Source organism: Lampris incognitus, chromosome 3, assembly GCF_029633865.1.
Source record: "Lampris incognitus isolate fLamInc1 chromosome 3, fLamInc1.hap2, whole genome shotgun sequence".
In the NCBI taxonomy this organism is placed as follows: domain Eukaryota; kingdom Metazoa; phylum Chordata; class Actinopteri; order Lampriformes; family Lampridae; genus Lampris; species Lampris incognitus.
In genome coordinates this window covers 96,162,893-96,287,297 of record NC_079213.1, presented here as the reverse complement: position 1 = coordinate 96,287,297, position 124,405 = coordinate 96,162,893, and the positions used below count along the sequence as shown (strand labels likewise).

At 44.5% G+C, this 124,405-nt stretch overlaps 2 protein-coding genes across 2 annotated transcripts in view; one reads left to right on the top strand and one right to left on the bottom strand.

Annotated features, from left to right (window-relative positions):
- The first annotated feature begins 5,592 nt into the window (after positions 1-5,592).
- polrmt (polymerase (RNA) mitochondrial (DNA directed)) lies at positions 5,593-101,621 on the top strand. The gene is made up of 21 exons (XM_056276257.1): positions 5,593-5,741; positions 6,139-6,237; positions 6,811-7,685; positions 8,719-8,852; positions 25,554-25,740; positions 37,500-37,649; positions 41,743-41,910; positions 42,873-43,043; positions 44,205-44,444; positions 46,631-47,416; positions 47,806-47,928; positions 48,530-48,652; positions 49,201-49,380; positions 51,042-51,128; positions 55,879-55,992; positions 81,021-81,073; positions 89,293-89,391; positions 89,863-89,935; positions 91,728-91,819; positions 96,034-96,107; positions 100,223-101,621. Exons 1-21 carry the CDS (start codon positions 5,600-5,602, stop codon positions 100,270-100,272), a joined length of 4,020 nt encoding a protein of 1,339 aa, XP_056132232.1. The 5' UTR covers positions 5,593-5,599; the 3' UTR covers positions 100,273-101,621.
- Positions 101,622-116,749: 15,128 nt separating this feature from the next.
- hcn2b (hyperpolarization activated cyclic nucleotide-gated potassium channel 2b) overlaps positions 116,750-124,405 on the bottom strand; it is a 73,070-nt gene continuing 65,414 nt past the window's right edge. Inside the window, exons 7-8 of the mRNA XM_056277139.1 lie at positions 124,012-124,176; positions 116,750-117,821 (exon numbers count right to left, since the gene is read on the bottom strand). Of these exons, the coding sequence (XP_056133114.1) occupies positions 116,833-117,821; positions 124,012-124,176 (1,154 nt within the window). The 3' untranslated portion in view covers positions 116,750-116,832. The remainder of the gene's footprint in view (positions 117,822-124,011; positions 124,177-124,405) is intronic.

Below are 124,405 nucleotides of genomic sequence, written 5' to 3'. Positions count from 1 at the left end.
TCATGTCTATTTAGCACTGTATTTTAGAAATAAAAAAAAACAATTGATTTTCTTTTCTTTTCTTTTGGGGTTTATAAGAATAACACTTTTCTCCTGAAAAAAAAAATCTAATTACGTCAGACAGCACTCGCGTACGCGTCGTCTAAAAATGCCGGGCCGCTATTGGCTGTCAGACAAATCAATCTCCCGCCCCTCACTAGTCCCAACCAACCAACCCTTTTCACATCAGGCCATGGAGGGTTGCCATGCTCTTATAACGCTGCTTCATGGGACCTTCATTGTTGATTATTATTGTAAACAGTTCAAGGTTGCAACACTTGCAGTCTTGGATTATGCTTGAGGGTTTATGAATGGCCTATGACGTTAACTGTGTTGCGTCATTTAGGATATCAGTATATTCATTCATAAATACATGGTATTTCAAGTCAGATGACACTCAGCATGTATCATCTTTCAAATGTTGAAACTTGTTGGCTCATATGCCATCCTGATAAAAGTCGTGCCATGGTTGTGTAATACAAAGCCCCAAACTGCAGCCGGACTTCTAAATCCACAGCGGCAGACGTAGAGACCCGTTAGTTAAAAAGCTCTCCCCAAAACCCAGAACTGGCTTGGTTGGTTGTGAGTTCAGTTTGGTCTCATGCTACCACATGGTTGGTCAGCCCGGTCTGTCTGCCAGGAGCGGATTAGCCCGCTCCCCTGTTAATCTGTGTACCCCTCCCTGGGTTGCTGGTTCTGGTTTAGCCCATGTTAAACTGTGCTGAGCTGGGTTTAGCTGAGTTAAGATGGGCTGGGTGGGCGCGCCCTGAGCTGAGAACACCACTCCACTGCCGGCACCCGAGGAGGATGTTCTCAAGTGAAGGAACCTAATCTTTCCCAGCAGGGATCGAAGCGGCTCTGTAAGTGTATGAATAGAGATAATATCTCTATAATGAGGCCTGTTTTGTACCATCAAAGTCTTCAAAAGGGTCTGAAACCCGACCTCCCTCTTAGCACTGACAATCCCTCAGTAATAGCTCCCTATTATTAATTGTTTTGCCTGCCTGCTAACTCCCTGTTTCTCGCTCGCTCTCTCTCTCTCTCTCTCACACTCTTTTTCTCTGTTTCTCTCTCTCCCTGCACTCCTTTTCTCCGTTTCGCTCTCTCCCCCTTCACTCTTTTTCTCTGTTTCTCTCTGTTCCCCCTCACTTTTTTCTTCCACATGTCTCTCTCCCCCTGCACTCTTTTTCTCTCTGTTTCTCTCTCTCTCTTGCTCTCTCCCCGCACTCCTTTTCTCCCTGTTTCTTTCTCTCTCTCCCCCTGCACTCCTTTTCTGCATTCCTCTCTCTCCTCCTGCACTCTTTTTCTTGTTTCTCTCTCTTCCTGAGCTCTTTTTCTCCTTGTTTCTCTCTCTCCCCCTTCACTCTTTCTCTCCGTTTCTTGCTCTCTCTCCCCCTGCACTCTTTTTCTGCTTCTCTCGCTCTCTCTCGCCCCCTTCCTGCACTATTTTTCTCTTTCTCTTTCCCTTCCGCACTCCTTTTCCCTGTGTCTCTCTCTCCCTCTGTACTCTTTTTCTCTCTGTTTCTCTCTCTCTCTCCCCCCGCACTCCTTTTCTCTGTTTTTCTCTCTCTCCCCCCGCACTCCTTTTCTCCCTCTGACTCCCTCGTTCTGCTACTTTACCATGTTTCTCTGTAGCCCTCTTTTAGTTTGTCACCCTTGACCCTGTGCTTTTAAGTGTGTAAGCATTCTGAAACGTTGTGACTTATCAGACGGTTTGAAGGCTTGTTGAAAATAAAAATGTTTCCAGATATACACCACAACAATGCACGGCTTTTCACATGCTATACTGAAAAGAGTTACAAATTCACATAAGGAAATTATCCAAATCATATTATTCACTGGCAGTAATTTGTTATAATTTCAGTGATTATGCAATTTATCCTTTCAACATGTCCAACGCTTCCTGTTTTGTTGGTTTAAAACCTAACGCAGGTGTTCTTGATATCTTTAAGCCGTCCTCTGAGGTTGGCTGAACAAACATTCGGGACTGGTTGAAGAACTGACCAGACAACCACAACCGTGCCGCTCTCGGGACATGGCTATTTGCATATCCTGCTTCGTGTCCATTGTCTATTGTCAGTGGCACTGTGATAAGTGGGTTGTCTATCTGATCTAGTGAGTAGTTTTGAGAGATACCCCCCCTCGCCATCCGCTCAGGATAGCTGTAACAATAGGAGCTAGTTGGCTTTTTGAAGCAAAAAGTGTGACTTCCCAGAGGTGATTAAGTGGCTGCACATCTTTGATCTGTACGCTGATAAATTGGGAACAGATAAGACAGGATACAGATAAAACAGTGGGCCACTGGGGGGGGGGGGACAAAAAAAAAATCTAAGCAACCTTTGCTGGTTCAGCATTTTTATGTCCGCTAATTAGTACAAGAGCGACCAGCTGCAGCAGGTACAGTGACTTTATCAGGGCTGAGTTTGACCTTGCATCATTTTAGGCCGATCGCTCATTAGACCTGTCCAATTTCAGTCGTTATTCCATTAAGCTGCACTTGTAAATAGTAGCTTAACAAACCTGAAGGTATGTTCACAAGTGACTCACAAATTAAAGCCATCTTAAAGAGATGTGGGAAACTGTGAATCACAGTGGTCAAGATTACAGTAAAGACTCCTGCACAAGGTCATTACTCCAGTCATTATCCTGATCCTTGATACACTAATGGGTGGTGATGGATAGAACGTGACATCACTACCAGTTTCATTAATAATATTTTCAAATTATTTTCATTGATGCTTGGGCAGTTTACAGCAGGGAATAACATGTTCTAATGCTCAGCATCATCAAGCTCAAGGCCAATACTCTGATGTTAAAATATGCTTTCATAGAATTTCCAAATTCATGTCCAAATATTACTTATTTGTTGTTTCAGATGTCACATATATGAAGGCCTATGAGGAATTGCCTTGAAAAGCAGTCTTTTTTCCACATGAGACAGGTCACTTATTCCATCTAAACCATGGACACACACACACACACACACACACACACACACACACACACACACACACACACACACACACACACACACACACATACACACGCGTAAATGCACACACATACATGCACCCACACACATGCATACACCCACGTGCACACACACACAAATGCCGAAGGCATTTACCAATGCAAGCATCCCAAGAAGAAGTATGTCCGTCAAGTTTCCCTGGCCAGGTGAAGCAGTTTTAAAAACAGCCTTCTCTCCATCTGTTAAACAAATAGGCCGCCCCTACAAAGGTGTGCAAAAGAAGCCACATGATCAAAGTGTATGAGAATGGCAGCCTTGTCCTGGCCTGGCCATTATCAGGCCCCATGAATGCCTGTCTTCTCCTCTTTTGTTGGGCCAGGCATTGACAGTCACTCACCCGGCAATGACTGTCACACCAGCGCAAAGAGCCAGCCGCCGACAGGGGCCGACCACATCAAACGGGCCTGTCGAGGGGCCCCACTCGTGAACCGTGGCAACAAACACCTCCTGATCCTCACCTACAGCTCAGCAGCAGACACCCACCGCTGTGCTCTCAGCCACCGCCTCCATTGAGAAAAGATGTACTGCCTGGACCTCATTTCCCTCTATGCCCCCACCACTCTGTTTTTCACCCTCTTTCTCTCTCTGTCTGCCTCTGTCCTCTCCCTCTCTCTCTCTCTCTCTCTCTCTCTCTCTCTCTCTCTCTCTCTCTCTCTCTCTCTCTCTTTCTCTCTCTCTCTCTCTCTCTCTCTCTCTCTCTCTCTCTTTCTCTCTCTCTCTCTCTCTCTCTCTCTCTCTCTCTCTCTCTCTCTCTCTCTCTCTCTCTCTCTCTCTCTCTCTCTCTCTCTCTTTCTCTATGTCAAGTAGTGCTTGTGTTAACCTCCAGCCTGCCGAGACACAAAAGGGCTGCTAAAGTGTTTAAGAATGCTTTATGGATGCATGACAAGAGGAACCTGACACTGCTGGGGGTCAGAGAGCATACAGGATGTGACTGAGATGAATTCTATTTTGCTTTCAATTTGGAGCTGAGTCACAGTTGACGTGATTTCAATTGTTCAGTGTTTGAACTTCAAAAGTATACGGAAAAAGGCAAAAAGAGAGGATGATTTTCATGAGAATAAATTAAACAATTAAATTCAGGTAACATTTTTATCATTGGCAACATTGACAAAATTGCCATGAATTTCTGAATATAATTATTTGAAATGAATGTCAATCCATATTTGCTGAATTTTATTTCTTTCCTGTCTTTGGGGAATGTACACCTATGAGTTTTTGGACAATCCACTTTAACCCCTAGCTATAAATTCAACTAGGGTTTTTTCTTAGGCAGCATAGTGCCTCAGTGGTAGGCACTGTTGCGTTACAACCACAAGGTGCTGGATTCGGATCCAACTGGGGGCTGACTGGGCCTTTCTGTGTGTAGTTTGCATGTTCTCCCCATGTTCACATGGATATCTTCTGGGTGCGGTTTCCTTCAACACCAACAACACGTGTATGCTAGGGACATACTCCTGCACTTGTCCTTGACCAAGACACTGGCTTTAGATCTCGAGCTGGTCCTTGGGCTCTGGAGAATTGGCTGCCCACTGCTGCTAATAGTTAGGATGGGTTAAACGCAGAGGATTAATTTTGGATACATGTAAAAATGTACTTGGCAAATCAAGTGATTCTATTGCTACTATTCTAAATGCAGTGGTGTGATTTCTCATTTAGGTCTTAATCATACATACTTGTTTTCCTCAATTGCAAAAAGCAAATATTTGATGGCAGAAATTATTCCAGATAGGAAGTCATAGAAATGAGAAACAAAACAAATTGCAATTTAAGAGAAGATAAGGCTCAAAATATGATGAAAATTACTTTCCTCAAAAACTTTTAGGCGTAACAACATACTCGCCCCCGGCTTGGACTCTATTTTAAAGACATCTTAGTTTGACCTTTCTTCTGACTTCCCTAGCTTTTATATTACGTATTGCTAGACTGCCACCTATAGGCCAATTACCAAAACATTTTCAAACGTTCTCACAACTAAAAAAAAAAACAACCGCCGAGACTTCGGTATGTTGATAACGTCGTTTTTATGGCAAAGGAAAAAAAGCTCGGAGCAACAATACGCCTAAAAAGTGTGCAGAGAAGAACGGGTATTATGATCACATGCTTAGCAACTAACAGTGAAAATAAGAACTAAAAGATAAAAGAGAATTTAGTTGAGTTTTAAAACCAGTTGTCGGTCAGTTGCTGTAACTGTTCGTATGCCCAAAGGTATGACCACTGAACCTGACAGTGCAAGACATGCACTAGATAGATAGATAGATCGATAGACTGAGTTTGATGTGTGGGTTTGTTGGTCACTTCAGATTATTGGCAATGGCTTATCTGTATGTTATTTTCTGCTTATTTACATGTTCTAAACCATTCATTCATTCATTCATTCATTCATTCATTCATTCAAAAAAAGCCTCAATCGACTTATCTATGATCGATTAACCACGACGATTCTGCTCTGGGGATCAGCCCTCCTACTCCATTAGCTTGGTCTTATTCAAAATGGTGGCCTAGTGTTCATAAGAAACGCGGTATGTCAACATGTCGCTACTGAGAATTTGTTCCTTTTCAAGGTGTCTGAATCGTTGCGCCTTGTTTGAAAGATCTGTTCTCCGTGGGACTCATGTGCACTACCCTCTGTTGGGTCCCACCGCACGGAACTACACTGTAAAACCAATAGCAGGTGAGCCCACGGATGCCCTCCGCAAGTATAACGGAGGACTACACCGCAACAAAACCCGCATTCAGTTAGGTAGACCGTACATACATAATGTTAAGCTGCGAACTCAAATGTGCACTGCCATCGCATAAACTGAATTTAGCCACTTTTATTAAACGTAAATACATTTCCGAACACATGAATGAAAGGATACGGCACACTGGCTAATTTATTCACTGCAATCGTTAAGGAGAGTAAGTCATCAGCATCCACAGATATGATATCCAAGTTATGGCAATAAGTGGCCAAGGCTACGATTTCGATTATTTTGTTGATATAGAAAATACATTTTCCAGTCAAATAGGTGATACTCAAATAGGTGAACTCGTAGTTTCTGTTTTCTTCCTGCACTTTCTTTTAGAGACACACTTGTTTTTACAACGAAGAAATTTCTCACCTCTAATAACAAAGACAGAGGATGGAAAGAAACGTGTACTGGAGCAGTCTCAACTCGTAGATGGTATGTTGGTCTATTTTAGCGGGCAATTCTACTTGAATTCTTTCTGATGCAAAAATTGCATTATATTAGCCTAGACAAATCCAACTTATCATGTCAACTTGTATCCACACCTAAGAATATGGGCAATAAAGGTCAACAAAGAGTGAGATAAGTAGGTACAGATGCAGGTTAATGGCTTGCCGTAAACTGCAAAGTTAACCAGTACTTTGACAATTTTGTCTTTGTCATTATATACTCCTCAAACTAACTTCTCTTTTGACTGTATAGTTTGATGATATAGGCTACACCCTTCTTATTCAGTAACATACTTGGTATCATATGTAAGGATATTATGGCTTGTTTATGCAACACTAAGACATGTATTAACTAACACACGTTTTGGAAGTTTTATATAATTCCTTAACCTTGTTTAATTTAGCCAGCGAGAATCAAAGAGGGCAAGTGAGACTCAGCATCAGGGTTTTCCATTGTTAACATGGCCTTGTTTCTTTAGTGCTGTTTATTACTATAAAATAGGCTTGCCAGTAATTTTGGCCGCTTACAGTCCTTTTTGTTTCTCTGTCTCCATCACAGTGCTTGAGGCCAGGATCCAGCAACTCCAGTCTGATATCATTTTAGATGTCCAACATGAAAAGGTGCAATTTCTCAGAGCACCATTATCAGGGAGAGGGGCTCCAGGTAAGAAGGGTCCAAAAAATACACCCATAGAGAAGGTGGATGTCCCTAAACCAGGACAGACTGATTCTAAAGGAGCTATTAAATTCCCACCTTCTCAAGTGCAGCCTAGCCGCTGGAAGGAAAAACTTAACCAGGAGAAAAATAAAATTTTAACGAAACAGCAGCATCTCCAGCAGAAAATACAGAAAGGTGTCAAAGAAAAAGGGACACCAAAATCTAAAGGTAGGATAGGTAGCCCGATGCTCCCTGGGAAAGCACTCAAAACTATATCCACTTCAACTGAAAATACTGCACCCGTTACTAAAAAGAGGAAAAATACAACAGAGTTGTCTGATGAAGTCACGACTGCAATATCTTCATCAATTACCTCCACCACCACCACCGCTGCTGCAACTGTTTCTGCAACAACAGCTATGTCTCATAAAACTCCTAAAAGCAAAACAAAGGACTCGACGGCACAGTTTCCTGATAAAGATGACCAAAGTAAGGAAAATGAGTTGGCTGAGGTTGAGGAACTTGAGAAAGAACTCGACAAACAGGTTAGCCATTGGATGTTCTCAGTTAACCCGCAATTCCTCAAGGAACATGATAGAGGCAGTGTGTATACAGATGCCCAGCTTGGCTTCCGCTCCTATCTGGAGGCCTGTGTCTTCTCTGGCAACATTGAGCTTGCAAACCGTCGGCTGCTCAAACAGCACAGAAGCCTGCATCGACGCCGGCTGCTCAACATAGGGGTTTACAACACCATGATGAGAACCTTGGCCAAGAAGGTGAGATTAGCCATTACTCTTGTGTTTAAAAACTGAGCATATCTAGATTTGGTTGAGACTATGCCATTCACTGTTACTGGCATACGGTAATATTTCAGAGCAAGAAAATTAATCGGCTCCAAAATATTTTTTTCAGGAACAGGCTGTCATTTAAAAGCACCTAGAAATAACACAGATGTTAGATATTTAGACAAATCTTTAGAGAATGCATTTTCTGGGTGTTGTTTCTCTTAGACAGGTTTAGAAGTTTTGAACAACAAAGCTTGCATCACAGTTGATCTCAGTTGTTTCCACATCTTTCTAAGAAACAAAAATCAAAAATGGGTGGCATGGCTTCATGAATGGGTGCTAAGGTTTAAATAAATCTTACAGTATGCTTCCAGTTAATTTGAGTTACATTGAAAGGTTAAATGAGTTTTAATGATTTGATTATTAAAGTGTTAATGCTTTAGTGATTAGATTAATGATTTGAAAGAAACTGTCAATGTAGTACTACTACTACTTTTACTTGGACCGAATAGTCAAAAGTAAAATGACCACAACAAGGGGGGATGTGGTATGAAGAGAAATAGAAAAGTGTCCACTTTGAGAAATAGTGTAGTCTCATCTGGAGTTTCATGGTGTTGTTATTCTTAAAGAAAAAAAAGTGAACAAAATCTACCAGGGTGAACTAGGCCCACTGGTTAATCATTCAGATTAAAAGGAAATTTCAGCTCTTTGCTAGAAACACAACTGAGGAAGACCGATCACTCCATTAGTGTCAAGAAATTAAATCATTTTGATTTAGTAATCGTGAAATCTTTTCCATTGCCACATGATGTAACACAAATGGTACGTTGAGACTTAATCATGGAAAAAAAAAACTTGTTGCTATGGATTATTTTTTTCATTTTCATAATGGTTTCAATGGAGAGTCTTATTGACATTTTTGTTGGTTTTCCCTTCTTTCATTAAAGTATACTGGGGGATGCTAATTGAACTATAAAATGCATTGGCCATGATTAACTGTCCTCCTGTGTTTGTCTCTCTGTAGGGCACATTGGAAAATATTGGCCGCATATTTATTCTAGTGAAGGAAGCTGGTCTAAAGCCAAATCAAGCGTCCTATTGTGCTGCTCTGGAGTGTATGGGCCGCAACCCCAACTGTTCTCCTCATGTCATCAGCAGGTACACAGAAACACAAATGATTGACAGGAATGGGAACACACATGCTCACACCCGCCATAAATTAGAACCATAACAACATGTTCTTGTTAGATAATCAGGCTAATTCTGCTACATTTTAAGGATTCTGTAAACATACAAGGAATTTAGCATAGCGGTTGCTTGTGTACTTGTTAAAGGCATCATAAAAATGATGAAACACAATATAAAGCACTATATATAGACAGAGAGAGAGAGAGGTGTCATGGTGGCGCAGTGGTTAGTGCGGTCGCCTCACCCCAAGAAGGTCCCGGGTTCGAGCCCCGGGGTAGTCCAACCTTGGTGGGTCATCCCGGGTCGTCAACTGTGTGGAGTTTGTATGTTCTCCCCGTGTCTGCATGGGTTTCCTCTGGGGGCTCCGGTTTCCTCTGACAGTCCAAAGACATGTAAGTCAGGGGAATTGGCTGTACTAAATTGCCGCTAGGTATGTGTGTGTGTGTGTGTGTGTGTGTGTGTGTGTGTGTGTCAGCCAGCCCTGTGTTGGGCCGGTGGCCTGTCCAGGGTGTCTCCCCGTCTGACACCCAATGACTGCCGGAATAGGCTCCAGCATCCCCACGACCCTGAGAGCAGAATAAGCGGTTCAGATGGATGGATGGATATATCTACTCATATATTTTTGTAATGTGTGTGTATGTGGTGTTAGTGTGTGTGTGTGTGTGTGTTAGTTAGTGTAGATAGCGGGACCGAAAACTAAAGCATTTATGATCCTAATTCTTTTTGGAGGTGGTAGGTATTGTCTCAGAGAGTAAGGGAAAAATTCCAGAAAATTAAAATTATGCATAATTATGCATAAATATGCAAAATATGAATTTTTCTAAAAATTGCTAAAAACCAATTTTCTCGGCATTTCAGATGATTCTGAGCATCTTTGATTTTTTTTCACTTGTATAAAAAAAACGATCTGGGACTTAGAAATGTTTTGGCATTATGCAAAATATAAATGCATTTTTGTAAAAATGCACTTATGATCCTAATTTTTTTTTGGAGGTGGTAGGTATTGTTCCAGAGAGGACCAGAAAAATAGCAGAAAATTAAAATAATTATATAATTATGCATAATTTTGCAAAATATGCATTTTCTAAAAATGGCTAAAAACCAAGTTTCTTGGCATTTCAGATGATTCCGAGCATTTGGGGGGAGGGAGTTGGAGTGGGGGGGGGGTAAACCACTTTTCTCGGCATTTCAGATTATTCTGAGCATTTGGGGGGAGGGAGTTGGAGTGGGGGGGGGGGTTGGGGGCACGGGGAAGGCGGTTAGCTGGCAGGATGAAGAGGAGGGAGATTTAGACGGGTGGATAACCAAACCGCTACATTGTAGCGGGGTTCTTCTAGTCACTCATATATTTTCGTAATGTGTGTGTGTGTGTGGTGTTAGTGTGTGTGTGTGTGTGTGTGTGTTTGTGTGTGTGTGTGTGTGTGTGTGTGTGTGTGTGTTAGTTGGTGTAGATAGCGAGACCGGAAACTAAAGCACTTATGATCCTAATTCTTTTTGGAGGTGGTAGGTATTGTTCCAGAGTAAGGGAAAAATCCCTGAAAATTAAAATTATGCATAAATATGCAAAATATGCATTTTTCTAAAAATGGCTAAAAAACACTTTTCTCGGCATTTCAGATGATTCTGAGCATCTTTGATTTTTTTCACCTACAGTGGCTTGCGAAAGTATTCATACCCCTTGAACTTTTCCACATTTTGTCACATTACAACCACAAACATAAATATATTTTATTGGAATTTTATGTGAAAGACCAACACAAAGTGGCACACAATTGTGAAGTACAAAGAAAATTACACATGATTTTACATTTTTTTACAAATAAAAAACTGAAAAGTGCGGTGTGCAAAAGTATTCAGCCCCCTTTTCTCTGAGTGCAGCCAATTGCCTTCAGAAGTTGCCTGATGATTGCTGAATGATCGAATGTTGACCTAATGACTAAATAGAGTCAACCTGTGTGTAATCTAATCTCAGTACAAATACAGCTGTTCTGTGACGGCCTCAGAGGTTTGTTAAGAGAATATTGGGGGGCAAACAGCATCATGAAGTCCAAGGAACACACCAGACAGGTCAGGGATAAAGTTGAGGAGAAGTTTAAAGCAGGGTTAGGCTATAAAAAGATTTCCCAAGCTTTTAACATCTCACGGAGCACTGTTCAATCCATCATCCGGGAATGGAGAGAGTATGGCACAACTGCAAACCTACCAAGACACGGCCGTCCACCTAAACTTACAGGCCGAACAAGGAGAGCACTGATCAGAGATGCAGCCAAGAGGCCCATGGTGACTCTGGAGGAACTGCAGAGATCCACAGCTCAGGTGGGGGAATCTGTCCACAGGACAACTATTGGTCGTACACTGCACAAATCTGGCCTTTATGGAAGAGTGGCAAGAAGAAAGCCATTGTTAAAAGAAAACCATAAGAAGTCCCGTTTGCAGTTTGCCAGAAGCCATGTGGGGGACACAGCAAACATGTGGAAGAAGGTGCTCTGGTCAGATGAGACCAAAATTGAACTTTTTGGCCTAAATGCAAAACGCTATGTGTGGCGGAAAACTAACACTGCACATCACTCTGAACACACCGTCATCCCCACTGTCAAACATGGTGGTGGCAGCATCATGCTCTGGGGGTGCTTCTCTTCAGCAGGGACAGGGAAAATGGTCAGAGTTGATGGGAAGATGGATGGAGCCAAATACAGGGCAATCTTGGAAGAAAACTTGTTGGAGTCTGCAAAAGACTTGAGACTGGGGCGGAGGTTCACCTTCCAGCAGGAACACGACCCTAAACATAAAGCAGGGCTACAATGGAATGGTTTAAAACAAAACATATTCATGTGTTAGAATGGCCCAGTCAAAGTCCAGACCTAAATCCAATTGAGAATCTGTGGCAAGATCTGAAAACTGCCGTTCACAAACGCTCTCCATCTAATCTGACTGAGCTTGAGCTGTTTTGCAAAGAAGAATGGGCAAAGATTTCAGGCTCTAGATGTGCAAAGCTGGTAGAGACATACCCCAAAAGACTTGCAGCTGTAATTGCAGCAAAAGGCGGTTCCACAAAGTATTGACTCAGGGGGGCTGAATACTTTTGCACACCGCACTTTTCAGTTTTTTATTTGTAAAAAAATTTTAAAATCATGTACAATTTTCTTTGTACTTCACAATTGTGTGCTACTTTGTGTTGGTCTTTCACATAAAATTCCAATAAAATATATTTATGTTTGTGGTCGAAACGTGACAAAATGTGGAAAAGTTCAAGGGGTATGAATACTTTTGCAAGCCACTGTATATAAAAAAAAATTTCTGGGACTTAGAAATGTTTTGGCATTATGCAAAATACTAGAAGAACCCCGCTACAATGTAGCGGTTTGGTTATCCACCTGTCTAAATCTCCCTCCTCTTCATCCTGCCAGCTAACTGCCTTCCCCCTGCCCCTAAACCCCCCCCCCACTCCAACTCCCTCCCCCCAAATGCTCAGAATCATCTGAAATGCTGAGAAAAGTGGTTTACCCCCCCCCCACTCCAACTCCCTCCCCCCAAATGCTCAGAATCATCCCGAAATGCCGAGAAAAGTGGTTTTTAGCCATTTTTAGAAAATGCGTATTTTGCATAATTATGCATAATTATTATAATTATTTTAATTTTCTGCTATTTTTCTGGTCCTCTCTGGAACAATACCTACCAGCTCCAAAAAAAATTAGGATTATAAGTGCATTTTTGCAAAAATGTATATTTTGCATAATGCCAAAACATTTCTAAGTCCCAGACATTTTTTTTATATAGGTGAAAAAATCAAAGATGCTCAGAATCGTCTGAAATGCAGAGAAAAGTGGTTTTTAGCCATTTTTAGAAAAATTCATATTTATGCATAATTATGCATAATTTTAATTTTCCGGGATTTTTCCCTTACTCTCTGAGACAATACCTACCACCTCCAAAAAGAATTAGGATCATAAGTGCTTTAGTTTTCGGTCCCGCTATCTACACTAACTAACACACACACACACACACACACACACACACTAACACCACACACACACACACATTCCGAAAATATATGAGTAGATATGCATTTTTGCAAAAATGCACTTATGATCCTAATTTTTTTGGGAGGTGGTAGGTATTGTTCCAGAGAATACTAGAAAAATAGCAGAAAATCAAAATAATTATAATAATTATAATAATTATGCAAAATATGTATTTTCTAAAAATGGCTAAAAACCACTTTTCTCGGCATTTCAGATGATTCTGAGCATTTGGGGGGAGGGAGTTGGAGTGGAGGGGGGTTTAGGGGCAGGGACGGCGGTTAACTGGCAGGATGAAGAGGAGGGAGATTTAGACGGGTGGATAACCAAATCGCTACATTGTAGCGGGGTTCTTCTAGTATATATATATATAGAGAGAGAGAGAGAGAGAGAGAGAGAGAGAGAGAGAGAGAGAGAATATAAACAAATAGAGCTTGGCTAGGCACTGAAAATTGGCTCAGTCTTAGGTGATATCTCACAAGAGTACCTGTGTTGTTCGGCCAGCTGTAAAAAAGCTCATTGTAAGATGAAGATTAAACTGGGTTCAGTTGGTTGATGGCAATACAGAGGTTTACCAGCAGGGGCCAGGTTATCCCTATGTTTCTGAATAAGCATTTTGAGTTTAAGTACCCATTGTTTCCCCTGGATTTTTTCCCCCTTAGCTACAAATAGTTTTGGGGGGGAAAAGCTAAGCAGGTGCTGTGGGGAAGAACTATTTTTTTTCCCCATTTCCCTTTGCCGGGTGGCTGATTACCTCAGTGGAGTCGCCCACCCTGCCAACACAATAGTAAGGGAAATCCTGATGTCCTCTCAGTATTGCTACATACTATACCTGTACCCTGGCATTTTATTCATATCACTGATCTGTCACTATTACTACTACTACTTTCAGCTGCTCCCGTTAGGGGTCGCCACAGCGAATCATCCGTTTCCATTTCTTCCTGTCCTCTGCATCTTCCTCTGTCACACCAGCCACCTGCATGTCCTCTCTCACCATATCCGTAAACCTCCTCTTTGGCCTTCCTCTTTTCCTCTTCCCGGGCAGCTCCATATTCAACATCCTTCTCCCAATATACCAAGCATCTCTCCTCCACACATATCCAAACCATCTCAATCTGGCCTCTCTTGCTTTGTCTCCAAACCGTCCAACCTGAGTGGTCCCTCTAATATACTTGTTCCTAATCCTGTCCTTCTTCATCACTCCCAATGATCTTAGCATCATCAACTCTGCCACCTCCAGTTCCGCCTCCTGTCTTTTCATCAGTGCCGCTGTCTCCAAATCCTATAACATAGCCGGTTTCACAACCATCTTGTAAACTTTCCCTTTAATTTTTGCTGGTACCCTTCTGTCGTAAATCACTCCTGACACTCTGCTCCACCCACTCCACCTTGCCTGCACTCTCTTCTTCACCTCTCTTCTGCACTCCCTGTTACTTTGGACAGTTGACCCCAGAAGTATTTAAACTCATGCATTTGTCACCTCTACTACTTGCATCCTCACCATTCCACTGTCCTCTCTCTCATTCACACATAGTATGTATTCCATCTTGCTCCTACTGACTTTTCATTCCTCTTCTCTCCACTGCATACCTCCACCTCTCCAGGCTGTCCTCAACCTGCACCCTACTCTCGCTACAGATCACAATGTCATCTGCAAACATCATAGTCGACAGAGACTCCTGCCTGATCTCGTCCATCAACCTTGACCATCACCATTGCAAACAAGAAAGGGCTCAGAGCCGATCCTTGATGTAATCCCACCTCCACCTTGAACCCATCTGTCATTCTAACCGCACACTTCACCACTGTCACACTTCCCTCATACATATCCTACTCCACTTCTACATACTTCTCTGCAACTCCCGACTTCCTCATACAATACCACACCTCCTCTCTCGGCACCCTGTCATATGTGTTCTCTAAATCTGCAAAGACAGTGTAACTCCTTCTGGCCTTCTCTATATTTCTCAATCAGCATTCTCAAAGCAAACATCGCATCTGTGGTGCTCTTTCGTGGCATGAAACCATACTGCTGCTCGCTAATCGTCACCTCTCCTCTTAACCTAGCTTCTATTACTCTTTCCCATATCTTCTTGCTGTGGCTGATCAACTTTATACCTCTGTAGTTGCTACAGTACTGCACATTGCTCTTATTCTTGAAAATTGGTACCATTATGCTTCTTCTCCACTCCTCAGGCATCCTCTCACTTTCCAAGATTGTGTTAAACAATCTAGTTAAAAAACCCACTGCCATCTCTCCTAAACATCTCCATGCCTCCACAGGTATGTCATCAGGACCAACTGCCTTTCTACTCTTCATCCTCTTCATAGCTGCCCTCACTTCCTCCTTGCTAATCCACCGCACTTCCTGATTCACTATCCCCACATCATCCAACCTTCTCTCTCGCTCATTTTCTTCATTCATCAGCCCCTCAAAGTACTCCTTCCACCTTCTTAACACACTCTCACTTGTCAGCACATATCCTCTATCCTTGATTGCCCCAACCTGCTGCACATCCTTGCCAGCTCGGTTCCTCTGTCTAGCCAATCGGTATAAGTCCTTTTCTCCTTCCTTAGTGTCTAACCTCTCATACAACTCACCATACGCCTTTGCCTTTGCCACCTCTCTCTTCACTTTACGCTGCGTCTCCTTGTACTCTTGTCTACTTCCTTCATCTCTCTGACTATACTTTGCTTTACTTGCTCATTCCACCACCAAGTCTCCTTGTCTTCCTTCCTCTGTCCTGATGACACACCAAGTACCTTCCTAGCTGTCTCCCTCACTATTTCTGCAGTGATTGCCCAGCCATCCGGCAACTTTTCACTACCACCCAGTGCCTGTCTTAACTCCTCCTTGAACTCCACACAACAGTCTTCCTTCTTCAACTTCCACCATTTGATCCTTGGCTCTGCCTTCACGCTCTTCCTCTTCTTGGTCTCCAAAGTCATCCCACAGACCACCATCCAATACTGCCTAGCTATGTTCTTCCCTGTCACCACCTTGCAGTCTCCAATTCCTTTCAGATCGCGTCTTCTACATAAGATATAGTCCACCTGTGTGCACTTTCCGCTACTCTTGTACGTCACCCTGTGTTCCTATCTCTTCTTGAAATATGTATTCACCACTGCCATTTCCATCCTTTTTGCAAAATCCACCACCATCTGTCCTCCCACATTTCTCTCCTTGACACCATATCTACCCATCACCTCATCACCTCTGTTCCCTTCGCCAACATGCCCATTGAAGTCCACTCCAATCACCACTGTCTCCTCCCTGGGACTCTCCACCACTTCATCCAACTCACTGCAGAATTCTTCTTTCTCTTCCATTTCACACCCAACTTGTGGGGCATATGCGCTGATAACATTCATTAATACACCTTCGATTTCCAACTTCATAGTTATCACTCTGTCCGACACTCTCTTCACCTCCAACACACTCTTGACATACTCTTCCTTCAGAATTATCCTACCCCATTTCTCCTCCCATCCGCACCATGGTAGAAGAGTTTGAACCCGCCTCCGATGGTCCTGGCCTTAATCCCCTTCCACCTGGTCCCTTGCACACACAGTATTCCTTCCTTTCTCCTTTCCATCATATCAGCCAGCTCTCTCTCTTTATCATTCATAGTGCCAACATTCAAAGTTCCGACTCTCACCTCCATACGCCTACCCTTCCTCCTCTCCTGCTGCCTCTGCACATGCCTTTCCCCTCTCCTTCTCCTTCACCCAACAGTAGCATAGTTTCCACCGGCTCCCTGCTGGCCAACAGTACCGGTGGCAGTTGTTGGTAACCCGGGCCTCGACCGATCCAGTGTGGAAATCTGATTTACGATCCACATATTTGCTTTGACAAAGATTTTACGCTGGATGCCCTTTTTGATGCAGCCCTCCCCATTTATCTGGGCTCAGGGCCGGAACTAAGAATGCACTGGCTTGTGCGTCCTCAGTGGCTTGGTTAATATCACTGATCTGTCACTAATCCATACATGTGATTAGGCCTTATTTTAATGCCCATATGATCAATAAATGTCAGAAGGCAATACAATAGCCCTGCTTATGGCTCAGACCATATCCCCTCATTTTATTTCTTAACTTGCCGATTAACAATAACTGGCAGGCCGTTTTATCATTTATTGATTTAAAGGCACTAGTCATCAAAAATTAGACACTCGTGCTTATTTTTTAAAACACTAGTCCCTATTCTGACTGTCACAAGTCACTATTGTAAAGTCAGTAGTTGCTAAAAATTAGATACTAGTTCTATCAAAGTAAGCACTAGTTACTAATTTGATTATGACAAGTCACTTTTCTCTTTTGCTAGTAACAATTCAATAAACACATTCTTTTATTTTAGGTACTAGTATCTAATTTAAATGCACTAGTCACTTTATATTCTGACTAGGAAAATACCAAGTAGCTCATCAATTGAACCTTATGAGGCATCACATATTAGATATCAGCTTTTCGTTAACTGCTAATCACTATTTAAACAGCACTGGTTGTTAATCCAATTCTATCAGTCGTTATATTAGTTACTTGTAAATATTCATCAGTGACTAGATGCTATGCTGATTTTCACATGTCACAGTTACATTGTTACTAGTTGCTATTCAGTATCAACAAGCATCTTTTCAATAAGATCTAGTTTCTATTCCATATAATGATATTGACATGTTTTTACTTGACACATTTTTAACACAAGCGAATATGACTAGTCACAAGTTGTTGATGTAAAAATTTCAAATTTGACTAGTAAAACTGAAAAAGTTGATGGTGTCAAACTGAATAGCAACGGCTTTATTCAAAAGCAACTAGTAACAGTGGGACATTCACATTACTGGAATAGCAACTACCATGAAAAATGGTTACTATTAACTAATATACAATTACTGGTAGAACTGTTTTTGACACGAGTAAAGATGTACTTTTAGACTTAATATCTATTTTTAAGCAACTAGTAACTTTACAGTAGTGACAGGTGACGGTCAGAATAGTGACTAGTATTTATTTTTTAAATTCTAGATGATTAATTTTCAGTGACTATTGTATAATCACCTCAGCCATCTTCTTGATGGTGGGTTGCAATTAGCTGGCAGACTACGGGCCATTCAGAAACTAGTTGCTAAAAATTAAGCGCTAGTATTTATTTTCTAAATACTAGTCGCTATTGTGAAGTTAATGCTTGCTAAAAAAAAGATACTAGACTAGTGACTAGTGCATTTTATGAATGGATTATGAAATGGCTTGCCATACAATAAAACCATAAGTGTTTTGACTGCAGACTCCAGTGAGCCAACCAGGAATCAGGAACACTTTGTCATTTCATTTCATGTACTTCCATACATGAAATGAAACAAAATATCGTTTCCCCCAGCCCACAGCAGTGCAACACAAAGACAAAAACACATATCCAAAAACTACAAGAACTTCAAGAACACACATACTAACACATATATCCAAACTAAACAAGAAATCACTGTCCAAGGGATCGAACGCCAACCAGGATGACTGCCGGAATTGCTGGTCTGCATGGGCTAGCAGTTAGCTTAGCCTGCCCCGCATCCGCGTCCTGTCAGACCGCCCTCTGTGCTTCCTCCTCGGTGCAGCTGCAGGCAAGGGCCGTGGTCCTTGGGCCCACCGGATGCAGTAGGGACCAGGTTCCCCCAGCCGATCCAATGCTAGCTCTCCCGGTCAGACACCCTTGACACATCTCCCCGAACTCCATACGACAACACAAAAAACACAGTCAATGCTAGGTGAGGCCGCTGCCAGACCGCCCTTGGTGTTATCAGAACTGCCGGTCTGCATGGGCTAGCAGTTAGCTTAGCCTGGCCCACTTCTGCGTCCTGTCTGACCACCCTCGGTGTTAACTCCTCGGTTGCAGCTCCAGGCAGGGCTGTGGTCCTGCAGCAGACCAAGCTCTCCCAGCCGATCCAGCACCAGCTCTCCCAGCCATCAAATGAAGACAAAACTTAAAACGCAGACCTGGACAAAGATGCTGCATAGACGGTACTGGGTGAGGCTGCCACAAACGTGAATTCGCGCCGGCATCTTCCCACACCAGTACTGGGTGAGGCCGCTGCAAACGTGAATTCACGCCACCATCTTCCCACACCGGAAGCGGAACCAAAGCCTGGGACAAGTAATCAAGAAGGAGCTGAGTTATTTTTTTATTTGTAACCTAGTTAATAGATCATGTATCGTTGTCATAGGGGGAATTGCTGTGTAAATGTATGTTATAGCCAATTAATGACGACCCCATTTGGGTGTTCTGAGGAGCACATTAATGATTTGAAAACTACCTGTGACTGAATCCTCCCCCTCTGAGTGCAGATATCGCTCCCTGGAGAAAGATGGCAGCTACAAGTTCATGTCACTCTGGTGCCTCATTCTGTATTCCTCCCTCATGGCTGATTTTGCTTCATAGCAACTAAGCATAGCAAGCTGGTTTCTAGTGGTCTCTGCTTAAGGCACAGACTGTGGAAAGTTCTTTGTTGTATATTTTTTGCTTTCCTCAAGGCCACTAAGTTGAGGTTTTTGTAGAATGCCTTTCATGGTGTTTGTATGACTTGCCTGACATATCAAGTTGCTAAAAGACTACATAATACTGTTGACTTTTATGCCATGTGTTCAGTGCCTATTTGCTTGAACAACCCTTGCAGTGGATTTGTGCAACCTCTAGTCTAAGGACAGCCGTCTCAATTTTGATCCTACTTGTATCTGAGCTTTAAATAGATCACCTTGACATATCCATTGATGTGCATTATTGAGTTATATTGTCACTGACTGTATGCCATCATAACTAGACTGACACAACACACGGAAACCTATTAGGCATTTCTGCACGGATCACAGCATTGGTAGAGGACTAGCTTTTATCATAAGAAGTGTCCCGTTTGATGGCAACCAATTGAATCAGTCTGCTGGGCAGCCCAGGCAGTGGCAGAAGTGAGTAAGATGGTAGTCCGACCAAACTGATTGATGCTGTACTTATTTCCTCAGGAGCCTGACTTTTGTCTGGGGATATTGGCGTAATTTCTGGCACGCAGTGCGAGGGAGTTCTAAAGTTAATACTTGTTGTGTAATACAAGGTTAGGTCAATCACAGAGGTCTCTGCTCCCTTGAAAAGTTATTTGAGTACACCTGCATCTATTACTTCGAGTGCTGTTGACTTGGCACACATGCACACACACACACACACACACACACACACACACACACACACACACACACACACACACACAGTCCCTGAGGATGTCACCCTATGCAACATGGGCCAATAGCAGGCCAGGTTGGTAGGCAGTGGAGGAGGTGGTAGGTAGCTGGTTGGTCCATCGATCACTGTAAGGGGATGCCTATGACATTGTTATTCTGCAGTGGTGCTATTCTACTCAGTGATCAGCTAAGCAACCCACCCACTCCCCGCCCCCCCATTATCATTTTTTCAGCCTTTTGTTCCTATTCATTTCGTTATTTGTTTTTCTTGTCAGCTATGGGTTCCTCTCCCTACTCCCTTCTCTTCCCTCTCCCCATCACTCCAGTCCTCCCTGCAGTTCCCTTGCCTTCTCCACTTGCACAAAGACAGACAGATGAACACGCATGCGCACACACACACACACACACACACACACACACACACACGTACGTATAGGCTACCCTCTATGCTTCCTTTTCCCCTGTAAAATGTCCTTTTGTAAGAGCCATGTCGTCCAGCATGCTTCCCTCCCTGGGGTACAGTAGAGCAGTCGCGGGCCTGATTACCCTCTATCTCTAAAACTCTGGCCTTTTTGTTCATCGAGACCTCACTGGCAGCGCTCGGCCTAATCCTTTCTTTGTTCAGGGCCGTCTCATTTGCTTAGACCAGAATTGCCAAATACATTACAAGAGAAGCCAAGGCGTGACTTTTAAAAGTGAACAATTTAACCTTTGGCACACTTCAGAGGGGGAAAAAAATTATATATATTTATATAAATTGCTGAGTTGAAAATTGAAGAAAATTAATTCGTTCATTCATTTAAAGAGACCTGCTGGCTTCATATTAGATTTGCATGACAAGCAGTGCTAAGTCAGGCTTGCCCCCAGATGGTAATTAGTGCGCTGTTATGTAATCTTTGTCATTGTCTTGAGGAATAGGTGTGGAGGGCAAGGAAGTGCTCTCAATGCCACAGGTTGATGACAAATTGGTTTCCCTTGCGTTCTCCGATGGTTTTGTCGTGTAGGCTAGTTCACCAATATACCTCTAGAGTGCAGTGTTATTACAGCAGCAACATCTGGCTCCTCCATTTGTGTTGGGAAAGGTGGGCGTCTCACCTCAAGGCATGCATGGCATGAACAAGTTTTTACCCATTAAGGTTTACATGTTTAGACACTTGCCAAAGTGAATAATTAGGACTTTGTGTACACAAACTTTTGTACAGAGGTTGCACAAAAATTGTATGTAAAAGTCTTTCAGAGGTCCTGCTCACTTGCCCTCTCCATCCTGATTTTTTTTTTTTTTGGTATTTTTCCCCCCTTTTTTCCCCCTTTTTTTTCTCCACAGTTGTACTTGGCCAATTACCCCACTTTTCCAAGCCGTCCTGGTCGCTGCTCCACCCCCTCTGCTGATCCGGGGAGGGTTGCAGACTACCACATGTCTCCTCCGATACATGTGGAGTCACCAGCCGCTTCTTTTCACCTGACAGTGAGGAGTTTCAACAGGGGGACGTAGTGCGTGGGAGGATCACGCTGTTCCCCCCCCAGTTCCCATTCCCCCCTGAACAGGCGCCCCGACCGACCAGAGGAGGCGCTAGTGCAGCGACCAGGACACATACCAACATCCGGCTTCCCACCCGCAGACATGGCCAATTGTGTCTGTAGGGACGCCCGACCAAGCCGGAGGTAACACAGCGATTCGAACTGGCAATCCCCATGTTAGTAGGCAATGGAATAGAGTGCTACCCTACCCAGATGCCACTCTCCTTCATGATTTTGATAACAATTTCACGTAAAATCATAGCGAATTCGCTAACACGGGGATTACTATGGCAATTTAATTCATCATGCTGCGGAATAATAAAGAAGCGTAATACCAAATTTGTTGATTTACTGGCAGTGTTTGATATTATCTATCAAATTGAATTGTGAAGTGATCATATTGTTGCGCTCCTCATTTGTATTCTGGTGGCTGTTTTGTGTTGGCACTAATTACATTCTACAGTCCAGCCATTGAGGATCCTGCTCACCCCAGGTGACTCTATTTGAATAAGCATTTCACTGATGTCGCCTGTGCCCATCTGTCTCTGGACCGGTCTCATACCTCCAGTGTGTCTGGCAGAATGGAGCATCGATGCAAATACTCAAATTGCTATTCCGCAACTGTCAATCAGGCGAGGGAAGCCATACATAATGATACTGCAGACGGGGGGCCCTTGTCGTGGGCTTGAAGTAAGCGGGAGCTCAATAAATGCTGTAATTATCTTAGTCCCCGTTTCCACCTGAAGGAACGGGTATAAAGGTTGTGAGCTCTGAACTTGAGATCAGACTGAAGTTTGTTTTTGTTTTTTTCCAGAATTCAGAATCATCTTATCGGCCAAGTGTGTTTGCACGTCCAAGGAATTTCACTCCGGTTTAGCGGCTCTCGGTATACTTACACAGAATAATAATGCAGTAATCTTCAGGAATATATACAAGGAATGACTATATGCGGGTGAAACCGTTTCTGTGAACTATAAACAGGATACAAATAGTGCAAAGAAGTGAAGAGCGCAAGGAGTGCGGAGATAAATATTAAACGGTAAAAAAGACATTTTATGCACATAGTAGGTGGATTTTTTATTTTTATTGTTGGATTTTTTTTTCCATCATAGTGGTTATAATCACCTGTTAAAATGAGATTGAGCCGCCACTGTCATTAATGCTGCAATTGGTGTATTTGCGATGACTGTAAATTGAACTTTCATTTTCTACTATCAGTGCATGAATGGTATAAGGGGGTAGGACTAGAAAATTTCTCAACTTCTTCTAACCGCTTTTGAACGTGATCGGTATTATTTGAGTTGCTTATTTGTCGTGTATGTTTTGCCGATGATTTTGTTTGTTTTTATTGCTTGTATGGGGGTTTTTGGGGAGGTTTCCCCCCCTTTTTTCTCCTCAATTGTACCCGGCCAATTACCCCACTCTTCTGAGCCATCCCGGTCGCTGCCACACTCCCTCTTTCGATCCGGGGAGGGCTGCAGACTACCGCATGCCTCCTCCAATACATGTGGAGTTGCCAGCCGCTTCCTTTTCACCTGACAGTGAGGAGTTTCACCAGGGGGACATAGCACGTGGGAGGATCACACTATTCCCCCCCAGTACCCCCTTCCCCCTGAACAGGCACCCCGACCGACCAGAGGAGGCGCTAGTGCAGCCACCAGGACACATACCCACATCCAGCATCCCACCCGCATACACGGCCAATTGTGTCTGTAGGGATGCCTGACCAAATCGGAAGTAACACGGAGATTCGAACAGGTGATCCCCGTGTTGGTAGGCAACAGAATAGACTGCCGTGCTACCCAGACTATATGGTTTTTTAACATGTTCAGTAAAATTGATTGATTAAATTTGATCCTTCTGATTTGTGGTGGTGTCAGTCTGAACACCAAGGTAGTATTTCTGTGTCTTATGCTAGAAAAGAATGCTTGTAAAATCACATTACTGATGAGATCAGATTAATAGTCTGTACAATATGTGAAATGTATTTTTCCAATTTATTATACATGAACATTACATAACATTATATGGCCTCAAAATGAACATAAAACTTATGTCCACCCGACACATATTCATACATGCTGTTAGGGCTGTGCGATATGACAATATGCGTGTGATGATAGAAAAACATCTGTTGTTTCATATTGTGCTCTGTCATTTATTTCGTTGTGTCGCAAATCACACTCTCCATCCATCCATTATCCAAGCCGCTTATCTCAATTGGGGTCGCGGCATGCTGCAGCCTATCCCAGCAGTTACTGGGCAGCAGGCAGGGAGACACCCTGGACAGGCCACCAGTCCAAATCACACTCTTTTTGGCATTATTTTTCATTATTTGGAGTCTGTCCATCTTTTGCACGGATTACATTAATAAATTACTCTTATTGGCTTTTTACTCAAGAAGCTTTTATTGCACTTGCAGTAATGTAACTTCTGTAGTTGTCAACTCTCCTCCGCTCCACTGAGCTGTGTGTGTGGAGTGGCTGAGCCCCGCCCGCGGTGAAACAGAGCGAAGGAGCGGAGACTAGGAACGACATGACCATAAATGACAGCAAAACGCAGTAGAGACTCTTTATCTTATTTACCCAATTTATGTGCACTCGTTTCATTTCAGCTCAGTGTGAGAGTTTCTTCTGCGTTTCGCTGTCATTTATGGTCATGCAACTCTGTTCTCTGTGGTTCAGTGAGGGCTGTACTGCGCTGCTCTTACACACACATGCACACACGCAGCATGTGTACATGCTGGGGGGGCACAGACCAGAAACTGTTTATTCATTGAATTTACAGAAAACGTGTGATAGCTGATATGTATCGTTATCGGGATATGAAATAACCTATATCGGAATAAGAGATTTTGGTTATATCACACAGCCCTACTTGCTTTACCCATTATTCAGACGATGTATTTTATGATAAAATATGGCGGCCTGTCCAGGATGTCTCCCCACCTGCCGCCCAATGACTGCTAGGATAGGCTCCAGCATCCCCATGACCCTGAGAGCAGGATAAGTGGTTTGGATAATGGATGGACGGATATTGTGAATCCAATAAATCACTTTAGAAAGACATTGCTGGGGCGTCCGGGTAGCGTGGCGGTCTATTCTGTTGCCTACCGACACGAGGATCGCTTGATCGAATCCCCGTGTTACCTCCGGCTTGGTCGGGCGTCCCTACAGACACAATTGGCTGTGTCTGCGGGTGGGAAGCCAGACCGGATGTGGGTATGTGTCCTGGTCGCTGCACTAGCACCTCCTCTAGTCGGTCGGGACGCCTGTTCAGGGGGAACTAGGGAGAATAGCGTGATCCTCCCACGCGCTATGTCCCCCTGGTGAAACTCCTCACCGTCAGGTGAAAAGAAGCAGCTGGTGACTCCATATGTATCGAAGGAGGCATGTGGTAGTCTGCAGCCCTCCCTGGATCAGCAGAAGGGGTGGAGCAGTGACCGGCGGAAGAGTGGAGATATTGGCCAGATACAATTGGGGAGAAAAAGGGGGACCCCCCCTCCCCCCAAAAAAAGAAGGGCATTGCTGGAGTGACCATTTTGACAAGGGGATTGCTATGCTGTAGCAGTATTAAAATACTTTCTTGTGAAGACAGATTAGAGGGCTAAACCAAACAATAAAGGTATTTTTAATTTGTGCTTCACCCAAGATTTCCAAATTTACCTACAGAACACTGAGGCAGAGTTATTTTCTCATCAAATCTACCTGGCAATGGAGAAACGTGGTACAGCGAAGCTCTTAAACGCCTATTAATGTCAAGTTTGTGTTTTTTAGCATGCATGGCAACCTATGTGGCATTATCTGAATTGTCACTCTGCAATTAAAGCTACCCAATAGTCAGATTAGGTTGTTGTACACTTAATGAATTAAGCACTAGTTGCTCAGGTATAGTCTTTGTGTGCTTGTTTGTCCAGGTGCCTGAACCAGATGGAGGAGGATGGCCTGTCTATCGACAGTCTGTTCAGCCAGTGTGTGTTCCGGCAAGATGAGAGAGACATGGTGCTGAAGGCGATTCGTACCGTCCAGCCAGATTACTTGCCCAGCTCCAGTACCGCTTCTACTGTCTGCGTATCCCCACTGGTCCAGGACTTCTACACACAGGTATTACAAGGTTGATACACCTACCATAGGCGTAGGCCTGCAACAGAGTCCCATAGAATGAAAGGCTTGTTTATTGGTTATATAGAAAAAAACAAGACTGCGTCTGACAGCCGCACCAGTGGTATGAACTACATCTTGCTACCTAGGTGCCTGCTGCACACTTCGTTACCTATGTTAACACTGTCCCAATACTTAGACAGTGAGTTCGCTGGAAGCAATTTCCTTTTTTGTGTCCGTGTGGACACAGAATATTGGATGTACACGGATGTCTGCGCGAACCCTACATGTACACCCTCTGATGACGAAATTTACATCATGCGGACCCTCAAGGACCCTCGCATACTCGCAGACGCGGAAAGTATAACTTGCACTTTACAATGCTGTGATTGCAACCTTTCCCATATCCTCTGTGAATAGTACACATGGCCATTGAAACTCAGGACACCCTATTTGTACGCCATTTCACTCTGGGTTAAGGTTAGATTAAGATGAGTGTTAAGGTTTGGGGCAGAGTTAAGGTTAAAAGTAATAAGGTCAGAAATGGTTAAGGTGGCGTCATCCAGGTGAAATGGCATACAAACAGGGAGTCCAGAAAAACTACAATGACAGTAAATGACGCCTTGAAATGGCATCAGTCTATATAATACGCACGTGAAGCTGACAACATTTTCTCCTCCACTGACCGTGACACGGATTCAGACTTTTTTTTAAAATTATTTTCTGATAGAAAAAGAAATATGCCTGCTTGTTGCAGTGTCAGTGTGAGCTAATTTGCTTTTTAGTAATCAAATATCTATTCTATTTAAGTAAAAAAAGAAACAGCGGCACAGTGGCACAGTGATTAGTGCAGTCACCTCACAGCAAGAAGGTCTTGGGTTCGAGCCCCAGGTTTGTCCAACCTTGGGTGTCATCCCGGGTTGTCCTCTGTGTGGAGTTTGCATGTTCTCCCCATGTCTGTGTGGGTTTCCTCCAGGTGCTCCGGTTTCCTCCCACGGTCCAAAGACATGTAGGTCAGGTGAATCGGCCGTACTAAATTGTCCCTGGGTGTGAATGTGTCGACTGACCCTTTGATGGCCTGGTGGCCTGTCCAGGGTGTCTCCCCGCCTGCCGCCCAATGACTGCTGGGATAAGCTACAGCATCCCCGCGACCCTGCGAGCAGGATAAGCGGTTTGGATAAAGGATGGACGGACATACAGTCCCTTAAAAGCATATGACTAGAGGATTACGGATCTTCCCCAGTACATGTTTTTCAGAATGGATATGCAATTTATGAGCAAAGTTAAAGAGCCTTATGGAAATTAGTTTGGGGAATTTATTTAGGACCTGACAGTGGCATGTTATAAAAGAAGTGATAATGTATGACTATAAATAGAGATAAATGAGTTCTTTTCAAGGCTGAGCTGTGTGCTGAGTGAGGCAAAGCACCAGAGAGCTGAAAAAGCTGTCAATAGGCACCAGCATGACTATGAAATATGTGATAGTCACCCCTTCACAGGCAGGTAGCTACTGGCCTATTTATAATGAGCCAACATGGTTCTCTGAAGGTTCCTCTCCCCTCCTCTCCTCTCCTCTCCTCTCCTTTCCTTTCCTCTCCTCTCCTCTCCTCTCTCATGATTCATTTACATCTATCTGTACACTGGCAGTATTTTTAGCAATGCTTGCACTATATTCAGTTTGCTCTTATTTGTCAGTCTGACGTATTATATCGTAGGTCTTAATCATATTCCAGTGCACCTGTCAGCGGGTGATCTATTTTTGTCCCGGGGATGTAAATAAAACGGCATACCCGATGAAGATGTAAAACATGGCAAGGGAAATTGCTCCATAATGTGCCTTCTTTTAATTTCCTTTCTGAGCTAGCTATCTAATCAACCCGCAAACTGACTGATTTGCTAGGCAGCTAAGGATTGACCATGCTGCTGCCTATTTTTTTTTGGCAGGGTAGCAAACTGACCGAATGAATGTCCGAGTGACTTGTCTACAGGATGATTGAGTGGCTGCCTCACTAGCTGTACAGCCAGTCCTCTGAGGATTATCACAGTCAGTAGCTACTGCACAGCTTAATTAAATATCATTGGCTGGTGTAAGTTGGAATTTTGATGAAGTTGTAGCTTGTAGGAAATGCAGTTTGATATAGCTTTAGCTTGTCACCAGAGATTATTGTTGTTCTGTTGTTGAATTATTTGTTCATTTGTGTACCCAACCTATATTTTTGCCTGTTTTTAATCGGTTCTAATAATGTGGCCTAACTTGCAATTAAACCCGTTGGAAAGGTAAGGTGTTTTGTTTTGTTTTGTTTTTTGTGTTGTTTTTTTTTTGGTCCTGTGGTGCATCCTCTCTTGGTCCATCTTTTTCTGACCTCCCCAGCCTCGGGTGTTGATGGCTTCACTAACAAGCTTGGTCTTGCCATTGGGTTTTGAAGAAAAAGGCAGAGGAATTTGTGGAAAAGGGGAAGACAATAGACGATTAAGTGTGTGTGTGTGTGTGCGCGTGTGTGTATTGGAGGGCATAATAAGGACAATAGGGAAGCAGGGGAAAGGGAAACTTTGTAAAGGAAGAACAAGGCCAAATGGGAAGGTAAGGAGGAGCAGAGGCATCAAGGAAGAGAGTTTTGATCAGTGCTTTTTATTGTTGCGCTCTGTCTCCTTCCATAGCCTCCAGCCAGAAACAGCCAAGGCACTCGTACAATTTATATGTGCCCTGAATTGAGAGCCTTGAATGCAGTGCGCACACACACACACGCAAAAACGTGCACAAGAGGGAAAAAACATATTCAAAGATTTATTCTCATTAAGAGTTTCGCCTAGCCCACAATATATTCAGATCGTCACCGTCGACACTTTACAGTAAGAGTTTTGCTAATTCATACACCAGGAACAGCATACCTGTACCTGTCAAAGTCAACCCTGTATGTCATTGTTTGTTTGATTGGTCATTGCCTTTATAGCTCCCCTCCCCATTTTTTCCTGGTCTATACAGAAGTGTCTCTAGCTTCTCTGTCACTAGCTTCTCCATCCATTTATCGCTCTCCAGCTGTAGTATGACACTAGGACGGTGCCTTCTAGTAATTATTCATTCGCCACACTAACTTAAGCTTTGCATTGTTTGTCGTCCACCTGGGGTTTTTTTGAGGTCTGATTTACTGCCTGCCTCATCCCCTGTGTCTGTGCGGTAAGGTAACGGTCCTTACTGTTGTACCACATCCATCCACCTCTCCAACCACTCTGATGTAACCACTAATAATATAGAGATGTCCTTGCTGCCCTGGCTGGCTAACAGGCTACAAAGTAATAGATAACAATGTAAAAGCTCACCGTGGAGAGATGCTCCTGTAGTGTTGCATATTCTCACACACACACACACACACACACACATATATATATATATATATATATATATATACAAGGAGCAACTCTAATGTCACTTAACCAAATATTTATCTGTATACTGAAAATGGTATACCTGCTGCCACCTGCTATTCGTTTGTTTATTAACTACCAGTCAGTCCGTCTTAGTGACTTAAGCTTGTGCTTGGGGAAATGTGATGGTAGGACTTGTGCATATCTAGTGTCTCTTTTTTTTTCTTTTTTTTTTTCTCCCCGGTTGTACTTAGCCAATTACCCCACTCTTCAAAGCCATCCCAGTCACTGCTCCACCACCTCCACCGATCCAGGGAGGGCTGCGGACTACCACATGCCTCCTCCGATACATGTGGAGTCGCCAGCTGCTTCTTTTCACCTGACAGTGGAGGAGTTTCGCTAGGGGGACGTAGCGCGTGGGAGGATCACGCTCTTCCCTCCAGTTCCCCCTCCCCCCTGAACAGGCGGCCAGACCGACCAGAGGAGGCACCAATGCAGTAACCAGGACACATACCCACATCTGGCTTCCTACCCGCAGACACGGTCAGTTGTGTCTGTAGGGCCACCCAACCAAGCCAGAGGTAACATGGGGATTCGACCCACTGATCCCCATGTTGGCAGGTAACGGAAGAGACTGCCACACCACCCGGACGCCCATATCAAGTGTCTCTTAATTGAGGCCACAAATCATCCACATTTGTTTTTCCACATGGGCTGCTAAACTCCCTCATTCCTACTGGGGTTACCATACACAATTTGTTATTAGCCACAGTTGGACCTTCCAAAGTCCAGCTTCTGTTGTTGTTGATAATATAGTCAGAGGCATGGGTGTGCTATGGATTCCCCAGTCTCACCTGTAGTGGCCAACTTGTATATGGAGGAAGTGGAAAAGAAGGCTCTGGTGTCCTATCCAGGGACACCACCTAGCTATTGGTTCAGACTTGTGGATGACATCTGGGTTAATTAAATCTCAGAACATACCACATTTCTCTGTGGACAACCACATCAAGTTCACCAGGGAGGATGTGAAAAATAACAGCTTAGCCTGCTTAGACTGTGAAATTGCAATTGGTGATGGGGGACATTTGAATATTGATGTTTACTGTAAACCAACACATAATGGTTAGTACTTAAGGTTTGACTCTCATCATCCACTGGCGCACAAACTAGGAGTCTTCAGGACGCTGTACCACCGAACTGACAACGTCCCCACCGACATAATGGCCGGGAAAGGGGAGAAATCCACATTAAACGGGCCCTGGTTAAGTGTGGCATTTGTCAAAGCCAGGAAGACGCCCAAACAGTGCACCATCCGATCGAAGAGAGGAGAAGGACAACAGCTGTCTAAGCGTAAACTAGTGGTGATTCTGTATGGGGTGGGAGTATTGGAACAGCTGAGACACGTATTTTCCAAACACTCATTTGCCTCAAACCCCAAAACACGCTACACCAGAAATTGGTCCACCCCAAGGATCGGGTCCCCCGGCACAAACAGAGCAATATAGTATACGCTGTTAAGTGCCAGGAGGATTGCTGTGACTTGGACATTGGGGAAACCAAACAGACGCTGGCCAAGAGGATGGCACAACATCTGTTGCCATCTTACAGTGCTGTGATTGCAACCATTCCCAAATCCTCTGTAAATAGTACACATTTGGTGGCAGCCATACCAACATGTACATGTACCCTAGCGCTGCCAAATGACGGAAGCTAAGCAGATATGGGCTTGGCTAGTACTTGGGTGGGAGACCTGCTGGGAAAGGGTCACGACCCCCCCAAGTCCATATCCCTGGGATCCTAGGTTGAGCAAATCCTGGGACATCATGCCTTCATATGGGGAATTTGTGCCATCTCCTGGCAGGGAAAGGTATGACAGCTCTGGGCTAGATCAGTGCGCTAGAGTGCTCGCGCTGTAAACGGAAGATTGCTGGTTCAGTTCCCCGACCGGGTCATACCAAATACTCTAAAAATGATACCCATTGCCTCCCTGCTTGACACTCGGCATCTAGGTTTCTATTTAATGAAAGTAAATGGGGACTACAGGTGGAAACAATTAATCTTGCTTACTGTGGCGTATTAACAGTTCATCATCTGTTCTCTGTTCATTATTACATGCTGCCTCATCATTACACCATTCCAGACTTAGCTTGTGAGACATAGCAACATAGTTATTGTTGCTATGTCTCACAAGCTTCGTCTGTATTTTTTGCTTGTGACATGGCAAAAGGGAGACCTCAACATTCCAAATAGAAAATGGCTACCTAAATGATGCCGTAGAAGAAAAGGTTATTCTATGGCATAGCAAAAGGGAAAGGTCCATTAACAGGACATTAACATTTACATTTGCAAAGATTGCAATGTAAATTTCATTTCAACACATCTTTGTAAACACCCCACAATAAGAAACACAGACAATGTATCATTGCCATTATTATATTTGCATCATATGATATGCTAAATTATATGCCAAATAAGCACATTTTACTAACAACTTGTTATCTAGAAGACAGTCAATTGGATTGTTTTGAGTGGCAATCTCAGGTTAATCTGATGTTTCCAGATGACCCAGCCTTCCCACACAAGTCTTCATTCCATTCACTTCAGGTCGCATTCAAGTAAGCGTGCTCAGATTTCAGATTTTTATTGACTAACTGGACTGATTCCCAGAGGCTTGCTGGATAGTTTTGACAGCATCTCCTAGTTTAAGAGGCATGGCACCAAAGCAGAAGACACTTCCTGTCATGGTCACTTCCAGTCATTATGGGGTCATCTTATTTCAACAATACTAAGCTTGCATTTAGTAAACACACAGACATTGACAAATCTTTTATTGACAAAATTATTATTTTATTATTATTTATCAACTCACCAAATTTTAACAGTTTAAACAGCAGAATTAAAATGAAAAAAAAAACAGACAGTGGGCATTTTTTTTCTCCGTAAATTATTGTTCCATTTTAAAAAATCTCCATTTTACAGAGACCCATAAGAAATCACACATGTTAAAGCAGAATACAATTTTGCAAACAAATTAACAACTTCAAATATTATTAAAATATATTTTAAAATACCAATTTAAATATTTCTTTTTGTGTTACTGTTGGCATGTTGACCTCATCACTAAATTGACTCGAGTGCTTTGCCTAATGACAGACAATCCCACACTTCTCAACATTAAAATGTCCCATGTTTGTCCTTTGTTTAAACTACCTATACTATGATTAATATAATTAGCCTTTTCACAACATTATGCACCTCTTTTAAACATTACCTAGGACTTACCTTGCAGTGCAATAACTTTAAAATAACAGTGCAATAACAGCACTTTGCAAATAAAATGTAAAAGAAAAAATTGAGCCACAAATTAGTTAGAGAGACCCAATATCGAGGTATTAAGGCATAGCATAGGAGTGAAATCCACAGTGAAAAGATGAAGCTCGCGACACTGCAGACTCTTCAAAATAATTAAAGCATTTATTTCTGCTAACGTGACATGTTTCGAGACCAGCTCTTCATTGAGAGCTTCATCTTTTCACTTTAGATTTTGCTCTTAGCTCAGCACCTGCCCTGGCCCTCGCCGTGGCCATTCCTCACCTTCCATAGCAGAAGAGTGAGCCCAATTATTTCCTCTTTTCCAGTTCCTCATCTACAACACTTTTAAAGTGCTCATAGCTCATGTACACAACACCTTCAAAACCAGTAGTAGTGGATTTCCTAGTTACTGGGCAATAGGTGAATATCTTCTGGCTACTCCCAGCAGCTTTCTCCTTGGAGGGTGTGTACCGCTTCCGCTGCCCACCACACTGAGGTACTTGGCAAGCACTGCATGGCCTCCTCGACTTGTTGGGCATGACTGGTTTGGTTGTTGGTGCGGCGGGCCGGGCGGTGCTACCACTGTGAAACTCTGACTGCATGATGGCCCATGAAAACTGATGTTTGGAGTCTGAGGCTGTGCAGGAACCACCAGGAGCACAGATGCCCCCGACACCGCAGCTCGAATGAAGGTGGCCGTGGCAGGCTTTGGCTGAAGGGGTCGGTGTAGCTCCACTGGCTGTGGCAGGCTTTGGCTGAATGGGTGGGTTCGCAGGCTCAGCAGTGGCAGACTCTTGATGAATGGGTCGGCTCACAGGCTCCGGCTCTTCAAAATCCAACCTGCAAATATAAAGCATTCGATAAGATTAATGTGCATTTACTTTCATTACCACTTAAAAAACTACTCACATCATTTAAAGGTGTACTTGGCTTTTTGAAGCATTACAAATGAGATATATAGTGATGACATAGAAAATCACACTACATGATCACTCAGACCCCACTAGATATATGGTCTATTCAAAACATAACTTAATTAATTAGATTGTCTGATATTCTGCAGAGGTTCCTTTCTGTTTACGTATCTGTTGTGGTTTGAGTGAAACCATAAAAAAAAACACAAACAGAATGGTAACTCTGCAGAAAATTGGACAATCTAGCTTTGTTCTTTTCAATAGACCGTTTATCTAGTGGGGCCTAGGTGATCTTTAAGTATAATTATCTGTGTAATCGCTTAACATTTTATTTTTAATCGAGCAAACAGCCTACTCACATCATTTAATCTCTGCAAAGATGTAAACATCTTACCTTCTCTTCTCACCACGCCTTTTCCCAGCGACGTGACGAGGCTGCTGATACTGCACACTGGTTCTCCTTCGGTGCATGGCTTTTCATGTGGCGTGTAAGGTTGGACTTCTCAGTGAAGACCTTGTCACACACGCTGCACTGATTTACTCTTGTCCATGTTGTTGTTCACCTGGTGGAGTGAAACATGAAGAAATATAAGTAATTTGTCTTGAAGCCCATTAGTATTCTAATAGCCTATTTTGCTATCCAAAACGATGTGTATCCTAGTCCTATGAGTTAAACTAATTTTATTTCGTAGGCTACTCTCAAATGGCTTACCCTTTAATTGTTAAAACTCAAATAGATTCTATAGATTGACCGGTATCACACAACACTGTGTTGATACAAAAATATTAGAAAGTGCAATTTAATTTACGTGACACTGCACACACACAATATTTCTACAGCAGTTACCGTAAAGAAACCCTTTCTCAAATACAGTTGAAATGAAACTTCAACAGAATTATTGGGAGACAATATAGAATAGAGGGTAACGTTAGCCTACAATCCACTCGTTCCTCAGAGGCTGTTTTGTTTTGTATCGGCTGAGGGGCTGAGAAACATAGGCCTACAGCCCGAATTGAGCTGCCGGTAACTTCAGTGGTAGGCATCAAGTTAGATAAGACAATAATATTGTAAGCTGGACTGTTTTTGGACTGAATAAAGCTAATGAAAGTGTGTGATTTCATGTTGTCTGGCGAGGCTAACAACGCTAGCCTCCTGACACTTAGCCAAGTCGTGCATCTCGAGTAACGTTAGACTGACTGACGCTGTTGTCCGATTTCCTAATAATGTCTTAGTAAAACGAAAACCGCTTAATCCATAACAAGAACTTATGTTAAGTATGAAAAAGATTGCTATTAAATTTACCTGGAGTCCCGAAAAATGGCAGGTAGATGGACATCAGTTGAGTCGACAGTTGACAGTAGGCTATCATGCTGTCAGTCGATCGGCCCGTGACGAGGCACGCTGATTGGTCGTTGGGGACGGGTGTGCTCCTCGCTCAACCATTGGTCCAGTTGAGGGAAAACCTCGCTCAACCATTGGTCCAGTTGAGGGAAGCTCGCTCAACCATTGGTCCAGTTGAGGGAACCTCGCTCAACCATTGGTCCGGTCGAGGGCCGATAAAGACTTGGAGGCGCTTTCGCTTGGGAACACCGAGATGCTGCAGGAAGTGGTGTCGGTGGGCCAGTAGGGGGCAGTCTTCCCTCTAGTGCTAATAAAAACAACAAATATCAAATCCCAATTAGTGCTGCACGATTTGGTGAAAAAGTCATTTTGCAGTTATTGTGGACAATATTGTGATTGTGATATAATAAACAAATTCATACATATACAAATAATACAAATTTGTCGTGTTGCTGCGACATGTAGCGACTTTTTTTTGCACATTTTACACAGTACCTCTTTCTGCTCAATATCGCTGAGCTTGAATCCAACATATCGCCATATAACAGAGGTCTTTTTTTTTTTTGCCAAAGTTCATCAGCGTCAACCTGCTCATTGTCGTTGGTATCAATTTTTTCCCCTTCTTTCGGGTCTGCACACAGCACACCGGATCGCATGTGGACTGCACACGTTTCACTACCTAAACAGAGACTGATTGGGCATCTCTTAATTATGGGCGTAGACATGCAGACTGCACAGAAAGACATTCACACACGCACATTTTATTATTTAATGAAATCGCAGCCTTGCACAGGCTGACATTGCGATTGTGGTTGCGATTAGATTAATCGTGTAGCACTAATCCCAATGCCCCAGTGCAGTGGTGGGGACACTGTGCTGTAGGAGATGCTGTCCTTAGGATGAGACGTTAAACTGAGGTCCTGACTCACTGTGGTCATTAAAGATCCCATGGCACTTATCACAAAGAGTAGGGGACTCCTCTGTGTTCTGGCAAATTTCCCAGCCTGGTTCTCTCCATCTGGCCACCTAATCATCCCCCCATGTAACTGGCTCAATGATTCCTCCCTCTCCACCTCAAGCTGATGTGTGGTGAGCGTTCAGGCGCAAAATGGCTACCATGCATCACCCAGCTGGGTGTTACACATTGGTGGTGGTTGAAGTGAGTTACCCCCTTCAATGTGAAGCGCTTTAGATGTCTAGAAAATCACTATATAAATATAATGATTGTTATTATTATTATTATTACATTGCCATTGGAACTCTAGTTAATGGTCCCGCCTATTTGCATATAAAACTTGATCGTTGGTTTCGGTCGTTATGTCACTGTATTGTTTATAAGGGTGGGGATACCTGCAGTCAGTTGAGACTGAAAAGGTCACTTAATAATAATAATAATAATGGTAATAATAATTTCATTTATATAGTGCTTTTCTAGACACCCAAAGCACTTCACATTGAAGGGGGTAACTCACTTCAAGCACCACCAATGTGTAGCACCAACCTAGGTGATGCATGGCAGCCATTTTGCACCAGATCACCACACATCAGCTTGAGGTGGAGAGGGGGGAATCACTGAACCAATTACATGGGGGGATGATTAGGTGACCAGATGGAGAGAGCCAGGTTGGGCATTTTGCCAGAACACCGAGGAGTCTCCTGCTCTTTCTCTCAATCAACGTTATGTCCAAATGAACTGATTTTCTTACCTGGATTATTGAGCGTGCATTAAGTCATTTCAAATGTATCGTGATGTCATAAACCGCTACAATCACTTGTAATGAACTGCAAACGGGTAACAATGTTAACAAATCAGTGATATCATTACTTCCAGAAGTATAGACAACTGATTTGCTTTTGAGTTTGATTCACCATATTGATGAAGCTTTATCAGCAGCGGTGGCTTTTGTAGTATAATTTTCAATTATTTTTTTACGTTAGGATTGCATTTTAAACCCAATATATTACTTTATGCATATTGTGTGAGAGTTGGGTGTGTTTTCGATATACTAAGTGAGGGATAAACATGGTCAGGCTTTAATTTACATACCCAAAAATAAAAATGAATCTGGCTCTCCGACTCCTAGTGTTTCATGTACTGCTTTACTGACTGGACCATAACCCACCTTTTGAAAGGGCTAATTCATTTGGGGTTTATGTGCTTTGTTCAGTGGGCGTTTTTACCAGCAACTGGCTTCTAACCCACCTGCTCATCTGCCAGCCTAATTCAATTTTCAGTTTGATCTTGAAAACAAAATGCCAGTTGGTCAAGGTACCAGCAGGCCAATAATGTGATTCTGTAAAGCATCTGATATGTTTCTGCACCCTATTTGGCTGAAAACAATAAGCTTATTGTTTTCTTTCTGGCGGTATGGAGCCAGGGCTAAGGTGATTGAGGTTCAGTTATTTTCAGTTGGAGTTTGACTTGTCTTTTGTTCAAAGCCCTTAGAGCACTATCATTTCTATTCACCCCACTTTTCACACACAGATAACATACTCACACACTCTTTTGGGCATATACAGTGCATCCCTTGTATGCACACACACACACACACACACACACACACACACACACACACACACACACACACACACACACACACACACACACACACAAAAGACACATGCATATCAATCAAAATAGCACCAGGTTCAGAACTATTCATTTGAGTTTGGTTTGGATCAGCTCTACCAGTGTCCTGAATATGTTGCGTGCGTGCGTGCGTGCGTGCGTGTGTGTGTGTGTGTGTGTGTGTGTGTGTGTGTGTGTGTGTGTGTGTGTGTGTGTGTGTGTGTGTGTGTGTGTGTGTGTGTGTGTGTGTGTTTGTTTTCAGCGGGCAAACCACTTCTTCCCCAAACTGGACTTTACCCGGGACGAGCTGCAGGAACGTTTCTATCGTCAGTGCAGCATGGAGCAGGCCTGTACCGTCACCATCGACTCTGTGGAGGCTGCCAAGCCCGCCACTGAAAACATGATCAAGATGGTAAAGCAATCCACCTGCCACTGCTGTTCATCTCTTCTCGGATCAGTATAGACAGTTACAATGACCAGGTTACACAATCATGTAAATGGTTTTGGAACCAGTAGTTGTTTGGATCATAGTGTGTTGTGAAAAAGAGAGTATTTACTCCTAGTTTATGATTAAAGACTAGGGGTTCACTGTTGGAATCTACGCCAATCACCCCCAAGACTCAAAGCTATACAACTTTATGATTAATCCATCAGCAATAATTTAAAGACAAGACTCACTGTTTAGTCACATTGTTGAACAAATCACTGCGCCACATAGGCCTACTATATCAATATATGCATCAAATGTCCCCAGTGATAAAAGTTCTTTCTCTCCCCCATTTAAAACTTTGAAACATTATGCATCGAGGCCAAGAGGTTACAGAGGTGGGAACATTATATTCATATGGTGTCTCCTCGCACAAACTCTGGCATTTACAGTTCCAGCCCGGCTCCTCTGCCTCTGCAGATAGGCTGCACGGGTAGGGGAGGTGAGCAGGCCGAATGTCCCTGGTGGTCAGGAAGCATTTACAGACAGGCAGGGCAAAATGATAATGCATTGTAATGGAGGCCGCTAGAGAGAATGCTGAGTCACTTCTTCATCCACAAGCCAGATCTGTCTTTTTTCCTCTGGGTCTCACATATTGGTCTGCAGTTAAGTTATGCTTCTCCCAGATGGGGACTTTGGTCTTCCTGTCATCTGTAAGTATCTGGGCCAAACAAGCCTAACCACAAAACAGAATGCACAGTCTGAAGGATGGCTTCATCTCTTGCTTCTCAATTTCAAATGGCTGTTTTCAATCAAAATTTTTCTGGATTAAAAAAAAAAAGGAGGAATGCTTGGGGGTAATGTTTACTCTCATCCTCTTTTGCTCATGCTATAGGAATCTGATATTTGTTAGTTGTGGTTATCAATGGCTTGATATAGTGTATTCAGTATTCTGCCATTAATCTGGCGGCACGGTGGCACATTGGTTAGCACTGTCGCCTCACAGCAAGAAGGTCCTGGGTTCAAACCCTGGGGCTGTCCAACCTCGGGGTCATCCCAGGTTGTCCTCTTTGTGGAGTTTGCATGTTTTCCCTGTGTCTGAGGTGGGTTTTCTCCGGGTGCTCCGGTTTCCCCCACCATCAAAAAGACATGCATGTTAGGGTTAATACTCCTGTCTGTGCCCTTGACTGAGGCATGGCAAAACGAACTGGAGTTGGTCCGCGGGCGCTGCACGGTGGCTACCTACTGCTCTTAGCTACACAGCCAGGATGAGTTAAATGCAGAGCGTAATTTCCCTACTGGGATCGTTAAAGTATATCAAAAAAAAAAAAAAAAGGTCCAAGGATATGCAGGAAATGATGCACAACCAAACAGCTGATTTCAAAAATTAGTTCCCCTCTCTTTGGTTGAATGTGCAGTTAACATTGAAATCAGAGTGTGCAATGTGTGGTTAAAATTAAAATGCACATATTCTAGGGTGTTAATGACATAATTTTGAGACCCACAGGCTAATATGTAAGGCTAATGCTGCATATGGGTGGGAGGTTGAGCAGCTGGTGCTGTGGTGCAGTCAGAACAACTCAGAGCTGAACATGCTCAAGAATGTGGAGATGACTGGACTTTACTGGGCTTTATCAGGAATCAGGAACAATTTATTTGTGATTTCATTATATGTACTACGTACACACAAAAAAAAACAACAGTCCGTTTCCCCCAGCCCACAGCAGTGCAACACAAAAGACAAAAACATCCAAAAACCTTCAAAAACAACACCACCAAAAACATACAAAAACAGAGAGAGAAAAAAAAAAAAACCACAAACAGCCAACAACACAGTCCACCAGTGCAACACAGTCTAAAAACTCCACCGTCCAGAGATCGAACGCCAGCCAGGATGACTGTTGGAACTGCTATTCTGCATAGGCTAGCAGTTAGCTTAGCCTGCCCCGTTTCCACGTACCATCAGATTGCCGTCGGTGCTCCCCCCTCAGGTGCAGCTCCAGGCAGGGCCGTGGTCCCTGGGCGCCTCGGATGCATCAGACCAGGCTCCCTCAGCCGATCCAATGCTAGCTGTCCAGCCAGACACTTTGACACACCTGCCCCGCACTGCACACGTTGACACAAACGCAGACAGAAACACTGCACAGTCGACACTAGGTGAGGCCTCCACCAGACTGCCTCGGTGTTTCCTCTCAGGCAGGGTTGTGGGCTAGCAGTTAGCTTAGCCTGCTCCACTTCCGCGTCCTGTCAGACCGCCCTCGGTGTTTCCTCTGCAGGCCTTTTAGGAGACACCCCTGAGCACTGCTTGCTCCCCCTCACAATATCCAACAGCCCTCTGTCAACCATGGAGACTTTCAAGTTTCTGGGAACTACCATTTCCAAAGACCTCAAGTGGGAGACCAACATCAACTCCATCCTTAAAAAGAACCAGCAAAGGATGTTCCTTCTGTGACAATTGAGGAAATTTGGTCTGCCACAGGAGCTGTTGAGCCAGTTCTACACCGCAGTCATTGAACCTGTCCTGTGCACATCCATCACGGTCTGGTTTGGAGCAGCAACAAAACAGGATAGGAACAGACTGCAGTGAACAGTAAGGACAGCAGAAAAAAAAAATCATCGGCACTTCCCTGCCTGCCCTGCAGGACTTGTACACTTCTAGATCCTGGAAACGGGTGGGCAGAATCAGCACAGACCCCCCCCCCCACACACACACACCCAGGTCACAGTCTGTTTGAACTCCTACCCTCTGGCAAGCGTTTCAGAGCAATGTGCACCAAAACCACCAGACATAAGAACAGTTTTTTTCCCCACAGGCCGTCTCTCTCGTGAACACTTAACAGCATAGTGCAATAATGGAAATGTATTATGTAACTAAGACACTTTGTAAATAGCCCCCTCTGGTCAAGATGTCTCACCTACATATCTACAATGTGCACTGCCTCTTTTTAAACCAGATGTGCAATACAAATGTACAATTATAAATAATAATAATAATGGATTACATTTATATAGCGCTTTATCTAGACACCCAAAGCGCTTCACATTGAAAAGGGGAAACTCAACCACCACCAATGTGTAACACCCACCTGGGTGATGCATGGCAACCATTTTGCGCCAGAACACTCACCACACATCAGCTTGAGGTGGAGAGGGAGGAATCATTGAGCCAATTAAATACACATACAACTGCTGTATACTGGTTACAAATTATTACTGCTAGTATTATAATTATAACAAGTGTATAATATAGTATATAATTATATAATAGATAATAGGTGAATATATAGTATATACTTTAATATAAAATATAAGTACATATTATGCAATATTAAAGCATAACAAGTTATAAAAAAGTTATTTTAGAATATAAATATATATAATATATATGGGTCCGCGGTGGTGTAGCGGTCTAAGCATCGGCTTTGTGTCAATGCAGTTGCCCACCGGGGACCGGGATTCGCGCCCTGGTCTTGTCAGATCCGACTATGACCGGATTCAATGAAGCAGCAATAATTGGCAACGCTGTCTTCGGGAGGGGCTTGTGTTCGTCACATGAATGCGTCTCTGGGTGTGTCGGAAAAAGCAGTGGTTCGGCCTGGATTCGCCTTGTCACGAAAGTGTTGAGGCGTCTCCTTCGAGACTGCTGGCCGGAGAGATGCAGTTGGCGAATGCATGCAGTATGAGGGTGAGTGTTTGAATTAGAATAGGGAGTGATTGGCCACTAAATTGGGAGAAAAAGGGAAAAATCAGAAATAAATTTATAAAAAAAAGAATATAATATATAAGCAATATAATATGATAAGCGTACAACATTAGTTATTAAACCATAACAAAACTCTGTAGAGTAGTGACATATCTGTTGTGCATACATACTTACCACCAATATCCTATGTATTATTCCATTTATTTCTTCTGTTTATCTTTTTTTGTTTTTCTTTTGTTTTCTTTTTTTTGTGTGAGTGATATATGCAAGTACTAGAAGCTGCTGTAAACCAGAGTCAAATTCCTTGTATGCATAGGCACAGTTGGCCAGTAAAGTTAATTCTGGTTCTAATTGGGAGTTGTGTTCCCCATTTAGAGGAAGCTGCTGGCAGAGCAGCAATCCCAGTGGAGGAAGATTCTCCTCCAGGCTCTGAAGGAGAGCAAGATGATACTGACTAACAAAGAAAGTGACAAGAAGAGACCATCCATTTATCCATATCTCTGTTTGTTGGAGGACAGCGAGTACGTCGACATCATGATTGAGGTAGTACAACCCAGCTAGCTTGGCCTAGAGCACAGTGTAATAACTGACGTTTGACGTTTAACAAGAACAATCGATGGCAGTGTTTTTTACTTAACAACAACAATTAGAGTGGTATTATAGTGCTGTCACTTTTCTTTTTTTGTTTTCACTCAGCTGTCATTGTTTATTACAACCCAACTAGGGCGTCTGGGTAGCGTAGCGGTCTATTCCATTGCCTACCAACACGGGGATTGCCGGTTTGAATTCCCGAGTTGCCTCTGGCTTGGTCGGGCGTCCCTAAAGACACAATTGGCCGTGTCTGTGGGTGGAAAGCCGGATGTGGGTATGTGTCCTGGTCGCTGCACTAGCGCCTCCTCTGGTCAATCGGGGTGCCTCTTCGGGGGGGGGGGGACTGGGGGGAATAGCGTGATCCTCCCACGCGCTATGTCCCCCTGGCAAAACTCCTCACTGTCAGGTGAAAAGAAGCAGCTGGCGACTCTACATGTATCGGAGGAGGCATGTGGTAGTCTGAAGCCCTCCCCGGATCGGCAGAGGGGGTGGAGCAGCGACTGGGATGGCTCAGAAAAGTGGGGTAATTGGCCAGATACAATTGGGGAGAAAAAGGGGTATACCCCCCCCCCAAAAAAAACAAAAAAAACAACCCAACAAGTCTTGTGAACCGCAGAAGACATTCTTCAAAGCTAGATATTAGACAAGGACGACAGCCAAAAAAACCTGTAAAGCTGCATTTTTTTATATCTAAAACATTCTTTGATTAGAGATGCTCATGGACTCCAACACAGAGGATGCTGTGTTTGCTTTAAAAGGACTTTTATGTGGTGAAAAGGTAGACTGGATTGAGCGTATATCAAATTGAATAAAATCCGATTACTATTTGTTTTTCTTTGCCAAAAGGTTTTTGTTTTTTTGTGTTTTTTTTTTTAATGTTTGAATTTTTAAAGTTTTATCTCTCTGTCATCCAGAGTGTGATCAACATGACTCCCAGTGGAGAAACACTGAAGATTCTGGCCAGAGAACTGGGTTCCAGGGTCTACAACAAGTACGCCATAAGACTGAAGGAACACAATCAAGTGGTGGAAAAGCTGGGCAACATTTACAGTGCTTACATAGACCTGCTAGCCAAAGATAGCCCGGTAAAGAAGTTGTCTTATTTGTTTACTAAACCAGTCAACCACCTCGAGACTTTCCAAGTTTCTCATCCTCCTCCATGTGTCTTTGTGAATATGAACACCTTGTGGCACATGTATTGCTTTTGCACAGGACAACACAATTCTCTGTCAATTTATCTGTTAGATACAATTCTGAAAAGAAATTTAAAGTAAGCTTATATTTCTTTTGTACCTGGTTTTCAGTGACTTAATATTCCATCTGGTTAATATGTTAGTGTTGACAAAAATGCATAATGTTTACTCCTAACCCACATACTGCAATTGCTCTTTGAGAGCATCTCTTTCTTTAAGGTTGCTAGAAGTTGCAAACAACCAAGGGGTGTTTTCTTTAAACCACTGAAGACTGATTTTTTTTTTTTTTAATTTTCCCCCCGAATTGTACTTGGCCAATTACCCCACTCTTCCAAGCTGTCCCAGTCGCTGCTCCAACCCCTCTGCCGATCCGGGGAGGGCTGCAGACTACCACATCTCCTCCGAAACATGTGGAGTTGCCAGCCGCTTCTTTTCACCTGACAGTGAGGAGTTTCACCAGGGGGACATAGTGCGTGGGAGGATCACGTTATTTCCCCCAGACCGCCCCCCCGAACAGGTGCCTCGACTGACCAGAGGAGGCGCTAGTGCAGCAACCAGGACACATACCCACATCTGTCTTCCCACCCGCAGACATGGCCAATTATGTCTTTAGGGAATGCCCGACCAAGTGGGAGGTAACACGGGGATTTGAATCGGCGAGCCCCGTGTTGGTAGGCAACGGAATAGATTAGGCAACGGAATAGATCGCCACGCCACCCGGATGCCCCGATGGCTGAAATTTTAATAAATTTTGGCTTGTACAGTATTTATTAGGGCTCTGTCAGTAGGGAGGCTTTTTTAGGATCACTGAGAGCAGGATAAGCGGTTTGGATAATGGATGGAATGGACTGATGAAGCCTCATTTGATAATTTTTTTTATTAGAATTTGAACGGGGAAACTGAGGACTCCTACCCTCAGGCATGTGACCAAAAAAATCTTCTGCCTACTAGTTTATATGAAAAACTATGGATTTTGGTAGTGAAGAGTAATTATATATATATTTTTTGCTTTCTTAAATAAAAATTAACAAGCTCCTTCTCCCCTCTCTCTAGGAGTGTAACAACCTTCCCAGGGTGCAATGGTGCAAACTGGAAGGAGAGCAAAGTTCAGGCCCCACTCTACAGGGGGATGACACCCAATGGCCATATATTACAACTGTGGAGGTGGGCGCGCACTTGGTGGACCTGATGGTCAAGAACCTCAAAATGAACAGTGACATCCTCGACCCAGACCAAACTAGGAAACTCATTCCCATGCTGTACCACATGTACACCTTCCGCAGCACCAGACAGGTACTCCAGTTATGTATATGCAAAGAGGGTGATCAATTGATTTTTGATAAGCTAGTTCTGTTTATGCTCACCTTGCTCCAAAGGAGAATCGGAGTGAAGGGTAAGCCACAGAACAACCATCTTGGTGCTTGTTGGGATTCGTTGTCTTCATTAAGGACACTTTTAGCTGCTAAGGTTTAGCGTGATAGGTAGTAGCAGACATGGGAGCTTGAGCCCCGGTCTTCCAGGTCAAGCAGGATTTGCACCATGTTGATAATGTCTACATGGGTATCCCATGCAAGGTCCTTTCAACAGAAATTTAAGTGGGAAAGATAGTTAATCATTAGACTTAAATTAATCTCTTGGAAACGAGTGTATCCAAGGAGACATTGTTTTATTCAGTTATACGCTGCATACAGCCTCATCACCTAAATGTTTATATTCAGTGTGATGATGATTTTTCTTAAAATTTTCTCAGTTAAGGGATTTATTTTTGGATTTGTAAGTGCATAATCTTAAAGCTAACTGTTACTGTTATAAATATGAATAAATACCAAATAGCATATAACCTTAGGCATGGACAGAACTGTCTGTCATCCCACAGTTCATTTTTAATTTAATTTAAACATTTATTTGGGAAGGGACAATGTACATTAATTAACATTCAAACTTTCCTAACTGCCTTGTCAAGTCTTTTCTCATGGACAGCTCGGCGTCCTATTAACTGGCACTCCCAAGCAGATGATTTCTAAAACCGTTTTTCTCCACATGTAAATTGGCAGAAGAAGAAGTTGAGTAAAGAGAATGGGTTCCAGCCTAATCCTTTTTTAGTGTCCCCTTAATTGGCTGGCTGACTTACTGCGCTGGGCCCCTGGCAGGGGAATGGGGAGACTATTCAGTCCTAGGGGGCTCTGAAACCCTATTCCCAGACAGGATGGAGAGAGAGGTGTTACCCAGCTTTGTGAACTTGATACACTTTGATGGTGCAACACACTGTAGGAACCCTACCTCATCCTTTTTGCTTTTACACACGCTTTCTTTTTTTGTTTGTCCCTTCTCTCTTTTTCCCTTTGTCTTTGTCTTTTTCGCTTTCTTTCTCCCTTGCTCTCTGTTTTGCTCTCTTCTTTGTGAAGCTGCTCAGTGATGAATGAGGTCAACCCATCCGGGGTCCATCCTAATGATTTTACAGAACAGCGAGAACACATACTGACTCATGAAGGCATTACTGAGGTCTTATAGTCTTGAGTGAGATTGATGGACTGGTGTTGAACTTATGATGTGATCACGATCAAATTGAAATATGCATTTTTTAATTCTTTTATGTGAATGTGACCTCTTCCTTATATAAACCAAATGATTTGCTACATTTAGCACGAGGTACCAAGTATGTATGTTTTTGGTTGGGGATTGTAACACACACATTTCTGTAGTTGTTTTGTTGTTCTAACTTTTCCTTGTCAGCCATGATTAAAACTATCATGAAAGGGGCATCCAGGTGGCATGGCAGTCTATTCTGTTGCCTACCAACACGGGGATCCCAAGTCAGACCCCATGTTACCTCTGGTTTGGTCGGACGTCCCTACAGACACAATTGGCTATGTCTGCAGGTGGGATGTGGGTATGTGTCCTGGTTGCTGCACGAGCGCCTCCTCTGGTCGGTCGGGGCACCTGTTTGTGGGGAGGGGAGGGGGACTGGGGAGAATAGTGTGATCCTCCCACGTGCTATGTCCCCCTGGCGAAACTCAACAGGTGAAAAGAAGCGGCTGGTGACTCCACACGTATCGGTTGAGGCATGTGGCAGTCTGCAGCCCTCCCCCAGATCGGCAAGAGGGGGTGAAGCAGCAACCAGGAAGGCTCGGAAGAGTGGGGTAATTGGCCGGGTAGAATTGGGGCGAAAAATTGGGGGGGAGCTGTCATGAAACAGATGTATGTGTTTGTAGCTCATGTATTGCCATCTTACTGTGAAGCAGTGAGGAAGTAAATTAATTAACCTCTTTATGCATACAAGAAGTCATAATTAACCATCTTGCTACCAAAGCAAATTAGCAAGCTTATTTCTTTTGTGAGTAATTGAAACATTCATGTGTTTAAGCAGATACTATGTTTAACATGCCTACTGCTCACTAGTTCTACTTTTCTCTCTCAAACCAGAGATTTAATGAAGTTGTATGTTGTTATGTTTTTTTTTTCTTCTTTAAACTTTGTAGGTCGGGTTCATCAAGCCCCACCCCATCTTAACACAGATGCAGCAGGAGGCCGTAGAGACCAAGTTGACCTTTGAATCTCATGTGATGCCCATGCTGTGCCCTCCTTTGCCTTGGACCTCCGCCAAGTTTGGAGGGTACCTGCTGACACCCACGAAGCTGATGCGTGCATTGGATGGGGCCATACAGCACGAACTGTTACTGGAGAGGTGCCAGAACCTTCACCCAGTCCAAGATTCCCTCAACCAGCTAGGCAATTGTGCCTGGAGGGTCAACAAAACTATCTTGGATATGATGATCTCCATCTTCAACGATCGTGGAAGTGAGAAACTGGACATCCCTCCACCTCTGACAGAGGCCCCCAAAATCCCCCACTTCAACCTCAATGATTCTTCACACACCTCCACTGAAAAGAACACCATAAAGAGGGAGATAATCAAGGCCAAAAAGAAGTTCAATGAAATGCATAGCCTGCGTATGGACGCTTTGTATAAACTCTCAATTGCCAACCACGTTAGAGATGAGGTCTTCTGGTTCCCTCACAACATGGATTTCCGGGGACGTACCTACCCCTGCCCACCATACTTTAACCATCTGGGGAGTGACGTTACACGTGCCATTCTTGTGTTTGCAGAGGGAAAGCCCCTTGGGCCTAAAGGTTTGGACTGGCTAAAGATCCACTTGGTCAACCTGACAGGGTTTAAGAAAAGGAAGTCGCTGCTGGGCCGGCTGGAGTATGCCAATTCCGTCATGGAGGACATACTTGACTCTGCTGACAACCCTCTCAATGTCAGTCTGCCCTTATTTCACTTTGCTATTAGTTGATGACTACCCAGACCCCCACTTTACAATACTTTCATGAACTATGAGCATTGTGGAAAAATTTACCTTTTTGAGAACTGCATAAACCCCTTAAAAACCAAACCCATATACACATAAACATTTTCCTCATACAGGCAAAGAAATACTTTTACTCTAGCTGTTTGTCCTTTGAGTCTATGAAAAAAAAATTTTGTTTCTTACATTGAGTAAACAATCGGTGTAATCAGTTTGATGAAATCTAATTTTGTGATTTCCTATGGGGATATGATCTTCCACTGCAAGAAACAAAATCCCCTTCTGCTTGAATTTCTATATGCAGGATCAGCATGTTGTCTTGTTGCGTTTGTGTTGGTCAGGGTAAGAAGTGGTGGATGAATGCAGATGAGCCGTGGCAGGCTCTGGCCTGCTGTATGGAGATAGCCAACGCAGTGAGATCTGCCGACCCAGCAAAATTCATCTCACACTTCCCTGTCCACCAGGTACTCTAAAACCCTAGGCTGAATTACGTATCAGGCGGCAATGAGGCTTGGTCAGGAGAGACCATCTTGTAAACAAATGATGCGAGCCCCGCTGTAAATACATCCAGAAAAATTACAGTCTGTCCTGTCAGTCAAAGTGCCATTCTGCAAGACACACAACTCCTACCTGTTAAGTCATTACATGTTGTTTTGGATAAGAAGTAAAAACTCACAATGTCTAAAATGGTTGAGCATATTAGATTTATGGACACCAATTCATTTGTTTAATGACCTCAACAAACTCACCCCTTACATCTGTCAAACCCATGCTTCTGTGATTCATCTTGGTGATTTTTTTCTTCTCACTTTCTTCTTTTCTGACTGCTTTCTTTATCCACCCCTTTCTTTTTTCCATTCTTTTTCCTATCCTTCACCTTGTCCTTTTTCCCCCCTTTGTTCTACTTCTCCTTCCCATTTCTGTCATTCACCTATTCTCCCTCTTCCTGCGTCTCTGTTCTTCCTACCTTGCCCCCTCACCCTGAACTCTTTCATGCCTCCTCTTTCTTATCCTCTCATGCACATTCTTCCTCTCCCCAATTCAATAACTCCATCTCCTCCCCAGGACGGCTCCTGTAATGGTCTCCAGCATTATGCAGCATTGGGCAGAGATCTCGTTGGTGCCACGTCTGTCAACCTCGTTCCTTGTGACGTTCCTCAAGACGTGTATAGTGGTGTAGCACAACAGGTCAGTCATCTGCAGCACCAAGAAACAAGCAATGGACTGTAATGAGTTTGCATTTATCTTGGTCCCCTCTATCAAAATGTATAGACTTAAAGTTATACTGTGCATTTGAATTGTGGTTGACCTACACTGTGTGGCACGTCGCAGCTGCTCTGTTTTAATATTCAGATGATACACTAGATCCCGAAGTGAGAGACAGACTGAGAACATTGAATACATTTTTTTAAAAATTTAGTTTAGGTCTTGCATTTAATGGCGCTCATTTGCTTCCATCCTGCATTAGTGTGCAGTAAATGCAGACTCGCCTTCCCTCGTCCAAGGTCTCGCAGGCCAAGTCCCACTGGCACACACAGCCCAATCAAATGGTCCAGCTCGCTGTGAGCCAGCTTATTTTAGAGGGAATCAATTTGAAGTTAATAGTGAACCTATTGATTTTTGAATACCAGAGGGAAAGTGGAGTGTTGACACTGTGAGGAAAGAAACCCATCCTAGGCCAAATACGTGTGTGTAAGTGTGTGTTTGTTTGTGTGTGTGTCCCGGGCATGTGTCAGGTGGAAGAGTTCCGAGCACGGGATGCGGAGAAGGGTGTGAAGATTGCCCAAGCCCTGAAGGGCGTCATCAACAGGAAGGTGGTGAAGCAGACAGTAATGACGGTAGTATACGGGGTGACACGCTACGGGGGACGTCTCCAGATAGAGAAGAGACTAAAGGAAATTGATGAGTTCCCCAAGGTAAGGAGCGAAGCCACTCCTGTATCCTTTTTTACTTTGAGTAAAATATGACAGATAGCCCCTCAGCACTGGCTCTCCTCTGTAATGGGTCCTCCCCTTTGTATCATCCTTTGGTCTACACAGCTTCAAGCAGACTTTTGCATTTTCAGTGTCACATGCAGCCATTTAGTCCCAGATGGACATATGATTAAGTATAAGGTCCCAGGCGTCCGGGTAGCGTAGCGGTCTATTCCGTTGCCTACCAACACGGGGATCGGCGGTTCGAATCCCTGTGTTACCTGCAGCTTGGTCAGGCGTCCCTACACACACAATTGGCCGTGTCTGCGGGTGGGAAGCCGGATATGGGTATGTGTCCTGGTTGCTGCACTAGCGCCTCCTCTGGTCGGTCAGGGCGCCTGTTTGGGGGAGAGGGAGAACTTGGGGGAATAGCGTGATCCTCCCACATGCTACGTTCCCCTGGTGAAACTCCTCACTGTCAGGTGAAAAGAAGCAGCTGGCAACTCCACATGTATTGGAGGAGGCATGTGGTAGTCTGCAACCCTCCCCGGATCGGCAGAGGGGTGGAGCAGCGACCAGGACGGCTTGGAAGAGTGGGGTAATTGGCCAAGTACAATTGGGAGAAAGGGGGGGGGGGTATAAGGTCCCTCCCATATGTGGGTTGGCCCCACTCTTCCTCATTGTTTTCTGAATGTCCTCGAAGGCATTTATCAACCAAGTGGCAGTGGCTGTTCACATGTACATTGTGTTTAATGATGTGCCCCAGAGGAATTACTGTACCTGCAACCTTGGGGTTATGTGTACCATATTCTCAGAGACTGTTAAAAGTTCCCGTACCGTATTCTCAGAGACTGTTAAAAAGTTCCCATTGTTGTTTTGTGGCAAAACAGCCTATGGTTGTGTTGGGGAGGCCGGGTCTGAACACGCAGATTTAACACACTTCATTTCGATGCTGTCCGGCGCCCCTATAGATGTATCTTTAGTCTTAAAACTACTGCGCTGATTTGCTTTGACATAAATGGTTCTATGATGGGCAGAAGAGACTAAGACTGAGAATATGAAAGGAGAATGGAAGCATTTAAAATCTCCTCACTGTTCGGTGGTGTTTAATCTCTGTCCACGAGCCGTATCCTACAAAAGCTCTGGTTAATTGCAGTGTCTTTTACAGATGACGTTGCCATGATACTGCTCTAAGTATATTCACCATCTAACAGCCTGAGAGTTGTGTTAAATGGCTTCTGCTTAATGTTCCTAATTGTTTTAACAGGGAATTTGGGAGAAGTGTAATTGTGACTGATTACAGTGGGATGGATGGGGTATGAGGCAGCTTGAAGATAAAAGTCCTACTGAGGAGATCATATCACTGTAATGATATGACTTGATGGACCATTTAGCTCAGCTCCGCAGCATCGTGCTTTCGTACTCCACTGCTGAGCTGAAATGATTAGTATGATCATAATAACCCTTTGTGTGTTTTTTTTCTAATTGTTATTATTTATTTGAGTGACACTTTTCAGCTACTTGAAAACATTAACTATCAAAAAAATTAAAGAATTGGTGACTTCAACAAACTAATCCCTTTCACCTGTCGAGCCCTTGGTTCTGTAATTTGTTTCTGCGTGTGTGTCTGTGTACATGCATTTATGCCAGTGTTGTATTTTCAGGAGTTTGTGTGGGATGCGTCCTATTACCTGGTGCGTCAGGTGTTCAATAGCCTAAAGGAGATGTTTAAAGGGACCAGAGAGATCCAGGTAGGTTTCGCACAGGTATATACAGCATTATACATGCATATGTCATACATACAGAATTGGGGAAAGCCCTTCGGGAATCTTTTGAGAGGTTGTCAGGGGTTCTCCAGCAAAAAGAGAATTAGATTAAAGTCAAAGTTATTTCATTCACTGCAAATTTGCACAATTAGACCTTCTTGATCCTAGGTTTTACTCTCTTCACACCACCTGTCTAGATAGACAGCAGGAAATTCTTAGAGTCCCCTGGTCAAAACTTTTATTAAATCAGTGTCTGTGTTGCAAAGTCTCACAGCAAGAAGGTCCTGAGTTTGAGCCCCAGGGTAATCCAACCTTGGGGGTCATCTCAGGTCATCCTCTGTGTGGAGTTTGCATATTCTCCCCGTGTCTGCGTAGGTGAATCAGCCATACTAAATTGTCCCTAGGTATGAATGTGTGTGGGTGTGTGTGTGTGTATGTCGGCCCTGTGTGATGGCCTGGCGGCCTGTCCAGGGTGTCTCCCCGCCTGTCGCCCAATGACTGCTGGAATAGGTTCCAGCATCCCCGCGACCCTGAGAGCAGGATAAGCGGTTCGGAGAATGGTGTTGCAAAGCCTCACATCAAGAAGGTCCTGGGTTCGAACCCTGGGGTTGTCCCACCTTGGGGGTCATCTCAGGTCATCCTCTGTGTGGAGTTTGCTTGTTCTCCCCTTGTCTGCGTGGGTTTCCTCCGGGTGCTCCGGTTTCCTCCCACAGTCCAAAGACATGTAGGTCAGGTGAATTGGCCATACTAAATTGTCCCTAGGTGTGTGTGTGTGTGTGTGTGTGTGTGTGTTGGCCCTGTGATGGACTGGCAGCCTGTCCAGGGTGTCTCCCCGCCTGCTGCCCAATGACTGCTGGGATAGGCTCCAACATTCCCCAACCCCAATTGGGATAAGCGGCTTGGATAATGGATGGATGTGTTGCAAAGCATATCCAAATGTGGCCATCGTGATGAAGTAGTTTGTGACACCCTAATCTAACACACAGTTGTCAATTGTTTTATGATCCTGGCTGAAGTGTAGCACAAACAGTGTAAAACTGCAGTTAAGCACTCCTTTTCACTGATAATTTCCATGCAGCATATATTTTGCTACTCAAGTGTTTCTCACCTCAGCCAGATAGACCACCAGTTTTCACATTTCAAGTACAATTATATTAATACAAAATCTATCCAGGCTGTGAATGTACAGTACTTAAAAGTTGTACCAACCAGAACCCCAACACAGCACAACCACACATTCACATAGCATAACGACTGCAACATGAACTTACACGTTTATTTACACAAATCTCATTTATCAAGGAAAACGTGTAGTTTTTCTCTTAAATATATGTAAACTAGATTTTCTCTCCAGATTTATAAATTATGAGAGAACATTTTTTAATTTGTATTCACACGAGCTTTTTGATAAATAAAAGTCATTCGTAAATGGAAAGCATGCTCATGGCAGAACTGGTTACCATTAAGTGATGCCGATAAATCCCATATCAGGGAAAGAAAGAACAGTAGACGATCAGAACAACATAGAAAAGACAGAAAGAGGATAAATCATAACTTTGATGTTATTATTTTATTTTTATTTTTTTGGGGGGGGGGTTCCCCCTTTTTCTCCCAATTGTATCTGGCCAATTACCCCACTCTTCCGAGCCATCCCGGTTGCTGCTCCACCCCCTCTGCCGATCCGAGGAGGGCTGAAGACTACCACATGCCTCCTCCAATACATGTGGAGTCACCAGCCCCTTCGTTTCACCTGACAGTGAGGAGTTTCACCAGGGGGATGTAGCACATGGGAGGATCACACTCTTTCCCCCGAACAGGCGCCCAACCAGAGGAGGCGCTAGTGCAGTGACCAGGACACATACCCACATCCGGCTTCCCACCCGCAGACACGGTCACTTGTATCTGTAGGGACGCCCGACCAGGCCGGAGGTAACACAGGGATTCGAACCGGCGATCCCCGTGTTGGTAGGCAACGTAATAGACCACTACGCCACCCGGACGCCCCCATAAGTTTGCTATTAACCATGTACAACTTCAAAACACATTTTTTTATTAGTTGTGTTAGCAGTGATTACTGCGCCAAACAAAAAATATGGATAGAAATACAAGGCAAAGTTATGGGTGCAATGGCAAGGAAAAAACAGAGTGGTTTGATCTAAAACTGATCGAGATGAAAAAATAGCTGCTTACAGACAAAGCAGTGCAGCTGTACGTTGATATTGGGATACACTTTGCTATTCAGATAAGCACAATATCAATTGATTGAGCCCTAATATACACAAATGCAGTCTGTAGAACCAGTGTCAGTATGGCTCGCATGGTTCAACAAGCCCTGCTTCACTGCAGTTTGTTCTTCTGCGTCATAGGAAAAAGTGATATACACAGACAAAAAGTCTATTGGAGTCATGTAGCACAATAGGGAGAATACGTCTCATAGACAGCTGTGATATACAAGAACAATTGTTTATTTCTGTTTGAAACTTGCCAGTAGCCAAGAATCCAAGTACTGTAAGAACCTGGATGTGCACGTGACTGTCAAAGTATCGTTGTGCCAATCGTATTAGATCTGGCTCTAGAGTTGTCATTTGCAGAATTAAAACGAACTGGTTCCCAACCAGTCACACTGTCCTAAGTATGTCATAGTCTAAATCCTCATTTAGGGAATGATCAGCCTTTTTCAAATTGTACATATACAGTAGGGCATGTTTGCCCCAATTACAGCCTGATATGTTTTTTGCATTCATTAATATTGATAATTTGGTTCTTGGTTCTTATGAGAAATTCTAATTTGCAAGAGGCACGTGCCAAGTTTCTATCTGGGCTGCCCACAATTCTCTGCTAGTTCATGTAGTATGCAACTAAATTGGTTGACACCCTTTAAGTAGTGTACTCTAATTTGCCTGAACCTTTTACTTAACAAGTAAATTATAGGTGTTTTTGACCAGTCCTTTCATCAGTAACTTTCATTTAAGCCAAAGGAGCAGCAAGGTTTCCCTGACATATTTACATGTTTCTGTAACATAAAATCGGCCCTGTGGTAGACTGGCAGCCTGTCCAGGGTGTCTCCCGTCCTGCCGCCCAATGACTGCTGGGATAGGCTCCAGCATCCCCACGGCCCTGATTAGGATAAGCGGCTTGGATAATGGATGGATGGATGGATGGGTGGAAAATCAACCTGTGCTTATCAGAAGCTCTTGTAAGCTACAGAAATTTTCCCCAACAAATACGACTCCTGAGAACTTTCATAAACACCACACTTCTTCTCTAAATGTCTGTATAAACAATTTGTGAGGAAAACCATACATATCCCACTTGATAAAGGAGGCCCCTTGTCTGCTCGTTCGATGTCGCATAGCGGCGGGCCTGTTGAGCATATATCTTTGTAAGGTATGCTGAGCTTGCCACTGACCCAGCACCAAATATAGAAATACAGGGTGTGGCTTTGTTTCCCCTTTTATTAATGACTAGTTTATTTTAGAATTACACCGTTTCATCATAAGGTCTCCGTTTATTGGTCAGATTCATTTAGCACATGCACCTGGTAGGGGACTGTGCATTATCTCTGTAGAAAGACGGCAGTGTGGGTAACTAACACAATCAGTGCCCACTGCAGATGTCCCTTTGAGAACCTGCACGAGATGAAAAATCTCTCTTCCATCCTACCTTGGCCCCCAACCTGATGTGTGTGTGCGTGTGTGTCCGTGTGTGTGCGTGTGGGTGCAGCCTTTAAATAGGTCATACCCTGCTGGGGAGTGCAGCGCTGAGTGAGAGGAGGGTAGATGATTAATCTCTAGTTCTCTCATCTCTGACCTCTCCTCTCTTCTTTGTACATTCCCCACTTATTTTGTCAACCTTCCTGTACATTCTAACCAGACTCCTCCTCCGCCTCTCCAGCCATTTCATTCCTTATCTCTCTCGCTTTCTCTCTCTCTCCCCTTCCTCCAACTTTCAATCTGTCTGTTGATTGATTTGTCTAGCTATCTAGCTGGGCAATCTCTCTCTTCCATCGTCTTTAATTTCACGCTGCAACTATTTATTTCATTGTGCCTGAGAGTAGACAGCGGAGAGGAGAATAGAGAAAAACGGAGGCGGGCTCATCAACTGATAAATGGAGTAGTTCTGGGCCAGGATGGTACCTGGGAGATACCGAGACATATTTGTCTATTCTACAGCTGCATTTGTGTTTGTTTGCGTGTGCGCATGTGTGTGTGGATACCTGAGGGACTTTGATAGGAATTCCATTCTTGGAGATTCACTGCGTCAGGGACTCCGCTCAGGCAGACAACACAATCATACTCTCATTTTCAGAGCAAGCAAAACTCCCCACCTGTTCATAACAAGTCTGTACTACCTTTTTTCAGTAGCACACTCTATGGACGACAACGAAGGCAAAGAAAAATAAATCATCTATTGATACTTGGAGGGGTGGGGAACTTTTTCTTTTTTTGTTGTTTTCACTGTATATTTACAGCCTGATTTATTCAAATCCACATGCAGCAAAACATGAAAACTTCATCAGCCAACCGTCAGAACTCCCTCATTAGACCTTGATTGCTCCGCTCTTGTCCACATGTGTGTATACACAAATACACACACACACGCACAGAGCCAACTCCATATGCACATCAAATTGGCAGGAATTCACTCTGAGTGATTGGTGAAGTGCCCTACTTTTCTCTGAGCACTCCTCAACATGTGCCCCAACTTTACCACAGATGGCTTCTGTATGTTACAGGACTGGCTGACAGACAGTGCCAGGCTGATATCCAAGTCTGGCTACACCGTGGAGTGGGTGACACCCGTGGGTATGCCCATTATCCAGCCCTACCACCGCACACGCACCCAAGCGGTAAGTCTCATGAGAGCCTGTGTGAGGAAGAGTAGAGTCTTTGTCTGGTGTCAATGTGTAAGATCAACTGCTTCCCTTAAACCAAATGAATCCTAACCTTTTAGTGTGCAAGTTGCAACAATTGTGATGAAAAAAGTCAGTAATATAGGGTGCCAAAGAAAGAGAAGCCCAACATAGTGTTTTTGTAAAAAGTAAAATGTGAGAGACTGGATAAGCCCAATGCTACATACTGAAAATGTACAATCCTGTTCTGAAACAGAGACTAATAATCATAATAATAATATTTAGCAAAATAACCAGGATTAGCATGTTTGCTGTAATGGTGCAGGCTTACAACCTGGCAAGCATGCCGAGTACAAAAAAATTTTTTGACGCCGCTCTGATGGCCGAGCGGAAAAAACCGCCGTTCTTGCAGTCTGCTCGTCATGTGGCTGGGAGGTTTGTATCCCAGACTCGCTGTAACCGGTCACGGCCAGAGCATCCATGGGGTAAGGCATTCATTTGGCCACCCTTACCCGAGGGATAGTGGGTGTAGATCGGTGTAGTGTTTGGGGACTCATCATTCTCCAGCGACCCCTCTGGCCCATCCGGGCGCCTGCAGCCAAGCAACCAAAAGCATTCTCTCTATGTCTCCTTCACGGCCTGAAGGTAATGCAATCCATGCGAGGCTTCAGCGTGTAAAATAGTGAGAGCAGCCGACACGAGTTTGAAGGAAGCTGGTGTTACGACTATCTCTTCCTGTGGAAACGTGAGCCAGGGGAGTTATTTGTCAAGAGTTCCAGCCATATGCCATTGGGTTAATCGGGTGGGATAAGGGGAAAAACTAGAAATACATTCATAAAAAAAAATGTTTTGACAAAGATCCTTCCAATTAATGGGCCACTGTACCTCATATAGCAGCTGAATACACAAACAATGAAATCTTGTCCTTTTTAAGGGGATATTAAGCATTCGTGCTTTTTCTGTGTCTTTGTAAACACAGATGGTGTTACAAATCAGTTCTAATGTCACAGTGAATCTTATTCACTTTACGCTAATTGTCCTTGCACCAACTCAGTTCGATGAATACAATGTGTATGCTGTACACAAGAATTCTGGAGTGAGTTGGATAAAGTGATGGAGAGTGTACCCAAGGAAGAGAGTGGTGATTGGAGCGGACTTCAATGGACATGTTGGTGAAGGGAACAGAGGTGATGAGGAGGTGATGAGTGGCTATATTGTCAGTGAGAGAAATGTGGAAGGACAGATTGTGGTGGATTTTGTGAAAAGGATGGAAATTGCTGTGGTGGATACATATTTCAAGAAGAGGGAGGAACACAGGGTGGCATACAAGAGTGGAGGAAAGTGCACACAGGTGGACTATATCTTATGTAGGAGGCGCGATCTGAAAGGAATTGGAGACTGCAAGGTGGTGACAGGGGAGAACGTAGCTAGGCAGCATCGGATGGTGGTCTGTAGGATGACTTTGGAGACCAAGAAGAGGAAGCGAGTGAAGGCAGAGCTGAAGATCAAATGGTGGAAGTTGAAGAAGGAAGACTGTTGTGTGGAGTTCAGGGAGGAGTTAAGACAGGCACCTGGTGGTAGTGAAGAGTTGCCGGATGGCTGGGCAGGTACTGCAGAAATAGTGAGAAAGACAGCTAGGAAGGTACTTGGTGTGTCATCAGGACAGAGAAAGGAAGACGAGTAGACTTGGTGGTGAAATGAGGAAGTACAGCAAAGTATACAGAGCAAGAGGTTGGCAAAGAAGAGGTGGGATAGTCAGAGAGATGAAGAAAGTAGACAGGAATACAAGGAGATGCAGCATAAAGCGAGGAGAGAGGTGGCAAAGGAAAAGATGTATGGTGAGTTGTATGAGAGGTTAGACACTAAGGAAGGAGAAAAGGGCTTGTACCGATTGGCTAGACAGAGGGACCGAGCTAGGGAGGATGTGCAGCAAGTTAGGGCAATCAAGGATAGAGAAGGAAATGCGCTGACAAGCAAGAAGAGTGTGCTGAGAAGGTGGAAGGAGTACTTTGAGGGGTTGATGGATAAAGAAAATGAGAGCGAGAGAAGGGTGGATGATGTGGGGACAGTGAATCAAGAAATGCAGTGGATTAGCAAGGAGGAAGTGAGGGCAGCTATGAAGAGGATGAAGAGTGGAAAGGCAGTTGGTCCTGATGACATACCTGTGGAGGCATGGAGATGTTTAGGAGAGGTGGCAGTGGAGTTTTAACTAGATTGTTTAACACAATCTTGGAAAGTGAGAGGATGCCTGAGGAGTGGAGAAGAAGCATAATGGTACCAATTCTCAAGAATAAGAGCGATGTGCAGAACTGTAGCAACTACAGAGGTATAAATTTGATCAGCCATAGCAAGAAGATATGGTAAAGAGTAATAGAAGTTAGGTTAAGAGGAGAGGTGGCGATTAGCGAGCAGCAGTATAGTTTCATGCCACGAAAGAGCACCACAGATGCAATGTTTGCATTGAGAATGTTGATTGAGAAGTATAGAGAAGGCCAGAAGGAGTTACATTGTGTCTTTGTGGATTTAGAGAAAGCATATGATAGGGGGCCGAGAGAGCAGGTGTGGTATTGTATGAGGAAGTCGGGAGTTGCAGAGAAGTATGTAGGAGTGGTGCAGGATGTGTATGAGGGAAGTGTGACAGTGGTGAGGTGTGTGGTTGGAAAGACAGATGGGTTCAAGGTGGAGGTGGGATTACATCAAGGATTCGGCTCTGAGCCCTTTCTTGTTTGCAATGGTGATGGACAGGTTGACGGATGAGATCAGGCAGGAGTCTCTGTGGACTATGATGTTTGCGGATGACATTGTGATCTGTAGCGAGAGTAGGGTGCAGGTTGAGGACAGCCTGGAGAGGTGGATGTATGCACTGGAGAAAAGAGGAATGAAAGTCAGTAGGAGCAAGACAGAATACCTATATGTGAATGAGAGGGAGGACAGTGGAATGGTGAGGATGCAAGGAGTAGAGGTGACAAAAGCGTGTGAGTTTAAATACTTGGGGTCAACTGTCCAAAGTAACGGGGAGTGCAGAACAGAGGTGAAGAAGAGAGTGCAGGCAGGGTGGAGTGGGTGGAGAAGTGTGTCAGGAGTGATTTGCGACAGAAGGGTACCAGCAAGAGTTAAAGGGAATGTTTACAAGATGGAAGTGAGACCAGCTATGTTATATGGTTTGGAGACAGTGGCACTGACGAAAAGACAGGAGGTGGAGCTGAAGGTGGCAGAGTTGAAGATGCTAAGATTTTCATTGGGAGTGACGAAGAAGGACAGGCTTAGGAATGATGATATTAGAGGGACCGCTCTGGTTGGACGGTTTATAGACAAAGCAAGAGAGGCAAGATTGAGATGGTTTGGACATGTGTGGAGGAGAGATGCTGGATATATTGGGAGAAGGATGCTGAATATGGAGTTGCCAGGGGAGAGGAAAAGAGGAAGGCCAAAAAGGAGGTTTATGGATGTGGTGAGGGAGGACATGCAGGTGGCTGGTTTGACAGAGGATGATGCAGAGGACAGGAAGAAATGGAAATGTATGATCCACTGTGGCGACCCCTAATGGGAGCAGCTGAAAGTAGTAGTAGTAGTAGTAGTAGTAGTAGTAGTAGTAGTAGTAGTAGTAGTAGATGCTCAGCAACCGGAAGGGGAGGACACTCACCTCAACCACCACCAAAGTGTAGCACCCACCTGGATGATACACAGCAGCCATTTTGTGCCAGAACGCTCACCATACATCAGCTTGAGGTGGCGAGGGAGGGAATTATTGAGCCAGTTAACACGGGGGATGATTAGGTGGCCAGATGGAGAGAGCCAGGTTGGGAGTTTTGCCAGGACACCGGGGAAGCCCCTACTCTTTGCGATAAGCGCTGTGGGATATAGGATATATGGGCTGTGGTAATGTTTGTCTCTATTAAAGCAGTCAGTATATGTTGAGCGTTGATCCATCCTCATCCCACTTGTTATTGCTCTGCTCTGGAACAGCCCTGTGGATCCTTCATCATCTGTCTCTGTGATTTCCACTCAGTGAATTTTTATTTGACTTTTATGGAATTTATGATTAAGTTCATCATAAAAATGTGGCTGTTAGTTAGATGTGAGCCTCCTTATGTTTTCCACATTTGAATTAGTTTTAACCGCTGGCAAAAGGCAATCTCACTACTTTATTCCATTGTGCCTTCAGTTTGCCTCTACCATGGCCACTGTAACAGCATGCAAGCTGGCTATAAACAGATACAAACATATACTGTCTCTTAAAAGGACCAGTTTTCTGATAGGTGAAAAGTTATAGCCCTCTACCAAGGCTCCTATTTTTTCCTGGTTGGGAATAAGCTGTTGGGTTGGCGAGAAGGAAGGTTGGTACTGTAAAACACCCCTGGATTTGGAGTGTCACCTCACTTCCCTGTTCTTTTTACCATTGGTTATTTTTAGGCCCCATTGAGAGTACCCACTTCCAATCTATTCTCTCTCTCTTTCATGTTTTTTTTTTCTGTCTTGTTTTTATTTTATTTTTTCCTTTAACCCCTCTTTCTCTGGGAATGCGCTCACAAAGATAATACAATCTCTGTTGAAAATGTGAAATGTCCCACGCTGGGACAGATGTATTTTTTTCTACTGACTTAGTCAACTCATGCTTACGACATCCAACCCATCCTAGGGCTCTAAAATGTAGACACTCTGCAGACGGAATGTCCTTGCCGGACTGACCAAGTGGAGCGGCCTTGATAGGCTCGGTGTATGAGTGTGCCTCTGATGGTGTATTGCGATTGCAGTGAGTGGCCTGGACAGTAGTGGAGCTCAGCAGCATCAATAGCATCCTCTGCCACCATAGAGACTCTGACAGCAGCTCGTCTTGCAGATAACGGGTCTATGTGCCAGCATGTCTGCAGATAACATGTTCATGCCCATGTGTGCACAAGCAGAGGTTGAATGAGTTTGCATGTCTGTCAAGGTGTGTGTGTGTGTACACACACACACACCTTGACATGCATGCATGAGAAGCTAGAGAAATGCCAAGGGCTGAAGGAAGAATTAGATCGGATGTGGAAGATGAAGTCCACAGTAGTCCCTGTGGGAATAGGAGCACGAGGGTCTGTTACCCCCAAATTGGGAGAGTGGCTCCAGCATAATGCCAGAGGAAATTTGGAACATGCAGTTATTGAGTCAAGGGAGCGTTGGCGACTTTTACGCACTATGCGCCTCAGCACTCGTTGACCCTGTGGTGTGACTTTACGTGGTCTGCCAGTTCGTGGCTGAGTTGCTGTTGTTCCTAAACGCTTCCACTTTTCAATAATACCACTTACAGTTGACCGTGGAATATCTAGCAGGGAAGAAATTTCACGAACTGACTTATTGCAAAGGTGGCATCCTATGACAGTACCATGCTTGAATTCACTGAGCTCTTCAGAACGACCCTTCTTTCACAAATGTTTGTAAATGCAGACTGTATGGCTAGATGCTGGATTTTATATGATTGAATTCAATGATTAAGAGGTGTGTCCCAATACTTTTGTCCATATAGTGTAGTTGTAATGTAAGCTGACTATTTGCTGGAGCTCAAGGTTTAACAGTTAATCTTGCTAACTTGGAGGGGGGGGGAAACGCATCTTCTTAATCAAGAAGAAAGGCTAAAAGTTCCACGATTAACAACTGATTATTAAAATTGACACATTTGGCATAATGACTTTCTTACCAGTGATATACGGAGAAAATCCTGTTGTTTCAGTAAGTAATTGTGTCCCAAAAATGTTGGTACGCAAAAGCGCCTCTTTTCATATTATCTGCGGTGGATCATTTATTTTGACCATGCGTGCGCACCAGTTATGTGCAGCTCTGTATATAGTGTATGAATTCTTTGTGTACATAGTCTGTGTACATCTGTAGTAGGGTTTTTTTTTTGGGTTGGTGTGTCCTTTGTCCTTATGTCCCTTGTGTTAAGGCAGAGCGAGCCAGTGCACAAGAATTTGCTTGTATTGAGGAAGTTGGGAGAAAACAGAGATGAACAACTTCTCTCTTTGACTACACAAAAGCATGTGTCGTTTGTTTTCCCTTTCACGACCCCACCTCCACAACATGGCGCTGCATTACCATGGCTACATCCTGAGCCCTTAAAGTGAGCATGTGAACTTAATACAAAACAACAAGCTATGGTGAATTTTGTCCATAAGTCCACTACAGTATTCTAAATACATATGACAATAAAGTTGAACTTGAACTTGCTATTGTGTTGCTACAGACACTGTTTGGATTATTTGGATTTTGTAGTATGTCATGATGATGTGACATTGTTTTTGTAAATAAAGTTTTCAGATTTGGGATTTTATTTAATTTTCAGATACAATTTCAACACATAATACATGAATATAACCATAATTATAACTTTAAATAACATCAAACATGAGTTTAACACTACAATTTGTCCAAAAAAAATTTTCTGTTGGGGACCCACTCAAATGATCACCTCTGGATCCCAGGGACTCACTACATGGAAAACCTATTTACATCACTGATACACACACACATTTATAAATACATACATACATACATACATACATACATACATATATATATATGCATACATACATACACACACACACACACGTATATATATATATATATATATATATATATATATATATACACACACACACACACATCTCCCTCTCTCCCTTTTTCGGGTGGTGTGTGTCTGACTCAAGCTCGAGTGCTCTACCATTGGCCTGGGATTTTGAGGGTTCTGTGCAGTAGCTTAGCTGTTCCAAGGACCGCAGTCTCTGGACAGAAACTTCAGATGTTTTTCTTGGAATCTGCTGGAGCCACTCACCCAGTTTGGGGGTCACAGCCCCTAGTGCTCCTATTACCACTTGGACTACTGGTGATTTCACCTTCCACATCTGATCTAGTTCTTCCTTCAGCCCTTGGTATTTCTCTATGCTCTCTCTTCCTGATATCACCATTGCTCGGGATTGCTGCATCGATCACTACTGTTGTCTTCTGTTCCTTGTCGACCACCACCATGTCTGGTTGGTTGGCTAGCTCCTGCTTGTCAGTCTGGAACTTTAAGTCCACAGGATCTTAGCTCTTAGCTCGGCCATTCTCAACCACCTTTGGCGGTGCCTCCCATTTGAACTTGGGGACTTCCAGTCTGTATTCAGTACAGATGTTCCTGTACACTATCCCAACGCCCCCCCACACACACACACATACACATTTGGTGCTGCCAAACACAAACAGCCAGCATAAGCAGGCATGTCAACTTGCCCAGCATGCTTCCTGCTCTTTTTGACTGGCTTGAAGTGTCAGGTTTTGTTTGGGTCGATGCGGCACCTCATGAGCAGGTGCAGGCGCATGAGGGGGACAGATGGTAGGTCTCCAAAGGGTGCCTCTCTCCCTGTTGATTTAGAAAGGCATGTTGCCCTGACCTGATCTCCTTTTTCCTTATTTTCCAATAGGGCCAAGGAAGCTGATTAGTAATGGTCACTTGCCCAGGGTTAATAAATTAATGAATAAATCAGTTCCTCACAGATGAATGAAGAAATCAGCAAATTGCTGTACAGTACCTAACTGTCACATTTGTGTACCTTTGTGGCGTGTTGAAATAGTCGCCCCAAAATCAGTTTCATGGCATGCATTCTTGGTGGATAAGAAGTCGGGCCTGCATGCTCAGAATCCCACGTGTATATGTTTTATGACGTGTATTTCTTCTGGTACACCGTGACTTCCTAGCCCAGCGCTTAACCTCAATGTGCATATTGCTATTTTTAAAATTAATGCCATGCACTCCCTTTATGTTTTTAGATGGCTTTCATTTTGAAATAATTCCCTAATCCAGTTGCATCATGGGACAATAGAAATAAAACGCTAACTTTCAGTAAGGTCACCCTCCCTCTGTGTATCTGGATTAGATCAATCTTCTGTCTCTCTTGCTCACAAATCCCTGGCTGCTGTGTTCCTGGGGGTCGCTGATAATTAGACTATACGGAGAGCGGCAAGATAAAGCACCAAGCAGAGTAAATAAACAAATAAGGGAGAGGAAAGGCAGGCTTCACTTAATCAAATAGCTGTGTGTGTGTGTGAGTGTGTGTGTGTGTGTGTGTGTGTGTGTGTGTGTGTGTGTGTGTGTGAGATGCATGCTTTTGTTTATGCAACTATCTATTTTCTCAACCATAAATATGGGTACGTGTTAACATACTGTGCTGTAGTTGTGTATTTCCAATAGTTGATGAGAGGTGAGGAAATTGAAGCAGGATGGGCGAGTTTAGTGGAGCATAAATATGCACCGCTATGGCAGCCTAAGGGGATTGAGAGACAATGGCCAGATCAAAGGTCACGTTTGCTCTGGCTTGCATTAGTTATTAGTTTTTTTGTGCTTCTCCTGAGCACAGTTGATGTGAAGTCTCCACCTCGGCGGATGATGAGACAACTGAGGCGTTGGAAGCTGCATTTGTGAGCTTATTGGTTGAAAAGAAGCTTTTGTTCCCTTGACGTCTTCTGTGTGGAGAGAATCGGTTGGTTGACTTTGGGGTTTAGTCCTGACTGGTGATTTCCCTAGACAGTTGTCTATGTACACTCCAAACTAGTTAAAACAAAACAAACAACATAAAAGATCTTTAAAAAAAAGAAGTCATAAGCAGCATTAGTAATGAACATGTCAGATATCAGAGTGCTTAGTACATAGCTTGTTAAACTGTTTAAAGTTGATCTGGGGTGTCCAGGTAGCATTGCGGGCTATTTCATTGCCTACCAACACGGGGATCTGGGTTCAAATCCCGCTGTTACCTCCGGCTTGGTCGGGTGTCCCTACAGACACAGTCGACTCTATGCATAACTGTAGTTCACTGACTTCTGGTCTCTGACTTCCGGTTTCAATTATGAGGATGAGGATACTCGTCCTCATAATTGTGGATGTAACTTGATATGTACAACTTGAAACTTTCACCTGTTTGCTGGTGGGTGCAGGTTAAAAATTTGTTGACAATTCTGTGCATGTCGTTGACATTTATCCATGGTAAATCTTGCAGGCATCGTGAAACATATGCCATTGTCAATAGCAAACGCCAACAAACAGGAAATTGGTATGACCGCTGCAGTAGAAACCGGAAGTCAGTGGACTACAGTTATGCACAGAGCCGATTGACCGTATCTGCGAGTGGGAAGCCAGATGTGGGTATGTGTCCTGGACACTGCACTAGCACCTCCTCTGGTCGGTCGGGGCACCTGTTCGGGAGGGAGGGAGAACTGGGGCGAAATAGTGTGACCCTCCCACACGCTACGTTTCCCTGGTGTAACTCCTCACTGTCAGGTGAAAAGAAGCAGCTGGCGACTCCACATGTATCAGAGGAGGCATGTAGTAGTCTGCAGCCCTCCCCGGATCGGCAGAGGGGGTGGAGCAGCAACCGGGACAGCTCAGAAGAATGGGGTAATCGGCTGGATACAGTTGGGGAGAAAAAGGGGGAAAAAAATCAAAAAGGAAAAAAAAACGTTGATCTGGCTATAGTTTGCTGTCATAAGAGAAAAGCGAAATAGTGGCCATGAAGAAACTGAAGCAACATCTGTGTTACAGAGCGCCTTATTACTGCCACCGTCTACAATCGCTTGAACAGCATGGCCTCCGCTTAATGCACACTGTGCACTGAGTTGCTTTAAACCATCAGAGTTCCACCAATACTGAGTAGTGACTTAAAGCCCATCTGTGGTGTAGCTCCAAAACACAATATTCAATGGAAATTTTGGGTTTTTAATAAGTACAGACGTTTATAATAGCAAACGCATATTGCAATTTTAAAGACTCATGTCTCTGTTTACAGTCCCGTGCTACTACCTTGCTTTTGCATAGACCTAGCCTTATGGCAGTGTACATGACAGGGCTGGGGGAGATCAGCGTGAGCTGGCTTTAATTGTGATTCTGGGTAACAGTGCATCTCTAAATGTCGGCACTTCTGTCCATTTCTTCCAGTTGCCCCAGAGCGAAAGTTGGCACTTCCTTCGGGTATTGTGCCATTTTGTTGATCTTGCAGAATCGTGTGGCATTTTAGGGTGAAATAATAAATGTGGTCTGAGTTTCAAGGACAATGCTGAGAGGTGTATAAATAAAAAAAGATATTTTGAAAGAAAGAAGGCCTGGGAAAGATCAGTGGAAGTGAAGGTGCCTCTGCATCTGTCTGTATCTTTCTCGAGGGGAGAGAGGCTAGCGATAGCAGACATGGTGGGCCAGAATAGCAGACAAGTGGGGATACAGGGCAGGGCAGGACTCCTTCAACATTAACGGATGAGATTGCATTATTAACCACTGTGTGATGAATGGGGATTCCCTTCTTGGCAGCATAGATGGTTTTATCCACCACCGTCTGTACTCAAACTCTCAGGTGGTTTGGACGACAGCACCTATTCTCCATGGATGAAACGGGGCTATTCAAGCACCCATTCATCGCAACTTCCATGGAGTCAGGCCCTGCGTGCAGATATATTATAATGAATGGTGGCACTATGTAATGTAGTGACCTCATTTACACTATGGTACATACTTTCATACAACACATGTAACCTCTGTTTCATTCACCTTGCCCCTTTTTAAGTTGTCTTCTCTCCTTTTCCTGCATCTAATCTATCCTTGAGGCATGAAGATGGGATGGAAGAAGGGGAGTGATAGACAGAGCTCTCCCCCAACTCCTCTCTGAGCAATGATGGATGAGATAGCACACATGGCAGATACTAATGGGGTTTTTCCGCTCTATGCTTCTATTTTAAAACTGTTTGAATTTTTCTGCCATATATCACACAATGACCTTCAAGTGATTGACAGGGGGGTCAGCTAGTCAACTAACTAGCTAGCTCCCCGGAGCTGACTTGAATATTGTTCCATTTTTGTGGGCATCTGTCACATTAATCCCTGTATATGCATAGACTTTAGACCTAGAGTTATTAATACTCTGTATTTTGGGTTATACTTTTCATTCACTTATACAATATGATATAATATATGATATGTGATATGATACTATAAAAGATCACAAGCTCTTGGAGAGTCACCTGATATTCTGTGATCTCACAATGTGACTGTTATGTAGACATATTCTTGACTAAGAGGATGAATTATTATTATCCTATTATTGCAATAACAAATTTGAGAAGAAATATTATTTTTAGAATAATTTCAGGTCTCTTGTTTCCTTTTCTAGTATAATCTGAGCAACAATTTTGTGGGAGTGATGCACCGCAGTGACCGAATATTCTTATTGCGGGAGATCAATAAAAATGTCCAAAGTGTGATCTTTACAATTCTGTCAATAGATTTCAACAATTGAAAACCCTTAGACTACATTCACACTGCAGGCCTTGATGCTGAAATCCATTTTTTAGCTCAGATCTGATTTTTTTTTTTCCCTCACTGGCCCGTCTTCATATGTAAACATGACCCATTTCTGATATCTGTGTGACAGACCTCGATTCAAACAACTTGCAAGCGCTACCAACCAAAAAATACCTTTTTTTTTTTGGTGGGGGGGATTTTTTTCTTCCTTTTCCTCCCCAATTTTATCCGGCCAATTACCCCACTCTTCCGAGCCATCCCGGTCACTGCTCCACCCCCCTCTGTTGATCCGGGGAGGGCTGCAGACTACCACATGCTTCCTCCAATACATGTGGAGTCGTCAGCCGCTTATTTTCACCTGACAGTGAAGAGCTTCACCAGGGGGACGTAGCACGTGGGAGGATCACGCTATTCCCCCCAGTTCCCCCCGAACAGGCGCCCCGACCAACCAGAAGAGGCGCTAGTGCAGCGACCAGGACACATGCCCACATCCAGCTTCCCACCTGCAGACATGGCCAACTGTGTCTGTAGGGATGCCTGACCAAGCCGGAGGCAACGCGGGGATTCGAACTGGCGATCTCTGTGTTGGTAGGCAACAGAATAGACCACTATGCCACCCAGACACCCCCCAAAAAAGACATCTTGTGACCTTGTGCAGCCATCTATTTTAAAAAAAAAAAAAAAAAAATTTAACACTGGTCGATTGCAATTTTCCCTTCAGGTTTAGCTTGAATGGAGGCCTCCCTCCTAATAACTATCAAATCGTTGACTTAGCTGTCTCTCCACTGGCTTCCATCCTCTATCTCTTTCCAGTCTGGACCACAGCCGGGACGCAAACCCAGGTCTCCCGCACCACGGAAGACAACGTTAACCAGTTGACTAAAGGGTCCGAGGGCTAGCGAGTCTACTTAACCGTGCACGTTACACTACCCCCCTCCTTTGGAAAACGCGTCCCCGTGCTTCAGCATATCAGCTCCCTCACGCTTCTGGGTGCACGCACTTCCAATGGCCTCACGGTCTCGCCATCCCACTTCTGACACCAATGTAGCAACTCCGGGGGGCAGCCCAGGAACCGCCGCAGCCAGGATGCGAACCCGGGTCTCCCGCACCACGGGCGACCACGTTAACCAGTCGATTAAAGGGTCTGACCCGTTAGCCAAGGGCTAGTGAGTCTATTTATCCGTGCACGTTACACTACCCCCCTCCTTTGGGAAGCGTGTCCCCGTGCTTCAGCATATCAGCTCCCTCACACCTCTGGGCGCACATGCTTCCGATGGCCTCACAGTCTCACCATCCCACTCCTGACACCAACTGTGGGGAAGCCTAGCCTGAATGGCTAAAATGTAGGAGGCAGACGGAACTGTTTCTATTCAACCAATGTGATATATTTTCAGGGTGTAGCTACATGTGAAACAACAAACAAATATGGACAAAGCAAAGGAAACAACTTAACAGTTAACTCGACTTAACTGAACAAAACTCAACTCATAATAGAACTTAAATTAACAGCACATGCACACATCTACACCCTGATGTCCTACCCCCCTAACAACTCCACAGCAACTGCTTAAATAGTCCCTTGGAGTTGATCAGCAGCACTTGAGTTCAGGCTGCACCACTGTGGCAGGGAAAGCCAACACCTGTTAACAACTGAGATGGATGATGGGACAAATGGTGTGTTCTCACCCACTTTGTCACAACCAGTCAAGCTACTGAGCTGTACACCTGCCAATGCAGAGTGATAACAGTATTGATCTCTGCTATTGAGAGACATAGAATCCACATGAAATCTGATTTAATCATTTAGACTCGCATAGCATGGCCATATTAAAACATGCCGCTTAACAACACTACAACTTTCTGTCGACAACAGTACAAACTTGTGTTACAACACCTTAGTTGACCAGGAGAGACTCCATTTAATTCCTTTGCTTTGAAATAAAGTGGCAAAACATTTCTGCAATGTCTTTTCCATCAGTGCAGAATGAGTAGTTTTCTTAATTTTACATTGGAAAGAAACATGCAGGCAACCTGATGGATAGAGACATAGACAAAAATATACTCTTATAAATTAGTGTCAACAAAATGCAAGGTAAACAAGCTAATATGTTCACCTCAAGGAGTGGTGAAGCAGAATTGATCCTGTTGCCTGTTGTCAGTGGTATCTCCTGATAGTAGCCCATCTTCCTCACCCAGGCATGGTTCCAGGGGCCAATGACATTACGACCCTACTTCAGATGCCTTGACAAGGCTAATGCAATAGACCCACTGGGTTTCAAGTATACTTGGCTGCAGCCTGCAGAATGGGGCAGCTTTCAACATCGAACATTTAATCACATCCACCATTTGATTGATTTAATTGTTGAATTGGGGAGGGGGGGTATTTAAACGTTGATTTCATTGGTTTGGACTTGGGTTTTGGTAGGGTTAAACAGGATTGGGGTTAGGGATGGGTGGCTGGGTGGGATTAAATGTTTGACAGTGAACCCCGCCCCATTCTGCAGCCTGTAGCAAGGTGCTCCTCCTGGGCTGTGGAGATTAGAGTTTTAAGCCCTCTCCATTAGAAAACAAACTGTGTTGGTGAGGGCCTCTACACTGGTCTTGGGTATGAATAAATGGTAAATAGACTGCATTTATATAGCAATTTTCTAGTCTGCTGACCATTCAAAGTGCTTTACAATGTATGCCTCACATTCACTCATTCACACACACGTTCATATACTGATGGGTGGAGGCTGCCATGCAAGGCGCCAACCCGCTCATCAGGGGCAATAAAAGGTTCAGTGTCTTGCCCAAAGACACTTTGACATGCTCTCTGGAGGAGTCAGTGATCAAACCAAAAACCTTCCAACTACTGGATGACCCGCTCTACATCCTGAGCCAAGCTGTGATGAAAATGGGATTGAATGTCTCAGGGTTTCGCTTCATATTTAACATACATAGTCAAGTCAGTTTTTCACAAAGAAATAAACCTGTGAGCATAACAACAACAACTACTACTACTACTTCTTCTTCTTCCGCTCACGCTGCCGCTCCCACTCCTGTTGGGGGTCATCACAGCGAATAATCCATTTCCATCTCATCCTGTCCTCTGCATTTTCCTCTCACACCAGCCAACTGCACATCCTCCCTCACCACATCCATAAACCTCCTCTTTGGCCTTCTCCTTTTCCTCTTCCCTGGCAGCTCCATATTCATCATCCTTCTCCCAATATACCCAGCATCTCTCCTCCACACACGTCCAAACCATCTCAATCTCGCCTCTCTTGGCTGGATCGAGATGAATAACCTGTGAGCATAACTAATGAGGACTAACCTTATCTCTTGTGTTCATATGGCCACTCCGTCTAAAACCCAATCCAACTTTGTCACTTTCCCCATTAGTTTTTCTTTCATGAATGATATCTAATAGATTCATGAATCACTATGATTGATTACCTCCCTTTGTTAATGTGCGCACACACACACACACACACACACACACACACACACACACACATGCAGTGTTACTTTCTTGGTACTACACTCTTTGCACCACTAAAGTACTGATGAAGTGTTTTTTTGGCTTATCCCATTTTTTAAAACTCTTTTTTTCACCCACTTTCCATTTAACTTCTTCCCTTCTCTGCTCATTAGTCTTTCTAAGAACACATGTTGAAGTAACTGTAGCTCCAGCTCGTGGTGCTTGGAAGTGTTCTTTAATTGAGTTTGAACATCAGAATCAGAATATGTATTCATTCATTGAGTAAATTTGCACATTCAAGAAAGTTCAGTGGATGGGATGCTTGCATGAAACACAATATAGCACAAGCTCATTTATTGGAAAAGTTGCAAACAGTGTGCCTTTACTATACAGTATTCACACACTGCTGTAGCAGGCGACCATAAGAAGTATTAACTTTGGGTTCGCGAAGCGAACCCTAGTTATATGAACAACGACAAAATGGCTGAGAGGGTTATTGCATTGTGACATCCACAATAGCTCGCTGGAAAAAAGAAAAATGATGGAGGTGCATTCCCCGTGCCAATCCCGGACAATATGACCCCCTGTGGTCATATGTCCTCCCACCGACCCCGTATTGGCACGCCCACCGGAAGCGCTATTCCTCTTTGTAAGTCGAATCATCTCCAACTAAATGAGCACCACACCTGTGGCCCGGGTAGGAGGAGAACGGCTATATTCTCAGCCATTTTGTCGTTGTTCATATAACTAGGGTTGGCTTTGCGAACCCAAAGTTACATTTCACGTACTCCAAAATGGCTGAGAGGGTTATTGCATTGAACAACGACAGGATTCGTGCCTCCGTTCCCTAGCCGTCCAATGAACCCTTCAAACCCCTGGTGGGAAGGGGTACGCGTTCTGATGAGAGCATCCTAAGAGGCCTGCTCCAGAACAGCGTCGGCAACCGACCGCACCTTAACGTGCCGGTAATAATGCCGTAAGAAAGTGGTCTCACCACTCCAAACCGCCGCCTGGCGGATGACCTCCCAGTCGATACCTGACAACACAGCTATCGACGTAGCAGTCCCTCGGGTAGAATGCGCCTTCAGCTTAGGAGCTGTTTTACCCGCTTTGGTATACGCCTCCGTAATACCATCCACCAGCCAGTGTGCTAGCCTCTGGGTGGAAAGGGCATAACCTGGTTTGCTCACTCTGTAGGTCAACAGCAGCCTGTCAGACCTACGAATATCTGCTGTGCGCCGCATGTAAATGCGTAAGGCTTTACGCATTTACATGCGTAAAGGACACGTACAGGACACGAGAGGTGCAAGCGTTTCTCATCCCTAGTCACCAGTGACGGATGAAACGCGTGTATCACCACCGGGGCCCTACTCGTCAGGACAGACACAGTTTTGGGCACGAAGCTGGGGTCTGTAAAGAGCGTGACCATCAGATCACCAGAAAACACCATCCCCTTGATGGTGAGTGCAGTGAGCTCACAACCCCTCGCTGCGGTGGTAAGTGCCAAGAGCACAGCCAGCTTAGCCGAGACATAACGCATGTCTGCCGTAGACATGGGTTCAAAGGGATCTTTCTCTAGTGCGCGCAGAACAAGGGAAGCATCCCAAGTTTCAGCTCTCGTAAGCTCCTTAGCTGAGAGCTTCTTAGCACCCAACAGGTACTGCGTCATGAGCGGGTGCGTGAAAACCGTGCTACCCTCGATCTTCCCCCCGGAAGAACGTGAGAGCCGATACACAGACTTTGACCGAGGAGAAAGACCATAGTCTATCACTCCTACAGACCTCCACAAAAGTCAGTATAGGGCCAATCCCTACTGACAAAGGGCCCATGTCGCGTTCAGCGCAAAATTGGTCAAATCGATTCCAGTACCCCTGGTACCTGGAATACGTGGAGTCTTTACGCGCCGCTAAGATGACACGAATCACTTGCGCACTAAGTCCCATAGCTAAGAGCCTGGCTTTGTAAGCATCCACGCCGCTAATCGGGAGCCTCCTATCCAGGGGCCCTCCCGTAGCAGCCCTCCTGCTTGCGTGAGCGCGTCCGCCCACTCTGGGACGTCGAACCGCTCGCCTACTATCCAGGGCACTATTCGCGGAAACCACGGGGTGCTCGGTTCGTACGGGGCCACGAGAACTAACCGACCCCCTGTGCGCTCGAACTTGACCACCAGGTCTAGGAGGCACCTGCGCGGGGGGAATGCGTAAAGCATCTCCTCGGGCCATGGATCTAGTCCAAGCGCGTTGACCCCCAACGGCGCTAGGTCGGACGGGAGCATCGAGTACCAACGAGGGCACTTGTAATTGAGTTTCGGTGCGAACAGATCCACTTGAGCTACCCCGAACCTCTCCCAGATCATAGCCACTATGGCTGGGTTGAGGCTCCAATTGTCCGCATTGCGGCCGCCTTTCGAGAGGATGTCCGCTGCTTCGTTGTCCTTCCCAGGAACATGAAGTGCCCTGATTGATAGCGCGTTGCTGTTGAGCCAAATCCAAATTTGCATGGCCAACTCTCTGCAACGCTTGGACTTCATACCGCCTTGGCGGTTGATGTAGGCCTTGGCCGTCATGCTGTCTGTCATTATCAGTATGTGACGGCCTACGAGATCCTGAGCGAAATGCTGGGTAGCCAGCCAAATCGTCTCCGTCTCGTGCGCGTTGATGTGGACCTTCTCCCCAGACGGCCACACTCCTCGCGCTGTTTTGTAGCCAAGGATGGCCCCCCAACCCGAGAGGGACGCATCCGTATAAATCGTTACCTCGGGTCCCCTGGGGCCCATAGGGACCCCAGACATGTCCACGCAGGCTCTGTTCCAGTGGTCTAGGTCCTGCGCTACCACGCGCAGGACCAGGATAAGATGGTTGTTGTACCGGCGTTCGTTGCCGTATTTCAAGAAGTGAACTGCGAACCACAATTGCAGTCTCCTCATGAACAACAGACCTAAAGGAACAACTTGGTGAGCCGATGCCAGAAGGCCCAGCAGCCTCCTGATCATCCGATAAGTGACATATGTCCCCGGGACGAAATGTGCTAACGTGGTCCTGGTGGAATGCCATCTCTCTTGCGTAAGGGTTGCGCGCATGGATACCGTATCCAAACTCAGACCCAGATACGTTACCTGGCACGAAGGCCATGGCGCGCTCTTCTTTATGTTGATAGTGAAACCCATGTACTCCATGAATTCCATCAACTCCTGAGTATGGAGTATTGCTTGTTCCGGCGACCGGGCCAACACCAACAGGTCGTCTAGGAACCATGCCAAGCGCATACCTTTGCGCATCAACACTCCGAGCGCTGCTTTCACACACCTTGTGAATGTCAGAGGAGAAAGGCGATATCCGAATGGGAGGCATGTGTACTGGTAACACTGACCCCGGTAACAGAACCGAAGATACTTTCTGTGTCTTTCCGCAATCGGACAATGATAGAAAGCATCTTTTAGGTCGACCGAAGTTAGCCAATCGGACTGTGTCACCATTGACAGCAGAACCGGTGTGCGTAGCATTTTGAAACTGACCTTCTCTACATACTTGTTGAAGGGTTTCAAATCTAGGATTGGGTGCATGCCCCCATCCTTCTTCGGGACCAGAAAGTAACGGCTGTAAAACCCGTCTTCTCTTTCTAGGGGAGGAACCACCGTGATTGCCCCTTTCGAGAGTAACTCTGTGAGTTCGTTGTCTAGGATTTGTGCTTCGGCCACCGACCCCGGTTCCGTATGCACTATTCCCAAGTACGGGGGTACAAAACCGTTCTCGAAAAGGATTTGTTGTCAATGGGCTATCTTGATCCAAAACAGAAGCCGACGGGACCAATTCCTTCCACCTGTGTAACATGCATGACAGAGGTCTCGTTGCCTCCTGTACCTTGCTGTTCAGGTAGCGCGCGTAAGTTGCGGCGTAAAGGGTCTGGGGAAGCCCCGCCCGCCATGCCCTGCATCCATGGGGGGGCTTCGTCCTTGTAAAGGAGACCCAGATGGGGGAATTGGCGTTTTGAACCTTTCCAAATTACCATTTGACCCATCAGAGAGACTAAACATTGTCGCATCATAGTCCCCTCCCAGGGGCTCATTTGCGCTCATGTCATTATTATCCAATATTTCCAGCAGGGATGTTATTACATTGTTATCATCATCTTTACCTAAAGATTCAGACAGACAATCAGACTTGCGTTTCAAACCTTTTAAAACGCAATCGCCATCATCACCAACATAAAAACTTTTATTCACATTCACAACCTTTGGAATAGAACAAGTAGACTGTGTATCAGAAACCAAAATAAAAGGCGCAGTGTTTAGCCCTGCGCACGCTGTGTCCCCTGAACAAGCGTCTATATCGCCGGAGACGGCTCTGGAATCAGTCTGTTGGTGTGGGTCGTAACATCCTGCCAAAACACGTCACTTGGCAGCTCCCTTCTTGGAAGTGTCTGTGCTGTCCGGCTTGGCCGCCTTGGCCGCTGGATCTGTGGAAGACTGGGAGTTTGGACGTGCCCGCGCCCCACTTTACCACCTCTTTTTGGATAAGTCTCTCTCCATTTCTGCTTGCGCGCAGGCTTGTCCCCCTGCCCTGTGCCCACCGCGGGCTTAGGGGTAGGCGGGTTCTTCATCATCGGGAGAAGCTCCTTGTGCAAGGTTTCGCGCTCGGCCTGGGCGGCCTTGTATTTGCTGATAATGTCCGGGGTCGTTCCAAACAGGCCCTGGTTCCCTGCGCAGGAGTGGGCCATCCACTCCTTGCAGAATTCCTCTTTTACCCCGGCTGTCTCTAGCCAGAGACGTCTGCGTGAAAGGGTGGAGGCAGCTGCGCTAGAACCGCACTCTAGAGCGATGGAATACAGCAGCGATCCCAGGGAGTCAGCTATGCGTTCCATTTCCAAGATGTACTCACAACCTTCGCTGGCCACTACGTCACCGAACTCGGCCCCGTCGATACCTGCTGTAGCGATGTCAGCTTTGCTTTGCTCGACGTTTGATAGGCTGCAGAGCTTGCGTATGTACGCCGTTATCATCCCAGCTGTTGAGACGAGTCCAGCTGCGCGTGTACTGGTGTGCCATGCATCACACGCGTAACGATCCACCTGTTGGACCCACTGTGAAGGGTGTTTGGGAGTATCGCGAGACCCCACCTTGGTGTTTGGGTTGAACGATAAAACGTCCCTCTCTGGTTGCGGAATTTTCCAGTCTTTGTAGTTGAGGTTCCTAACCTCGACTGCTAAGACGTCAACCCCCTTCTGACTGAACTTTGAGGACGATTTAAGTAGCGGATCCGCCTCCGCCCGCTTAAACGCTCGTTCGATGTGAGGATAAGGTGGTAGAGTGGAGTCCCTGACCCTCTCTGCCATTCGTGGAAAATCGGCTACCACCGGATCTTGAGGATTGCCCGGCTCGGTAACGATGTCAGCAGACTTGACCGCTCACGCGAACAGATCGCGGAAACTGGCGAGGAATGTTTCGGACCCACGTTGCATGGCGTCGCCATCTTTGTTTGGTTGAGACGAACTTGGCTGGCCGTCTTCCACGCCCTGATCGTCTACTTCCTCAGGCAGTGAATCCTCGGGTTCCGCACCCGCCGAATAACATGCCACGGATTCACCAGGGAGAGATAGGATCTCATTGATCAAGTCCTCTCTAACTATCCCGGATGGTGGGATAGCCTCTGGCTCCGGAGGGATGCTAATGCTAGCCGCCGTCCCGTGACTGTAGCTAGGAAGCATCGGAGGGATGTTGCTAGCCTCCGCCCCATGGCTATAGCTAGGTAGCACCATGCTAGCCGCCTCGTTAGCAGGTGCGAAGGGATCTGCAACTCCCCATCTTTGACGGTACAGGGCAGCCCACCTTTGGCGCCCCGATCCTCTGATGGTTTTACAGAAATTGCAGTCGATCTCATTACGGTCTACATCCCTCAAGTAGCCCGTGCAGTGAACATGCGGGATATGGGAGACACAGTCCGGATGGGGGTCCCATTGGAGCGTCGCCGGTTTAACACACCCGCACCAAGCGTAGAATCCGGCCACATCGACCGGATTAACGAACATCTTGGCGATAAAAGGTAAGCTAACTATAAGTTAGTATCTAATATACCAGTATATCACTAGATTACTTGCGTATTTGCAGTTTTCCTCTTAGTCCCAGCGAGAGAGAAACAGCCATCGACTGATCTCATTTAGTTGGAGATGGAAAGAGGAATAGCGCTTCCGGTGGGCGTGCCAATACGGGGTCGGTGGGAGGACATATGACCACAGGGGGTCATATTGTCCGGGATTGGCACGGGGAATGCACCTTCATCGTTTTTCTTTTTTCCGGCGAGCTATTGTGGATGATGTCACAATGCAATAACCCTCTCAGCCATTTTGGAGTACGTGAAATGTAACAGGACTATAACATGGCATGTATTGTTCTCAGCAGGCCTTTTAAAACAGTATAACAAGCATATAAATTTGACTATAACGGCTATCCAGTCCATAGTTGTAGTAGAAGCATCATTTGGTTGTACGAGAAGCAGAAATGGAAGTAGGTGTTTGTTACAAGCCATATAGAGAATAAATCAGGTGTGGGGGTGAGAGAAGTGTGCAGTTCAATAATTGCGTAGAGTCAGTGTATTTTTATGTTCACCAAGCTTCAGTTGCTGTCTGCTGTCTGTCAGGAAGTTGATGTTCAACCGAATGAAAGGGTTAGACACGTACTGATGGGAACACCTAACTTGCAGCAGTTGGGCCTCAGGTATCATCTGTCCAGTAATGTAGCGAGGGTGCAGAGGGCTGTGACCAGCTAGACCCCCAACTTGTTCATATCAAATTAGCCTTAACAGTTATGGTTCACATTGTCCTACAGAACAGTTGAAACTAATATAGTGGATTAATAATCTACCTCCTCGGGGCGTCCGGGTAGCGTAGCGGTCTATCCTGTTGCCTACCAACATGGGAATCACCGGTTCAAATCCCCATGTTACCTCTGGCTTGGTCAGGCATCCCTACAGACACAATTGGCTGTGTCTGCGGGTGGGAAGCCAGATGTGGGTATGTGTTGGCTGGTGCGCCTGTTCGGGGGGGGAGGGGGAACTGGGGGGAATAGTATGATCCTCCCACACGCTATGTCCCCCCGGCGAGACACCTGACTGTCAGGTGAAAAGAAGCGGCTCGTGATGCCACATGTATCCGAGGAGATGTGGTAGTTTGCAGCACTCCCCAGATCGGCGGAGCGGGTGGAGCAGCAACCGGGACGGCTCGGAAGAGTGGGGTAATTGGCCAAGTATAATCCACCACCTCGAAGCATTGCATTTTAGATTGATGCGAACAGGCTTAATTTCTAACAGGCATTTGTTTCCGTCATCTTTAAGCAGTTCGCAAGGTTAACCTGCATCTGAACATTGTCAAGTGATACAGCTAAGTTTCTGCAGCTGTGGGTGTCCAGGTAGCGTAGCGGTCTATTCCGTTGCCTACCAACATGGAGATCGCCAGTTCGAACCCCACATTACCTCCGGCTTGGTCGGGCATCCCTGCAGACACAATTGGCCGTGTCTGCGGGTGGGAAACCCGATGTGGATTTGGGTCCTGGTCGCTGCACGAGCGCCTCCTCTGGTCGGTTGTGGCGGGGGGGAACTGGGGGGGAATAGCGTGATCCTCCCACGCGCTTCCACCCCCTGGTGAAACTCCTGACTGTCAGGTGAAAAGAAGCGGCTGTCGACTCCATGTGTGTCGGAGGAGGCATGTGGTAGTCTGCAGCCCTCCCCGGATCAGCAGAAGGGGTGGAGCAGCGACTGGGACAGCTCGGAAGAGTGGGGTGATTGGCCAGGTACAATTGGGGGGAAAAAGTTTCTGCAGCTGTGACCTCATGTTGAATGGACAAACCGATGTATTTTGGCTTTATTTAAGCAATTTCCCTCCAATACCATAATTACGAAGGGAATAAAAATGTAAAATTTAAAAAATTTTGAGGTTTATCAATAACTGTTGAATCTTGTTGTATCATGTTTGACAATGTTACCAGATGCAAAATTACTTTATGTTAGATAATTATATAGATTTATTAATGACTTTTACTGTCATTTTCACAATAATTTAATTTATCCGTGCAGCTGCAATGCAAAAGTAGGATGCATTCAGTGATACAACACTCAAATCACAACACAACGCATTTACAATACAACCCCAATGCAATACTGCTGTATTAACAGACTCCATCATTTGGACCGAATGAATGAACTTCTGGTATAATGCTAGACATTCACCACCTTACATGTGTTTACACCATCAGTTTGTGCTGTAACTGATATCCACTTCAATAACACTAAGTACAATAACACAATAAGTACTTTGGATGAAAATTGGTGTATGTGAAATGATAAGAGGAAAATCAACAGTGACTAGAGACTTTTTAAAATGAGCTAATTTAACATAATCAGTCATTAAATTTAAAGTTACAGTGGTGACGATGGTTATTTTTATCTTACTAATTCAATTCAATTTATTGTCATTAAAAACAATGTGCAGGTACGTGTTAAAAACCAAATGAGGGCTGTGGCTTCACCAAACAGTGCAAGACAGACTCAGACAAACACAGCAAACACAATATAAGATATACACACATGAAGACCAAAAGCTAAAAATAAGTCAAAAAGAGCTGGAGTACAAAATATTTAAAAATATCTACAGACATTCAGTGAGTAGCCAGGTTCAGGTGGGCAACAGCTTGTGGAAAGAAGCTGTTTTTGAGCCTGGTAGTGTGGACTCTGAGGCTCCTGTAGCGCCTCCCAGAGCGCAGGGGGAAGAACAGTCCATGGTTGGCGTGGGTGGGATCTCTGCTGATGCTCAGACCCCTTCGAAGGCAGCGTTTTTGATAAATGTCTTTTATGGCTGGGAGCTGGGTACTGGTGATATGCTGGGCCACCTTGACGATCCGCTGCAGAGCTTTCTGGTCTACTGAGGTGCAGTTGCTGTACCACACTGAGATGCAGATGGTCAGGATGCTCTCTATGGTGCAGTGGTAGAAGTTGGTGAGATTTTTGGGGGGTAGACGGGCGTTCCTCAGCCTCCTCAGGAAATGCAGGTGTTGTTGAGCCTTTTTTTCACAAGGGCCTGGGTGTTTAATGTCCACGAAAGGTCCTCGCTGATGTGGACTCCAAGGAATTTAAAGCTGGAAACGCGCTCCACTTCCACCCCATTGATGTGTATGGGGGAGTGTCTGCAGCTTCTAGACCTCCTGAAGTCCACAATCAGCTTCTTTGTCTTCTGCACATTAAGGACAAGATTGTTGGTAGTGCACCATGATGTGAGGTGCTCAGTCTCGTCTCTGTAGGCCATCTCGTCATTGTTGGTGATACGGCCAATGACTGTGGTGTCATCTGCAAATTTAACTATAACATTTGAAGGGTGAGTTGGCAGGCAGTCGTGGGTAAAGAGGGAGAAAAGGAGGGGGCTCAGAACACAGCCTTGAGGGGCACCTGTGCTGAGGATCAGGGTGGAGGAGGTGTGGTCACCTAACCTAACAGACTGAGGTCTGTTGGTCAGGAAGTCCAGGATCCAGTTACAGAGGGAGGGGTTGAGGCCAAGGGAGAGGAGTTTGGTGGTTAGCTTGGCGGGGATGATAGTATTGAAGGCAGAGCTGTAATCTATAAACAGCATCCGGATGTATGTGTTGTTAAGTTCAAGGTGGGTCAGAGCAACGTGCAGGGCAGTGGCAATGGCATCCTCAGTAGACCTTTTGGGACAGTAGGTGAACTGATGTGGGTCGAATGTGGGGGGGATAATGTTTTTGATGTGAGCCAGAAATAACACGTGGACTGATTTTTGCAGTGGTGATGAGCAAAACCAAATCCCAGAGACATTCCAAATTAAACCAACACTATCACATCTGGAAAAGATGGGTTGGACCTGAGTTTTGGCTGTTGATGTGATATTATCTTCTGGTATAAGTCTTTTGAAAGTGTCTGTCATATCTCCATGTAAGCCACACATACATTGCTTTATCTTAAAACTTGCGGCTATTCCTCTACATTTGACAGCCTTGTTTATAATTTGGATATTCATGGATTAACTATTGTCTTAAATACATTGGTGGTGGAAAATGTAAAGAAGAAAATGTATTTGGTCATTAAACTTGAAAAATAGTTTTCTTATTTTTCATGTCTTGAGCTGTTGACTTTCGTCTGTTATGAATGCCTTATGGAACATAAGGACATCATAATTGAGATAAAAGTCAAGAATTGTTCATGCTCCAGAATGGCTTCCAGGTAAATGAACTTGTCTGATCTATCATTTCTGTTATTCTTCTTTTCCCCCTGACAGCTGAAGAGTAACATCCAAATGCTCAACATTGAGATCAGCCATGATTTGAAAGAGTAAGTTTCTGACATCTGTCTCTTCCTCTTGTTGTCTGCCCAATAAACTACAGGGGTTGGCTAGGAGGTGATAGTAGTGTTTGGCTGCAAGAGACCAGGGTCCTTCCAGATTATGTAGGTTATTCTCCAGATAAAACTGTGTAGACTTGGGCGTCCAGGTAGCGTAACGGTCTATTCCGTTGCCTACCAACACAGGGATCGGCGGTTCGAATCCCTGTGTTACCTCTGGCTTGGTCGGGCATCCCTACAGACACAATTGGCCGTGTCTGCGGGTGGGAAGCCGGATGTGGGTATGTGTCCTGGTTGCTGCACTAGCGCCGCCTCTGGTCGGTCGGGGCTCCTGTTCGGGGGGGAAGAGGAACTGGGGGGAAAGAGGAGGAGGCATGTGGTAGTCTACAGCCCTCCCTGGATCGGCAGAGGGGGTGGAGCAGTGACCAGGATGGCTCAGAAGAGTGGGGTAAATGGCCGGATACAATTGGGGAGAAAAAAAGGGGAAAATTCCCCAAAAAAAAGCATACTTCTTACTTGTTTTATCAAATGCATGTAATCCCCCTTTTTTTGGGGGGGGGGGGCATTTTCCGTCATACTGAGACTTAAGTGCTATTTCACAGTCTTCAGCCATAGCTGTTAGTCATTGTAATACATATTATAGGAAAGTATGGGCATTATAGATGCAATAGATGCTTACAGGGCACTATAGAGCGTTATAGATGCTTATAGGGCATTATATATGCCAGCTTCATAGAAAGTGTTACCAACTGCCCCCCCCACACCCACACACACACACACACACACACAAATCACCTTAATCATTGCAAGAGTGGTAGATTCTTTGTAAATGGGGCTTTGAAAGTTAAAAGCTAAGCTGCATATATATGTGTGTGTGTGTGTGTGTGTGTGTGTGTGTGTGTGTGTGTGTGTGTGTGTGTGTGTGTGTGTGTGTATATATACATATACACTCACCGGCCACTTTATTAGGCACACCTGTCCAACTGCTCGTTAACGCAAATTTCTAATCAGCCAATCACATGGCAGCAACTCAATGCATTTAGGCATGTAGACATGGTCAAGACGATCTGCTGCAGTTCAAACTGAGCATCAGAATGGGGAATAAAGGTGATTTAAGTGACTTTGAACGTGGCATGGTTGTTGGTGCCAGACGGGCTGGTCTGAGTATTTCAGAAACTGCTGATCTACTGGGATTTTCACGCACAACCATCTCTAGGGTTTACAGAGAATGGTCCGAAAAAGAGAAAATATCCAGTGAGCGGCAGTTCTGTGGGCGAAAATGCCTTGTTGATGCCAGAGGTCAGAAGAGAATGGCCAGACTGGTTCGAGCTGATAGAAAGGCAACAGTAACTCAAATAACCACTCATTACAACCGAGGTATGCAGAAGAGCATCTCTGAACACACAACACGTCGAACCTTGAGGCAGATGGGCTACAGCAGCAGAAGACCACACCGGGTGCCACTCCTGTCAGCTAAGAACAGGAAACTGAGGCTACAATTCGCACAGGCTCACCAAAATTGGACAATAGAAGATTGGAAAAACGTTGCCTGGTCTGATGAGTCTCGATTTCTGCTGCGACATTCGGATGGTAGGGTCAGAATTTGGCGTCAACAACATGAAAGCATGGATCCATCCTGCCTTGTATCAACGGTTCAGGCTGGTGGTGGTGGTGTAATGGTGTGGGGGATATTTTCTTGGCACACTTTGGGCCCCTTAGTACCAATTGAGCATCGTGTCAACGCCACAGCCTACCTGAGTATTGTTGCTGTGCCATGTCCATCCCTTTATGACCACAGTGTTCCCATCTTCTGATGGCTACTTCCGGCAGGATAACGCGCCATGTCATAAAGCTCAATCATCTCAGACTGGTTTCTTGAACATGACAATGAGTTCACTGTACTCAAATGGCCTCCACAGTCACCAGATCTCAATCCAATAGAGCACCTTTGGGATGTGGTGGACCGGGAGATTCGCATCATGGATGTGCAGCCGACAAATCTGCAGCAACTGCGTGATGCTATCATGTCAATATGGACCAAACTCTCTGAGGAATGTTTCCAGTACCTTGTTGAATCTATGCCACGAAGGATTAAGGCAGTTCTGAAGGCAAAAAGGGGTCCAACCCGGTACTAGCAAGGTGTACCTAATAAAGTGGCCAGTGAGTGTATGTATATATATATATATATATATATATATATATATATATATATATATATATATATATATATATATATATATACACTACCGTTCAAAAGTTTGGGATCACATTGAAATGTCCATATTTTTGAAGGAAAAGCACTGTACTGTTCAATGAAGATAACTTTAAACTAGTCTTAACTTTAAAGAAATACACTCTATACATTGCTAATGTGGTAAATGACTATTCTAGCTGCAAATGTCTGGTTTTTGGTGCAATATCTACATAGGTGTATAGAGGCCCATTTCAAGCAACTATCACTCCAGTGTTCTAATGGTACAATGTGTTTGCTCATTGGCTCAGAAGGCTAATTGATGATTAGAAAACCCTTGTGCAATCATGTTCACACATCTGAAAACAGTTTAGCTCGTTACAGAAGCTACAAAACTGACCTTCCTTTGAGCAGATTGAGTTTCTGGAGCATCACATTTGTGGGGTCAATTAAACGCTCAAAATGGCCAGAAAAAGAGAACTTTCATCTGAAACTCGACAGTCTCTTCTTGTTCTTAGAAATGAAGGCTATTCCATGCGAGAAATTGCTAAGAAATTGAAGATTTCCTACACCGGTGTGTACTACTCCCTTCAGAGGACAGCACAAACAGGCTCTAACCAGAGTAGAAAAAGAAGTGGGAGGCCGCGTTGCACAACTGAGCAAGAAGATAAGTACATTAGAGTCTCTAGTTTGAGAAACAGACGCCTCACAGGTCCCCAACTGGCATCTTCATTAAATAGTTCCCGCAAAACACCAGTGTCAACATCCACAGTGAAGAGGCGGCTGCGGGATTCTGGGCTTCAGGGCAGAGTGGCAAAGAAAAAGCCATATCTGAGACTGACCAATAAAAGAAAAAGATTAAGATGGGCAAAAGAACACAGACATTGGACAGAGGAAGACTGGAAAAAAGTGTTGTGGACGGATGAATCCAAGTTTGAGGTGTTTGGATCACAAAGAAGAACGTTTGTGAGACGCAGAACAAATGAAAAGATGCTGGAAGAATGCCTGACGCCATCTGTTAAGCATGGTGGAGGTAATGTGATGGTCTGGGGTTGCTTTGGTGCTGGTAAGGTGGGAGATTTGTACAGGGTAAAAGGGATTCTGAATAAGGAAGGCTATCACTCCATTTTGCAACGCCATGCCATACCCAGTGGACAGCGCTTGATTGGAGCCAATTTCATCCTACAACAGGACAATGACCCTAAACACACCTCCAAATTGTGCAAGAACTATTTAGAGCAGAAGCAGGCAGCTGGTATTCTATCGGTAATGGAGTGGCCAGCGCAGTCACCAGATCTGAACCCCATTGAGCTGTTGTGGGAGCAGCTTGACCGTATGGTACGCAAGAAGTGCCCATCCAACCAATCCAACTTGTGGGAGCTGCTTCTGGAAGCGTGGGGTGCAATTTCTCCAGATTACCTCAACAAATTAACAGCTAGAATGCCAAAGGTCTGCAATGCTGTAATTGCTGCAAATGGAGGATTCTTTGACGAAAGCAAAGTTTGATGTAAAAAAAATCTTATTTCAAATACAAATCATTATTTCTAACCTTGTCAATGTCTTGACTCTATTTTCTATTCATTTCACAACATATGGTGGTGAATAAGTGTGACTTTTCATGGAAAACACAAAATTGTTTGGGTGATCCCAAACTTTTGAACGGTAGTGTATATATATATATATATATATATATATATATATATATATATATATATATATTCGTTGAACCTATGTAACTCGTTTTTATCCACCAGAGGACATTTATAATACAAACTCATATGACCAAATAAAAGGTGAAATGAAAGTGAGTTTTAGAAAGTTTAGACCTGAAAATGGATGTACCATGGCCTCTGAAAGCAAATATTTGTGCTCTGCTTCACAACTTATCGACAGCATACTGAGTGGCAGTTCACTTTAATAGATGCTGTATGACAGTTCACAGACAGAATGCAATGTCCTGTGACAGACTCTGCATTACTGTTGGTGCTGACACAGAGAAAATGCCAGACATAAGATGGAGGAGAGGGATATGGGGGGATGTATGGGTGAGGATGGATAGAAGGAAAACAAATAAAGATCTAGTTAAGAAAGGAAGTAATGTTATGAGTGAGGAAGCCAAAGAGTGTGTGAGAGGGGTGTGAGAGACGGATTAAGAAAGAGACGGGAGAAGAGACAGGGAGGCAGAGATGAAAAAGACTGACAGTCATCCCCCCTTCCTCTGACATCTGACACAAAACCACTCCTGTGAATACCAAAAAAAAAAGAAAAAGGAAGGAGCCCGAGTGGAAAGACAGAGGAAGCAACGGATGAGACTAGAGAGAGAAAGCAAGACGCTGTTGAGAGAGGCATTCTCAATCGAAACTTGTCAAATTTGCTGTCAGAGAATACATCAGCGTTTCGCAGGCTGACATTTTGAGCCAAACTTGACATATTTGCCGTGGCTGATTTTTCTCCGGCTTTTACTTGGAACTTGCGAACACATTAGACAGAAACACACACAAACAGGGACACATTCACACTTTCTCTAATTAAAGTTCCTCAAAAAGCTCTTATTGCATTAGAGTATGTAAATAGAAGTACACTGCTTCTCTCTTGCCTCTTGCAGTGACAGCTTTCAAGCACTTAGATTTCTCTCTCTCTCTTTTTTCTCTTCTTGTCTTCTCTTCTCTTAAGAAAAGTGGTGATGATCCATCCAAGCCTCTGAACTTAATAGGAAACACATTTAACACAAAGCCCTGAGTCAGCTTTTTGTATTTCTTGTTATTTGAATCGAACCCTCAACCAGCCTGTATGTCCTATAGAGATGGAGATTTCTACATCCTCAGAGTACCACAGCAATTCCTCAGAGGATAGACTGGTGCTTCTGCAGGCCTATGACACTAAGAGTTAACATGTGTAGGGGTGGGTGATAGGGCCAAAATTTTCTATCACAATATATGTAAGTTGTATCATGGTAACAGTGTGTATCATGACACAGTAATTGTTCTGTAATTTCAATCACATGACTGAAGTTGCACCCCTATAAGTTACAAGTTCTTCTCCCTTATCTTGGGTTGGTTGGGATGCCTCCTCCTGCTCTGTAATTTACAATTTCACTCTCCTCCTCCGGTGGCACGGTGGTGCAGTGGTTAGTGCAGTTGCCTCACAGCAAGAAGGTTCTGGGTTTGAGCCCCGGGGTAGTCCCCCCCCCCTTGGGGGTCGTCCTGGGTCGTCCTCTGTGTGGAGTTTGCATGTTCTCCCTGTGTCTGTGTGGGTTTCCTCCGGGTGCTCCGGTTTCCTCCCACAGTCCAAATACATGTAGATCAGGTGAATCGGCCATACCAAATTGCCCCTAGGTATGATGTGTGTCTGTGTGTGTATGTCGGCCCTGTGTGATGGCCTGGCGGCCTGTCCAGGGTGTCTCCCCGCCTGCCGCTCAATGACTTCTGGGATAGGCTCCAGCATCCCCGCGACCCTGAGAGCAGGATAAGCAGGTTAGATAATGGATGGATAGATGGACTGTCCCCCTCGTTTCCTTGTCACTCTCATGTCTTTGTCTTCTTGAATTTTATGGTGGCCTCGTTTCCTTGTCACTCTCATGTCTTTGTCTTCTTGAATTTTATGGTGGTTGGCAAACGTTATGGTAAGTTAGCGCCACCAACTGGTATGGAGGGTGCACTGCTGCCCAAATCACATGAACCAGCTCCCGTGGTTGAAACGGTATTGCCAACTCTCTACCGGTGGACACGTCTACTGTCGTACGGTATATCAGAATCAGGTTTATTGGCCATGTAAGTTTGCACACACATGGAATTTGACTGAGGTTTCGTGGCTCTCTCAGTGTACCTAACATAGAATAAAAACACAATCTTCAGATATATACTCAAGGATTGACAGGATATACCATCATATCACCCAACCCAACGTGTGTTTATGCTTGGGGGTTTGTTTGCCTGTCTGCCCATGTTTATGTGTGTAAGAGGGACACAGGCTACAATCTAAAGGTAGGCGCAATTGCAACTAATTGGAGAATTTTTTTGTTTTGTTTGTTTGGTTGCAATCCGAAACAAGGTAAAACTAGCAGTTGTAAGAGAAAGTCTGACAAGTTAAATTGAACAATTTTGTGTATGTGTGTGTGTGTGTGCACGCGCGCGCATGTGCTTGTGAGTGTGTGTGCACATGCATGTTTGTGTGTGTGTGTGTGTGTGTGTGTGTGTGCGCGCGCGCGCGCGCGTGTGTGTGTGTGTGTGTGTGTGTTGTGCTCTGGATTAGGACCCCAGCTATTTACCCTCTACTGCTCTGTCTCCATCCCCATTAGAGGCGCTCTTCGTTCTGCTGTTGCCCAGAGGAATTAGATGGCAAAGGCTCAGGGTAATGGAAACACAGGGAGAAAGACTGGCAAAATGCTCACTTGCTGCCTGTTCTGTCATCTTTACAGGGCAAACTGCATTTACTGTGCCTATAACTTTTCTGCGTTTTCTGTCTCAACAATAACACTACCCCCCCCCCTTTTTCTCCCCAATTGCACTTGGCCAATCACCCCACTCTTCCGAGCCGTCCCGATCGCTGCTCCAGCCCCTCTGCCGATCCAGGGAGGGCTGCAGACCACCACATGCCTCCTCGGATACAAGTGGAGTCACGAGCCACTTCTTTTCACCTGACAGTCAGGTGTCTCACCGGGGGGACATAGCGTGTGGGAGGATCATACTATTCCCCCCAGTCCCCCCCCCCCGAACAGGCGCCCCAGCCAACACATACCCACATCTGGCTTCCCACCCGCAGACACGGCCAATTGTATCTGTAGGACGCCTGACCAAGCCAGAGGTAATACGGGGATTCGAACTGGTGATCCCCGTGTTGGTAGGCAATGGAATAGCCCGCCACACCACCCGAACGCCAACGATAACGCTTTATTAATACCGAGTGCTTTGTGTTATTTACGCTAACATTACAGGGGCCGCATCACTTCACCTGTATTACTCCTCTTCTAAAGCTGATTTCAGCTATCATCAGGTGTCCATGTCAACAGGTTTCAAATTATTCATTAAATATGCAGATAGCCTGACTCAGACACCACAGAGAGAGACCACCAATGAACTGAGAAAGCATGTGAACACGCATCCTGCATCACACCTTCTTCTCTATGTGTACAGTGAATGGCAGCATACAGATTAGCATATACCAGCAAAAATAATTATAGACCTAAAAGCTAGCTAGATAGCAGCGTTTAGTAATGTTATTTGATCTAAAAGTGTTAATAGCTAGCTAGTTTCTATGCTAGTGACGTTTGTTTCAACTTTATTGCGTAGACATTGTTATGTGGTTGCATACCAACAAGCCGCTTGTGGTGGAACTACATTTTTGGAGGAAGAAATTGCAAACATTAAAAATATATTTCAAACGATGTTTCTGGGTTTCTTTACTATGGCACTCGCCGTTTGCTTGTGTCTGCTACAAAATCACAGCCGTGATGTTATCCACAATAACACGCTCCCCCTCACTGCTGTTTGACTCTATCAACTGTCACTGTGGCAGGGTGAGAGTCTTGTACACTACCTATATAGTCTTTATTACTTTCAGAAGGCCTACATCCCAATATGTTGGCTTCAGTAAGTCAACTTAAGATTAGGAAAAGACATAACAACAATAGTTTGTATTAATTTAATGTTTAATGTTGGGGGTCGTCCCAGGTCATCCTCTGTGTGGAGTTTGTATGTTCTCCTCGTGTCTGTGTGGGTTTCCTCCGGGTGCTCCGGTTTCCTCCCACAGTCCAAAGACATGTAGGTCAGGTGAATCAGCCATACTAAATTGTCCTTAGGTGTGAATGTGTCGGCCGTGATGGACTGGGGCCTGTCCAGGGTGTCTCCCCGCCTCTGCCGAATGACTGCTGGGATAGGCTCCAGCATTCCGCAACTCCAGCTGGGATAAGCGGCTTGGATAGTTGAATGGAATGGAATTTAATGTTGCAGAGAGGCAAGTGACTTATCCTGAGACTTGCATGTCTGTTTTACCTCTTTCTGTGTCGGCACTCTCTTCTCAGGAGACCGGACACCGTCAAACAAAAGAACGCCTTCCCACCCAACTTCATTCACTCTCTGGACTCTACACACATGATGCTCACCTCTCTCCATTGCCACAGGTGTATATACACACACATGCACACACACACACACCTAGACCCAGCAGATATTTTCTATCAGCTAAATCCCAAGGCTTCTCCATATGGCTCCCTGTGTCTCAGTGGTTCTGACAGGCTTTTTAGAAAGTCAATGTCATATTAAATTCTTGTCTCATTTCAATAACCTCTGTGGGTGAGCTATTGTGCTATATGCTATGATATTAGTTCATTTTTACAAGGATAATCTCTTGGCAGAAGTGGTAATTTATGTTCTCACTCACACTTGCCAGAGAATGACCTCCCCCTATGGTTTCAGTGATTACTGCCTCCACAATGATTTTTTTGGATTCTTATTTCTCTAACTCCTCTTTTTCATTGCCTCCAATTTTATAATGTCTTCATCTACTCAGTCTTGATATTTCTTATTTCTTTACATACAGTCTTTGTTTTGTGTCCTCCTTTTTATCCCTTCTCTCTTCTTATCTCTTCCAGTGCTGGTGTGACTTTTGCCTCCGTCCATGACTGTTTCTGGACCCACGCCCTCACAGTGGACGTCATGAACAAGGTATCAAGTTACAGTGCCATTCTTTATATCTACCTTACCATTTCACTATACCCCTTCCTTATCATCTTTCTCCTATCTTCTGTTCCCGTATCATGATGTTCATGATAGCCTATCTCATTGTTTTTCCTCCATTTTGGATCCCTGTAGGCGGGCTAAGGCTGATGTTGTACATCAAGCATCAGCAATGGCTGAAATGTATTATTCCAACCAATTCTTCTCTTTTGTCTTTTGCCTGTGGGTAGGAAGCACTATTTTGTGTTCCTTACCACAAAAGCTGAACATGTTTTCAAGATTTGTGTAAAAGTTGAGAACATTTGGGGGTTGGGGGGGCATCCGGGTAGCGTGGTGGTCTATTTCAGATCACCGGTTCAAATCCCCGTGTTACCTCCGGCTTGGTTGGGCATCCCTGCAGACACAATTGGCCGTGTCTGCGGGTGGCAAGCTGGATGTGGGTATGTGTCATAGTCACTGCACTAGTGCCCCCTCTGGTCAGTCGGGGCACCTGTTTGGGGGGGAGGGGAAACTGGGAGGGAATAGCATGATCCTCCCATGTGCTACGTCCCCCTGGTGAAACTCCTCACTGTCAGGTGAAAGGAAGTGGCTGGCGACTCCATATGTATCGGAGGAGATATGTGGTAGTCTGCAGCCCTCCCCAGATCGGCAGAGGGGGTGGAGCAGCAACCAGGATGGCTCGGGAGTTTGGGGTAATTGGCCAGATACAATTGGGCAGAAAAGGGGGGGGGGGGACATCAAAAAAGAGGAGTTTGGTGGACACAAGTCTCCACCACTACGTAAGTCTACAGGCTGCTGGCAGCAGGCATATGCCATATGTCTGTATATCCAACAGCACCTTTTGTGACGAAAAAACAACCACGGCTGTCCCTCCCACGTGATTCTAACTTGGCAACAAGCCCAGACTGCGACGCGATACTACTATAAAAACTGACCAAATTCCCGTAAAGCCCCAATTTTTCTGTTGATTTGAGCCCCCGGAGCCAAGTTAAGGTTATGTCTTAATTCAATCTCAGAGACGCCTTACCTGTTGAGGCAGATTATTCCCTCTGGTATTCTCTGTCTCATGGTCTGATTGAACATCTCCCTCATTACATAGACAATTGAACTCGGAAACGGGGGCAGAGTTTAAATCTCTACGCAAACACCTAAGAAAATGACACGGCTCATGATTTTTAACAGCGACTAGTCCTTCTTCAAACAGGCATACAATTGCTCGCAGTCAGCAAGGGAATATATTTCACCCTGACATGTGTGACCTCCCATCCTCATCTCCTTTCTGTCCTTTCTTTTCTTACCCTGGTAGTGGGTCCTTGGAGTTCTAAATCAACCCTCTTCCTTCACTTCTGTCATTCTACCTCTCTTTTCTTGTACATCATTTTTATGAAAGGTGGGTACTTTCCATATCGATGTTGAACATTGGCCAGCCTATAGTCGGTCCATCATGCTGATAAACGGCCAGTGCATGTAGCGTCCAGTTATAAATCAAGGTAGTTGTTGTTCAGTCACTTAAGAAGATGATGCTCACTCTCACTTTCTCTCTTTTACTTTTTTCTCTCTTCTATCTTTTCTTTGAGCCCCTCTCTATCTCTCTCTCTTGCCTAACGTTCTTCTCTCATTTCCTCAATCCATCTTTAAGCTAGTGAAAAGACTTCACCTGTCATAGAGACCAAACTGAAGTGGCGTGTCAGGCAGCGTAGTCGAGTGAACTTGTCGAGCTAGCATTAGGGCTGGAGTGACTCAATGTATACCTCTTCCGTCCTCCTCTTTCTCCGGTCAGATTTGTCGGGAACAGTTTGTCGCCCTGCATAGCCAGCCCATTCTTCAAGAACTGTCTATCTTCCTGCTGTTTAAATACTGCATTGGGATGCCGTAAGTTAACACACACACACACACGCAAATCTATACTTGCGGGGCCCCCTCATTGACTACGTTCATTTCCTAGCCCTTAACCCTAACCTTAACCACGTTAACTACATGCCTAACCCTAACCCTTACCCTAACCTTAACATAACCCTAATTCGAACCTTAACCCTAAAACCAAGTCCTAACCCTAAAATAGACCCTTTTACTTGTGGGGCCCCATAAAATGGCCCCACAAGGTAGGTGATTTCTGGTTTTTCTATCCTAATGGGGACCAAATGTCCCCATTAGGATAGAAAAACATGGTACACACACACACACACACACACACACGCATGCAAAGCCCCCATAAAGGCCGGTATACACTGCGAATTTGGGCCGTCTCAGACGAAAGATGACTAAATGTGGCGATATCTTTTGTTGTGGGTCCAAAATGGCGGTTCTATGTTGCACTGAGACAGGTTCAAAGACAGCCATTACGGGCTTGCGACCAAAGATAACCTGGAACAAAAGTCTGACAGTGTCAGAAATTACGGATGACCATCTAACAATGTGACTGCTGCTATGACCTACATCCACTAACCAGCCAATAGAAATGCAGCATTAAATGACACACAGCTTTCATTCGAGAGGGGGATAAACTGAAGGCCAACCCTTCACTTCCCAACTTAGGCTCAAAAACTCAGCCAGGGATTGGGAAATGCGAGTGGACTTAGGCCAGAAGCTCATCTTCCCAATAGAGATCGCAACAACCACCTCGTCCTCTGGTCCAATTCTAACCAGCTCGCTTACATCATTGAGCTCACAGTCCCCTGGAAGGATGCAGTCGATGAAGCGTACGAGCGTAAGAAGCTGCGGTACGCCAACCTAGCAGCCGAAGCAGAGGACAGAGGCTGGAAGGTGAAGGTGCGCCCTGTGGAGGTGGGTTGTAGGGGCTTTGTTGCCAGCTCCACAGCAAAACTCCTGAGGGAACTAGGAGTCAGGGGGCAGGCCCACAGGAGAGTGATCAAAGAGCTAGCCAACACTGCTGAGAGGACTAGCCACTGGATCTGGCTCAAAAGGAGAGACGCCGTCTGGGCTGTCAGGGTGAACAGCTAACCACAGGTCACGCACCCAGGACCGATCAACCTGTGGTGGGCCTGCCTCAGCGGAGGGTGTCTTGTGATAAAAGGCCGAAACACCCTGTGATGCTGAGGTACACAACTGATGATGTGTCCTGGTGGTGGCAATGTCACCTTGGCAGACATCTCTAGTTTGATCTCCACTGAATCTGTTGCAGTGCAAACACTAGGGATTTTAACAACCAGTCCTTTTTTGAATCCTGATCAACGCAATGCAGAATCTTTGCTGGCGCTAAACACAAACAGACTGTTCACATCTCTGACCCAAATGCGATGGATTTAACAAAATGAGCAACAAAACGAGCAGCGGTGACTATTGAAAGGACTCGATTCCTGCTCGGCGTCATGTTGCTCTACCAGCGGCGTAGATTGATTACGCACGCTGATGCGGCGCGCACGCTGATGACATTTTTATGGAATGGCGTTGTAGCCTGCGATTCAGTAGGTGTTATCATCGTACAGTCTACATACATCAATCTTGATGTCGTACCCAAGTTTATTAGATCCATATCGCACAGTGTGGCTTGCAATAAACTTAGAGGATTGCTAAAATCGCACAGTCTGTAGGAGGCTTAAGTCTCAGCAGCCTACCATGTTGGAATTGCTTTGTTTCATCCTGTTATTGTGAATAATGATGGGAAAAACTGATTTGAAAAAGATGTAATTACCCTCACCTCCCCAGCCCCCATCCTTGATACCATGCAGAGACAAGCATGTTTTATCCACATTGTATCTTAATGAATATCGGCCCAATTTATATCGGCCTTGGGGGTCATCCCAGGTCCTTTCTGTGTGGAGTTTGCATGTTCTCCCCGTGTCTGCGTGGGTTTCCTCCGGGTGCTCAGCTTTCCTCCCACAGTACAAGGACATGTAGGTCAGATGAATCAGCCGTGCTAAATTGTCCCAAGGTGTGAATGTGTCGGCCCTGTGATGACCTGGCAGCCTGTCCAGGGTGTCTCCCCACCTGCCGCCCAATGACTACTGGGATAGGCTTCAGCACCCCGCGATCCGAATGCGGATAAGCGGCTTGGATAATGGATATGTGATTTAGTCCCCAACTCTCCTAATCTGCACATTTTTGGGCAATGGGAGGAAACGGGAGTACCCCAAAGAAACAACTTTGGAGAACTAAGGACTGTATTTGTTCTTAGTGCAAATAATTATCCCCATGTCTAGAAATTTTATTAAATAACAGTCTCATACCAGTGGCTTTGAAAACATTTCAAGTAACAAATAATGCTAGTTAATTAACCTTCGGGTCAATTCTGCCTACACTTATTCATAGCTGTGATATATTAGAAAACTAGTTTAATTCATCCTTAAAATTGTTTTTGTCATCAGTGTCTTTGTGTATATATTGTGTGACCTTTAACTGAGCTGAGAGTGTAATGGACTTTTATGGTATAGACAAAGGGATATAACATTGAACATGCCTCTCCAACTCATAAACACATTATCTAAATGCAGTCTAAACAGAGGAACAGAAGTTGGGACTGCCAACTGTGTCATCAAACACACCCTCAGCTGAAGGGTTATGAAACAATGTAAACGTCTTCTCCCAACTCCTCTGGGACGCTAGTTATGGAATGATAATTTTTCTTTATCTTTCTCTCTCTTTCTCTCTCTCTGACTCCCTCACTGCCCTCAGGCTGGGTTACGTGCACTGAATCTCCCGCCCGCTTTCTTTCCATGGGATAATTGGGCACCTGCTATTCACCCTTGACTAAGATGGGAATACCCTTTCTGGTTCTCCCCGACACAATGAGACACAAAGACACTTGCATACACACCAGGGTTGCTGAGGCCTCACAAGCTCATTATTCATTATCCTTGAAGGCATAGACCAAGAGGACTTGTGGGACTTCAAAAGATATTTTGGGTTCCGTGACATTAAACTTGTTTTTGACCCATGGTGGGTGAAAGGAACTCGAGCAGAAATTTGCAAAGATGCAAGACACTAGTTAGTGAATGCTTCATTTTTAACACTACTTTCACTGTAACATTACATTTACCCGGCAAATTGGAGAAACTTTTTCTGCCTTTGTAAATGTCATGACCCAGTCAAACTGCTGATGGGACTGATCAAAACTGAGCAGATATTAAGTCTCAAAGTGAAGGTTTTGTCTCAGAATCCTTAACAGAAGTTTTTTGTTTCCTTTTTGCCAAAACCACAATGCATGGAAAGAAATCGGAAACAATTTGTCATTTCATTTCATGCACTTGCGCACATGAAATGAAACATCGTTTCCCCCAGCTCACAACAGTGCAACACAAAGACAAAAACACATATCCAAAAACTGCAAAAACGCATTTATCCAAACTAACACATACATCTAAACTAAAAAACGCCAGCCACGATGACTGTTGGAACTGCCGGTCTACATGGGCTAGCAGTATGCTTAGCCTGCCACGCTTCCACATCCTGTCAGACCGCCCTCGGTGTTTCCTCTTCAGGCGTAACTCCAGTCAGGGCGGTGGTCCTTGGGCCCACAGGATGCAGCAGACCAAGCTCCCTCAACCGATCTAATGCTAGCTTTCCCAGCCAGACACCTTCGACACACCTCCCCGCACTCCACACTACAACACTAAAAACATAGTCAAGGCTGGGCGAGGCCACCGCCAGTCCGCCCTCGGTGTTATTGGAACTGCTGGTCTTCATGGACTAGCAGTTAGCTTAGCCTGCCCCGCTTGTTACCTCTTCGGGCACAACTCCGGGCAGGGCCATGGTCCCTGGGCCCACAGGACGCAGCAGACCAAGCTCTCCCAGCTGATCCAGCACCAGCTATCCCAGCCATCAAACAAAGACAAACTTAGATGCAAACTTGGACAAAGACTGCATAGACGGTACTGGGTGAGGCTACCACAAACATTAATTCACGCTTTCATTCTCTCATACCGGTACTGGGTGAGGCTGCTGCAAATGTGAATTTGCGCCGCCATCCTCCCACACTGGAAGCGGAAATAGGTCTAGATGTCATTTCTAAGGGTATCATCCCTCACTAACAGCGTTTGATGACCCCACAAGCACGACACAAAACTGTTCAAAGATTCTTTCTAAAGAGTTACCAATAACTATTTTTTAACTCTCTTTCTTTACTGCAGGGAAGAACTAAAGAAGAAGAAGCATCTGGAGTACAGGAGGCTGATGTTGCTGTTGGCCAAAGTGCCCCAGAAAGGTCAGTCTGCCTTGGCCTGGATGAGGTTGGGGTATTATTTGATTGAAGCAGTTGGTTCTCCATTCACTTTTGTAATTGGGTTGAAAAATACCAGACCTGAAGCCGTGGTTTGGCGTTGGAGAGTGGAGCATGACCAGCATTCATGTTATTTAATTTGACGGGTTGCACAGGGCTCGGTTTTTCCATCCTGTTGTATAATTGGTCAGTGTTTTGTTTGACCTTAGCATCTCGGCAGAAGAACACACCCGAGTGGCTTTGACAGTGCCTAATTGCCTTTGCTCGTTCACACTAGAGTACCACTGTATGGATTCTTTTCTTGACCTGTAAATGCATCTTTCCGAGTCCTATCTTGACTTCTGTTTCCAACAGGACAAGTTTATGAGAAAGACTAGAAAGAAAGGTTCAGCAGATGTTCAGGCACTGCTCAAGGCCCCCTCAAGCAAACAGGCATCTTCCTACTTCCTTGAATAACCTTGAGAAGAGCGAAAGTCATTAATGATTAATTATCCTGTACCTGTTCTGGAGTGTGTCTGGTGCTGCTGGCTGTCAACTGTTGCTGGGGTAGTACAAGTATGGAGGCAGCATCTGTCCATCCCTCAGTCAGGTGGATGTAGGCTTTGCTGTTATGTAACCACTTGCTCTTTTTCTATTTGTGCAGTTACCAGCTACTTGGCACTGTCAGCTGGGTTGCATAAATTGATTACTGTTAATTGTGTCCCTCCTCCGGATAATCAGCTTACAGGGCTGAGACCAGACAGGTGTGGTCCTTGTGTGTGTGTGTGTGTTTGCCCCTGCTTAGCACAAGTCTCACTGAAGAGATATTGAACAGCTGAACACATTAGATTTGCCATCATCAAGATTCTGGCGTCTGAATATTCTTCCATTTCCTTTATCTGCTTCTTACTTTCCTTGGATCTGGGTGGCTCTGGTCTCTCCCAGCATGCTCAAGGCAGAGAGACGTCCTTGACTGTTCCCTGAATTACTCATTTTAGTTTAACAAATGGTTCTTGTTTTGGCTTCAGTTCATACCTGCAGTTGGTCATTCTTACTTGTTGAGATGGTCATAATGTGTATTGTAAATCATTATATTTAAATATAGACTTTATATTCATTTGCAGAATTTACAGAGATCATATTGAATGTTGTGCACAAATTGAAAGTCCAGATAGTTTTTCTAGTATCCTGTAATGGATTCAGTATTTTGATGGGCCTCCAACTTTACCGTGGCTGATGTTTAATCAGATTGATTTTTTTTTTTCATGTGTCCAGGTAGCGTAGCGAGCTATTCTGTTGCCTACCAACACGGGGATTGCTGGTTTAATCCCCGTGTTACCTCCGGCTTGGTCGGGCGTCCCTACAGACTCAATTGGCCGTGTCTGCAGGTGGGAGCCATATGTGTCCTGGTTGCTGCACTAGCACCTCCTCTGGTTGGTCGGAGTGCCTGTTCGAGGGGGAAGGGGAACTGGGGGGAATAGCGTGATTCTCCCACATGCTACGTCCCCCTGGTGAAACTCCTCACTGTCAGGTGAAAAGAAGCAGCTGGTGACTCCACATGTATCGAAGGAAACATGTGATAGCCTGCAGCCCTCCCTGGATTGGCAGAGGGGATGGAGCAATGACCGGGACGGCTCGGAAAAGTGGGGTAATTGGCCGGATACAATTGGGGAGAAAAAGGGGGGGAAAATCCAAAGAAAGAGATTAATTTTTTTTTTCCCCCCCAGGAATGGCTTGATAGATTGTCCTTTCTTTCAGCACTGCCCTCTGGCATAGACCAGCATTAGCCTCTATAGTATACCTGCCCCTCTTACGTCTCGTTCTAAAAAATTGCAGTTCTTATGAATGTCGTTTTTTCCACTCCAGTTGGTTTTGACATGACAAACAGTCCAGTGTATAAGTTCTGCCAACATTTGCCAAGTGATGATCACAAAAAAAGTGTATCTCTGTTAGAGCGCTGTTGACGGATGTTCCTATCACCGCTGTCTATTATTCATTGCGAAGAGAAAGAGAAGCCTAACACTGGGAGAGAAAGCATTTGACAGTGCCAAGGATAACGGCAGATAAGACACTGACTACAGAGTAATTTTATTGTATTGTGCTCTAAAGGGAGCTGGGATGACCAATAACACAGAAGTGTGGGAGGACACTTCCCTTAACACATCAATGTACCGGGCAGCACTCCAGCATAAAAACCTTGTTTTTCCACTACTGTAGATCACTACTCCTAAGATGAAGATGTGGAAGTATTGTTTGTATGGTTCTGTATAAAAGGCTTAACTTTTCTTACAGTCAGTATACCTCTGTAAATTATTGAGTGCAGGGGCATCCGGGTAGCGTGGCAATCCATTCCATTGCCTACTAACACGGGGCTCGCCGGTTCGAATCCCCGTGTTACCCCCAGCTTGGTCAGGCATCCCTACAGACACAATTGGCCGTGTCTGCGGGTGGGAAGCTGGATGTGGGTGTGTGTGTCCTGGTCGCTGCACTAGCGCCTCCCCTGGTCGGTTGGGGCTCCTGTTCAGGGGGAGGGGGATTTGGGAGGAATAGTGTGATCCTCCCACGCACTACGTCCCCCTGGCGAAACTCTTCACTGTCAGGTGAAAAGAAGCAGCTGGTGACTCGACATGTATCGAAGGAAACATGTGGTAGCCTGCAGCCCTCCCCAGATCGGCAGAGGGGGTGGAGCAATGACCGGGACGGCTCGGAAGACTAGGGTAATTGGCCGGATACAATTGGGGGGGGGTTAAAAAAAAATTATTGAGTGCAACCAGTTTAATGTCCTCCCGGTTGCCCTTCATCCTCCTCTTTTTGCATTTGGTTCCTCTATTTCTTCCCCTCCTTCTCCACCCGTTCCTTTCGCTACCCTTCCTCCCCTTCGTGGATGTAGTTTCTCAGTTCCTCAAGTAGATACATCAGAATACAAACCATAGCCTGGTTTTGAAATAAGCCATTTTTCATGACGTCACAGCCAAGATTCAAAACAAATCTCTCAGTTGATGCTTCAGAAATGCGAAACGTTGCAGGATGCTGTTTGAAAGTCATTGCATTTTCTTCATTTATGATTTCCTTTTCATAGTTCAGTTTCTAGTCTAGATATAGGCATTTGTATGCTACGGAGTGCGAAGAGTGTGCAGATTTTTCTTCCAACAAACCATGACACCAGGGGATTTTTACTGTGTCGCATACTTTTAGCCAAGGAGGCCAGACAGATGGAAGGAAAGGCTTCATACGAGTGTCTCTCCACCTCACATGGTTGCCGACATCTGATCTGGTGCAGATGATCAGTCTCCGACTTGTTTCCTGCCACATCTACTTAAAGCCCACCTCCCTTTTTCAAGTTGGGGTGTCACATGTTGAAGTCTGTCACAAATTATTGACTGGGGCATCCGGGTAGTGTGGCGGTCTATTCCGTTGCCTACCAACACGGGGATCGCCAGTTTGAATCCCTGTGTTACCTCTGGCTCGCTCGGGCATCCCTACAGACACAATTGGCTGGGTCTGCGGTGGGAAGCCGGATGTGGGTATGTGTCCTGATCACCGCACTAGTGCCCCCTCTGGTCAGTCGGGGCCCCTGTTTGGGGGGGGGGGGACTGGGGGGAATAGCGTGATCCTCCCATGTGCTATGTCCCTCTGGTGAAACGCCTCACTGTCAGGTGAAAGGAAGCGGCTGGCGACTCCACATGTATCGGAGGAGGCATGTGGTAGTCTGCAGCCCTCCCTGGATCAGCAGAGGGGGTGGAGCAGCGACCGGGACGGCTCAGAATATTGGGGTAATTGGATGGGTACAACTGGGGAGAAAAAAAGGGGGGGGGTACAAAAAACAAATTATAGACTGACTACCAGGGAAATGGGCATAGAGGCTGGTGTGACACCATTCTTACCCAAGACATTTCTGGTCTCCATGCCTTTTTCTTTTACCATGTTAACGTCAAAGGTTTCTCAATAGACTTCTAAGAATGGAATTTTTTTTGTTGTTTTGTTTTGTGGCTTCTGCCAGCATCGCTTATGTTACGGGCTGTAGTGCAGTTAATATACCAGATGAAGATACTTTTCACTGACTTCACTCACTTCATTCAACTTGCTCTCTCTCTTGCCTCTTTCTCTCGCCTCCCCTACAGGTGATTTTGATCTCCAGCAAGTGAAGGACTCCACTTATTTCTTCAGCTGAGAGGATCCCGGGGCGAGCCAGCAGAAGTTAGACGAATGAAATTGACAGAGCGCATTTTAGACGCTGCAGGATCTCGGCTGTCAAGCGGTCTGGTCTCCTTTAGACATCAGCACATTGATCCGACGCCCCCACCTGACTGCTGGGCTGCAGGCTTGCCTTGAACTGCTGGAGCTATTAATGCGCAACAACCCCACCTCGCCTGTTGAAGGGAGGCTTGGGTACTGGTATGAGTATTTCCAGATGGGTTAACAAATCCTCCAGCTATATAAAGTACTTGTGGTTTATTTTTCAAGTGTTCATAAATCAGTATGTTACTGTTGTATGGGTGTATTGGTGTTTTTATGGTTAAGTGCGACAGAGGCATAAATAAGAGATTTGTGCAGATTTTTTTATTATTATTTTGTAAGCCATACGAGCAATGTGATTTGTTGGTCAGTCTTCAGCAACACCTCCACTGTTCAGGAAATGACAGGCAAAAGCCTAGTTTTCTATTAACACAGTGTAATTTCTTGGTGATTGGCACATGTGGGTGTGTGCGTGCATGAGTGTGGTGCACACTGAGAAGACCCCCCCACTTTCTGCTGGACTCCGAGCCACCTGAGCCAATACCCCAGCAACCATCAATCCCACAGCTGTGTGAGAGGACACACACTCATGACAGGATTCATACCTGAAGCGTTACAAACCGACATTTAAGAGAATGTGTAAGATATGCGGTTCATGATCACAAGTAAGGAAGGAAAGGGAATCTCGGAAGAAGGGACCATGCGAAAATGTAGGCATGAGTCAAGGAAGTGGCGATGTGTGATTCTCACTTACTTTTGGAGTGACTAATCATGTAATGTTCTAAAACAAATGTCTTTCCTAAAATGTCCCCTGCTTCATGATGAGTTTAACAGAGATGGAAGGTGCCCCGGGTGGGTTAAAATAGAATGAATGGCCCTGTCTGTTATTTGAATATACATGCTTATTTCAGTTATTATATTTGCATATGTCAATTCCATTGTGCATCATGAGATGGAGATGAAGTCCTCCTTTTATGATGCACCACAAAGGGTTTGAAGGCTTCACTTATCAATTCAGATCTTTTCTCTTTTTTGGGGGGGGGGCAGCGCCTTTATCTGGCAGGGGAAATGGTAGAACTGGTACCTGATTATTGCTAGAGACATTATAATAGTGTCAGGTACTGTTAGAAGGCAAATGTATGCTTAGCCAGACAAAGCTGGCAGCGAGTGAGGGTGTTGCCGTAAAAGATATATATATTATATTATATATATATGGGTCACAGAAATGCACTGCTGATTAAAATGAAGCTGTCTGAACCGGCTGTTGAATAAAACTTCAGTACACGTGGATGTTGAGTAATAAATTATTTCAGTGTTGTGGCTACAATTCTGTTCCCCGATGATTGCTTTGAAACTTATATTCCATGTTATGGGCATCTTTATGCTACTCTGTATGCCTTGCATAGGAGCTAGACTTCATGTTGTCACAAATAAGTTTGTAAATCTGCATGTGAATTATAAGCACATGATGCAAACATTTTTTTTTTAAAAATGATTGGATGACCAATGTGCCGGGCTAGTAAGACTCCTTTGCAGGCAACATGGTTCGTCTTTAAAAAAAATAAATAAAAAAAAAGCCTCTACCAGGGTGTCTGGGTAGCATAGCGGTCTATTCCGTTGCCTACCAACATGGGGATCGGTGGTTCGAATCCCCCCGCTTGGTCGGCCGTCCCTACAGACACAATTGGCTGTGTCTGCAGGAGGGAAGCCGGATGTGTCCTGGTCGCTGCACTAGCGCCTCCTCTGGTTGGTCAGGATGCCTGTTCGGGGGGGAGGGGGAACTGGGGAGAATAGTGTGATTCTCCCATGCGCTACTCCCCCTGGTGAAAGTCCTCACTGTCAGGTGAAAAGAAGTGGCCGGCGGCTTCACATGTATCGGAGGAGGCATGTGGTAGTCTGCAGCCTTCCCTGGATCGGCAGAGGGGGTGGAGTAGTGATCGGGACGGCTTGGAAGAGGGGTAATTGGCCGGATACAATTGGGAGAGAAAAAGGGGAACCCCCCCCCAAAAAAAAGGCCTCTACCTTCTCAGCGCCCAAGGCTGGCTCTCTCCTGCAAAGGACCCTCAGGGTCTCGGCACTCACTGCATATATTCTTTCATAACTCAGCCACTAATGCTAAGTGCATAAACACTGCACTACACAACCTAAGCACACGGCGGAGCGGACATGACTGGATAGATGGGCAGATGGTTAAGTGGATGGATGGTGAGGGTAGAAGAGATTCGATCTGTAACTGCAAATAACTTTTATAACCCAGATACCTTGTATGCCAGAGTGAGGGCTCCCGGGCCGCAGTTGGCCTTGAAGTGGAGGCCTTGTGCCGTAACACTCTTAATAGCAGAACATCTTAACTGTTCGTTAGATATGGGGTAGATCAGGGCACATACACACTCATGTCTGTTCCTGTCTGTGTGTGTGCGTGTGTTTTGTTACCTTTTGGATACACTTGACCTTGTGACCAGTAGTCCTCATGGGGACCAAAGCCCGGTCCTAGTGAGGCAAAACACCATTTCTGATGTCCTGGTTAAGGTTAGGGGTAAGGTGTGAATTGAGGTTAGGGTAAGGTTAGAGCACGGCATGAATTGGTTAGAGTTAAGGTTAGGGTTAGGGTTAGGCTCTCCACAATGAATGGAAGTCAATGTAATGTCCTAATAAGGATAGCTATGCAAACTTTGTGTGCGTGCGTGCGTGTGTGTGTGTAGGAGGTAAACTAAGTTTGACTTTGGTTCAGGGAGTAAACAGGATATTGGAGATGTCCTTACAGCAAATTGCTGTTGCTGTGAGGCTAGATGGGCCTGTCTGGTTTCTCTGGGGTGATACCAAGGATGTTTGCTGTTATTAAGACTTACAGTAATGGAACTTGGCTCACGGCAGGAAATGGTCAGATAGCTTCCATTATGAGCCTACATCAGAGATTTAGACCTCTTTTTTTTAATGGGGGTTAAGATTAAGATGTACTTTATTAATCCCATTGGGGAAATTCATCCTCTGCATTTAACCCATCCTATACACACACACTGGAAGCAGTGGACAGCTGGCGTGCAGCACCCGGGGACCAACTTCAGTTCTTCTTGCCATGCCTCGGTCAGGGGTTGAAAATAGAAGAAAGAAAGTCTTTTTATTTTTTCATTGTATTCTTACAATGAATTTGTCTTCTGCATTTAACCCATCCTATTGTATAGGAGCAGTGGAAAGCTGCAGCACCCGGGGACCAACTCCAGTTCTTCTTTCCATTGCTTTGCTCAGGGGCACAGACAGGAATTAACCCTAACATGCATGTCTTTTTGATGGTGGGAGGAAACCGGAGCATCTGGAGGAAACCCACGCGGACACGGGGAGAATATGGGTGGCATGATAGCACAGTAGTGAGCGCTATCGCCTCACAGCAAGAAGGTCCTGGGTTCGAACCCCGTGGTTGTCCAACCTTGTGGTCATCCCAGGTGGTCCTCTGTGTGGAGTTTGTGTTACCCAACTGAACAAATAGGATAAAATAGAAATGATCCATCCATCCATGATCCAAACCGCTTATCCTGCTCTCAGGGTCGCGGGGATGCTGGAGCCTCATTAGGCAGTCATTAGGCGGCAGGTGGGCAGACACCCTGGACAGGCTGCCAGGACATCACAGGGCAGAGTTCAATTTAACTAGTTAACTAAAACCTAAATGTTGCAATGTGACACGTTTGGTTTGCACATTTCTTTATTCTAATAGATCTCTACCTATTGTATGTACATTTTTTTGTATTATTTCACACCTGTTTGTCAATGTAACGTATGTTTCCCATGCCAATAAAGTCCTTTTGAATTGAGACGGGGGGGGGGGGGGATTGTATTCCCCATACTGCCCTTTACAGAGTACCTGTCTGGGTTCTTCCCCGTGTGGGCATGCCTGCTGAGCTTCCCCTGGACCTGGGCCGGTTGGAGGCAATGCTGAGGCAACAGGGCCAGGTGGTGGTTTTTCAGCCTGGCTTTGCTGCTGGCCCCGGTCGTGGAAACATTGGTTTTGCTTGACAGGATGATCTTTCTGCAGGAGAACGGCAAGGACATGCACATCCTTAAACTGTTTGTGGGAAATAAATAAAGTAATATAACAAAATAAACATACATTAAGGTGCAGCGTTTAGAAAATTAACTGTTCTACTGTACTTGAACTTCACTGTACTTGTATTCGCATCAGCAGCTTTCAGCGTCACATTAGGACTGTGCAACATTATTCCCTCAAATAAATAAACAAGCACGAAACCGTCCAGACCCACGGCGCACCTGATGGAGATGGTGACTGAAGTCCCTGCACAGTTTGAAAAATGAACTCAGGTGTTATTCTCGTTAGCCTTTTGATGGATATAAAGTAGTCACAGAGATCAGTGTTCAATTCCCGTAGCAAATAAACAATGAAACCAAATTGAAAGAAGAAACGCAAGAATGTTTAGATTATGGGTGGCACATACGGAAACTTGATTTTACGAACCTATTCTGTGTAACCTAATACTGGGCTTCAAGACTATGTCCAGCAGTCTCCTTTGTCGAGCTCGCTCTCTTCCTCATGCTCCACTATCGTCCTCTCGAAAGTTCCTTAATATCTCCTCGGCTATTGCGGTTAGTCGCTCTATGACGAACGATCTTAGAAGATTTGAATAGAATAGAAATGAATAAAGTTGTAAACAATTTAACTATTAACTTAAATTCTAAGTTAATGTTTTTATTTCTGTTACTTTTCTTGATTCACCGATTCCCACCCTTTAATAAATCAACCGGAAGTCTAGCCGGAAGCATAATGGATCTCGTGATGCAGAATTCTTTCGAGACGAGTCGCCATGTTGAGCTACAACTAGTTGCTTCGTTTACAACCGTGAACTTGAGAAAATTTTGAGAAACATTAGAAACTACGTCAAAACGGGTGTTGAGGTCGAACAGATAATAGTCAAATGGTTTCCCTGCAGAAGCCCCGAGATCGACAGAAGTGCCGTTCGTTGTAATTAACACGTCACATGCCTTGGTAAGCTAAAGCTAGCTTGCCAGTTACATTTTATTGGTTTTGTTGTTAGCAAAGAAGCCACTTCCATGCCAAGCCGTTCTAGCATTTTACTGTGATTTTGTTAAGTGTGAAGGGAAACGGTTTTGATGTTTAAAGAACAAGTTTAATAGTATTATTCACAGTGTTACTGGGGGGGGGTTCTAATATGGAGATCATTACTCACATTGTTAGATGATTAAATTATTTGTCAAGCAGTATTTTTGATACGAAATGGTGAACTACGAACTTTAGTTTTACTGCTAAAAGCATTTCTAAAAGATGTTGTGCTTGCGCAGTTGGGGAAATGGGCACTATGTGTCTACAGAAAAATACAATTACAGTTCTGCTTTTACTAAAAGAGGTTTCTAGGTTCAATGTTAAAGTTTTAAGATGTGTTTCTTTCTTATTGAACTATTGATTAAGCTGAAGCAGTTTAATTCTAATTTCATGTTGGTATTTGTATTGTGTCAAAACATGCTAAGCATATCTTTGGTTAGAACAAAATAATTCTAAAATAAGTTGAGAATTTGGAATTTGAACTAGAGAATAATTTTCAATACGTAAAGTATTTGCACTTAGCAGACCTTAGTTGATTTTATGATCTGGTGTGATGTACAAATGAAGAGAAACGTAAGAGAAACATAGGAGGGAGATTAGTCATAAAGAAAATAAGAACAGAGACTATAAGCCTGTTTGTAAATGCAGGTCAGGTCTTTTACTGAGTGAGAAGATCCGTGAGGATGATCCAGAGATTCCAGTAGATGGCGAGCCACCCAGTTTGATTCCCAGGAACCCGGATCTACATTGCCACTGACACGATGGATGAACTATCTGCTCTGTGGTAGGATCGTGCCAGTCACATAACTGTTACCAACTCAAACACACGTATAAAGAGTGCACTCTTGACTTACCAGACTCTTGACAGATCAGACCAACATTGATCTGAACTCAACAAGACTGACTTTGACTAGACATTGACTTGGAAATCACTTGAACAGGTGGAGAAATCTCAAACAAAGACATAGATACCACTAAGGACAATTTTCTTTTGGGCCCCGTTTATTATTTTTCATGTTAATGTAAATGTGTTTCATGTGCATTATTTTCTATATGCAAACTAAAGTTTCAAGTTACTAAATTCACTTGTGTTGTGGTTATTGCACTACACATAACTTAGCTCTTTCCGAACCTAAAAGACATGTTTACTCAGGAGTGGGTTACATTTGCATGTTCTCCCTGTGTCTGCAGTGGTTTTTCTCCAGGTGCTCCGGTTTCCCCCACCATCAAAGACACATGCATGTTAGGGTTAATACTCCTGTCTGTGCGCTTGACCAAGGCATGGCAAGACAAAGTGGAGTTGGTCCCCAGGTGCTGCACGGCGGCTGCCCACTGCTCCTAGCTACACAGCTAGGATGGGTTAAATGCGGAGTATAATTTACCTACGGGAATCATTAAAGTAACTCAAAATGAAAAAGAAAAAAAACATGCAAACTCCACACAGAGGACCTGGGATGGCCTGGGGTTTGAACCTAGGCCCTTCTTGCTGTGAGGCAACAGTGCTCCACTGGGCCACCGTGCCGCCCAATATAGGAGGGCTTTTTCATCATCCCATCAGTGAGCGTGGTGAGGGAAGGTAACACCTGCACACCATATCACATGCTTGGCTAAATATATAATCCCTAATGGATAGGGGTGTCAGATGAAGCACCTTTTAAGTTCAACACAGACTTGGAGGTATTATTTGTCTTTAATACAGCAGGGCATCCTGTGCCCCTCCCAGCTGCAGCGTGTGGACCTCAAACCTATCTGCCACCTTTTATCATCTTTTAGACTGTCTTCACCCTCGGTTGGCAACCGGTCAGCCCTGCAGACTGCTCAGTAAGAAGGCAGTGATAAAATTTACCGTCTCGCCTACGTCTGGAAGAGCTGGATCCACATTTCATTTTCTTGCCACGTTTTGGTTAGATACTTTTTCAGCATAAATTTCATAATCCACCATGATAATGCAACTGAACCTTGCTTAATTTGTCGAGGCTTTCATACACAATGTCTATGCAGCAGGGTGTCAGTGATGAACTGTGTGTGTGCCCTGCATAGTACATGTTTCAACATGGGACCACACATCGCTGTATGACACCAGACGGTCACACGGAACCATTCCGCCTACCGTCACATCTGTTTCAGACAGTGTTGTTGAGATTCAACAAGCCCCTCTTCTTCAAGCTATAGATTCATTAGGAAGTGAACACTATGGAAGTGTCGGCACATTTCTGGCAGTGCTGTTAGTGACTCTTCGATAACTGGGCCACTCTCTTCCTTGACAGCACTTTGATTTGCCTGCCAGGCTCCTCCTTGCCTATCTCCTGCCCTGTGGTGTGGTGAGTGCCCACCACTCAGCAGCACTCACAGAGTATAACGTGGAGGAAAGACGGTCCGAGGGGAGGCAGACAGTGCCAGTGGTCTGTGTCAGCACAAAGGATTAAGGAGAGCAGAGGGCGCTGGAAATTGGGACTGACGCACAAGAAGTGCAATGTGGATAGGAGTGTGTGTGCATGCATGCATGTGCGCGCTAAGATAGTAAACTGACTCTCCTTGGGCTGACCTTGAATATGACTGACACACTCTAAATGGGTTGATCAACAAACTGACAAACATATGAGCACACACCAGTTAAAACATGCAGCAATGCTCCAGTCAGCTGGGCCTGATAAATAAAGCGCACAGTTATCAGTGTTGGTGGCCAGTTCCCATGTAAGCAGGACGTATATAGTATGTGACGGTACAATAGTGCATTTAACAGTAATGAACTAGCAAATTTTGCAATGAACAAACTGTTTTGATAGGGATTTCCCCCCCCTTTTCCCCCCAATTGTACTTGGCCAACTACCCCACTCTTCCGATCCGACCCGGTCTCTGCTCCCACCCTTTCTGCCGATGCGGGGAGGACTGCAGACTGCCACATGCCTCCTCTGATACATGTGGAGTCGCCAGCCACTTCTTTTCACCTGATAGTGAGGAGTTTTGCCAGGGGGACGTAGTTCGTGGGAGGATCACGCCATTCCCCCCAGTTTCCCCTCCCCCCTGAACAGGCACCCCGACCGACCAGGACACATAGCCACATCCGGCTTCCCACCCGCAGACACGGCCAATTGTGTCTGTAGAGACGCCTGACCAAGCCAGAGGTAACATGGGAATTCGAACCGGCGATCCCCGTGTTGGTAGGCAACAGAATAGACCTCCATGCTATCTGGATGCCCCTTTTGATAGTGATTGTATGCAGTCATTGTGACTCAATGCTTTGATAGCCATCATCTATGTGTTCTATTCTTATGTAAAAGAGACACTTGCAAAATAATTCTAGTTTTTAAAACAAAACTCAACAGTTGCATTTTTACAAGCTATATTGGTTAAATGCTGGCAAATATCAGCTTGCCCCCCCCCCCAGTTTTGTTGACATTTCACGTTTTGTAACAATACCTTGCTGCCTGGGTTTAACATGTACATATTACCAATAACCTTTCCCCCTCCTTGATAATCCTGTCAGCAGCTGTCTGCTCACTATCACTGCTCCATCAGAGGCAGATGGCATGAAATTAATACCAATACTGGGAGTCGACAACCCAAGATTTAGACCCAGCCAGACATATTTATGATAACATTTTGACCAAGAGGAGTTAAAGGTATTCACTATCACAAAGCTTTTGTTGCAATAAGAAATAGTGCCAGTAAAACAAACGCCATGCTCATCAACTCAAAGCACGGTCGTGCTGTCAAACGTAAACTACATAAATATGGGGTGATCCCTCCAAAAAGGAACGGAAACATTCTGTATTCAAATACAATTTATTTGTTTGCCTTTTTACACGTATTGCAATTAGATATAAACCACCATGAAGTTTGCATTGGGGGAGCTTGCATTTTGTACAGCCACAGGCAAAAACAATATGGTAGTCGTATGTGGAGACTAGGGTGTATGCTAGGCACTAGGTCTGTACAGTACATGTCACAGGATATGATAACCGGTATGCTAGAAGATGAGAATTATGGCTCTAGAGAAGAAGATCGGGTCTCTGACACAACTTACAGATATACTGCACATTTACCGTGGGCCTTCATGGACTCTAGTCATGTGTAACTGTAATAAGGGACGATTTGCTTTAAGGGGAACTGAGAATTGATGGTGTCTGCAAAGAGCTTATTGTTCCTTCTCAGTCAGTATGACTTGTCAGTAGTTTTCAGTGTATTAGCTGTGATATAGAGCTGCTGCCGGGTTTGTGAACATTTCAATACAAGTTCCTCTCAATTCTCTTCATCGTACTGCATACACGCTCAATCAGGTCTGGACAACAGACAAAATAAGCTGGAAAAGATTAACTCGAGGGGGGGGTGCAAAAAAAACAAAACATCATCAAATGCTGACTTTATGTACTTTCATTACATTGCAAAATGGGGAAACACTGAAACAAATTCGTACAGAGAAGTGCATTGTGCATCTTTCAGAAAGACAATTATCAACTGGCTTGCATAAATATCCCTTTGTGACCGCTTTGCAAAAAAGGAATATAAGCACATTCTCACTCAACTCCCATAATCAGCCGACGAAAGTAAACTAAATTTGTTTACTTTCACAGATGAAGTGTCCAAAACCCATTTGTAGGAAAAAAAGAAACTCACACAGAAAAGAAGATTGCTGCTATTTTGAAAACAACAATGAGTTTGCTGTTAAAATTGCTTAAATCAAGTCAGGATGGCAATAAGGTCTTCTTTCAAGTCTAACACATTCTGACATTTGATGCAGTGCACGTTGCAGATGTTTATCGTCAGCCCAACATCATCACCGATCAAAGAAGGTTGAAGCGGTTCATCTGGATACAACGTTTAGATGAACTGAGTCAACCCTCTTTGATCTTCTTACCTGGATTATTGAGCATGCATCAAGACATCATCCACCAATCCCCTCTACGAAATGTACCGTGGTCCACTATTGATGCATATATAGGATAGGGATCATTAAATGTCTGTTTTTATGCACTTAATAACTATTTTGTCTGATTTATTTCACAGCTTTGCATGCTCTTTAGGTGCCATCGCAACCTTGACTAGACAAAGTGCAACTGGCCTGCATGTTAGTTAACTTGGGATATAACTAGCTAATGAAGGTGTTAATACTTTGAAAAAACAACATCTGGTTTAGCGCTCAACCTTTGCATTTTAGCAAGCAAGAAGGAGGCTGTATCAAGAAAGTCTTTGGAAAGAGTTTTTGTAGAAAACATACCAAGTGGCAAAGACACACATCTCCACTGATGCTGACGTTTGTGTGACTGTTTGTGTTTGCATGCGTGTGTGTGTGTGTGTGCATGCATGCATGCGTTGTGTGGGAGGCGCGTGCACATGAGTAACAGATACTATCCATCCCAGAGCCTGGAGCGTGTGCTCCTCTGAAAAACCTGAATGAGAGTTTTGTTTTGAAACCTTTCGCGTATAACTAGTCATGTTTGCAAAGAGCTGTAAAAAGTGGGGAAAGTGCATCTTCAGAGTTGTGGGCAGCATGTTAATGGGATGCCCCAGGTAATGGCATTTAAAGGAAACAAACAAACAAATAAATAAATAAAAACCAGCAAAAAGAAAAACAAACCTAGAAAAGAAAAGGCATCGGTCCACCGTCTTTTTGCAAATTTGCCGAGATGGGAGTGAGTCACAAAAACCTGATACAACAACGGCTGCAGGCCATCCCTGCACCTTCAACTCTATGAAGAGATTCTGGATGTGAGCTATCACCTCAAAGGGGATAATTCTGTTTTTGTTTTTTTTTTTTGTTTTTTTTAATGTGAGCATCTCTGTTCTAGTAATGCCATTTATCATCAAATGGTGAAACATGCATTTTGTCACCAAAACTATCAAACTGTCCCCCCCCCCTTTTTTTTTTTAACCATTATTTTGGATGTACTATGTTTTCCTTGTTAGTTATCGTTTTCTTTTTAAACAGTTATCTTGGGTTAATAAATAAATGCAGTGTGTGCTTAAATGAAAGATACAATTTTTTGAACCCGGACCTCATTAAAACGCTGCTGGGCATCGTTGAGAATCATGCAAACAGAACCTACACTGATCTCTTCGGTACTGAGGAACCAGTTTACTCAGTCGTCTCTATGGACTACAACACAGTCCAGTGGTTGGGGCCATCCTTTAAGCCTTCATAAGCCATGATCTCCTCTTCATTAAACAGGAAGCTCACAGTGCACATTTCCTCGTTTATCTTTTATTTATTCAGTATATTTTCAGTATAGAATCCACTTTGAGTTGGACCAATTTTTTGCAGCTAATGATCCAACATCCCAAACACACATGAACTCCAGGAGTGTTACCTATGGCCACATAACTTCCAGAGTAAACCGACGTGGACGTAGCGAGGAAAATGCATTTGTAGACTTGCAAAACAAAGTCATTTAAATTTGATAGATAGCGTAGTTTATAGTTTCTTTTTCTATGTAAAATGTTAAAAGAGATGCATCATGGTTCCTGAAGGCTTTAACAGGTGCACCATTGGACTGTGCTGAAACCCAGGTGAAAGACCAAGCAAAGTGAAAGTTTCTCTAAACTGAAGCGATTGGTAAAGTTTTTGTCAAGTTGATGCATGAAAATGTTTTAATGAGGCCTGGATTCATAAAACGTGAACCTATCTTTTAATCTTTTTTACATATTGCACTGTAAAAAATAAATAAATAACAGCAACATAGAAAAAAGTTGATCAAGTTCTTTTCACAAAGGCATGTGCTGTACATCTCTATTTTCTCAAAATCTGACTTAATCTTCAAACCTAATATTCAGCGGTGTTTGGGAATACAATATAAGTTGTGAAATTTTGCCCCAACATGAATACTTGAATAAGATTGTAACCTAATCTGCGCAGAGATCTCTCAGTCTTACTCACTGGGTTATTGCACATGTTCACATTTACTCTGGTTAAAATTTTTCAACTAGACTACAATTAACAAACATAACAAACAAACACAAGTCCCAAGAAATGTGTAAGAGGATGGTGGACAGTGTATTTGGAGAGATAATGAAATAAAAGGATGTACAAGGAACGACTGCTTGAAGGTCACTGAATGTAAAGGACATGCGGTGTTGTCTGATGTGAGTGCTATTTACCAAACTACTCAATGCATGGTGAAATTTCACTTGCCTTCATACATTTTTAATGACCAACATACACAATAATTTAGATCTCCAAACTTTGGTTTGTATTTTCATTAATTTCTTATACTCTTAAAAAAACATGATTTGAGGCTACAGCGTCCGGCTGCTGGGCTCCATATACAACTCATCTTCCCTGTCCCTCCTTTCCCAACTCTCTACCATGCACGTCCAAATACACACACACACACACACACACACACACACACACACACACACACACAAAAAGACATGAACTTTCTTAAATAACATAACTCTATTCCCAATCCAATGCCTCTAGGACACAGAAAATACTATTTCTTGTTGTGTTTGAGCATTTTGATGATATTTTACAAACACGCAACCCAGTCTGGATCACTGTCTGAGTTTCCAAATGGATTCCACGGAGTATTATTTGGCCATGAAGCAAAAACACAGCGCAAAAAAAAAAAAAAAAATCACGTTCCCTGCAAAGCCTTTAACTACGTCCCATCCATAGCTCTTCAAGTTGGATATCAGCCTTGAAACCAAGTTTAAAAATAAAAAAAGCAAAGCTATGATGGCAGAGGAAGTTATTATTGGCACTGTTAATGAAAACCAATAGGTGGAGAATATAAGCAATTCCAACACGGACCTGAGGGACTCCAATCTCAACTCTTATTACCCAATAATGGTTCAGGTGTTAGTGCGATGAGGATGGGATGCCGGGAGAGAGAGGAAAGGTTCTCTTCTTAATGCTTCTGGACACAAACTAGTTGTGCCCGGGGGGCTCTTTATTGAGGCATCAATTGCTGAACAGCAGAGGCACACCATAGTATGCATCCTCCAAAATGTCTCCAGTGTCCTTGCCTGTTTATCAAAGCAGCAGCATTTACAATAGATTGGAGCACTGCAGGAGTATCATTATCTGCACTGCGAGTCAATATGGGCATAATGGCACTATGCCCTAACTGTATTACTGAATATATGTGAAATTCAGGATTAGGAAAGAGTAACGTGACATTTTTATGGTATTTTTGTTGGTTTTACATTTTAACTCGTATAAAAACTGTGTAGTTTATTGGCAGTGAAGGTGAAACGCTAACATGCTACAGATGAGTGCTTTCACAAAGTGCTGGACACCAGTCAAGAAGGTCAAAACACACGGATGTTATCTTGGCCTGTTTCTGCATTTAATAATTTGAGATATCTGTAAATGCTAGTGCAAGATATCGACATTCTATTGTAATTGTTTTTACAAAGCTTGCATGACCCAGTTGACTAGTCAGTATATACTAATTGATTTGATTCATATAAATATCTGTACAGTTCACAAACCAATAAATATATTCAGTTAGAGACGTGAAACAAACTAAGATGCTATTCATAGGAGTGTGTTATCAGATCAGCTATGTTTTTGCTTGATCGAATAATGATTATCCATGACTCTTAAAGTAATCAATCCCACAGACATTTCCTGTGGGAATGCATTTGCTGCAACATTACCAATTACCCCCAACCTGTCATTTCAGATTCACAAGGACAATCTACGTCTAGGATCCGCAGATCCTTAGGTTCTACTACTACATGATCTGAAAAGACCATCAGAGAAAAGGAAGACGCACAAAAGAGGCCAACTGGATCCTGAAAATGCCAGGTAGGATTATAAATATACTGATTTTGTCATTCATTCTTACCGAAATAATGTTGATTTTTCATATCAGTAAGAAAGAGGGAAGAATATGGCTTGAGGTGTTGGAATCGAGGCAATCATTAGTAAATGTGATGTCATCTCTTGTTACTGATCATCATGCACCTAAGCTGATATTTGTTCGATTTGTGTTCACCCAACTTTGGTCTGGAGGAAATTCTAAGGAATAGTTCGGAAACAAAGGGGGGGGGTGCATATCATTTCCCTTTTCAGCCTTTTGTTTTTAAAGATAGACAAGTGGTCATAGGCAATATAGGCCAAAAAACAGCAACTATTAATGGTATTGTAAAGATACCACCTTATTTTGCAGCCAAACCATTGATCAACAAGCGTTAGTCGTTATATCCAAGTAAAGTGCTAACTTCATCAGTGTCATCTGAAGCAGGTCCCTGATTTTCTGTTAGTCCCATCCTACACTAGGTTTGCATTGGTTGAGGTGATAAGCAGGCAAATGTGAACTAAGTGAAACAGATATATGCTTTTGATAGTCAAATACAGTAAATAAAGGATGCAGATGTGAGGAGATGCTACTTTATCACGATCTTGGGCGCAGATCCCGGGGGAGGGGGCAGTTAGAGGGGACGTGTCCCCTCCTACTACTACTACCACTTTCGGCTGCTCCCATTAGGGGTCACCACAGCAGATCATCTGTTTCCATCTCTTCCTGTCCCTCTGCATCTTCCTCAGTCACACCAGTCACCTGCATGTCCTAGCTCAACACATCCATAAACCTCCTCTTTGGCCTTCCTCTGAAAACCACGAAGCCTCCCCCCCATAACGTATTTCTAAACAAATGATCTAAATAAAAATATGTATTTAATAGAAGCTGATTCTACTTTTGAAATAATTCACCCATAAACACGACACTTCTTGGAAGGTTTTGTTTATGTCTCCCCTATCTATATGTATCCTGCTCAGTGGTCTAGTAATTTGGGAAATGAAGTTAATGGTTTACTTCATTCTGATACCTTTGCTTGCTATTGGACTACGTTTCCCAGATTCCATCTCTGCCGCACGTCAGAGTTGCGCCTCATAGAGTGAGTCTGTGGCTGGAGTGACTGGTGACTGCTAAGACCACAATCTAGTCCTGTGATACATGCCTTGTAAGTAATTTTGTTCAAGCAAAGATAAAGTTCACCCATCAGCAAATTAAAAGGTTTAAAACGTAACCAAACTGTGTTTACCACCTGAAGTGAATTAACTTATCCCCTGCCAGATCCATATTTAAGCTAGCTTGCTAGCTAATGTTACTTTGATCATACCCGTAAAACTTCCAATAATAGCCCGGGTGTGTATTCGTTTGAACAGCATAGCGCACCCAGCCTTTATTAGAGATTATTTGGGACAGGCGTGTACATTGTAGATTTATTAATTTAAAAATTCGGAGACTCGTTCCGAGTTCTGATGGTGAGTGTTTAAAGTGGATGCGGAGGAGCTACATATTACATGGTAACAATCATCTAACTAACAAACATTTACTTAGCTATATGTGTGCCAGCTCACATTAGCTTGCTACTGTGAACTTATGCTAACATTATAGCCTCCAGTAGCCCACATTAACACCCATTACTCATTATGGCATATATTAGCGTTATAGTAGAGTTAAGTTAAAGTATATTAATTCCTTCCATAATTAACCTCTGTGTGTGTGTGTGTGTGTGTGTGTGTGTGTGTGTGTGTGTGTGTGTGTGTGTGTGTGTGTGTGTGTGTGTGTGTGTGTGTGTGTGTGTGTGTGAGAGTGTGAGAGAGCCAGGTCAGGGTTTACCAAAACATGGCAGAGAAAAGAAAAAAAGGTGGACATCAGGACATTTTTTGTAGGATCAAAACGCCACTGTGTAAGTAGGAAGACCCCTGAAATATTACAAATACTAGTTGACAAAGTCCTCATAGAAAATGAATGAAGGGCTAATACAAATGTTCAATAATTGTGCCATTACACAACAACAGTAAAACAATCTGTGGAGGGCAGCAACAACAACATACAGAGGGACAGAGTTGGGGGAGTCTCAGATAAGGTTTCACAGTTGTAGTAAGACACTTGTATGAGAGGCCCTGTCATTTTGAGTAAACAAGTTGCAGAATGAATAGTGCTGCATTTGTGGATGTGTGGCTCTGTAAAATAGGTAAATATGTATAGTGATGGCCTAAAAGTGATTCATTAATATATACTTTAAGCTACTATTAATGGCTGTGTCTGTTACTTTAGATAATTTGATATACGTTGGTGATATTATTGATGTCCCCCCCCAGAAAAGACTCTTGAGAAAATTCCATGTCTGTGCCCCCCCCCCCCCAAGGTGTAATGAGATTTGCGCCCTTGATCACGACTGTCCGTTTTTGCGAATCTGTACGTGGGTAGAAACAACCCAGTGCTGCAGATTCATGAGTCATCTTACAGACTTAATTACTGTACGTATGGGCAAAAAAAGTCTTTCGGACCCCCTGGTTTTCCCTGCTGCCACTCACACAGCATTCATACATTCGGATAGTCAAACGAGTGGACAGAGAGAAGTCTGTGATAGGCGCTGTGGGAAGGAGAGATGAAATCTCCCCAAGTCCCTCCTGCCAAACCAGATCCCCCTCACTGAATCACTCCCTCAAAAAGAAGGTCATTAGGGTCACAAGTTTGAGGAGAGCCTGGATCTGATTCTAATGTGATCCGACTCAGAAGGACTTGCCATGGAGTCCCTCTTGGGTAGTCCTGAGTCTGCCAAAGCCATCCCCATGCCCCCCACAACCGACCCCGCTCCTGTCCCCAGACCCTGCACAGAACTGGGCAGAGATGCCACCGGGAAGGCTCCCACAGACATCTGGTGGGGCAACACCACTCTGTGTGGTATTGCACCCCGGAGGGCTGTGGGTCCCAACTGGGTCTGTGGGGGTCCAATGGAGGTGGAGGAGACCTGGGTAGATTGGGGAGGACTTGCGGCTACTGGCTGTACCCCGTCGTGAGGCAGGGAGGGCTGAGAGGCTGAAAGCACTCTGCCGTCCTGACTCAGGCTGCCTATTTGCAGGGAATGGGTGCTTTTATGAGTGCTGGGCCAGTGTACAGGGCTCGCCACATGTTGCTGAGCTAGAGAGAGTTGGGAGCCCGAGGAAGGACCCGCCAGGGTGCTGGATCCATACTGGAATGATTTCACTCCGACCACTAGGGGGCTCTGGATGGGGGGGCTGGAGAGAGCCGGGACGAAGGCACCAGCTGTGTGGAGCTGGGGCTGCATGGACAGCTGGGACTGCAGAGGGGAGGCTGACATGGGGCTGGATACATTTTGCGTCACCTGGAACCTTCTCACCATCCTTGGGGACTGCAGATTTCCTGCCCCAGCCGGATTCCCCGCCATGGGGGAACAGAAGCTCATGGCTACGGCCTGCTGGAGGGTGGCAATGGCTGAGCTTTGGGGCTGAGGGGAGGATCCTTGCATAGCAAACATACCCCCATGCAGCGGAGGGGTCATAGACATGGCCCGCGATCTGGGCACATCCACCTGCTGAACCATCTCCCGATCATATTTAACAATCTCCTGGATCATCTCATTCTCCCGGTTGTTGAAAACACCCGAGTTGAGATCGTGTTGAACTTTGTGCATCAGGATTGAGTTCTTCTTACCTGCAGAGAGAAAAAAGTATGGGTGATGTTACAGTTCACTACAGGAGAAGAGGAGAAAGTGTCTTTTGCCTTAGGGTTGTTCTGAGCCAAGGCATTCTTTCCATTAGTGTCTTATTAATATTTATTCAAAACGGCGAAAAACACCAGAAAAAACAGTTACACACTGACATACTGTGTGCAGGCGCTATTAACTAACACCTCATCAAATTCACCTGAAGTTACACCATTGGTAGAGTCGTAAAGGTCACTGACACATGACAGGATAAGTCAGAGCACAGTTAACTTATTAATCATGGTTATGCTCCATCTGTATCCTCTTACTGGCTGCCCGCTTAAGGGTTATCTGCAATTGAATTCCAAGCTGTTAATCTCGCAACAAACAAGCACCAGATTCATTACAATAGTGACTGAGAGTGTGCGTGTGCGCGTGCATGTTTTAGTGCAAATAAGAGCGCGAGTGTGCATAGCGATTGTGTGTACCCATGCACTGTAGCCTTTGTGCTGTTTGATTACAAGATCAACGGCTCTCAGCTCCCTGCTGCATTCCATCCAGAACAGACAAGGTGATGTGAAATCGGTACTGATGTTAAAAGATGCATACCAAAGGCTCAGGGACAATAAGTGCATAAACCATTGGGCCTGTTTCGATACATTCAAAACTACATTATAACTAGAAAGAAAAGGCATTCAAGATCAGGAGGCTTCATGGTACTGATATTGTCAGCTTCATTTCGGGCTGTTCGCCCTCATCCATCCCTCTTTTTCTGAGCATAACTGAGATGCAAAGGAAAGCAACGTAGGTACATCGACACAGTAGGACTATGTTTTCTGAGTGTGTTTGTGTCTTTAGGTGTGTGCATACTGATTCGTGAGTGTAGCGGGTATGATTGTATGACCTTTCAAAGGAAGCGGGACAGGCTAAGCTAACTGCTAGTCCATGCAGACGGCAGTTCTGACAGTCATCCTGGCTTGCGTTCGCTCTCTTGGACAGTGATTTTTTTTTTTTTTTTTTGGGATATGGTGGATATATGTGTTTTTGTAGTTGTTGTTTTTTGTAGTTAAGATATATGTGTTCTTATAAGTTTTGGGTATGTCTTTGTCTTTGTGTTCCACTGCTGTGGGAAATTATATTTAGTTTCATTTCATGTACTTGTGTACATGAAATGGAAATGACATGATTTACCGGCCTGGTCTTTTTTTTTTCTATCTTCAGTTGAGGGCTTCCATGAAGGCTCACGGGGTGCCGTGGCTCTCTTCTCTCCCAGTGCATCCACTTTATAGAATAATTAGTGAAAAGGTTAGTACTAGGGGTTTAGTTTCTGTGCTGTATGGCTTTATCCTGGAAAGAACATACAAACCCCTTGCGCTGGACACAATTTGGAGAACAGATGTGCCCGATCTGGATACTGAGTTCTGTTGGGAGACGGTGTGGTCTAGTATTCTCTTAGCGTCTAGGAATCCAGATCATCAGCAGATACACTATAATTTTATACATCGGACATATCGCACCCCACGACAGAGGGTTTGTATGAAACTTGCTGATAGCCCAAACTGTACATTTTGTTCACTGAATGTGGTTGGAACCTTCTTTCATATGGTCTGGGAATGTCCAAGGGTGAAAGGGTTTTGGGAAATGGTTGCTGATAAATTGTCCCAATTTTTGTCGATTACTGTACCCGCTGAGCCTGCGGTATTACTTCTAAATGACTTCTCTGCACTACATGTACCACGAATCAAGCAGCGCATATTGCTTACGGGACTCACAGCAGCCAAGACGATGGTTGCTATGCGTTGGAAAGCTCAGGATGATTTGTCATCTCGTCATTGGTCCCTCTTATATCTGGACATTGTATATTTGGAGCTCTCGACAGCAAGGATCCATGGAGCAAGGGCTGGAACTATAGACATGTGGAATTCTGTGGCCGCTGAGTTGAAGAACTTTATTGACTGAACACTGACCGAGTACTGTATGCTGTTTCTTTTTTGCAATTTTTTCTGTAGTTTTTTTTTTTCTTCTTTTCTTTTCCTTTTTTTTTTCTCGTTTGTGGGTGGGTTTTTGTTTGCATTATTGTTCATTTGTGTGTCTTGTTTAAAAAATGATAACATGAAAAATATTTGATCACAAAAAAAATGAAATGGAAATGACAATTAAATGTTCTGATTCCTGGTTTTAGTCAGAATTCAACACATCTCTCCATATATCCACAGATTCAGTTGCTTACCAAACTGCCTGAGCTAGAGAGCTGTAGAAAGAAAAAGCAGCCTATCTCATGCATAGATTCCCAGTGGTGGGGTTAGCAGCCCGTGCTTTTTTTTGCCAAGTCACCTTGGTGCAGACAATCTTAGGGACAGTATGTGTCTGCTAGCTGAGTCAGCGACTGTTCTTCGCATGTGTGAATTTATGGTACAGTCTGTGATGTGCGAGAGAGAGAGAGTGTGTGTCTGTGAATATGTGCAGATATTTTGGTTCTGAAAGAGAAATACATTTTTAATGGAAATTGCCTCCATGGAGCTCACACAGTTGGCTTTGGAAAACATTACAGATTCAACACAAATAAAAGCCTGTCCTGTTTAATGCTCCAGCCTTACCACATTTTTTTTTGTATTGTCAATTCAGAGGGGATTGCCAAGGCATTCATCCCTGTTCGGCACTCTCAACTTAATTTCACAGCATGTGTGAAAAAGCGAGCTGAATTTGCTCCATCTGCTACGTGAAATTATTGCTCTGAGTAGCAGGACATCCAGTCTGAGAAACAAGTGACAATTAGACACCTGATTTTTCACAACAAAGTAGTTTTTTTTTTTAAGTGAACAAAGCATTTGAATGTTTATTTTTCCCCCAAATTGCCTTCCACTATATATAATTGAAAAGCTGTTTTGATGTCTTAAGGTTATAAAATGTATCGAAAAATATAGCTCTGTAATATCAGTAATATATGCTTTATGTATGTTGCAGGGTTCAATGACCCTTCCAGTTATTTCAAACCATGAGCCTGAACTGATCCTAGACTAGCACTCCTTGTCCGACAGGCTTAGCAAATTGAAAGACAGCCTTTTAGAGCTTTGATGTGTGAAATGTTGTGTGTAAGGTTATAAATAAGTATTTTTAATAATGAAATGATCCATCCATCCAGCCATCCATCCATTATCCAAACTGCTTATCCTGCTCAGGGTTGCGAGGATGCTGGAGCCTACCCCAGCAGTCATTGGGCAGCAGGCGGGGAGACACCCTGGACAAGCTGCCAGTAGTTATGATCATTAATATTACAATTGACCATTTACATATAGTAATTGTAAATATACATAGATACATAGTATGTGAATGTACACCGATCAGCCAAAACATTAAAACCACCTGCCTCCCTCGTGCCACCAAAACAGCTCTGACCCATTGAGGCATGGACTCCACAAGACCTCTGAAATTGTCCTCTGGTATCTGGCACCAAGACATTAGCAGCAGATCCTTTAAGGCCTGTAAGTTTTGAGATGGGGCCTCCATGGATTTCGGACTTTTCCAGCATATCCTACAGATGTTTGATCGGATTGAGATCTGGGGAATTTGGAGGCCAAGGCAACATCTTGAACTCTTTGTCATGTTCCTCAAACTGTTCCTGAACAATTTTTGCAGTATAGCAAGGCAAATTATCCTGCTGAAAGAGGCCGCTGCCATTAGGGAATAACATTGCCATGAAGGGGTGCACCTTGTCCCAGAGCATCAGACTGCCTCTGCTGGCTTGCATTCTTCCCATAGTGCATCCTGGTGCCATCTCTTCCACAGGTAAACGACGCACACGCACCCAGCCATCTTCATGATGTTTATGAAAATGTGATTCATCAGACCAGGCAACTATCTTCCATTGCTCCATGGTGCAGTTCTGATGCTCACGTGCCCAGTGTAGGCACTATCGGCGGTGGACAGGGCTGTGGCTACGCAGCCCTGTACGCAGCAAGCTGCGATGCACTGTGTGATCTGACTGACACCTGTCTATCATAGCTAAAATATCAATTTTTTTTGCAATTTGAACTACAGTAGCTCTTCTGTGGGATCGGCTCAGACAGGCTAGCCTTCGCTCCCCATGCACATTAATGAGCCTTGGGTGCCCATGACCCTATAACCAGTTCACTCGTTGTCCTTCCTTGGACCACTTTTGGTAGGTATTGATCACTGCATACCGGGAACACCCCACAAGACCTGCTGTTTTGAAGATGCTCTGACACAGTCGTTTAGCCATCACAATTTGGCCCTTGTCAAAGTTACTCAGATCCTTACGCTTGCCCATTTTTCCTGCTTCCAACACATCAACTTCAAAAACTGGCAGTTCACTTGCTGCCTAATATCACACCCCTTGACAGGTGCCATTTTAATGAGGAAATCAATGTTATTCACTTACCTGTCAGTGGTTTTAATGTTTGGCTGATCAGTATGTACTATACATGTTGTGTTATAGATAGGTGTTTTAGTTTTGTGTGTGTGTGTGTGTGTGTGTGTGTGTGTGTGTGTGTGTGTGTGTGTGTGTGTGCAAACGGATGCATAATGCATATACATATATGTGTGCATACACTTTGAATTTTGTGTTAAAATGCTTTCCCGTGTCCTATCCTGATTAATAGCCGAGCTTAGCTCAATGCTGGTGTGTCTATGATCCAGATACATTTTCAACAAAATGTCATTGGCAAAACTTGACAAAAAGCCATTAGTGCTTTTTTTTTCTTTTTCTTTTTCTTTTTTTTAGCATCTTAGCATTGATTTGTGAGCTTGCAGTGTGAAATCCAGAGGGACCATTTGGCTGCTGGGTAGGTATGGAAGCCGACTACTTATTCTGGAAACGTGTTAGCTGACTGACTGAAGGCTGTGCATATGTGGAATCTGGCTGCCATGGTGACAGCTGGCAGGGCTGCAGGGGCATCTGTAAACATGTTAAGTGTGGTCATGTGACATCAGCAGCCCCTCTGACCTTTCAGGCAGGGGGGGGGGGTACCACTAAGAAAATCGTTTCTTGGTGAAAGCTTAACAGCTTTCAGGCAGACGATCACTTAGCGATGTGAATTTTAGGTAGATAACTTTTAGGGCAGCATCCTGACTGTGCAGTCTGTGTGTGTGTGTGTGTGTGTGTGTGTGTGTGTGTGTGTGTGTGTGTGTGTGTGTGTGTGTGTGTGTGTGTGTGTGTGTGTGTGTGTGTGTGTGTGTGTGTGTGTGTGTGTGTGTGTGTGTGTGTGTGTGTGTGTGTGTGTGTGTGTGTGTGTGTGTGTGTGTGTGTGTGTGTGTGTGTGTGTGTGTGTGTGTGTGTGTGTGTGTGTGCGCGCGTGCGTGCGTGCGTGCGCATGCATGATTGCATGCACCCCGATATGTGTGTATGTGCACTTTCATGTGCACGTTAGTGTGATCATGGGCTCATGTTTGGGTCCAAGGATCTTCAGACAAAGCAACTGCTGAGCAGTTTGTGTGTGTGTGTGTGTGTGTGTACGTACGTATGTACATGTACGTTTGTGAACTTGTGCTTGTTTGTGTCTAACCAAGGATGTGCAGACAAAGTTCCTGCTGAGTAATTGTTTTAAAGGATCAATAAATGAATCTCGGGAGAGCAGACAGATGCAGCAGACAGCGAGTGGACTTGCTCAGCAGATTCTCTTACTGTAATCAGCGTCACAAACAGTAAACTATTTTCCAAGAAGGCAAACATGAATAAATAAGAAAATATCGAAAACGTGCAATGAATAAGTTACAGCCATGAATAAATTTTCACAACCCCACTTCCTTCCTCCTCCACTTCCTCCTCAATGTGCTACCTGTTCTAATCATACCTGTCAGATGGTGTGACACTGAGAGAGACATCTTGTTAAGACAGAGGCATTTCCCATATGCTTCATTCTCCTTTGAACATTGTATGAATCACAGATATGTCTGCAGTAGCACCACGCATGCAGTCACACTAATTATCACAATGAGAGCAAGTTCCACACAGCCTCCTAGCAGGTACTTAAGTCATGGATACGTCTTACTCACAGTGTGACTTTTGAACGGTGTTAAATCCCAACGCTCTCGGATCTCAGAGGGAGCGCTGGTTGAGTTTAGCCTTGTGATAATGAATAGGGGATACGCCGCATGATCAAGAGAAACTTTGTGTCTCCCCACAGGCTCCTGCATTCACTCTCGTTTTTCCCCCTTTGTCAAGCCAGGCCGCGGTCTTACCTATCCTGTCCAGTCTGTCAATGGCGACCGTTTCGAAAGCTCTTCTCATCATCGGGTACTCCTCCAGCACCTCGTTGAAGTTGTCCACAGACAGAGAGTAGAGACGGCAGTAGGTGTCTGCTCGCACACTGGCCGTCCGTCTGCCTCGGGTCAGCAGACAGATCTCTGAAGGACACATAGAAACAGGCTGAGAAACGGGCAGTCAAAGAAATGAGCAGTGTGTGAATAAGATGGACAGGGGAAAAAAAGTTGTACTGACAGACAGACATGGACTGAGTCAAACAGTGCTGGAGGAAAGAGCAAAAAGAGACTAACCAATAGAGGCACTACATTTAACCAGTAAGAAACTTGATCAAGGTCACCTATCATGCTTGTTTAGATGCTGTAATTATTT

What these genes read in the sequence shown, in the direction of transcription:
- polrmt (XM_056276257.1), top strand. Translation starts at nt 5,600, where the DNA reads ATGTCGCTACTGAGAATTTGTTCCTTTTCAAGGTGTCTGAATCGTTGC. An exon ending in AAATTGATGAGTTCCCCAAG is followed by an intron (nt 49,381 to 51,041) that starts GTAAGGAGCGAA and finishes TTGTATTTTCAG; the next exon opens with GAGTTTGTGTGGGATGCGTC. An exon ending in AAGGGACCAGAGAGATCCAG is followed by an intron (nt 51,129 to 55,878) that starts GTAGGTTTCGCA and finishes TGTATGTTACAG; the next exon opens with GACTGGCTGACAGACAGTGC.